Below are 144,179 nucleotides of genomic sequence, written 5' to 3' on the forward strand. Positions count from 1 at the left end.
CAATGCCATAGCATTACACATAGGATGTTCACAGAGATGCCTGCTAAATTATCCTGACCCGGCCTAGACTTTGGATCCTCTGGAAACATTCTGCTTTCGGAATTGCTTTCAGTATTGGGGCATAGTTTTTCATATTGCCCTGGTGATTGCTAATTTTCCTATATTAAAGACAGGGTTGATTTTTTGGAAGAAGCCCCAAAATGATCAGTTATAAAATCTGAAAAAAATAGAGAATGAAGCTGTGGCTTATTGAAAATTAACTACCTTCTTGAAAATCTGGGTTATTAAAAATTAATGAATATTTTTTGTGCTTCTCATATATATTATTTTCTGAAAACATTCCAAAATAATGTCGCTAATTGTTAGTATATTGGGGTAAGTGTATAGCTTCTCTAAGTGAGTGGTCATTCTGCGGGGACCAGTTAACTTTCCGAGTATTTGTTTAGAAAGAAAGACTGTTTTCTTCTCCTAGCATCATATCCCTCATCATGGACTCTTCCTGGAGAGCTGAAGAGAGGCTCTGCCTAGAGCTTATGTGAAAAACAAACAAACAAACAAACAAAACAAAACAAAACCCAGTTACCTCTAGGACCATATCCAGCTTGGTTGGCAGAATCCTTTTTTTAAAGTTTTTAATGTTTATTTATTTTTGAAAGCAAGACAGAGCTTGAGCAGGGGAGAGGCAGAGAGAGAGGGAGACAGAATCTGAAGCAGGCTCCAGGCTCTGAGCCATCAGCACAGAGCCCGATATGGGGATTGAACTCACGAACCGTGAGATCATGACCTGAGTTGAAGTCAGATGCCTAACCAACTGAGCCACCAAGGTGCTCCCAGAATCCTTTCTCAGAGAGATCTGCCACATAAGTCAAGTGGAGAAAAGTGCACTGTGTTCTGGTGGTGAGATGGAGGCAGAGATCCCAATTAGGGGACCTGGCTGGGCTTGGGTCTACCTAGGAGCTAATTACTGATTTATATATTTGGCAATGTCAACTCGATGTTCTGACTGAATTTAAGACCTCCCCACTTTGGGTTAGATTCTTTTACTCTAAAGTAGAAAAAAAAAGGATGATTTCTCTCCCAGTGCCGTGGGGATGGCTGTGAGATTCTTTGGGCTCAAAGAGGAAAAAGAAAGAAGCAAACAGAAAATCATTAGGAAGAATAAAAGAGAGGAAAACAATACAAAGGGCTGGCAGGGAAAAGGTGGGAAAGGAAACTGATGGGAAAGGGAAAGGAGAGGAGAGAAAAGAGAGGAAGAAAGTGAAAAGGAGGGATGGAAGCAAAAAAAGAGCAAAATGGAAAGGATGATCTCATCAGATAAGAGGTCAGCGTCAGCCTGAAGATCTCAAAAGCACTGGGGTAGATAGAGTGAGATTTGGTTTGAAAATCTTCAGGGATCTATTTTCTAAACTGTCCTGGGACAAAACCCCAATGGCTGGAAGACACCAGTGTATGTTCTCTTTTGGTGTTGGGTCCTGGGACTAGAAGGAGGGGAAAGAAACTCTCTGCAGAAGCAGAAGTAATGGATTCCAGCCTAAGGCTTCCTGTGTGAACATGAAACCTGGGGCTGGGGGGCAGGTGGAGAAGGTGGCAGGAGGGGACAGATTCCCAGGTGGAGGGAAAATTTGTGTCCAAAGTGGGATAAAACTCCAAGGTGCCTGAAATCACACACACACACACACACACACACACACACACATTTAAATTTTGAAACACATTAATTTTATTTACGATAGGACAATGTTTTTAAAAATCCCTATAAAAACAATCAAGATAGAAATACCATTTCATAGAAATACCTTATATTACCGTGATGAACCCATGTGTGTCTATGCCTGGCTCTCACCTTCAAAATGTGTAAGCCACTCTGTGTGTGTGGACCCTGGTGAACCATGGAAGGTCTTTTGACTTTGTTGCCAACACACCGTCTCATAGTAACCTTCTATTCCCAACCCCAAATGGAGACATGCAGCTTCTACATGGTCTGATACCCTGACACTGGGTTGGAGCATTTAAAGTGAGACTGTCCTGGGAAATCAAGGAATGTATAGACTTCTCCATTTAGGTCTTAGTGATTCAGCTACAAACTTCCTTCCTTCCAGAGAGGAGGCACAGGTGCTCTCACTGAGAAGGAGGTCTGGTTCCCTCACAGAGAGGAGCCCCCTGTCCCCTTACAAGGAGGAGGTCTGGTCCCCTCATGAGAAGGAGGCCCCTGTCCTTTCCCAGAGAGGAGGTCCAGGTTCCCTCACTAAGAAGGAAGTCTGGTCCCCTTACAGGGAGGAGGCCCCTGTCCCCTCACAGTAAAGGAGGTTCCCATCTTCTCACAGTGAAAGAGGTCTGGTCCCCTCACAGGAGCTGACAATTTCTGGTCTGTGTAGAAATGGAAGCTAGGGTTGACCCCAAGGGACCATGGGTCCTCAGAACAGATTTCCTTTTCCTTTATTTCTCCAAGTAAGGAATCGGAAGAAACTGGAAGGGAACTTCCCCTAAGAGCTTCCACTGGATGGCTGGGTGTGGAGCTTCCCTCTGTTTGCACAGACCTAAGGGAGGCAAAGGAGAGGCGGAGAAGCCGGCTGGTTGGCCTGAACTCAGGAAGCACTAACAAGATGCAAACATCTCCCTGCCCCCCTCGTGCCCCCACTTCCCACCCCTTGCACCACCCCCATCCTGCTGGTAACGCAGGGTGTAATCTTGCCTCTAAACACAGAATTACAGAGACCAGGGGGAAAAAGCCCCGAAAGGAATAATTAATTTCTGCTTCCTCATGCAAATCCTTTGGCCAGTCATTTAAGGTTCAGAGCAGGACCAATTCAGCTCCTTGTGCAAATTCCAAGCTGAAGGCATTTAGAAAAGACTAGAGAGTGAGAGGAGAGAAATTGAATGGATTTACTTTTCTAAGAACCAGAATTAACAAAGGTTCCATTTTCCATGGTTATGGGTCTGGCTAGACAGCCCTCACTGACAAGCTCTCCAAACACATGTGCTGGCCTGTTGAAAAGGCCTCAGTGTTGACTGACAGATAATTGAAGTGACAAATTGTTTCATTGTATTTGGCAGGGAGAGTGCTGTATTAGATAATTATGGGGAACAGAGGAGCTCTGGGGTCTCAGGTCACAAGACATGCCTGACCCTATTTTCTGAAAACTCTGAATGGAGTTCTCGGTCCCAGAGGACCCGAGTGTGAGGCTGTCTCTCTTTTTGTTGGTGTTGAGTTTTTTTTTCTTCCCTTTACCTCCCCCCTCTGCCTCCAGGCTCCGCCCCTTCCCCCTTTTCCGATCTAATGATTAAGAGCTACAGAATACAGAGACCTCCAGAGCTGAGGGAACAGGGCCCGCTCTCGCCCCCACCCCACCCGCCCCAGCTCCTTGCCTTTCAGGGAGACAGCTTGTGGATTTTATCCATGGCAGCAAGTTTGCAAACTCTTCTTCTTATGGGCTGCCCACGGTGGCCGCTCCTGGAGGGAAGGTGGCTGGGAACAAATGGATCACTTTCAGGTGGCTGCGGGGCTGGAGCTGCTTCTGGGCAGGGTGCAGTCTGGCAGGCGTGCAGTCTGGCCACATGGGGTTTCCTGTGTCCTTACTTCTTCCTGACCTTAGTTTTCCTGAAGGAAAATCTGGGGACAGGAGAGACCTCAAGATTACTGGGTAGTGCAAGCATCTCCTTTCCCATCTGAGCCCCGGAGGTCCGTGCTGTTTGTTAGTGGAGAAAGACGGCAAAACTTGGGTTGTGGAACTCCCCATCCGGTGCTCTTTTCTCTAAGCCACGGTGCCACCTGGGAGGTAATTTTGAAAATGTATGAGAGTAGGGGCGCCTGGGTGATTCAGTCGGTTAAGTGTCCGACTCTGGCTCAGGTCATGGTCTCATGGTTCTTGAGTTTGAGCCCCGTGTCTGGCTCTGTGCGTACAGCTTGGACAGCCTGGAGCCTGCTTTGGAGTCTATGTCTCCTTCTCTCTCTGCCTCTCCCCCGCTTATGGTCTTTCTCTCTCTCTCTCTCTCTTTCTCTCTCAAAAGTAAATAAACATTAAAAACAAAACAAAACAAAATAAGAAAATGTACTAGAGTAAAATACAAATAACAATGTCCCCCCTGCCTTCCTAACTTCCCTTTCTGGGAATTATCCTTCAAGAGATTGGAAGCAGCTTCACACCAAAAATATTTAGCCTCAGGTATGGCTAGTGTGGGGTGGGGATAGAGCTTGCCCTGTGTCACACCACCTCCCCCACCCCCAAACCCTCAGGGCAGTTATTCTTAGGGGCAGGGGAGAGAGAGACCCTCAGAATATAGAGGTCCCTGGATGATTCAGTGTGGAGCCAGAGCAGTCTAGACAGGTTGGGTAAGGAGCCTCTTATGTCCTCTTATAGGGGAAAGTGAATGCAAGGTTTCTACCACTGGCACCATAGCCTTTGGTGGGAGAGAGAGACCATAGGAGATTGGGGTGTGAGGGGTTTTAGTACAAACCTCCTTTGTTTGCTACAGAGCCTTGATGCTTCAGAAGACTCGCTTTCCTTCCAGACAGCAAGGTTTCAGAATTATGTAAACTCTCAAAATTCATTATTTTCAGTTGAATTTTCATTGCCCCCCCCCATGACCCTTTTTTCTTTCTTTCTTTTGACTTTCCATTCTTCAGTATTAATCCAGAGAATAATCTCAGAATGTGGTTTGGTTTCTTAAAAAGAAATGGTGGGGGCACCTGAAAATTTCTGTAGTGTGTGTGATACAGTTGAAACCCATGGACTTTCTGTTTTAGAGACACAATTACTTAAAAAAAAAAAAGCTCCTTAGTGGTTTTAAGCAGCCATTCTCTGAGCCAAAACCTAACATGCTCAATTCAGGACTGGTTTTATGAAGAAAGCTTTCTTCATAAACCCCTTTTATTGACTTGCCGAAGATATGTTCCTAAGAGAATGCATTAATTAGAGGGATCATGAGTTTGAGGGGAAGGGAATAAAGGCAGTACAGGGTCAGAGATGAATAAAATGGTTGTAGACTAGTGGAATAAGAGAAGGATATGATACAACTCTGTGTTAGAGAGTTTACAAACATGACTGCCATCACTTCCCTCCTTCCCTGTACATGCACTTCTCACCTTAGCAAGAAGTGGAATTCAATTACCCTTCTCTTGAATCTAGATTGACCTCAGTGCTTTGCCTGAACAACAGGACAGGGTGGAAGTGACTTTCAGGGACTTCTAGAGCTAGATCTTAAGCACCTTTGCAGCTTCAGTCTGGGTCTCTTAGAAGGCTAGCTTTTTGGCACACTCCTTTTTGGGTCCTGATTACTGTGCTGGGAGAAGCCATATGGAGAAGCCACATGAAGGTGCTCTGCTTGACAACCACAGCTGATCTCCAGTTGACAATCAATATCCACTGCCAGCCATTGAGTGAGCCATCTTGGATGTTTAGTATAGTCTAGCTTTCAGGTAATTCCAGCCTTGGAGATCCAGACAGGGATCTGTCCTATTACCACTCCATGAGAGATCTTAAAGGAGAACTGCCCAGCTGATCCAGTCAACAGATGCCTAAGAGATGGTAATAATAATAAATCGCTATTTTACACCACTAAGTTTTACAGTAGATTGTTAAGCAGCAAGTTAGCCAGAACAAAAAATGAGGCTTTTGTCTCTAAAGCTTTGCTCTGGGAAGGTGCTACAGAGAGAAGGAGAAAATGAACACAATCTCCTAGAAGTAGATAAAACAAAGACCTCGGAGAATGTGACACAGGAATTCTAGGGAGCTGAAGGATATTGCCCAGCAACTTATGTAGGATGCACAGCTGGCCCCAAATGTTTTGAAGTACTAGGGAAAAGTCTTCATTTTTCTCTCCTTCCTACTACAAGGATACTTTTCCTCATGAAATAGCTGTGAAGGATTCATTATGGTAGGAAGACCCCACCCCTTATTACCTGTGGAATTAAGTCTTAACAGACTCAAAGGAAAGGGATATAATTTATGAAGTACTCAGTTCAGGGTGAGTAGAAACTAAAGACATCTTTATGGACAAAAGTTTGTGAGTGATGCTTTGCAACCAGAAGCCGGAGAGAATTGCAGAAATCCAAGGTCATCAGGAAAACAAGCTGACAGAGTACCTGTCACTCTATTCTTGGTTCTTTTAGTGTGCCTGGCCCAACACAGAGCTGGATGCAGGAGCAGGTACTAGTTAGCAATATCAAAGGCCCTTGTTTTGGAGTTTCAATCTCTCCTGCTCAATGGACTTACTTCCTCTTTCCTTTTCTCTACCACTCCTCCCATCGCATCCTCTGACATAGACCCTCCCTCATGACTTAAAGACTTTTTTTGAGGACTGATGATGATCTCAGCCTTTTCTCTTTTACTAAACCTTCCTTGTGAAGCTAGGCTCCCATATGAACCCACATGCGACTCTGGCTAACAGGCATGCCCTTTTGAGGCCTCAGCTGTGGTCTCTGTGTCTCGGGAAGGAGACTGCATACAATCCACTTGCCACTAATTGTGTTCCGAAAGAAGAACAAAGAAGAGATGAATATTCTTTAAGAACACTTGATACAAAAAATTCAGATTTGATAGTAGGTAAACTAGAGTACTATTCATGTTGCAGGAGGTTTTCCTTTAAATGTCCACTAGCGCATTTAAGTATAATTTTATTTAAAAAATAACCAAGGCAGCATTTATTTAGGCCATATTTACCATGTAAAGTGAGAGGGGCAGATGTTTATAAGAAGGGGATCTAGCAGAATGTGCCTCAGTCTAAAGACAAAGGGAGTCCTTGATTGACTTCTCACAGGGGGAGACATCTTTCCACCTTCTGAAGTTAAAAACAAACAGCTAAAGAGGTGAACAAGTCCAGGCTTTCTGCAGTCAATTCACTTCACCAAATACTTTTTTTTAAGAACCCATGTGAGCCCAGTGGAATATGCCAAATAGAGAGTTTCAAATTGGTAGAGCAGGCTAGAAGAAAAGCCATCTTCAAAACTATTAACAGGGTGATACAAATTTTACTATTTTAAAATGGTGTAAGATGAGATGGTATTCTTTCATTCTTTACTCCATGCCATTTCTAGAATAATAGGCTGATAATCTTAGATCTCAGGAATGAAAAATGAATTTTGCCAAATTAGTAGGGAGAAATGTCTGGATCTGGAAAGATCTTTGCATTCTAAGTTAAACTCCTGCCTCAGGCAAATTCATTCTCAGGGTAAGGCAAAATCAAACCAAACAACCAAAATAAATAAACTAACCAGAAGAAAACCCCAAAAACAAAATCTACCACCAACAAAAACAAAAGTGAAAAAAAAAAGACTATGTGGAAAAAAAACTATAAGTAGAGTGCGGGGGGGGGGGGGAGGGGGGCATGAAATGGGAAGCTAATTCAACTTAATTCCATTCATTTCAACCCAAACCAATCCGAACCAGTCCAACCTAACCCAACCCAACCCAACCCAACTCAACTCAATTCAACCCTACCCAACCTAACTCAATCCAGTCCAATCCAATGTAATCTCATTCCATCTAATCCATTGAATATTTATTGAGTGCCTAGTATGTGCTGGCAGGGTGTTAGATTCCATAGATTTAGAGATGGGTGAGACATAGTCTCTGCTCCTAAGAAGTTCAGTTTGCAGCATCTGCAGAACACCAGACATGCATTCATACATTAGAAAAGGGCCTGGGCTAGCCCACTGCTTCCTGGCCCTCTGGGAAAGCCCTGCCCTTATGACCCCACCTCTGTGCTGTCAGGTTCAGCATGGTGCCTTCTCATCTCTGCATGGAGGGGGATGCCACTGCTCTGTGTGCATGGTTGTGGGGGGCAGTGGTGGCTAATCAGGTATAACCCATCTTTTCCAGCACATCTGCTAGTGCTTGAATTTCATTAAGATCCCCTTTTTCTCTCCCCACTGTCAGTATAGCACAAAAAATAATTATTAAAGTCCCTTACCCACTATCGAAATAAAATACAGCCAGAGAGCTAAAAACACAGCCAGCCCATTGAGAGCCGACTGAAGCTGGGTAAGACCAATAATTCAAAACAGATGAATGGTACAGCAAATACTATGGGCTCAGTATCCCAGGCTGACCCGACCTTTGAAACTTGCTGAAAGTTATCCTTGAAATTCCCCAGAACTCCTTGAATAACTTCTGTAAAAAGGCTTATTTATCACAAAGTCATAAATAATATTTGCTAGGTATTTGCTTCATTTATCTAGAAAATGAATTAGGTTAGAAGACATAAGTTCAGGGGCTGAGCAGGGTGGGGGTGGGGTAGCCAGGGTTGTGGCCTGACTGCTCACAGTTCCGGGAAGGAACAAGGAGAAGCTGCAGAGTTCCATCTTCCATGCATGGGGGTTGGGGGTGTAAAGATAGGGCTGTTCAAGGAATCTGGTTCAATACAGCAGATTTTAATTTCATTGCTTCTATACAGAGGTGGCTGTAGACGGCTGTCAAGAGACATAGCTCTGGTAAATAATTCAAGCGATACTTTTACAATCACCAAATGGTTTCTGTGCAAGAATCCCAAAGTCCCTACCCAAAGAGTTATAGATGTTTTGTGACTGGCTTCTATGAAAGCTGGAGGTGTCATTCATTCATTCATTCATTCATTCAACAAATCTATCCAAAGGCATTGTCTTGGTTCTGTAGGGGATATAGAAATTCAAAAGACTGGGGCTCCTGGGGGCTCAGGTGGTGAAAGTGTCCGACTTTGGCTGAGGTCATGATCTAATGTTTCGTGAGTTTGAGCCCTGAATCGGGCTCTGTGCTGACAGTGCAGAGCCTGCTTGCAATTCTCTCTCTGCCCCTCCTGCCTCTCTTAAAAAAAAAAAAAATATATATATATGTGTGTGTATATATATATGTGTATATATATATATATATATATGACTTAAGTTACATCTTTAGGAATCTTTGTCAGCAGGGAGACAGGAAAATACATGTGTAAGTGACTAAATACATGATGAAAGAAAGGAAGGAGCGAATGAACAAAGAGTGAGTGATGTAGGTCTAACACTCAAAGTACCTAAAAAAACATTGAGATCCTCAATCAGACCTGGAGAAAATTCTGGAGTTTTGAGAGGAAGCATAAGAAAGACACACAGCAGGGTGTCTGGGTGGCTCAGTTGGTTAAGCCTTGATTTCTTGGGCTCAGGTTATGAGCTGGGTTCATGAGCTTGAGCCCTGCTTCTCTCTCTCTCCCTCCTTCTCTGCCCTTCATGGGATTCTCTCTCTCTCTGCCCCTCACTCACTTGTGCTCTCTCTTTCTCAAAAAAGAAGGAAGGAAAGAAGGAAAGAAGGAAAGAAGGAAAGAAAGAAAGAAAGAAAGAAAGAAAGAAGGAAGGAAATAAAGAATGAAAGAAAGACAGCTTTTTAAGGTACAAAATCATTAAGGAACATTCTGTTTAAAGAGAAAAGTCTTATGGGTGCAGTGAGAGGAAACTGAACTAAAAACCCAAAAGCCCTAACTCCTCAAATTTTCTTTCTTCTCTAATCATAATGTAATTGGTTAATTTCCTCACTTTGTTATTTCAACAAATATCTAGGATACAATGTAGAAAGTGATAAGCATCTTAGGATAGGTATAGTGAGAGCTGTAGAAACTCAGAAGGTAGAGAGATAACTTCCAGCTCATAGAGAGTGGGATGGTAAGAGGGGGCAGGATGAGAGGATTTCTGGAGGAGGCCCCTCTGAGCAGAATCTTGAAGTAGGATTCTGAGTAGGGCAGAAGTGAATCCTTCTGGGCTGAAGGGAGTGTGAGGGGATCAAATATAGACATGTACAAGCCTTGGCCCCACATAGGCTATGAATTTAAAAAGGTGGTGGTGAATAGGGAGAGGTGGAGAACCTAGGGCTGGAAGACTCTGAATGATAGTGTTATAAGATGTAAGGAAGATTGTGTTCATAGGAATGAAGAGAAAAGGGTGATCCATAGCTATTATGGAGGGTGATAGAAGTTTACAACTAATTGTGTGGGGATTGGGGATAGGAAGGAAAATGAAGGAATCCTCAAACAATAATGTTAAGATCATTTCCCATCTTGAGTGTGTGATGCTATTAAAGATGAACCTCACAGTTTGAGCCTGCGTGCTAGCAACTGGGGAAGGGTAGGGAAGTTAGGAAGAAGTGCCTGCTTGGATGGTATCATGAAAGGTAACCAACAATATCTTAAGCTGCTGACAAATGGGGACAAAGAAAGACACTGGGGTGTTTGCAGGGGAAGGGGAAGGAGCCAGTAGGGAGAGAGGCTGAATGTAAGGGAGTGCATGTGTATGCTACACATAGTTGAGGTGTAAGAAAAAGGATATGTGAACCTGCAGAAGGAAGGAATGAGATATGATGAGTGAATGTCCAGAAAGATTTCGGCAGGGAGAGGGGGAAGTTGAGAGTGCCAGTCCTCATCCTGATGAAGTCAGTGGGCAGAAAGATCTTAGGAAGTGGTGGATGCTACCCACAGGTTGGCAGGGAGTGAGGGTCAAAACCTGTGTAATGTTTTGCCTCTGTTTTTATTCTGTACATAAGGGCAACAGGTTCATCTGGGGCTGTGGCTCTGCCAATTGTCGCCTGGAGTATGGAACTCTGAATTAGGCGATGGAGTTGTTTGTCTTTACCAGGGAAGCAGGGCTTTGTGATAGGATGATGGCTAAATATTGAGAAGGCAGGTTTCTGTTTGGCCAAGAAGCTCTGTCTTGGGGTGCTCTGAAGATCCTGTCTTGTGTTTCTGTTTTTCTTCATGGCTTTCCTGTGTTAAATACCAGTGAACATCTGCTTTCTGCCTGGCTTAGGATTCTTGGTGGTGATGGATGACATCACTCAGGTGCTTCTTGTGGTTCCCATTCTTACTCTACAGCTGTAGAGCTACAAGGAAGCTTAGAGGTCAGTGGTTCTCAACCTGTCAATCCAGAAAACCACATCCGGGTCTAGTCTCCCAGCAGCTCCCAGCCAGAGAAGCCTTCCAGGTTCATGAGGGGAGCAGAGTGGTTCAAGATGACTGGTGCTTCTCCTCTCCAGCACAGATGGTGAGGCTGGGCTTCAGAGAAAGAGTAGGGGAAGTGTGTCCCCAAAAAGGTCTGGAACTACTCATTTGGGGCAACCTCCAACTGGCAAAGTCATAAGTTTAGGGCTCCTGCATAGCACAGAGTAAAAGCTCAATAAATATTTGTTGAAATAACAAAGTGAGGAAATTAACCAATTACATTATGATTAGAGAAGAAAGAAAATTTGAGGAGTTAGGGCTTTTGGGTTTTTAGTTCAGTTTCCTCTCACTGCACCCATAAGACTTTTCTCTTTAAACAGAATGTTCCTTAATGATTTTGTACCTTAAAAAGCTGTCTTTCTTTCATTCTTTATTTCCTTCTTTCTTTCTTTCTTTCTTTCCTTCTTTCCTTCTTTCCTTCCTTCTTTTTTGAGAAAGAGAGAGCACAAGTGAGTGAGGGGCAGAGAGAGAGAGAATCCCATGAAGGGCAGAGAAGGAGGGAGAGAGAGAGAAGCAGGGCTCAAGCTCATGAACCCAGCTCATAACCTGAGCCCAAGAAATCAAGGCTTAACCAACTGAGCCACCCAGACACCCTGCTGTGTGTCTTTCTTATGCTTCCTCTCAAAACTCCAGAATTTTCTCCAGGTCTGATTGAGGATCTCAATGTTTTTTTAGGTACTTTGAGTGTTAGACCTACATCACTCACTCTTTGTTCATTCGCTCCTTCCTTTCTTTCATCATGTAGTCACTTACACATCCAGTAAATATTGATTGGCCATCTATGATAAATCATGTAAAGAGGAGATATTCTTGATGCTCTTGTAAGAGGAATGAATTAGTAAAAGATAGTCTGCCTAGTGTTTCCTTTAACCATTGAGGTAATTTGCAATAATGGCCACAAGGTTATCTCCTCCCTGGGTTTATACCCTCTTGCATCTTAGCTCGGACTCTTTTCCCACTCAAAGTCTGGGCTTTGTCACATGACTTGCTTTGTCTTCTGTGAAACCAGCAGAGGCTGAAAAGCGTATAGGCAGTGGGACTTGTCTTCTCTTGCTGTTTTTGGAGCCCTGGTACTGCCATTCATTGGAGAAACCTGGGCTAGCTCTGGTGATGTGAGCCATGTGGCACAGCTGCCTCTGTTGTCCCAGCCCACCTGCCCACAACCAGACATATGAGCAACACCACCTAACTTTTAGGCTCATTTGTTTTATGGCAATAGTTAACTGATAAAGCACTCCTCCTCATTATCCTTGAAGAGACTATGAGTAGTGAAGACTTAGTATCTTTCCAGCCAAAAATTCATTCAAGCACCGAGGCATGCCATAATTACAGCCCCGAAATAATTCTGCAGGGGGCAGCTATAGATCTTTTTTTTTCTATCATGTTCATACTTTCCTGAAAACCACTTGTTCTCTTACAATCTCTGGGCATGAAATCAACAATAAATGCTTATTGGATTCCCAGTCACAGATAAGACAAGATGCAAGGTGGAAGCAGGCATTACCAGATTCCCAGATCTGGTAGGAGTGGCTACACCAGAGGCAGGGATGAGTATTTAAGGGAGCACATTCTGAGACCCTTATCAGGGAGCAGAGGAGACCTGTTGCTTCAACGAAGGAGCTTTACAGAGACTCCATTCTGGCCAACTCAGGGCACCTCTGTGCATCACCCTGCCCCCCCCCACCCAGGAACTTTTATCCTTAAAGGGCCAGACACTACTATCCAGCTAAAGACACCAAGGGGAAATATCTCTGTTTGCCCCTTCAGGAGTCTTCACTGGGTGAGAGCAGGCTCTCAGCTTCCAGGGCATGAGGGCCCAGCTGAGGAGTCTGTGCTTTGTTGTACAGAGAGAACAGTTCCAGAGGGTGAGGCTGATGCCTGCTTGTGGAGTGCTGTGTGATGCTGTGGTCCCTGCATTAGTGAAGGAGAGACGTACAGGGGTAGGAAATGGTCAACACTGTGCTTGGTACTGGAGAGAATGTAAAGCGGATAAGGAAATGATGTTGACACATAAATAAATGGTATTGATGATGATGATAGCAATACTGTGATAATAGGAGCCTCAGTTGGAATTATCATATTACCAGCTCTGTTAGTATACGTGCTAGTGCTCACAGCACTTCAAAGCTGGGTTTGCACATGTCCCGCCTTGGGTCAGCCTACATCAAGGAAATGTGGAATTTATGTTCAGCGCCCCTTTCTCTGGGTTCTCCCTCCTCCATCCTTCAGTCACCCCAGTCACCCTGACAAGCCCCTTGAATGTCCACCGCCCCCTGTCCTCAAATTGCAGTGTCCCTATCCTCTGTCATAATCCTTATGGGCTCTGTTCTCTACCAGCAGACAGTTCAGTACAGATAAAGGCAGGCCCGCTAATCTGTTGGCTCACATGGTCCCTTTCCCGGATAACATAACTCATTACCATAGATACTTTGCAGGGTTCGTGGAGAAGGCCCCGGAGCAGCAAGGCTTGGGCTGGAATTCAGTTTGTACCTGGGGGTCATGGAGAAGAACCTGAACAGACGGGGTCTCATTAGCTCTCCAATGGTCACAAAGGTGGCCATTTAGGCTTCTTCCCTGTGTCTGACACTGTCCCCTGGGGGCAGGCAGTCTGATCTGATGCAGTTGAAAAGTCACAGGCCTTGGCTTCTTGTAAGCTCTGTGACTTAACAGTTTGCTTATATCTCTGGACCTCAGTATTGCTCAACTTGAAAAATGGGAAGATCACATCTACTGTGCAGACTTGCTGTGAGCATTAGAAAGAATAGACAAAAAATGTTGACCCACTGTGGATCTCCTAGAGGCAGCCCTGGGAATTGGGGGGTCCTCTTATTTAAAAACTTGGGGTACGAAGATGCAGAGCACCTCAAGGTACAAGGCTGCAGACCTGACTCTGGAGCCGGAACCTGTGGGCTCAAATGCTGGTTCCTCTACTCACTAGATGTTCTATGAGAAAGATACTCTTCGGGGCCCCCATTTTCTCTTCTGTAAGGGGCAGTGGCAGTCCCTATGTCATAGGGATTACATGAGGTATTTCAGGCATGTGATGGAGCTGGCCCTGTGCCCAAGGGAAGGGGATGCTCAGAGGGGACAGGCACTGGGGGTGAGGTGAGGACTTATGGTCTGGCTATTTGCCTCCCTCCTTCTCAAGTTCCTTTGGAGCTGCTGCTCTGGGCAGGGGCACTGAGGAGCATGCTGGGGGGCCTGGGTTCCTCCTCACCTGCCCCATACTCTTCAGCTCCATGAGGCAATGTCTGGGATGTTCTCAGGGTCTGATGGGTCCAAATAGATCTCCTCAGGAGCCAGAGCAACAGCCTGAGGCCTGAGAACTGCCAGGACACCTCTCCAGGAGCGGTGACCAAGGCTCAGAGAGAGGTTTGGGATGCAGAGGAAGGCCAGAGGACTCGCCAATTGCTTGGCTCCTACTGTGTGCCCGCGGCTGCACTAGACACTTTAGTAAACAATATCTCCATGTATCCTCACAGCCACCCACTGCGGGGGCTCATCCCTGCTGTATAGATGAGGAACCCAGCACACGCTACATCCACTGTAGCAACCAAAATCCTTTCTTGGGTGGTGTGGTCTTGCAGTGGCCTGGGGGTGGCTTTAGTCAGTTACCAGGGAGAGGAAAATAGGCGGTATGAAACTTGGTTACCTGGGATCCTCTGGGGTGCGGTTTTGTGAATCGGGTCAATCAATCAACAAATACAGGCAACCTCCGACTTGCAGAACAGGTCGAGGGCAGCCTGGAATTGAGAATTGCTGTGTTTGCTGATTTGGGGCAGAGTCACTAGCACTGCCTTTAGTAAAATTGCTACTGAGACCCCGGATGTTTAAGCACCCCTCCTATCTTTTTTCCTGGAAGTCTTTTTCTTCAAAGACTTCAAAAATTCTTTACAGACTTAAAAAAGTATTTTCTAAAGAAAAAAAGACTTTTTCTTTAAAGACTTAAAAAAATTTTTTTTTTAATTTTATATATACAGAGAGTGCAGGGGAGGGGCCAGAGGGACAGAGAGAATCTTAAGCATGCTCCACGTATGTGGAGCCCAACTTGGGGCTTGATCCCATGACCGTGGGATCATGACCTGAGCCAAAATCAAGAATCTGATGCTCAGTCAACTGAGCCACCCCTTCCTGGAACTCTTTTTGATCACAATTCTAATGTCAGTTTGTTTTCTTGGATTGTTTCTCTTTTTCCTCCAGGAAGGGTACAAAGATCTGAACAGACAAACAAACAAAAACTGAAATATACAACCACAAACCTGAGTGAAATGCGAATCTCAGCGAATGTAGTTCTGGTTAACTGAAGCACCACTGTTGAATGTGGCTTTTCTTGTTGGTCCTGGGCATTGGCTTTTGTGTGTCTGTGCAGCATGGAGAATTTGTCACTGCCAGTGACAACCAGGGACTTGCTGGCTGAGGCTATTGTGTCTCCTGCTGTGTGTGGTCACAGTTAGCTTCCGGGGTGTCTGGGCTGTGGGATAAAGAGGCCCAGCATGTTGGTCTGTCCCTCAGTGATTTCCTGTGGGGGCAGTGGCCCTTGAAGAAGAGGATTTCACGGGGCAGGGCCACCCTTGCTCTGCCTTTGCATATTTTTTCCTCAATGAGCCCAGACCTGTGTGATGAATACCACAGAAAGGAGGCCCCAGGCAGTGGAAGAGGGAAACTTTCACCATGCCGTCTTCAGTAGCCAGGCCTCTGGGTACTAACTAGGATGCTGGTGGATCCCCAGGGCAAAGGGCCTTTAGTTTATTCATTTATTCCTTATTTCTTCCTTTTTTCCTCTTCCTTCCTCTTGCCCTCCTTCCCTCCATTCTTCTTTCCTTCCTTCCTCCCTTCTTTCCTTCTCTCCTTCCTTCCTTCTTTCCTTCCATCCATGCAACCAACCAACTATTCATGCTATTGTGCAAGAATTGTGGGGAAAACAGATAAGACCAGGACCTTGCTCTTTAAGAGCCTCCAAGGTAGAAAGACGAATGAGAAAAACATACACACAAAGCAAGGTAGAAATACAGCAGGGCCACATAGCAGAGTATCAATTGCCATAAGCATCAAGAAAGAAGTCTAACTGATGGGGGTCAGCCAGGTGGGTGATTGAGTTGAACTTGGAGGAGGGGATAGATGAGGCGATTTCAAATGATGGAGGGGACAGGATTAGATTCTCAAGAAACTGGAACAGAAAAGGGAAAGGTTGGAAGGTGGGAAGCCCGTGGGTGTTCAGGGAAAGGTGAGCTTGTTTAGTTTGGCCAGGGAGCAGGAGTGAGTGGGAGGTAGAGCCGGAGGGATAGTTGTGCATCAGTGCAGAGGGCCCTGAAGTTAGGCCTGGTGCAGTAGGCAGTCAGAATCCACTCTAGGCTTGTGGATAAGGATGTACCATGTACAGAGTGGTGCTTTGGGATGGCAGAGACAACGGCATCAGGAGATATTCTTTAAGGCTCTCCTGAGATGTGCAATGGGTGAGACCACACTACGCTCACTCCTTGACCTTGTGACCAGCCAGCCACTCCCCTTCCCAGTTGACATTCTCCCTTCCTGTCCCAGCACTTTGGCAGTGGCCAGTCAGTGCCACACACTTTTAGGTGTGAATCCAATGAGAAGGCACTGCCTGCCAGGCATGACGAGATGAGTAAGAGATGGGCAGCCTGTATGGACAAGAAACGCTGGCCAGAAAAACTTTTCAAAGTCTCTAGCAGGAAGGGTTTGAGGCAATTCAACTTTTCCAGTGACAAAGAGAGGCACCTCTTGGTGGGTGTGACCGTTCCAGTCATGTCTGTCCTTTTCAATGAGAGGTTAGCTTACCTCTTATGGTGTGTTTTAATGAGTTAAATAGTTGTCCATAATAATTATCCCTCTCCTCCAATGCTTTAAATGGGCACTATTAAGCATGCTTTTGGTTTAAGGAACACAAGTCTCCCAGCATATAAATTCTGTATCTTGGGAGGTTAACACACTGAGAAATGTTGAGCCCTAAGACCTCAATCCAAATGGATTCCTTAGGTTAGCGAATCTGGATGCTACCAGCTTCTGAGTGATCAGCACCCAGAACTGAATGGATATGGATATTTTTTAAAACAAACATTTAATAAGCATCTACTATGTGCAAAGGTCTAAGCTGGAGCTAGGGCTGGGGTCATAAAGATAATCGCACGGTAGTCACTGTGCTGGGGACACTAAGAGGGGCCTATGAGTCAGTGAAGAAGAACAAACATCGCTAACATTTTGCAGGTGATGGGGATTATTTGGCAGGCATTATTATGCTTTTAAATGCACTATCTCATTTGGGGTGCCTGGGTGGCTCAGTAGGTTAAGTATCTGACTTTGGCTCAGGTCATGATATCACGGTTTGTGGGTTCGAGCCCCCATCGGGCTCTGTGCTGACAGCTCAGAGGCTGGAACGTACTTCAGATTCTGTGTCTCCCTCTCTCTCTGCTCCTCCCTCACTCATGCTCTGTCTCTCTGTCTCTCTCAAAAATAAATAAACATTAAAAAAATTAAATATAAATGCACTATCTCATTTAAATGCATTAACACATCCCTATAAGATCGCTAGTAGGATTTATTACCATTTTAGGCTGAGGAAGCATGCTCAAAAACATATGTAAATAGTGTGAAAAATCAAATGATGGAGGGCTCGGGAGGAAGAGAGCAAAGCAGATGGGAGATGGCAGATCCCAAGCGTGGAATCAGGGAGGGTGGTTCGCCATAGGACGGACTTGATCACCTTGCATCCCCAAGCTGGCATGGTGCTTGGTGCATGAGAGGTACTCAGTCCATGCTTGCTAGATTTGCTCTTCTTTTCTCAACAGTAAATTTAGGGAGCTGGACCAAAAGAAGCAACTGTGGAGGCCTACTAGGTTTGTAGGGTTAACTGAATGAGACTGGACCCAGGTCTCCTGCCCAGATGGGACCTACCAGCTCTTAGATATAATCGAGGATCAATGTAATTCTTCCACTTGGATGCCATGATAAATTTTGATGCAGCCTTAAAGCTGGGTTGAGAATAAATGCCTCTCTTGGTGGATTCTGGGAGGATGCTACCATGAGAGTGCATGTGTGTGTATTTGTGTGTGTGTGTGTGTGTGTGTGTGTATGTGTGTGTGTGCACACATATGCTCAACCAAGCTTTCTTAGCCCCATGCAAACATGGAGGGCTTCCTTTACTTGGAAGGTCTGTGACAGCCCAGCCTTCTATTCACAGGTTGGAGAAAGGGCATTAATCTTCTTGACATGGCATTGGTAGGGGGAGGGGTGTTGGGGGCTGGAATTCCTCAAACTGGGATATCCCTGTGAGCAGAGAGATCATTGTCTTCCTTGGCTGTGTGAATAAGCTTTAGTTCATAAGCCCAGGGCATAAAAATGTCAGGAGGGCTAGAAGAAAATCAAGTAGCATCATAAAAAGCAAATATCATTTCCCCTTTTTCTTCTTACTGCTCTTGTGGGAGTGGAGCAGACGTGGAGGGGACTCTGTGCTTGTGGAGGGACTTTGAAGTGTTTTCTGGGAACAGACTCTCATGTTCTCAGCAGGAGGTTCCACAGTGGGCAGGGTGTGAGGGGAAATTCATGTGGCAGAGAGGGCAGGTCTGGTGAAGTTTAAACTTGTGAGCAGAACATAATTTGTACAGCCAAAGCTTTTTCACACTCCTGGCAAGCTGGTGGGGCCATCACCTCTCTCTCAGGGAGTCCTCTTTCCCTGAATGTTCCTCCCATGTGATTCCTCTGTGTTAAGCTGGGCTCCACAGCCACAGAATGGGGGGTTAACCAAGAAGAATCCAGAGGCTAAACAGGCCCACAGAGGTTGTTCCTCTGGAATGAGGTCCCATACATCTGGAACGAGAAGGGCAAGGTTGGGAGTGAGGAAAAGTGAAGATGATCAGGCACCCAGATACATCAGTTACAGAAACTTAGGACAAAGGGGTAGGTGACGATTACATGCTCTGCCATGCTGCACCCCTCACCGTCTCATGAATAGGCTGTGTTATTTCCTCACTCCAGCCTTCCCCCACCTGGAACACTCTGCGACCTCTTCTCCAGCTGGCCCTCCCGAAACCTCTAGACAAGTCCAGCTAAGAGTCACCCCACATAACTCCATGCCTACCTGTTCCCGGATTGTTTCACATGTCATAGTCCTTGCCTCTGAGGCCTTTACCCTCTTGTGGAGGAGCTGGGTCTGTCCTATACTTGCAATGTAGGTCTCAAGGGAAATGTCACTTCCTCTGAGAGACCTTCCCTGATCTGAGCCCTCCAGATAGAATCATCCTGTTTGAATTTTTCCATATCACTTCACGTTTTCTTGACACCGTGTGTGTGTGTGTGTGTGTGTGTGTGTGTGTTTATTCTCTCACTCCACTTAGAAAGTAAGGCAAGAATGCAACTTTTCTGCCTCCTTCACCACTATGGCTTTGGCGCCTGGCACATTGTAGACCTTCCAAAAAAGTCCGCATTGAATAAACTAACAAAAGAATGCCTCTTCTTTCTCCCTAGGAGGATAACCAGCATGTGTCTGCTAATAGAGTGGATAAGTGACTCACAAGAAAGAGCTAATGGTGGCATGGTGAGGAAAGCAAAGGAGGGAGCAGAACAGAGGGGTCCAGGAGCAGATCTAAGACTAGGACTTGGGGTTCTTAAATCCATCCTGTGCACGACTCTGGGTAGGTGGCTGGATGACACTCCCAGTGCGTTTTCCTATGATTCTAGAGCTCCGGAGGTGAGAACGTGTGAACACTCTGCTTGGCCATCGGACCTGCCTGGGCAGCCTGAGCCCTGCATACAGGGAAGTGCTGGTGTGCCTGGGGCTGCCAGCCTCTTTATGGAGCCACTGGAGCAGGCCTCGTTAGTGAGGAGAGGAAAAGGGAACAAAGAGCAACCTTCCCAATTATTAATAAGGCAGCAACCCCATCCATCTTAATGAGACAGGGCGGAAAAAATCAGCGGCCAGGCAGCCAGTACACAATAGGATACAATAGAGACCCTGCTTTCTTTTTTAAAAAGAGAAAAGAAAGAGAGACAGACAGAAAGGAAAGAGCTGTGCAGATTGGAAAGCTGTTCCAAACGCCCACCTCCATGCACTTTGTAGAAGGTGTCACCCTGCTCTGCAGCGATAGCTACCTGAAAAAAATGCAGAGGGTATGGTGGTCCTCCGCTGCTCCCTCCCCTTGGCTGGCGGGGATGGGACAACTTCTCTGGCAAGCAGGGAGTTGAGTGGCACCCATCCTAGCAAGAGCCTTTGCTCCCTGGGTGCAGTGTGGCCAGGATGAAAGTGAAGGTCTCTGGCCTGGTGACACAGGACCTGATACGTTAAATGGGGGCTCAAGAAGGTTTGTTAACCTTTTCAGTTAGTAGCTTCCCACCTCCAGCTCCTACTTTCATGTCCTGTCAAAGATTTTCTGTGCCCTGGATCTCAGTCTTCTACTTGCCAAATGTGTAACTTCTGGCAAATTGTTTAACATGTCACCCTCCGTTTCTTCCAAACTGTCTTGCCTCCTGGGCTCATTGAGATTTTATTGTGCTAACATACCTACAAATGATGGCCAAAATGGCTGACACAAAGAAGGCATTCAGTGACTCTTGACAGAATCAGAATATGATTCTTATTTCAGCTTGTGGATGGGAGAGTGAGGTCTTCTCCAGGAGGCTAGAAACATTTTGAGGGTGGGTCTGTCTCCTGTTTACTTTGCTTCCCCCAGCTGAGCCCAGGGCCCAGCACAGGGTAGCTGAATGAATGACGGAAAGGCAGGAACTATAACCACTTTATCAAGATGAGACGCTGATCAAATGTTGGTCATTCCCTGCAAGGTGGAGAATTGTCCTTCGTTCTGGAGATATTCCCTAAGTGTGGAAGCCCTGCCAGCCCCAGGGATCCCTCCCTCCCCGCACAGCAGGTCCCCGTGTTGCCAGGTCCAGCTGGGAGCACCAGCAATGATGTTCCACTTCTGGCTGATACTCTCTACCTGCATCAGGGATGGGCCTGGGAAGACGGAGGCACCATGCATGGTCTGAGGTCTAATCAGAGCCCCAAGAGGTGGGTGGCACAGAGACTGGGCTGGAGCCCTGAAGCACACAGCTGGGGCTGCACAGAAGGAGAGAAGCTGGTCCCTCCTGGCTATCTCTGCTTAGGTTGAGGCTTCATTGGGGTTATTCCATGGGGACATCTAAAGCATTGTGGGGCAAGTGGAGGGCAGAGGAGCCATTGGTGAGGCTAGTGACATGCTATACAAGGTGTCTCAGATCTGCACCCTACACCAGGGTACAGAGGTGGGGCAGGAAAGCTTCTAAGGAGAACAAGGCTCTTCACTCACAAGCTGATGCCCTCCAGTAAAGCCAAGGTTGGATCGCAATTAGAGCAAGGATTCCTGCCAGTGACTGTGGAGCTCTGCCAGGACCCTCATTAGTTTGGCGGGAAATCCTTGCAAGTCTTCCTGGATCCTACCACATGCCCAGACACGCTCCCCGACGTTCGAACCACCAGGCTCTCTACCTCCTCTCTTTCATTGGATGACACATGGTTTGTCCAGCATTTCCTCAGAACAAACACCCCCAGGCCTCTGCACACTCCGGTGCTCTCTGTGGTACTCAAGGAGGCATTTTTACTATCCCTCCCATCTTGGGACAGGGTCCAGTGCAAACGGGATAAGTATGTTTTGTGTGGCAAGTTATTACAGGATGAATTCCAGCAGTCCGGAAAGGACGGCTGCCAAGCGCTCCCCTGGTATGACAGGTATATGACCTTCAAAGTCTCCCCTCCTGGCATGACTGTCTCATGGGTGGATTATGCCAGGGAGCCCTTGTTCCACACTCAGTATGGCTGCAGGGTGGAGGGACCCGAGGCAAGTGGCCTGGCATCCACAGATAACCCACTATGTGACCTCAAGCAGACTGTTTAACTTCTCTGAGCCTGTTTCTGACCTTCTTATGCCCCATGTTCATAGTTAGAGGAAGTGGAGGAAGCTCAGAATGTCTTCTCTTAGGATGATGCATGGTGCAATGATCAGATGCCCAGACTGGACCTGTGCTGCCCTGGGAGGACGAGGGGCCCAAGATTGCAAAATCAGATGGGGCAAGATGACAGGGAGCAGTTGAAGAGGGTATGTGTAAGAGGGAGGTAGAATGCACATCAAGTACAGACCTTTGCACATAGTAGGCACTCATTAAATATATGTTGATTGATTGCTGGCCCAAGAGTTCTGATTCCATACTTCGCTTCTGTGTGGTCCGGAAGAAAGATGTAGAATATGACTGCAAACGCATCCTGACCTGGACAATGGGGGCAATTATCCAGAAATGTGAGCCATCGCTCACCCCCCCTCCCACACTAAGTCTTTTGCAATAATTACCTGACATTTCAAATGAGGCAGGATTTTTAAGAACCTATGTAATTGAAACTGGTATTAGAGACTCACATTGTTCCTTGTGCTATCATTTATGCTATCCACATTTATGCTATCCACCTGTCTTCTCTTCTTTAAAATTAATATTTATATTTTTACCTTTTTTTTCAAAAATTATGATTATTGTAGAAATTTTGGAAAATGAGGAAAAACAAAAAGAAGACAGTTTAAACTGCCCATAATTCCAACAAGCAGAGATAATTAACATTTCATTGTACCTATTTCCAGGCTTTTTAGCTTTTTTCCTTCCTTCCCTGTCTCCCTGCCTCCTCTTTCTACTATTCTTTCCACAAAATCTCAATGATACTACATATATGTTTTTATTCTATAGTCTCTGTCATTCATTCATTCATCATTCAGCAAGCCTTTATGAATCGAGTGCTTACCAGGAATACCAGGGCACTGCTCTATAGGATACAGTTGTGAACAAAACTGATGCAAATCTCTGTCCTTGGGAAGCTTACATTTTGATAGTGATGGTGGTGAGACAGACAATAAAATAAATGAGCAAAACATGTGCTTTGTTAGAAAATCATAAGAAGTAGGTAGGGAAATAAAGTAGGAGAAGGGACTAGGGTTTGGTGGAAAAGGGAATAGGGAGAAGCTGGGTGCAATTTAACTAGGAAAGACCACCCTGAGTGGCTGATGTCTGAGTCTGAACCAGCAGGGCAATATTCTCTCCGAAGATCCCCCATTTTCAGGTTCTAAACTTCAGCATGACTTTTTCAGGTGTATAAAAAATCTAGGCAAAATTCGTGTATCAGTAATGCAATAGCTAAGGAGAAAAATGCCAAGAAAAGTGCTCAAAGCCTATGACCAAGTCCTGGGTCTTCTCCTCAGGGTGATCTGAGTATGTCCAGGGCAGGAAAGAGCATGCTGTGGGGGAAAGAGGGTTTGGTTTGGGTAGGGGGGCGTTGCTGGTACCTGCTGGTCACAGCTATGCCAACATGTTGGCTCTCTGTTGCCTCCCCTCTTGGACAAACCTGTTTAGGAATAAAAAAAAAATCACACCACAACAGCTCCATTTTGGGTGCTGGCATTGTTTTTTTCACAGTGATTTTTGCCAACGGTCATAATTACCACTAACATTTCTATTGCACTCTACAGTTTTCCAAGCTCTGGTGTTTCTGGAGTTCCTGATCCAGTATGGGATAGTAAAGTGAAGGAAGTGTGGTCAGAGTTTGTGTTTCCCATGAAATTTGAAAGTTTGAATGGGTCTAGAGCCTCTCAGTTCCTCTTCTTCATAAATTAAGGACCTGAGGCTCAGAGAAGTGAAGAGGTTGAAAACAACACTCAGGACCTCAGGCTGGAAAACTTTTTAGCTCAATGTTGCATCCACGAAAACAGGTGTCTCACATAGGGTTGATGTTATACAGCATCATTCCCTTCTAGCAGCCAAGTTGATTTTTCTGATGTAAAATTCCAAACGATCAAGATTGTTTTGGAATCAGCCACCGGTACCAGGGCCCTCAAATTAAAAATGAAACCTGTCTTGCCTGTTTTAAGTAGCAGTTTCTTTGCCTGCCTCTGGGCCCATGTGGGCTCTGTCTAGGGATGGGCCTGGGTGGCTGGTGTCAGCCTCAAGTATCATTCCTGGGTTGCTTTGAGTGATGGTGGTGGTGGGGGGCGGGGGGGCGGGGGGGCGGGGAGGGATCCCAGGAAGTCACCTGGTGCTGGTGCCCCAGTGCCCATTAGCCAACCCTGTATGAAGTCCTGAATATGGACTTTGTCTGGTGAGCTCCACTGAGCTCCGAATGGACTAAAGCCAGTCATTTGGCAAAAATCAGCTCAGTTGCCGCCATTGTTCTTAAAGAGGCAGTGCTGAATGGGCTGTGGACTAATGTATTCTATTATGCCCCTCAGGCTGGCCTCTGAGTGTTGGGGAGAGGGCTGCATTCCACATGCGCTCCCTCCCTCCCCTGCACTCTGCTCTCCAGCCCTGCACTGGCCCCAGGGAGGAGCTGCTCAGACAGCCCCCGGACCCTGGGTATCTCACCTCCCAGGAAGAGCGCTTGATAATCAGCTGTGGGGAAGGTGCCCCATCTGTAACCCCTGCAGTAGTAGGAAAGGGTGTTGAGAGTGGCCAAGAGTCCAGTAAGAGAGCCAGGAATGGGCATGGAAAGGCTTGGCTGCTGAGAGGAGCAGGCATGTTGCCCCACATCCCTCCCCCACATCCACCCATCATGCAGCCTGTGTCTGCTGCCCCCTTTCTCCTGAAGCCCGTTGACTATCAGGAACATCCTTCCTCTGGAGAACATGACGGCTCATGGGATATATTTCAAGCAGCCTGCAGATCTTTCATTCCAGGGTCAGTTATGCCCAAACCAGGAGAAATATGATGTGTGAAAGATAAGGGGAGAGGATTTGGAGACAGAGCTCACACATTTATCATACATGCCCTTTTAAGCACAAAGGAGAGGCTTATATGAGTCTTGGGACACTACCTCTTGCTCCTTGTGTTTTGCAAAGCTAGGTCTCTATCCAGGATTTCCCTTCACCTTGGAGAGCTGGAGGGGACCTCAGCCAGAGGAGTGAGGACAGAAGCCAGTGTGTGGCCAGCTGGTTTAGGTGTCCTCCCTAACCAGATGGAAGTTTAGAAGTGTGAACTTCCTGGCTCCAGGACTTGGTGAGCTCGTTCTTCAGAGCCTTCTCTCCTTTCTGGACGTTCACACTCTTCCTCCCCAGCACCCTAGTTAATCTGCCACAGGTGTACTTATTCTCACTGACAATAGCTACCCCATCTTTGGAAAGCTATCAGAAGGCTGAGAGCCTACTTGTTTAGGATAGTTTGGGTGGGGCTGGGGTTGAGGAGGTGGACAAAATGATGGGGAGAGAGAGAACTGTCAGCCAGTCTGACAGAGTCGTTAGACCTGAGAGCTATGGGGACCTGCATATGCTTAATGCCACAGTGAGGTAGGTTCCTGGTCACTTGTTCTGGGGCCATGGCCCTAGCATGGCCGTTGGCTGCTCTGAATTGCTGGGCAGTGAGTGGGCAGATGAATGCTCCCAGATGAAGCATGCTGTCCTGACTGAATGTGACATCTCAGCCTGAGCTCTTCACACCTCCCCTCTCCCGAACCCTCTCTTCTGCACTCAATCCTGCTTGGTTGCTTTGATGTGTGTCTTTCCTACCTCTATGCTTTTTGGGTTTTGGGAATACAATAAAACCTTAGTTTGCGAGCATGATTCATTCCAGAAATATGCCTGTAGTCCAAAGCACTCATGCATTGAAGTGAATTTTAAGAACCATTGGCTCATTTGTGATCATGTGACATTCAGTGTCATGTACTACTTGCATTGCAAGACATTGCTAGTTTATCAAGTTAGAATTTATTAGAAATGTTTGCTCGTCTTGTGGAACATTCACAGAACAAGTTACTCGCAATCCAAGGTTTTACTGTACATCTTAGATGGCTTCTCTTTCTCATGTGACTCAGTCCAGGCAGAGGTTATGGTCAGGAGAAAAGAGAGAATAGAATAAAGTCCAATCTGAAATCCCTGCTAATTGCAAGGAGGCAATTTCCTTGGAGAGGGGATGGAAATAAAAAATCTGGGAATGTGGGTGAGTTAAAATGGTGTAGGATGTAGAACACTTCATCCTCCAGAAAGAGTAATTTATTCTCCTGTCAAGGCGCCAATGATAATGGCAATAAAAGAAAACATAAGTGATGGTGGTAAGGATTATGTGGCAATTTAGGAAGGAGCCAGTTATATATTTATGGACCAAAATGGCTGGAAACCCTTCACACCCGAGGAGTTAATGCAGAACTTGGGAAGTGCTCCAAGGCTGAGTGTCTCTACTTGGGAAGTTGTTATTTATGGAGCTTTAAACGGGGTATTCAGTAATTTGGTGGTCTAGACTATAGTTAAAAATAAAGAACAAAGGGTTTGATGGACAAATTATGCTTTCCTGAGGGGTGGGGGCTATGGCTTTCTTATAACACTCTGAGTGTTAGAAGGATTGATAAAAGGCAATGTTTGTATAGTGACAGATATTAAATATGATAGAGTGTGGAACTGCTGGAAGATTACAGAAGCCTCCAGATATACAGCTGCTTAAAATACAGTGCGTGGGGAAGAACGCAGGTGCTGTAGTCAGCTTCAGAGGGGCCAAGGGATGGCCCTTCTTTGCTGCCTAATCTTTACTTGCTAACACCTCTGCAGTGTGGCTTCCTGAAGAAAGAGGGTTGCCTGTCCACCCTTTCTGTTGGAAAACCTAATTTCGTTATTAAAGAGCTGTCTGAGGGGCACTGGATTGGCTCAGTTGGTTGAACGACCCACTTCAGCTCAGGTCATGATCTCATGGTTTGTGAGCTCTGGCTCTGTGCCAGGCTCTGTGTTGATGGAACAGAGTCTGCTTTGGATTCTCTGTCTCTCTCTTTCTTTGCCCCTCCCCCGCTTGTGTGCTCTCTCTCTCTCTCTCTCTCTCTCTCAAAAACAAACATTAAAAAAAAGAGAGAGAGAATTGTCTGAATGCTCTATACTTGTGGTGGCTGAGGAGCTTGTCTATGACTTAGTTTCCTATTCAGAAAAGTGGGCCCTTCGAGCGGGATGCTAAATCTAGGGATACAGACACATGCAATGCATGTTGTGAGACAAATCCCCCGACGCTTTGAAATAGGGTGCTTTGCAGCTATAGGAATCAAAACAAGAGAAAAGCAGGCACCTGGAAGAGTTTCTTAGGATGGTGCTTCTCAGTCTTAACTATGCATACAACTCACCTAGGAATCTTGTTAGAATGCAAATTCTGATTGGACATGTCTGGGGTGGAGCCTGAGATTTTGTGTTTGCTACAAGTTCCCAGAAGATACCGATGCTGTCAGTCTGGGGACCAAACTTTGAATAGTAGAGTCCTAGGAGACAAGCAAAAATTAGAACTTGAAGCCTTTGAGTTTTCTGTCTGCTTGGAGAGTCTCTAAACTATAGATCTGTGCTAGTTAGGTTTATTTCCAGCTGTAAGAAAGAGAAAACCAAAATGATTTTGGATTCGAAAAAGTGAGAGAGAGATTGTAGGTCTCACCTGACAAGCATTCCAGGGCAGGCCTTTGGGCCATTCCTTACAGACCAGGTTCTTTCCATCTTCCTGCTCCTCCACCAGAGCGTGTGGGCATTTATCCTCATGTGTGTGGTCTCATGGTTGCCAGCTTGCTGCTGTATCTCTTGGGATCCCACCTGAATTCTGGGCAGGAAGAAGAGGGAAAGGTCAAGGTGCATGACTTCTAAGGCCGACTATTTTAAAATGCTTTCTGGGGGTGCCCCACTTACCAACCTGCACTTAATTCTCAATGCTTAGAGCTGGGTTATAGGACCGATCTCATTTGGTGACCACAGGCCGGCTGCACACCTAGTGTGTGGCAGGCACTGGGCTAAGTCCTGGAGATACGAGGCCAGAACAGATATAGTTTCTGTCCTCAGGAAGCTTCTAGAGGAACTCTGGACATGTAAAAAGGCAAGGGGTGTTTGAGGAGAGGTGCTCAGATAGCCTTGGTACCCAGGGGCAGACACATGCCTTCCTTGACCCCTTCTAGCTGAGAAGCTCTGAAGAGTGGCTGGCCAAGAGAAGGTGGAGAGCTGAGTCTTGGACGGGGCAGGGCGTCAGCATTACCTTAGGCACAGAGGCACAAGGCAGCATGGTGCATTCTGGGAACTGCATATCCACTCACACCACTGTTGGCATTGTCCCAGTGTCCCAGTGGGATCCAGCCAGTACACACCTGTAGGGCTTGCACAGGTGATTTTCATCAGACATACAATCTTACCACTCATGCCATCCCAGATTTTAAATAATTTAAATATCACCCCTGGAATCATCATGGAACTCTGGAAACATCTAGGCCCTAGAGAGGACCATAAGTAGGACTCCTGCCTTAGCAGGACACCCTAGATTAGCTTTTGTATAGTCTTCTCTTTCCATCTTTCTCTCAAGGGTATATAGTGAGCCCTTTATCTCTTGGCATGGTCTTTTCTCCCTTGGAGTCTTTCTTTTGGGCATCCACATGATGGCAGGCCAGCTATGCATGCTTTATGGGCAGCTGCCAGCACAGAACACTGGGGTCACCTCTGCAACCCTGGCCAGGCCAGGGCACCCATTCTTGCAGCATCCCCCAACCCCCCCCACCCCACTTCTGACGCCTGTATGTACTCACTACTCTATCCAATTCTTTTTCTGTCCTGGGATCCCATAGGAAAACACCCCATGTACTTGTCCAGACCTTCAGACCTTTGTCTCCATCCTCCCTCTCTTTCAATGCCATCTTTTCCTTCTAGCTGGCCTCTTGGAAGAGTCCAATAAATGAATTCATGATAAGACATTAAGGACAGCCGAAGGCTCTGCAGGCTTCTCTTCCTAAGGGTGAACATTGAGCAAAGGCAATTCAGCCTAATGCAGAGTCAACAGAATTGGAATCCAAAGATCTGTGTTCCTGACTTGAGTCTGTCCTGCACCAGAGCGCAGTGGTGGGTGGACTGGTGGAAAGGGGCCCATCACTTGGAGCCTCTGGGTCTTTTATAAAATGGGAATAATGAGCTTCTCTGCCAGCTGTGAGGCTTTGTGTGAGGTTCGAAGGCGATAAGGCAGGAAGGGTGCAAACGGAGAAAGCCTGAAGGAAGACAGCTTACTCTATTGGGCAGGCACTGTGCCTTAGCCAGCGGAGGCCAGCCTGGTACAGGAGGCTGCCCCCTGCCCGGATGGAGGCCCTGGGTGATCGCTTTCCCAGCCAGCCCTGGACTGGAGCTGGGAGTGAAGCTCTCCGGAGGAGGGGAGGAGAGCAGGAGTGTGATGATGGCTCTCTTCCACTCTTCCTCCCTCAGCCTCTCATTCGTATCCCAGCTGCTGTTGAGAAAGGTGGTGGAGCTGACTGGTGTGCCCGCCAGGAAGGATTAAGTCAATACACACAGGGCTCCTTGGGGAATGTGTCCCGCCTCTGGGCCACTGCCCTCCCTGGAGAAATCTGGGCAGATTTCTGGGCTTGCAGTCATGGAAGCATGTGCCAGTTCGCCTTCACAGGGAGAGGGGGAGGGGTCCCTAAAGACCCATTTTTCCTTCCCAGTGAAGCCTTGAGCTCTGAAGCCAGAACCTGGCACCACGTGTTACAGGGCCAGAGCCCCTACCAGCGTCTCCTGCCCACTCCACTCCCAGGTGTTGTCAGAGGCTTCTGGAAACCTGGCTTTCCAGGTACCAGCCCCTGTTTTTAAGAGGATTGCCTTAAGAAGCTGGGGATCAGTGTTCACTGCAGCGTCAGTCCCTGCAGGACTTACTGGAAGCTCTGCCCTCTTCCTGAAACAGCCCACTGCATTCATCAGCCCACCCGCTGGCTGCCCATCATTTAGAGCAGCCTACTCTGTGTATGCCCTGGGGAGAAGGAGGTGAGTCTTCAAGCATCTGTGCAGCAGGTCAGCTCTGGACATGGACCAGAGGAGGGTCAATACAAAAGCCCCACACCCTCTTTACAGTCTTTGTGTAAGGGGCTCATGATCATTTCCTTTAGAATTCAGATCTAGGGAAGATTTTTCTTTCCTGCAGACAAGGACAGCCACGTGAGTTATTCATGCTTGCTTTTTACCTTGGTTCTTGGGAAACGCAGTGCAAAATCAATGCTCAGGCATAATACCTCCCTTAGATTGGGTATTTCACATACCTGCCTCCTTCTACTATATATTGATGCACTTTTTGTGATGGTGGGCTTCACCAAGCACTGGCTGTGTGCCTGGAACAGTGATAGATGCTGGGGATGCCCATGTGAGACAAAATATGACAAGATTCTGGCCTTCCAAGGGCTCACAGTCATGTAGTAGATACCCCAAAGCAAACGGTTTGAAAACATCCACGTGAGTGCTGTAACAAAGTGTGCACAAGTGCTCTGGGTGCAGGGCGGAGAGAGCAGTTCATCCGACTAAGGGTGGAGAAGGCAGGTGATGGACTGAGAGGAGGTCAGGCAAGGCTGCTGGGAGGAGGCGATGCCCGAAGGACGGGTAGTGGGTTTGCCAGGTAAAATACAGGACACAGGAGTTCAGTTTAAATTTCACATAAACAAAGAATACCTTATAGTATAGGTATGTCCCATGCTCTATTTGGGACATACTTATACTAAAAAACTATTAAAAAGCATGTACTGTATTTTATTTTCCAGAGTAGTGGGACAGGCATTAATAGTTCTGTTTTACAGATGAGAACTCTAGGGCCAGAGGGATAATGTGCGAGCCATTCAGCCTGTGAAGACCAGAACACAGGCATTACTCCATATTTCCTGACTCGGGGCCAGAATGCTGTCCTCTGCATTGTACCAGACCCACAAGCACCCAGCCATAGACAGGACACTCTCTTGCCCTGGATAATGGAGAGGATGCTGAGTGTATCTATGGAGTGTCCGAAAAACCACTGACAAATGATAATGGAGCAGAATAGGAGGAAGAGGCTGAGGCTGAAAAGCAACCCCCACCTTCCCCCCCTTTTTCTAGGAATGGGCAGGAAGGAGCTCTGTGTGTAAGAAGAGGCCACCAGGTAGGCACCTGGGAAGCCCCTGCGTGGTCCTGCTTGGCCCCAACATTCGGCTTTGGGCAATGGGAAGACTGAAGAATGCCTCCTTAAGCTGGTGTTATGAAGCAACAGGGAACACATTTCCAACTTTCATGTATGGGCAACTGGCAGTATGGGAAAATCAAAACTTTTTTTGAGATGAAAAACACGTTTCAAGTAGTATTTTGCTCCTGATCATTTAAACCATTCAAGGAAAGGAGGTGTGCTTCCTGGCTCACAGCTCTCATATTTCAAAACCCTGGTTTCTGGGAGCTCTGTCACATCAATAGCATGTTTAAAAAAATCTTTGTTCTAGAACTTTCTCCTCTACATACACAAATGCTTGCTATTAGGAAAAGGGAGACTGGACTTTGAAGCACCAAGTTTTGATAGTGTGAATAAGGACAAAAACCTGTATTCACCTCTAAAGTACAGTTTTCAGGTTGTTCTGCCTGGCGCTATTATATGATATGTGAACTGATTGGCAGTGGGCAGTCACTCTCCAAAATCTCAGGTACAGGTTCTGGTCTGTCAGTGGTACTGAGACTGAGTCCTTCCTTTCCAGCTGGGTCTTTGGAGGAGCCAGAAATGTACTGGGTTTAGGATTCTGGGTTCTTAGTCATACCAACACTCCCTGTCTGTCCTCAAGATGACTGTGTCCTTGGTACAGCCCAAGAGGCCTCTCTCCCAAGCAGTAAGATGGGGTGGAGGGTTGGGGGTTGGGGTGATCAAAGTCCACAAGGAACAACTAGGTGCAGCCTAGCTCCCTCTCTCAGTGGGACTGTGAGATTTTCTCCTTGAGACCCTCCGAGACTGGTGGAGGTCTACTACTGAAAGTAGCTATCACCCAGGCTACTTTCCAGAATTTTAATCGTGGAAAGACATAAGTTCCCACCATTTGGGGAAACTGCAAACATGAGTGAGAGGTCAGCTAAGCGTGGATTCAGAGATGAGAGGATGTTATCTACAAACACAACTCTTTCTAGTGCGTGAGTAAACAGACACATTTGGTTTGGAACTGAGGGCCTGGCTGTAGGAAAGAAAAGGACCCCCTACCAAACAGCATTTTTCTCTAAATGCCCCTTGAATTGAGAAACAGTTGCCCAGTCTCCTGCAGTCTATTCTCTGTGAGGAATGTCTTCCCCAGCTTCTTGGGCTGAGCATCACCAATTGTTTGGGGATTAACCCTTGGCCATCCAAAGTCTTGCTCTATCTCTCTCATCTCTTTCCCTCCATTCTGCCTGTCTTTCTTTGCTGCACCTTTCATGAGCTGAGAAATGACAGAGAGGATGACCGTGCAGCTGCTTCCAATGTGGGTGGCTGAATCACAATCGCTGGATGGGCACGACTGCTTTAAGAACAGAGCCTTACTTCTTCATGAACTCTGGTAGTTGTACTTGGAATCCGTCCATCAAGAAATTAGGTCTGCAGCGTCCAAAGCAAGCTTCCCCAGAGCTTTACAAACAAGCTGGCCCAGCAAGACAACACCACCTACAGTGCCTGCCTTGAGCTCTGAGATCTGTGGCCCATTTGCCACATGCAGTAGTGTCACACTGCTCAGATGTGGGTTTTCAGCATCCTTGCCTTCCCTCCACACACACTTCAAGATACAGGCAGTGTAGAGACCTAACAAACTTCACGAGATGTTTGTGGTTGTCACCTGTCCTCAGGGGTCAGTCATGGTCACACTCTCAGCTCTCTGGAGATTGACCCTTCCTCTCAGGGTAATGTTAGAAATATACAAAAAAATTCCCAGAGACTCCGAGGGCAGGGAGACTTCTGTTTCCTTGGGGGAGGGGTTGCCTTTAGAGAGGGCCTGCTGTATATCTACTGATACACTCTTTTTGCCTTCTGCCTTAATGGGGACCCTGGGTTTTGACCCGAGGTTCCTGGACCAGCTCTGAATGTAGCATGTGAGCCTGAGTGATGGACTTGATATTTACACAAGCCACACTGATAAGTGCACATGTGTTTTTAATGTTTTGGCTTTCTACACCACAAACATGTCAATGTGTATATGTGGGCACACACAAGACTTGCTGTCAGGCTGGGACTTGAGTGTATGTCTTTTCTTTTCTCCTTTCCTTTCTTCTTCTGTCCTCCTAAAGCTAACACCTCTGTGAGAAATATTTCCTCCCACCCTGAGCAACATTGGGACAGTTACCTACTGCCTCTGGTGTTGTCTGAGGTTGGCCACCGGCCGGTTGTCCCATCTGGAAGGGTGCTGCATTTTTAAACCGGCAAGCGGCTGGAAGGCTTAAACCCTCCCCCTTGGGTTTGCACGAACTGAGCCTGGACACCTGGACGGCTGGGGATTTAAAAGCAGACCTCCCTTGGTTCAGCCTTCCTGAGCCCGGGTTTGTCTGAAATGGTCTGTCTTTGTACTGCAACTACAGAGGACAAAACCGGGGAGGTGGGCTGCTTGTCTGGTGGGCTGAATTTCTGCCTGAAATTAGGAAAAATTGTATTAAAAAAAAAGGGGGGGGGTCTTCAGTATGTCACGGGTTTGCAAGTACTGTTAAGGTTCCTGGCTTTTCATCAAGCCTACTCAAGTTGACCAGCGTTGACTGTCCTCTTTATCCACCCCACACTTTTATCTATCCCCTCTTTCTTTTCCTGTCCGTTCCTTCCATTTTCTCCTCTCCTTCCCCCACTTCTTTCGCTATTTATTTATTTATTTTTGGTTTTGTTTTTTAAGGGGTGTTGACCTGGGTTTAGTTCTAGTAAACGGAACCCTCTTGCAAGTGAAGCGATTGGTTAATTGCGCCGGTGACTGACGTGCTAAATGAGTGCGGCTCGCAGCAGCCGGGAGCTGATTGGCTGCGCAGGGAGTCTCCGAGGGCTTTGCAACAGGAGCACCGGGCACTCGAATCCTGCAGCCTCCCGAGTAAGTGCCGCGCGCCCGCCCGCCCGCCCGCCCGCCAGCCAGCCCGCCGCGCGTCCGGGAGCCGGGGCAGCAGCACTCGGCCCGCCGCGCGCGCTCCCCTTCCCCGCGCGAGCTCCCGCCGCGGCGCCCGCCGCAGGCCGAGGGCCGCCACCCGCCGAGGACCGGGCAGGAGCGCGCGGCCGCCGAGCCGGGCAGCGCTGGGGCCGGCGCCTTTTGTCCCTGGAGGTCCCTGGAAGTTTGCGGCGGGACGCGCGCGGGGAGGCGGCCGAGGCAGCCCCGACGTCGCGGGAGCCAGTGCGCCGAGCCAGCATGGGCAGCGGGCGCGGCGCTGGGGGCCGCCGCTGGGCCGCCCCGGGCGTGCTGCTGGCGCTGGCCGCCGGGCTCCTGGCCGCGGGCTCCGCCAGCGAGTACGACTACGTGAGCTTCCAGTCGGACATCGGCTCCTACCAGAGCGGGCGCTTCTACACCAAGCCGCCGCAGTGCGTGGACATCCCGGTGGACCTGCGGCTGTGCCACAACGTGGGCTACAAGAAGATGGTGCTGCCCAACCTGCTGGAGCACGAGACCATGGCCGAGGTGAAGCAGCAGGCCAGCAGCTGGGTGCCCCTGCTCAACAAGAACTGCCACATCGGCACTCAGGTCTTCCTCTGCTCGCTCTTCGCGCCAGTCTGCCTCGACCGGCCCATCTACCCGTGCCGCTGGCTCTGCGAAGCCGTGCGCGACTCGTGCGAGCCCGTCATGCAGTTCTTCGGCTTCTACTGGCCTGAGATGCTCAAGTGTGACAAGTTCCCCGAGGGCGACGTCTGCATCGCCATGACCCCGCCCAATGCCACCGAAGCCTCCAAGCCCCAAGGTCAGGCCGCCCCGTCCCACGCGCGCGAGTCCCCTGACCCGGGCCGGCGGGGCACCCGCGGGCCCGCCGCGGGGATGCCGCTGCCACGCTGATCCGCCCCCTCCCCCCACCCTGCCCCGCTGCTCCTCCCTGGAGTTCGGACGTGCTCCCTGGAGGTTGCTCTCAAGCTGTGCAATGAGTTTTAAAAAGTCCGAGGTGTCGCTTAGCACCTCTACCAGCCCAGGTGCACGGCGGGCTTGGCCGGCAGCGGTGGCCGCGCCTGAGCCCCAAGCAAGCTCCGTGCGGTGCCCCGGGCGTCGCTTCCTGGGATCCAGGGTCGCTGTCTCCACACCTGAGACAAAGCCTTTATGCTCCACAGGAAAGGAGAGCCCTTCTCTCTCTGGGAGGGAACCGAGTCCCCATCGAAGTTTTTCACACCCGAGACGGGATGCCCCAGGAGGAAAACACCCAAACCCACAGTGTAGGAAGCCCAGAAAGGCCGAGAAAATGCTAAGGCGCAGCTTCGTTTACTTTCATAGGTTCGACGAGGATTAAAAAACCCAAAACCAAACACCTCTCGCTTCCCTCCAGCTTTCCTGAGCTAGTCACTGGGCCTAGGAACTCCGGGAGGGCTGAGAACTGGCTGAGAAAAAAAAAAAAAAAAAGTTTAGAAGCTGAGGATTTGTTTCTCCACCCTTTTCAGGTGGTCTGCTTGGGGAGGGTTGGGGCTGGAAAGCTGGTTCTCCCATTCTTGCATACCCCCTGCTTCTCCCATTTACACAAATCCTCAGGTAATTAGAAAGATAAAAATGTAATTAGCTCATTGTTCATCTCTCCTTGGGGAGTGGGGCTCCGCAAATTGGAGACTTTCCTAACAGTCCCTGGAGGGGCCTGAGCTTCCTCTCAGAACCCCTCCCACTTAAAGGGCAGCTTTTGAGTGGGAGGGAAAAAAATCCCGGAGAGGCAAAAAAAAAAAAAAAAAAAAAAAAAAAAAAAAAAAAAAATCAAAATAAACAAGCAAAAAATGCAGCGCAGTGGCCTTTTATAGGAGCGAATTCTTCAGAAGCAGAGTTGAGGCTGAAAGATGTGCATATAGTCTGGGATGGGGGCCCCTAGGTGCCCTCAGCACCAGGGCACGTGTCCTGCGGGTTTGCTGAGGAGGGGTTTAGGGTGGGGGACTGCCTGCTTGCTGGCTTAGCTCATCTCCAAGGATGCCTGAGAGAGAAGTGTCCTCTGAAGGGCTTACTCTTCCAGAGTGAGGGGGTAGCATGGGGACAGGGGGCCCCAAACTTGAATGCTCCTGCTTCTTCTAGGGAGGGAGGAAATCGGCCCAAAGTGATGGGCATTGGGTGGCATGGACCCCTGCTGGGTGGGAAACCTGGCTGTCTGGCTGCAGTGGCCAGGGCACCTCTGCTCCCCACCTCCTGGGTGTCTGCACAGGGTTAACCTTCGGGGAAGTGCGGCCCTTTGGGAGCAAGAGCTGAGCAATTACCTAGAGCAAACAAAGCACTTTGTGTTCTGCGGGTGTGGAGCCATCCCCTGCAGCCCGCAGGATTTTCCTTCTCCCCTTCCTCACAGGCCAGGAGATTAGCCCAGCTCTGCCCCAGCAGCCTCTGCTCCACTCCCGGTTGTCTGTTTCTGGGACAGCCCAGGCACGTGAGGTGGGGGCCCATTGGGGAAGCACCTTCAGAGGGGAAGATGGGGACTGCTTATAAAGGGGGAAGAATCCTCCTAACCGAACCCCTCAAAAGGCTGTGGTGGAAGTAGAGGAATACCGAATAATTGTTGTCTTGCCTTTGACTCCTTGGCTGCTCTTTTCACTTGTCTGCTATCTCCTCAGGGGCCTCGGTCCCATGCTCCTCTCCCCTCCGCTCTGTCCCAGTAGTGCCTAGGCAGTCGCCCTCCCAAGGCCAGCTGCCCAAGGGAGACAGGCTGTGGAGGACCAGTCAGGTGTGGGGCTTGGGGACTGGTTCTCCCCTCAGTGTTTATGGTGAGAGGCCCTGCCCGGAGAGGGCACCTCTCCAGTGCTGCAGCCCTTCGGTGGAGGGAGTCCCACAGGACTTCCCCCCACCCCCCCCCAGGATGCCTGGCCACTGTCAGCTGAGGTGGGTCTGGGAGAGCTGTGTGTGTGTGTGTAGGGGTAGGCTGACACAGACCAAACTGCCACATGGCTAGTGGCTCCAGAATGGAACCGGTACTTTTGGGTGAGAATAAATACAGATGCGTGACTTTTATTCTTTCTTCTGATTCTCTGAAATTAAAACCAAATTTTCAAAGCAATGCGTATCTCTGCATGCTCTAGGCTGGTTTCTGTTCACGTAATTGGTCATGTTTTGGGGTATTGGGCAGGCTTTTGCAGCCATGTGTTATTAAAGATAAACTTGACAATGAGAGATGAATGAAAAGATGCTTTTCCCTCCAAAAGGCTGATGCCCCAGTGACACCCACATCTGTTATCGGAAGAGGCATAACTGTATAAACTTTCCAGGAAAGTCGTTTCTAAATCTTGCACTGAACGTGAGACCTGTACGTTCCCAGGCCTATAAACTGTTGTTCCTCCTTCCCGCTTAGGTTTCACTGATTTAAGTTCTATGAGGGAGCACATCGTTTTAGTTTTAGTTTTTGCTGTTTAGACCTGTTGTGCATTAAATCAGCCTGGCTGTTTTAGTTGCAGATTGCAGAGGTCATGGTGCCCTTGTGTCTCGAGAGCCTTTCTTAGGGTCCTTTCTCCATGTATCAAGGAGCTGGTCAGGGAAGAACTGCTGTGTGTGTGTGTGTGTGTGTGTGTGTGTGTGAAAGAGAGAGAGAGAGAGAGTGTGTTTGTGTGTAATTGTGTGCATGTGTTTGTGTATGTATCGGTGTGTGTGTGAGAGAGAGTGCAAGCAAGCTGTGTGCGTGTGTGCATTGATTTTTGAAAAATCACTTAATCTTAATTCCAGTGTTGTGGACTTTCTCCTCTACTCCCCCTAAAATATTAATGAGCCACAAAACCTTTCAGTTTTTGGTTCCTTTGCTTTAAACGTTATTTTAAGTATACCTTCCAACAGTGATTTAGTTCTCCTTCTCAGATGGATGGTGGATTTCTCCTACTGAGACAGCCTGCAGGGCCCTGAGGACACGCCAGAGGGGGCGCAGATTAATATTGCATTACACATTCCTCCCTTCCCGGATCAGGCTGCTGCAGAGTGCCATAAGAAAAGTTGAGATGGGGGTTAGCCCTGTGGAGAGCACACAGGGCTCACCCCAAGAGCTCTTTCCACCTTGAGTGGCGCTGAAGGTCAAACATTAATTGATGAGACTGAGAAAATGTCCCTGTTGGCTCCGGAGCCCTCAGCTGCCAGTCAGATCAGGGAACTCAGAGGGTCCAGAGGAGATGATGGGGGTGTGCCAGGGCGATGGTGTTTTATATTCTCACAGCTGCTTGCTCGGTGAACACTATATTCATAGACACTTTTAGAATGATAACTTACACTTAAAAAAAGATAATAATAAAACAAAGAAAACCCCAAAGCACAGTTCACACTCCTAGTATAGGTAACACGTAGGACCTCCTTTCCCTGTTTTTTCCCCATGGAAGCAAGAACCATAATGCAAAATTCTGGGTAAGTTTTTCCTTTTGTCAGAAACACCACCTCCAGAACCCCATTGCAAGTTCTGACTGAAAAGCAAATTTCCAAATTCTGGGCCCAAAGACAGTCATAGTCTTCTGCTTGGAGTGTAGCTGTGATTCTTGCTGCCCTGAGGACATGGATGGTGTCTGGCCCTGGGTATAGTGTGAAGGTGGAGGGGTGTGGCCTCTGCTGGGCCATGAGGGGACCCTGCTTGGAAGTGGGGGTGACCGGCTGTGCACTAGGTATATCCTGGGGGCAGCCCTGGCCTGGCAGGGCTTGGCAGCAACTTCCACAGCGTCAGTATCGGGGGAAGCTTTGCCCATTTCACTGAGCCGCAGGGGAACTCCCAGGCAGGAGATGCTGCCACGGAAGCCACAGAAGCCATGGAAGCTACAGGAGAGGAGAGGATGGGGAGGAGGAGGACCAAGGGCCTCACCTCTTACATTTTGCCTTGGGGTGGCTTTCCTGGGCTCCTCAGCTCCAGCCGGGCTTGGCCTCCGGTGGTTGGCCAAGGTGTAGTGCCTTTAGAATGTGTAAAATGCTTTCCTAGATGGTGGGTTCCACTCCTAGAGTTTGATAGGTGATGGTGGGGGTGGGGGTGATGGTGAGCAGCTGCCTCGCCCTTCTGGGGATTCCACTGCCTACTTTCTGCCTGTCCTCCCACAGAGGCACTTTATTTTCAAGGGATCCCCTCCAGCAGTATTTTGGCTCGGAGACCTCCGGCCCTGGCCTCAGAAGTCTCCTCCCCCTGTGCCTAATGCCTGGCAGTGGCCCTCATGCCTGCCACACACACACCTCCTCTTCAAAGCCCTTCACCGTATTGTGAAAACGCCTTCAGAGGGTCCCCCGTCTGCCCACCCCCCCGGCTCTCCCATTTGGCAGCTCTTGCTACCCCGGTCCCCAGCCACCACTGCCCCCCCCCCCCCCATCCCCAGCCCTCACCTGGCAGGCAGGAACTCGCACTGCAATAGCCTTTTTGGAAGGGGTGTTCGGGGCCTGCGGCTGGAGTTTGTGAGTCTGGCTGAGTTTCCTTCTTGGCTCCTAGAGAGGGGTTCAGATTGATCTGCTGTCCTATTGGGAGTTTGGGAATGGGAAGGGGGCAGGATTCAGAGAGGGATGTTTAAGGGAGAGGGGAGAAAGAACCGGAAACAACTGGAATAGATGTGTTTCCCAGGGACCACCACACCTCATCAAACCGGAGTTCAGAGACCCGCCCTGCCTAGCCCTGGATAAGTTTGGGTTAAATGGTTGTACCATATTCAACAGGTTTTCAAGAAGCTATGTCTGTTTGGCTTTAGGTCCAGGGCTTCAGGACTCTTCTCTTATTCTCCAGTTGCCCTTCAGAAATTCCAGGAGACCTTTAACTACTTTCAGCCTGGCCCTGGGGCCGACCTCTTCCCCAGGGGCAGCTCCTTCCAGAACCCCCTACCCCTGGAACTCACAGCTCCTCTTTCTCTTCTTTTCCTTTCCTAGGCACAACCGTGTGTCCTCCATGTGACAACGAGTTGAAATCTGAAGCCATAATTGAACATCTCTGTGCGAGCGAGTTTGGTAAGAAATCATCCCTGGCTGCCTCTAGGAGGTTTGGCATTGCCTGGTTCTTCCTGATCTGCGTCCCTGGTGAACAGAGAGCCCGGTGACACATCTTTTTGGACCTTTATATTCTCTCCGTCCATTCTCCCCGAATGGTTGCTGTTCTCGGGCCCGTGGAAATCTAGACAGGGTGGAGGGCTGGCTAGTTTTTATTAAAGTCAGACTTAGCTTTGGCCCTTCTGTGTGAGGGATCACTGGACAACTTTTGGGGACCTTCTCTGGGAGTGGAGGGAGGTAGACTTGTGGGCAGACGGAGAGGAGTTAGGTGACAACACCACTCCTTGGATGCCTCCAGGAGGTGCACCCAGGAGGTCCTGCCCACAGCTCGGCCTTCCCTCCACACAGGCTCTTTCTCTATCCACCCCTAGGTGTCAGCACCACCCTGCCCACACTCTGAAATGACTACATGGGGTGTCCTCCCAGGGAGGGAGTGTCCACCCAGGGAGGGTGTTGTCCAATGCTGAGGACCATGATCAACTCCTTCCTGACACAGACAATTGACATTCCTTCAGTAGTGGGAATTGTCTTCCCTTCTTCCCAAGTCACTGTGCGTTAAAAGGGACTTCTAGATCAGCACCTGCAGCCCCAGGGGGAAGTGCTGTATGTGGCCTGGGGAGCAGATCTCAGGGGCACTTTCAGGGATGGTTCCTTGTAGTCTGCCTCACAGGAGACCTGGCACCCCGAGACTATCTTCTCTGGGAAAGGTAGCTGTCAACCGCATCCATTTGGAGGGCCGACTCCTTCTATTTTATATGGATGGTGAAAAGTGGCTCGGCTCAGGCCAGGCCCACTTTGCTGAAGGAAGGTTCAGCCTGACACTGAAAGTGCATTTCTCAAGGTTCCTTAGCAGGAGAAACAGAACGGTAGGTAATGTGAGTCTTTGTCCATTTGGGGCTGCCAACTCCATGTTTTCATTAACTAAACATAATGAAGGGTATGAAAGGGACTTGTTCTGGCAAAGTGCTGGGCCTGAGTCACACAAATAGGGCCTACACATGCAAGTTGAAGGAAATCATATAAGTGACGCATACATTCTCAGGATTGTCATCATGACTGAAGACCCCAGGTGGGAGAATTCAGATCCTTTGCCGCAGAGAGCTTCTAGAGGATGAAAATGTCTTGCGTGCTTTATTTCTGCACTAGATGTCTCTGCCTCCTTTGTTCTTGGAGGACTGCAGGACCTCTAAGAAGATTAATCTGGTGTGCATTTTCCCTCCTGTCTTTGAATCACATCCTTTTTTCTTATTGCCATTTTATTTATTTATTTTTTAAAGTTTATTTATTTATATGCTTTGTGAGAGAGAGAGCAAGCGTGCATGTGTGCATGAGTGAGCAGGGGAGGGGCAGAGAGAGAGGGAGAGAGAATCCTAAGCAGGTTCTGTGCTAACAGCGTGGAGCCTGACTCAGGGCTCTATCTCAGGAACCGTGAGATCATGACCAAAGCTGAAATCAGAGTTGGGCGCTTAACTGACTGAGCCACCCAGGTGCCCCTGTTTTTGTCATTTTAAATGTAGCCAGATGAAATTGTAGAGTGTGCCTGCAGTGATGTGTGCAGACCCTGGTTACCCTTCCACCTACTGGTAGTTATATTTGCTCCTTGATGCTCACCCCCTTGCTTCATCAGAGGGTGGTAAAAGCCCAGTCTAGTCTGGTACGTCTCCTACTGTAGAGTCTGTGGGTGCACAGCCCCATACTGCATTAGCAACAAGTTTTTCTTCCACAAATGGAGCTGAGATTCCTTCCCAAAGATGCATGTGGACATAGAGGAAAACTCTCCCGTAAACCCTGACGAGAAGCCTTTTGCTGCATGGCTGGGGCAGAAAGAATCTGTTGAGATATGGCTGTGATCCCAAGGAATCCTTACAAGGGATACCTAAGGGGCCACATTTCGATTTCACGGGTCCTCTTCAGATATTATATATCAGCACACTCACTTTTAGGAGTTGGCCCCCTGATATTCCAGCAAATCCAGGGCACCGTATTAGAGTAAACTCTGAAAGGTAATATATCAGATGATGTTTTGTGCTCATATGACTTCTGTTGGGCTCACCTCCTGAGGGACAAGTGATGGCAAACTCTGGAACTCTGTGTGTGTGTGCAGGTGATTGACTGACTATACCTTCCTGTTCAGGAACTCAAATTCAATGTATCTGATCATTCATTGATTCATGTGTCCCTCCATTCATATTTCTTGAGTACAAAACACTGTGCTAGATACCATGTGCAAAAATACTTAACTTAGAATAAACTAGAATTTAATTAAACATTTTTTTCTTAAACACTGACCAAGCACTAATCAGTGATTCTCTAGAGAATCATGGAGTCATGACATAACTCACCAACTGAGGAGGGGGCTGTGGGAACTCAAGGCCAAGTTAATGTTAAGGAGGTGTCGGAAGAGAACCCATGTCTTCATGCCCAGAGTCTTTGTCTAGAACTTACCAGCTTGTCATCAGGTCTCCTCCCTCCATTCCCACTTGCTCACCACAATTCTGGTGATTAGGGGCTTTGTGGCAACCAGTCAAACTAGAGACATTCTCTAGAAGTGGGCCAAAGAGGCAAGCTTTGGGGAGGAATTTGAATGTGGAAGGTTGACCTTGCCGTGTAGGGTAGGGCTCTCAAGGGTGTCAGGTTTCTCACCTGGGGATGGATATCCTTTTCCCCACTGTAGTAGCTGCCTGCTGAGTCAGCAAGCCACCTGCTTACTGCCTATGGGAGGGAGGGGTAGATCTTATTTTAATAACCAATCAGGTCTTGGCAGATCTGAATGATTGGTTGTTTGGGATTGTTCATTTTTCCCTGAAATAATTTTCTTCTCAGGTTCAGAGAATTTTTGAGGTCTTCCTGGACCCCATAGGTCATCATATCACATCCACTTATTTCATAAATAAGGAGTCTGACTTTCCCACCTGGAGTTCTTTTACTCTGTGTCATGCTGCCTTCCTCATTTAGGAGAAGAACAGCCATTGGGCTTTGCCACGGAGGCCTTTAACCCCTCAGCATGGTGGGTATGGTGTATGCCAGGCTCCTTTGAACTGGATGCAAGAGAGACTTTTTGGGTGTTTTTGTTTGTAATGTTCTTATAAGGCAATAAATAGGATCTTTTTTTTTTTTTTTCACTCTGCAGGAGCTGAGCTTAGCTCTGCCCTTCTCAGCATCCTGGAGAATGCAGCCTTGTTGAGAAACTTGTTTCTTAGCTCAGTTCATTTCAAGTAAGTGAGGCAGTCAGCCACGCTGATGGGATTCAGTTAGGAAACAAAGAAATTCAGCAATGCAAGCTGACACACAACAGAGAAGAAAAAGAATGTTTTACTCCCTACTCCAGGGATCAAACTTTGCATTAAGTGGCCCTGACATCCCTGGTGGGAAGGCATCAGGTTGTTGGAAGGCTCTCTGTGAGCTCTAGGAAGAAGGGGGTGCATTCCTTCTGGGTCAGCACACACACTCGCCCTCCTGCTAATGCGTCCTCAGACTCCTGCGGCCTCCGTGGAGATGGGCGTGCACAACCCGTCACCTCTTTCCCAGGCAGTGCATTTTTAAATCTCTGGCGGGTCTGCTTGGCCACTAGTCTCTCCACCTCTGCACTGTACCCCCTCAGTTCAGAGCGCATTTTTTTCCCCCAACAGGGAAAAAGCATCAGTAGAAACACCTGTGTGCTGATACTCAGGAATGCAGCTGGATCAGCCTGGATCAAGTACCAGATGTGGGAAAGCCAAAAATTAGATGGTGCAGAGTCTCTGAATTCAACATGGTGGCCAGCCTGCCTGTCACGCTTAAATCAGGATGCACTGCTCTGCCTTTTGTTCTCTCTGCTTTTCCTGCTATGTGACAAGAGGGTGCTGCTGCTCCGTTCTCTTAAACAGGCCAATATAGTATTTGCAAGCTGCCACACTAGTTATCTTGCTGTTAACAACTCATAGCCATCTTTCCTTCATGTTAGCTTATCCCAGGGGTGTGAGGATCTGATTTATAATTGCTGTGAGGTTAGGGCCCCACCTCTGGCCAGTCTCTCTAGCTTCTCCAGTATCTGTAAACACCCTTAAGCTTTTCTGGTAGAAATGTGCATGGTGCTATACTTCTGCCAAGATCGTTCAGACCTTCCTCTTGGACTGGCTCCTCCACTTTTTTGAGCTTGAGAGTTCAGGTGGCAGCGTCCTTTACCCCAGTATTTTTTTGCTGTGGAAAAAAATTTCTTTGCCCCCAGAAATTTTCCTTGCCTTCTGGAAGGATTTTTTTTTCCATTTATGTGTTTCCTCATAAAGAGTAAAACCATACTTTGTAACACCAAAATGAGTCAGATAGGAAAGAAAAGAAATCGGTGCTCACTGTTAGCATTTGGGAGTATTTCCTAGAAAAGAAATATTTTCAGAGGTTCCTGAACCTTCACTAATTTGTTCTTGCTTTGCCTTCCTCTTCTTTCAAGGTGTCTTGGCTGTGCTGCTGTTTGGAGGCACAGTGTTTTACTCCCAAGGGTAATTTGATCTCTTGCAAAAAGTTCAGCCTTTCCAAACTAAACCTTGGGTTTCCTCCTGCAGGTGAGGAAAGCTGGCTGCCAGCACAGTAATTGCAACATCTGTAAGCTGCTTGAGAGCAGAGTCTGTGTCCTGTACCTTATTTTACCTAATGTAAGATGCCCATTAATTATGAGATGCGCTATTCATTTTGTACCACTGACAAAGGAAATATACCTCATGTTAAAATGGGAAGATAATCCATGTCTTAGAATGAACAAAACAAGGCCTGTTTGTACTTAAATAGTTCCTGGAAAAGTGTCGTCTTCTCCACGGTCGGCATGAGATGCAAGTTTGTCAGATGAGTATTTGAATGACAGGATGGCAGGGATATGGAAACTGGACTCCTTTTTTTGTAAAAGGAGAAAACTCCTTTCCAAGTGACTGTGTACCACAGGTTAGTTGATTTCAAGGAAAGCTACACACCCTGTTTTAGGTGAGTGAGTGTATATGTGTGTATGTTAAAAAAAAAAAGCACTCACATCCAGAAATCTAGTTCGTTTAAAGTAAAATTAAATAGACATGGGGAAAGGGCACTGTTACCCCCGGGGTGGAGTCAGTGGGCTGAAAACAACTGCTTTTTATTGTCATTGAAGATCTCTAAAATACATATCCCATATACAGATCTGTAAATACTTGGAAGGGATTGTTAAGGCATTTCACGTGCGGGAAAACCCACTCGGTGCTTTAGGTCCATGGGAAGTGTCGCTCATGGCCCGCAGCCTGTGTCTCTATGAATTTGACCATTCTGGGTACTTCATATAAGTGGAATCCCACAACATTTGTCCTTTTGTGTCTGGCTTGTTTCACTTAGCAAAATGTCCTCCTTATCATTTGATGTATGTATAAACTGTCATGGAGAAGGGGAGCAAGGAGGACTGACCTTTCACTTCACCTCTGGTCTCTGAAGCTTTTCTGGGCATGGGTGAAGAAAGGTGGGGGAAGGGATGAGATAACATAAGGGGGCTATTCACAGCCTGCACGTGTGGCCCATTCCTTTGGGTGCTGCATTGCTCGTTCGTATCCCTTTGCCATTGTAAAGACATGCTGAGCTGGACGGAATCTCAGAGATCAGCCAGTCCGGGGCTCATCTTACGGACTGAGAAAAATAAGTCTCAGATAAAGGAGTTAGTCTTTTGATTGCCCAAGGCCGCTCTGCTTGGCATCCATTACAGCTTCTGTTCCCACCAGCACTCACCTGGGCAGCCAGTCCAGACTTCATACCGTTCCTCCTTCATGTACTCCTGTGCCTGTCACATTCCTGTCCTGCCAGGAGTGCTGGGGAAACTCCCTGGGAAGGGGGCCTTGGGTGCTGCTTCACTGCTTTCAGAGCCTGTGGATATAAATGGACTGATATGTGTGCTTGCACTGTGGAAAGAGCTCAGCAGTCATTGCTTGCTTTCTTTGTGGAGAGGCAGGTAGTACAGTAGAAAGAGCATAGGCTTTGGGCCAGACAGACTTGGATTAAATCCCAACCCTATAAACTGACCGACCACGAGAAAGTCTCTTAACCTCCCTGAGCGTGTCTCCTCACCTGCAAAACGTGAGTGGTGATTCCTGTGTTACTGTGTTGTAGGGAGACTTGAGTCAATCAGGTGTGTGCAGTTCCTGGAACATGGCTGCTGCTCAATCCATAATAATTATTATCTCTTCTTATTGGAAAGAATTGTTGCAGGATGGAAATTAGCCTAGGTGGGAGGATTCTGGCACGGATGAAATCAGCTTGTTTGGCAAAAGATGTTTTAGGAAATGGAATGGAACGTTCTGGTTAATTCTCTGGTTAACAGAGGATTAAACTGAAGGAGCCTTTTAAGAAGCCCATTTGGAAAAACTTTAAAAGCTTTATGCAGCTTCAAGGTGCTAGAGTTAACCAAACCGAACCAAAGCAAACCAAAACCAAATGAAACCAAACAAACAAAAAAACCCCAACCTTGTGCATACCGGAGGTTAAATCTGGGTTTTAGTCTGATGATAGCCTTGAGGCACCATCAAAGGGGGAGTACCTGACACTTGTGACGGCAGAACTCAGGGAGCTAGGGCTGACTGTTTGCAGCTCCAGGACACGGCTCCCGAGGTTATTTGTGTGTGTGTGTGTGTGTGTGTGTGTGTGTGTGTGTGTGTGTGACTTTTAGAAATCTTATTCCTGGTGTGAGTTTTTCTATTCATAATTTGTTGGGTTCCGTTTAGGAAAGGTTTTAAAGCCCTTGTGTGTTGTGATGCCCTCCGCACTTCTCTTTTTCTCAGGCTGTATCTCCAGGACAGCCAATGCTGCTTTGCCTTCTGATATTTGTGAGATGTACCCACTCCAGCCAAAAAACAGGCGGTGTTCAGAGAAGTGAGTGAGCATTTAAATATTGGTGAATTCCGTCCAGTTTTGCAGAAATGAGCCAGGAGCTCCAATCTGTTTTTTTTTTTTTTTTAAAGGAGAACAAATGGCCAAAGAAATGTCAGGCCCTTGCCCTGCCCTAGCCTACTTCGAGCAGCCAATTAAACATGCATTAGCTTTGGAAGGCTTCTCAAAGGCCTATAGATTACGTTTGAAATCTTTGTTTAGTCTTTCAGGAACACTGTCACACGGATGATTTATCAAAGAAAGTTGTTTATCTGGCAGTAAAATAAACTCTGGGCCTGTTCAGACGAAAATTTCCCGTGAATTTCTACCAAGGTAAACACTGGTAACTGGCAGGTTGCAAATTCCGTGTGAAAGCCAGACACATACAATAAATATTTGAGCTATAGCTTTGCTGTGTAAGAGGCCCAGTCTGTCACTGGCACTGTCACTCCCGCCATGGCCCTGAGGACCTGGAGCAAGAACTGGGAGGGCCCATGTGTGGGCCTCCCTGGACTGCAGTGCCACTTAGCGCTGGCACTGGGGGCTTCCTGGTTCAGAGAGGGCAAGCCTCAGGATGGCTTCCATCAGCATCACACAAACAGCCTGTGATGTGTTACAAGGTAGGTGAACCTGAAGCAGCCAGCTTAGGTTTCTTGGAAAAGAGGCATTTGTTGTACCAAATTGGCAGGGGGCGGGGGCCTGTTGAATGATTTGGGAGCCGGGGCCAGGATGCGGTGGCAGGGGGCGGAATCACCCTGTGAATTCTGCTGAGCTTGAATTGTAGTGGCAAAAAGTGCTGCGGATGTGTCCCCAGGGCCTCTGGCTTTACTCGCTGGTGAGAGATCCGTCTGGAATAGAGAGGGCAGAGCTGGCCCTGTAGGTGCCGCGGTAGTAAGTGCCCACAACATGTTTGAGTGAAGGGTTGAATGAATAAGCTAATGGTAGTGAAAAGAAAGGAGATGAAATAAAGCCTTCTAGGTCTTTCAAAGGAAGCTATTGTGGTAATTGTTTATAGTGGCTCTTCAGGGAGGGACTACTGAATGATAAACAGCTAGTTCTCTGACTGTCCTGATCCCAGAGTCTGGAGCTTCTAGATCACCCTGGCCTTGGGCAGGGTCCTTATTGCAGGACTGCATTTACAGGTGTTCCTAGGCACATCCTGTGACTTAGATCTTGAGACTGAGGTCTTATTCTAACTTCCTTGGTGGGTCAGGGAGAGGAAGCAAGGACCCAGGAGAAGAGGTGACGTTTGTGTCATTTGTGAGGACATTTGGGGTTGAGGTCTGGGCTCACGTGCAGAGAGAGCATCCACCCTTGTGTTTAAATCTTGAGAGTGACTGGTGTTGGTTTTTCCGGGTGAGAGGGGCGGGTGTGTGTGTGTGTGTGTGGGGCCAGCTCTCTGGGGACTGGGGTGCAGGTAGAAGATGCTTACTGGCTTGCATTTAGGGGAATTTATTTAGGGGAATAATGGAGTATTTCTTCAGGGCAGGAATTAAGGGAAGTCATTTACAAATTCTGAAAGGGTGTCTGTGAGTTGTAAAGAGATTACAAAGTAGTGCTTTGGCAGTAGGGAAAACGAGGAACCCGCTTCCCTACACTGGTGTCACTCAGGCAGGATGACGAAGGCGGCTTTCTCGGGCTCTCTCTTGCCAGAGTGTCTGTCAGTGTGCTTCCCAGGACATCTCCCTCTGGAAGAACCTCGGATGTCTTGTCTTTGTGAGCCCTTTGAAAATCACTTCACACCGGTGTGTCTTCCAAAACAGATCCATTCAGTTTTCAGAAATGGCTTTATGGTGGAAGGAACCCCCTAGCTCTGTGTCTGTGGTGGCAACTCATGCAGAGACAGCTGGCACCTGGAGAGTGAGTCCCCTCTGGTAGCACCCCCTGTGCGGCAGTGGCTCCAGTCCACCACGCTTACCTCCTGACCCCAGGGACTTGTCTGTGGTCCTTCGGGGCTTCCTTCAGTCTTAACTTTAGGCCAAGGACCTGATGTTTTGTCTTCAACAAATATAGGAATCTGGTGAACGAGGCAGGCCCTTCCTTGGCCATGCTTGTTTGTCCGTGTTCTCTGGTAACTTCAGATGCTCTCATGTGCAGTTTCAACTCTCAGGCTTGAGGAGGGAGGGTCTTCTGTTGGGGCTGGAGAAATTCAGGGAACTTTATGAGAGGAGATGAGTATTCTAACTTCAGACAAGATTAATGGAAAAAGTAAAGACAGGGATTCCTAGTGTCAGGAGACAAGGGCCAGGGAAGGAGTCAAGACCCCAGACAAATAGTAATTCTTAAATGACAGAACCTAATTCAGGTAAACAAATATGAGTAGAGAATATCATTTGTCAGCTCTAGCAATTAAGTTGGCACCCTGTGTTAGGACTGAGCCCTGGCCAGAGACTTGGAGACGCAAAGGCTTCGCTTGAGGTGTGATGGGAGGAGTTGGCTTTTGGGATGCCTGTGTACTCCACTGGGAAGGTGGGGGGTCCCCAGCACTGGGCCTGCTCCTCAGGGAGCTGCAGTTAGAATGAGCTGGTGTGTTATGGTGGTTACCCATTCAGTGTGGCCATGGGCCCACGGGACCCCCCCCCCCCCAGGTGGGGGTCAGCTACAGGAGGAAAGGAGATCAGTCGTTAAGTATTGCTGTCTGCTGTGGGCAAGGTGCTGAGACATGGAAAGTGAGGCAGCTGAAGAGGGCAGCCTCTAACTTCCATGTAAGCCGTGACTGCTTCTGCCAGAGGGTGGAACCCATGGAAAGGGTTACCGCCTTTTTTCTAAGATGCAGGGGTGCAAAGGAACTCAGATGTCTGCAAGGTTACTGTCTTTACTCTTAACCGTCTTCATTTAAAAACAGGTGTATGGTGTGTGTGTGTGTGTGTGTGTGTGTGTGTGTGTGTGTGTGTGTTTCACAAATCAAATTTTCTGCAGAAGGTATGCACTCTTGCACAGATTAAATTCAACACACAGTGGTTGAGCTTCTAGTGAGTACATGGCCTTGCTAATGCTTTGTACTGCATATGCTGATTTTGGGATTGACACGCAGGGAGATTCCAGTGGCACACACAAGTGTTTGTATCATTTCTTCCCAGGGCCTGGGAAGAGGAGAGTCCCGTAGTCAAAGCCAAAGAGACCACCTTTTCCTCCCCATAGGTTTTCTGAACTCTGAGGTGATCTCTTGGCAAGAAAGGTAGCTGGCCAGAAGAGAGCTCATACCTGTGCAGATAAGTATAGGCAAGGGGAGATTTGTTGTAGGCCCACTTCTATCCTGTGGTACCTTTTACACTGGATTCTAAGTGAGAAGCCCTGCATAGAGTCACCAGATGAGGTAAGAACAGCCTACCTCTATCATGCCTCTATCTGACTGAATAGGAGCTGGTGAGTTTTGGAGGTGGAGGTGGGGGTATATCCGTGGGTGAGCTCATGGGAGACTGGGGCACCTCACCCTCCCCATTCCTGGGGCCATCTTGAGGCCAAAGCTTCAAGTTCGCCATGGGATTCCCAAAGGTGCTTCTGTTCTGCCTCCCAGGCCTGGCACCCAGCACTTTTGTGCTACTCCATGTGGTATTTCCTGCCTTTGAGGTGCCTCAGTGAACTAATGACATGTTAGTGTTAGAGGTTTAATAAATGCCTGGATTGAGGAAGTATTGTATGTCAGCCTTGGCACTGGTTAGTGCACTTGAGAATGGTTGGGTGGGATGATTAGGATGTGGTGGCTGCCCTCAGAGGGCTTACCTTCTGAGGAGACACAGAGGGAAACAAAGATACACATGTCATGATATGCTGAAGTTTCTGTAATAGCTAGGGGGCTGTGGGAGCACAGGAGGGAGTGGATCTTCCTGGGGAGGTGTCAGAGAAAGCTCCAGAAAGGAGATACCTTTTGTTGTCCTCCACGGAATTGGTAGGAGTTTGCCAGGCTGAAGAGATGGGCATAGGAAGAACACTCTATGTAGAGGGCCTAGCGGAGATCCAGACATGGAGGTAGGACATTATCTGCATATTGCAGAGCAGTGAGTCTTTTTGCCATTAGCTTATAAGGTAGGTGGAGGCAAACATTTAGAAATGAGATTGACAAAGTAGGCAAGAGTCAGTTTGTGAAGGGCCTTGAATGCCATGCTAAAGAATGGAACATTTGTCTTATTGGCAATAGAGAGGCATCAGGAGCCTATTTTAAAATGTTACATTTACTTACATCTTAAAAGAAGATCTTGGGTAGGGAAGGAGACAGAAAGAGAAGGTACTCGGTAATCCAAAGCAATGAAGTGCTAATGGCAGAACTTCAGGCATCAGAGAGTGAGATATTTTGGAGAGGGGGTCTGTTGGGTAAGGGTGAGGAGGGGTGAGAGAAGAGGCCCTCAAATCACCTCCTTTAAGAGAGGGCACAGGACCTGGGCCAGCTCTGGGCCACCCAGTTGAAGGAGCCCCCGAAGGCCGGCCTGATGAGGTCAGCACGTGGCCCGGGCAGCCAAGGAAGGGGCCATGTGCTGCGGTCAGAGCCCCCCAGGAAGCCTTTGTTCTGGGAGTGCGGAGCAGGAGCCAGAGCCCGTAATCAGCTCGTGCTTGGGTCGCCGCTGAGCTGGTCATTACCAAGAGCAGTCATCATTAGGAGCTGTCATAAACTGCCCTGACTTTTCTCTCCAGACCTTGTTAGTGGCCCAGGCAGGCAGCAAATGTGGTGCTTCTGGAGCCAACCCCGTAATGGTTGGACTGGTAACAGCATTACCCAGGGCCTGAGGGGCTGGGTCAGCTCAGGCGTCTGGAGCTTTCTAGAAGAGGGAGGTGAGAGGGGCTGTAGCTACAACAAAGCACAAGGGGAGAGGCCACAGATGGGGCGCGTGTGGTGTGTGTGTGTGTGTGTGTTTTTGTGTACGTGCACGCGCACGCTCATGTCTGCATGTGTAAGGCTTAATCTGAGGTGTGGGTGTAGATGCATGTGTGTGGCCATGGGGTACAAGCTGTGTGCATGTCTGCGTGTGCACTGCGTGTCTACCTGGTGGGCTTGGCCATGCCAGTCGGCCCCTTGCCCAGCTGAGAGAAGCTGGCCTCTTACAGCCACTCTGGCTTCTCCAGGTGCTAAGTCTCCACTGGAGACTTAGTTTCCTCTCCCCACTGGCACTTTGGAGGGAGGCCTTTGAGAACAGGCAGAGGATGTCCCACACTTCAGGAAGGCTTTAGGGCAGTCCATGAGGGATTTCTCCACAGCATGTCTTTGTGCAAATCCAGGGCCATTTTGTAAGCTTGGGGAACACCCCTGTAGTCTTGGTGTTTTGTTTGTTACCTCAAATGCCAGTGAGGCCTGTTTTGTTGAGGTGCTAGTGTTTGCTAGAAGTCCATTTAGAATGCTGGTTCTGTGGGCAGGAGCTACTTCCTTAGCAGAGTCCAATGGTCGGCAGGGGTGTCATAAAGGGCAGGGTGCAATTTCAAGAATTTTGAAAGTGTATTGGCAGGAGCGTGCATATCCTTAAGAGTCGTACAGACCCGAATCCGAGGTCTCGTTCTATGTTCTACCACCTACTGTGTCTGCCCAGGTAAGCCACTCAACCTCTCTGAGACTTAGTTTCCCCAGCTGCCAAAAAGCAAAAATAAAAACTCTGTGCAGGAGATAATCTGTCATGTGATAGAAAACAACTTCCAGAGTCCTGGGATCTAATTCCAAAACTGACACTAAATAGCTCTGTGACTCGTGCCAGTTCGTTAAAGTCTCTGGACCCGTTTCCTTAAGCAAATCCAAAGGATCACCTGACATGATCTCTAATGCTTCTTCTAGCTCTGAAATTGTACCATTTTTCCCCTCAAATACTCTGACGTGGTTTCCTGATTGGTTGTCTTTATTGGCGCCTCCCCACTCTCCAGGAATGTTCACTGGGAGCCCTGGGCCCTCATCTTTGGCACCTGCAGAAGCAAAGCCTGCATCTAAGAGTGCACAGCAGAGGGAAAGTGAGTTGGATGCCCTAACTGCAGAGTTGAGTTGGGGCTACAGGCCTACTGCAGAGGGCAATGCATTGTTGCACTGTGGATCAGCATTCCCCAGCAGGGCCTGGGTGGCCCCTGAGCGTCCTGACCTCAGTGCCTCTCCTGAGGGGACTGGTCCCACATGGAGATCCCTCTCCTGCACATGTTCCCAGGGCTCTTGTTCTTCCTGGGGTCTCCTCAGAAACCCAGGAATGGAGGGCATGGGAACTTCCTCGCCTGCACAGGAAAGGAGAGCCTGATGGGGAAGCAGCTTGGAAGCCTGGTGCACGTGCTTTCTAGACCTCAGAACTGCATTCTAATTCCAGCTCCAGAATTTACCATGAGGCATTGGCCAAGTCCTGTTATTTTCTCATTTGCCGAACAGGGATAATTATGCACACTTGTCAGAACTGGTGTGTAGACCCCATGAGACTGTATTGAAGCATTGACTGTCCTGGAAATGACAAGTGCAAACTCACACCCAGCCTGTTACTCACTCTGTGGCAGCTGGTCACAGGTGCCATCTTACATTTCTGCATGGTGTCCCCAGGGCAGGCTTTTGGTTCAAGTAGGGGCTGTCAGCATGTCTGGCATAGCCATATTTTCCCTAAAGCACTCATAACAGAAAGCCACATTTGGCTTTCCTTAAAAAAGAAAAAAAAATGAAGGACGGATGTGATTTGCAGATATATCAAATCTGAACCAAGATGGTAATGGTAATATTTTTTCTCAGAGAAGTTTTAGAGATTTGCAAGTTTGTTTTAATTTTTAAAAATTTTTGAAAATGTTTATTTATTTTTGAGACAGAGTGTGCATGCACATGTAGGGGAGGGGCAGAGAGAGAGAAGGAGAGAGGGAATCCCAAGCAGCGCAGAGCCTGATGTGGGGCTTGATCTCAAGACCCTGGGATCATGACCTGAGCTGAAATCAAGAGTAGGATGCTTAACTGACTGAGCCACCCAGGCACTGTATGTTTTGGAGGCTATTTAAAGTATAGGCTTATGTAGCCCATTTTTGGGCTCCTGGGGAGCAAATCTTAACTGAAGACTGAAATCCAAAGCACTGGGTGGGAGAGGACACTTGGAAAATCTAGGCCTGAAACTTCATGCCAGCCTGGCCCCCAAAGAGGGGACAATGGCCACGCCAGGCCCTGGTGCAGATGTGGCATATCTAGGACCCTCTATCCTTCAGTCGAGAGTGACTTTTATTGGTAGTCTCTATGCTGTTCCCCTGCACCGATGCCAGCATTCAGACTGAGGGTTCAGCACACCTTTGGTCCAGGATGTGATGGTAGATATTTTTTGCAGATAGGGGATGTGAAGTGGGGGGAAAGTGAGCTGCCGGGCCATTGCACCTAGGTGTTGTGGGGTCAGGTTGGATGCTTCCCACTCTCCAAGGGGCCTGGTAGTTCTCTTCCCAGATCCTCTTTCAAATGGACGAGTCTGTGTGTTTAAAGATGTCCGCCTCTTGACTACAAGTATCAGGAGGACAGTAGAGGAGAGACAGCTGAGGTTGTCTGGTCCAGCAAATGGAAGATGTGTTCTGCATAGCTCTGATAGAACCTGGCTTGTTGAGGAAACAAAACTTTGATCAACAAAGTAGTGGGGTCTCAACCACAGGAGCTGTTCAAAGGCTGAATGGCGTCTTACCGCGGTGGGTGAACTCTCCTCATCTCATGTCAGATGATTTTCCTGAGGAAGGTGGAGTATGAAACTGCAGCCCCAGCTCATTAGATCACCCAGCAACATGGAAAAAAGCACCTTGGAAATGTGTTTCTATTCAGTCATGGGTAGACCCCCTTTTTCAGCAAGGAAAAGGACACTGCTAGGTGTGCAGAATCAATCCTGATGTCATTCCGATGTATGTGCCTGTGGTGAAGCCCAGATGGCTTGGAGCCTTCGGGTGGCCATGGCTCTTGGGGAGCGGTCCTCCCATTGCCAGAAGGGAGGTCCAGCAGACTGGGAATGAAGTGCAGACCCCGGGCTGGGCCTCCCTCTTCTCCTGCCTCCCTCTCCTGCCCTTGCCTTCATACCAGCAGAGCCATCTGGTCCACCCCCACTCCCTGGTATCAGTTTTCCTGGTGACTTCTTAAAAAATCCTTTTTTGCCTTCACAGTAACTGTGCATGATGGGGGAGGGCAGGGAGAAGGTTGAGCACGAAGCTGCCCCTTCACTGGGAAAGGAGAATCAATAGATTGTGTTGATTTTTCTCTGTGACTGACAGCTCTTTGCCTGGAGCCTTCTTTTCTTACAGACTTAATGTGTCTTCTGGCAGATTTCCTTGTTTTGAATGATTACCTGAAGTAGCGAGCAGGCAAGCCTAGCAAAGAACTCGGCGCTTTTCTTTTGCTCATCATTCCCACCTTCTCCCCTTTCCCGATGCTCCTCGGGGGTCGGTTGGTGAAGCGGAATCTAGTCTGGGCCAGCTGCAAACTCTCTGTGCTTCTTCCTTGCCCTCCACGTCTCTTAGAATGAGAAACACAGCTTGCACTAGAAAAGCTTCCTGTTCCTTCTATGGAGCCCGTGGCACAGACAGTCCTGCTGGGCCCATGTCCCAAGGAACTCTGGCACTGGACACCAGTGGACGGCTACATTGGAAGTGGCTGGGGCCGGGGGGATCATTGACACCCACTCTGGGTGTGATCTGATGGCATGCTCTCTGACAAGGGAACTCACGGGAGCCTGTCCATCTGTCTTAGTCCCTGCCTCATCTCCAGATGCTCCTCACAGGCAGGCAGGTCAGGGGCTCACCTGGACAGGCCCCGAGATTGCTCAGTAAGTTTCCTGAGTTGAGGGATGGAGTGCTGGGCTGCAGCCTGCTGTTTTATCTGATCGGCAGCCCTGGGCCAGAATGAGGACCAGGCCTAGCTCCCCTCGCTTCTCCCCGAAGAGTGTGGGGCACTGGGGGAGGGGCCTCTGGTCCCGGCTTTCCTCCTTCAGCTCAGTCACATTTCTTGCAGGAAACGACTTATCTGATATTGAGCTGGGGTTGCACTTCTTCAGCCCGGATGGAGCTCAGTTTTCCAGTGTTTGGCATTTTATCCTGGCGTTGAAATAGTGAGAGGAGGGTTGGTTGCATTTGGAGGTGGGAAGGGAGGCTGCATGGTCCCGTGCGCTGGAACCAGAGGAGCTGGGGGTCATCTTTCTGAAAGAGGGTGGGTGCAAAGAGACAGAAACGACAAGGACAAGTGTTGGGAAACTAGGGGATGGGAGACGTGGGCCACAGGCAGTTGGTGGCCCTGGTTCCAGTACCTGACCAGCTGCTGACAGCTGAGACCACAGTCCTCATTCCTCCCAGACTCTGTGATGAGATTGTGGCTGGACGGCCTCTTTGGTCCCTGTCCACTCTAAGAATTTGTTCTTCTATGTCCCAAGTTAGTGTTCTTTAAACACACACACAGGCCATGGAGCAGAACTTTCCCCTCATAGGAAGCCTTACCGTGAACTTCATTATAGAAAACTGGTCAACACAGGCTGCTGGGCTGAAAGGGAAGGGGACCTGGAGGGGACTGGCTTGGCCACTACAAATTCCTGGGGCACGTGGGACACGCACACTGTTATGAAGTTCCCGGGATCTGGGACAGGGTGTCTGACCTCAGGGATGAAGGGTTGGGATTATCCAATGAGACACTCATGCTCTACTTTCTTCCTGGATGGACCATCGGGGACTTTACCCGATGTGCCCTGGCCTAGCAGCCTCTCAGTACAGATGGTGACAGTTCCATCCAAACTGTGCTAACCTGCTAGCCTGCACTTACTGGTGGTCTCCACCTGCCCACCAAAGACTTTGGGGGTAGGCTCTGCAGGGACTCTCCTCCCTGTGCTGCCATTGCAGGGCTCCTGGAGTGTGTCCCCACAGGCTCGGGCCACCTGTCCCTGCTGCTGCTGGCTGAGCTGGTGATCCCCGGGCATTGCAAGCTCCACTGTCAGGCCAAGGCTCCCAGCTCTTGGAGACCAGATGTCCAAAGGCCCTACGGCAAGGGTGCCTGGGCCCTAAGGTGTCACAGCTTCTCGTGGAGCAGCTCTTTGATGTGTTTACAAGGCATGTTTTCTCCACAGTGTGGCTGATCCACACAACGGCCATACCTGGAGCCACACTTCCCTCCTTACCTTAGGTCCGGCTTCTGAGTCAGGGCTAATGAGCCACGCTCACTCCTCCTGGACGTCTCTAGTGGCGTCATATCTTCACTCAGTGATGTGGCTCCTGGCAGTTCCCCTAGATGTGCCTGTTTATGTATGGGTTCCACTAAGGATCTTAGGGTTTTATTTTCTCCAAAAAATTCCATGCACTCATGTAACAAGTTAATTGCGAACGGGTAATGGTGGTGGGGTTGGAGGATGGTGAACACAGCTACCACTTGTGTTCTGGCCCTGCTGGGACACCTGTGTACAGTGATAGGCTGGATGGAGCAAAGAAACAGGTGCTAATCAACTCTGTGCATTAGTTGAGCTAATCAATAGATACAAGAAAATTGGAGGAATGCATTTTTTCCTCCATCTAGAAGTTGTATTGATCTGGGAAGTTTTTACAAGCTCAGCTACTGATTTTGATCTGACTTTCTGACTCCTTCCATTGGAATGTCTTTAAGCAAATCTTGAGAGTGGCTGAAAAAAAGCCATCTGGTGCCTGCATGTCGTCTTTCTAAGGATGGTTTCCCTCAGTTTCCCATCCAGCTACCCGGTCTGTCTGACAGGGAAGACTTAACATATTGCCAGGAGAGGGCCTTCAAGATCATTCTGTTCCCATTTCAAGTGGAGAACCCACAAACTTTTTAGGGGACACAGAGGGGAAGAGAAATGTGATAGTCCTCCAGGAGGCTCTCTAATTCCAACACATCAGGAAATACTTTTCATTGTAGCAAAGATGTGGCTGTGTCCTGGAATTCAAGAAATCAAGATATGGAAATATAAATGGCAGAAAGAGAGGGAGGGCAGGGCAGGGGATCCATGTTGTCAAAGGTCACATCATAGAAAGCAAGGATTTAAATTTAGCAGGGCTCTTATCTGTGGAGTCATTGGAGTCTTTAGTCTTTGGGAGTGGGATGAAGAAGAATGAGATTGTACATAGTTACAGAGAGCTTCTTGAAAGACTGTAGGGGAATGAATCAAAATTGTACAGGTAGGGTTAATTTGGCCTAAGCACAGTAGAAAACTATATTTACGCCACTCTACTTCTCCTAAAGTCAGAGGGGTGCTTAAAATTGAGAAGTTCAAATGAATGACTAAAGTATAAGCCATTAATTTATACACACATGCTTAATTACAGAATATATAAATTAAATGTACAATTTATTTTTGATTATGTAATTCAGTTTTGAAATGGCAATATATTCACCTGGTATAAAATAAAAATGTTCCAGGGTACCTGGGTGGCTCGGTCGGTTAAGCGTCCGACTTCGGCTCAGGTCATGATCTCACGGTCCGAGTTCAAGCCCCGCCTTGGGCTCTGTGCTGATAGCTTGGAGCCCGGAGTCTGTTTCAGATTCTGTGTCTCCCTCTCTCTCTGCCCCTCCCCTGTTCACGCTCTGCCTCTCTCTGTCTCAAAAATAAATAAACGTTAAAAAAAAATTAAAAAAAAAATGTTCCAAACAGTAGAGATTTAAAAGTAACAGGAACAGTTTGCTTTCTCATACATGAGCTTATTTATTTAAAAAAAATTTTTTTTTGATGTTTATTTATTTTTGAGACAGAGAGAGACAGAGCTTGAATGGGGGAGGGTCAGAGAGAGAGGGAGACAGAATCTGAAACAGGCTCCAGGCTCCGAGCTGTCAGCACAGAGCCCGATGCCGTGCTTGAACCCACGGACTGCGAGATCATGACCTGAGCCGAAGTCAGACGCTTAACCAACTGAGCCACCCAGGCGCCCTGAGCTTATTTTTATATTGAGCCTACCAGTGACCCTGTGATGTATGGAAAATATTATTATCCCTCCTTTTAGGTGGAGGAAGATGAAGCTCCAAAGTTTAAGTGACTTGCCCAAGGTCACACAGCAGAGTTGGAAGTCAAACAGGGCAGCCTGGGCCGGTATCAGGTTACAATCATGTGTAACTGATCACATCCCAAAAGACTACATTTCAAAACCACATTCTAAGGTTCCAGTTGGACATGAATTTTGGGGGAACACTATTCAACTCACTACAGGGTTCTAGAGCCAACTTTCCTGAGATTGAATCCTGGCTCTAGGTCATTTACTAGCTGGTGTCTTTTGGGAAATTATATGCCTAAATCCACTTGTCTTAAAAGGTGGATGATAATAGTACCTCGTTCATTAGGTTGCTGGGAAGATGAACGATAGGACCCTTAGAACAGTGCCTGGCACTTGACAGTCAGTACCAGGGGTCCCTGAGGCAAACTTGGTAGATGACAGTACAGAGTGGTTGTCAGAGGTGTTATGGACTCGCAACCACACGAAGCAAAGCCAGCTTCACGCAGTGGGTTATTGATGTGTGAATCTTGGAAAGGGTTTCCAATGAAGAAAGCATTGTCAGTCTGGAGTGCCTGACTTGATAGAGGAAATTCTAGGCATGAGATGGTAACCCAAGGGATGCTGCGTCCCACATGCTGCGGCCTGGCTCCTGGTAGTTACTGGGAGGCAGGGAGCAGCTTGGCATAATAGCCAGTGGCTCTGATGTGTAGCTGCTGGAGACAGGGGTGTCATGAGACCCACTTTCTAACGTGACAGGCATGCTTGTGAGTGGAGCCACAGAAAACCAAGAGCCACGAGGTACATTGTTCTACACCTGAGGTCAGAGGACATCTGCATGCAGCCAGCCTGGGAGAGTCAGATGCAGACATGGAGGGCAGTCAGCTCCCCAGAAGGTGCTTGGGAAGCAGTGCCCCAGCACTGAGTGCTCAGAAGCTCTCTAATGAGTTGCTCCAGCAGCTCAGTAAAATAAAGATTGGTTGAACGGTAGGCACAGTATGTACCTTTTGCTGGAGGAACCATGATCAGGGTAGACTTGAGCACGAGAAAACAGTCAGCAGCTTTGCACAGGGATCCTAGATCTTGAGCCTGCATCTTTATGCAATTCTTCATACCACCGGGTGTGTCGGCTCCTCTGACCACTGCCCACAGCCCCTCAGGCTACTGATCATAATCAGCTCTAGCGTGCATGCCATATTAAGAATAGTTTCTCAGCAAATCCTCAACTTTTTATGGATTGGCACTGTGGCTCTTGTTTATATGGTGTCTCTCTGTACACATCTGTCCACAAAAGATATAAACTGGTATTGGTGCTTGTATAGCACCCTACAGTTGACAAGATGCATTCCCACTTACTGACTTATCTGAAATCTTTGGATGGTAGCCATGAACTTAAACATTTTGTGTTCTGAAGTGACTGCAAGCGCTCTATGTTTGTATGTGAGTTGGGGGGGTAAGTGTGTGTGTGGGAGGATGATTGGGGGTAGGGATGGGGGTAGTGTGATGAATGCCCTTGGGGCACAATCCCAGAGGCCTCCCCCTAGCTCTTTGGGTGGTGCACTGAGAACCAGAGAAAGGAACTAGGCAAAGTGAGTGTGTTTTTGGTGGGAGCGGGGAGAGGGGGACTCTACTGACCCTCTCTCTGTACTGGGCACACCTATTAGGGGAACTGGGTGATCACAGGACTGTCCAAAGGGGCTTTGGAGCCAGAGTCATTGCCCCTAACCCCTGGGACTTTGATTGTTCTCAGTAGGAAGGGATGCATCTATGTGGAGAGTACTTGGGCACGTTGAAAGACCTTGCCCAGAACTTGGTAAATACCCAGAAGGCATTTGCCACCTGAAGGGTAGGAATGCACTTGCTATGTTCTGTCTCTGCAGTACCCGGAGTCTTTGCCTATCCACCAGACTTCGTGTGGGTCTCCTTTGGGCCTGGGGTTATTTGTCCCTTCTCTGCTGCCCCAGGGGACCACAGCTTTCACAGCCATGTAAGTGTCAATCCTGAAGAAACAGCAGGGAGTTTAGTTGGGGGCAGAGAGGCATACGCATCCCCACTGCCTTTATTTCCCTGGCACCCTGGGCTCCTCTTAGGCTCCGGATCCCATGGATGGGGAAGGTGTGCGCCAGGGGCGTAGGTTTGGGCTGGACCTTGGTACCTGTGAAGGGCCACCGTTGGGCAGGTTGCTAGGGCGACTAGGTCTTCAGAGTATCCCTGCTGTTTACACAAAGACTAGAATGGTGGGGAAAAAAAGAAACAGAAAATTGAAGTGCAGAAAGTAGGGTAGATATGCAGGATCAGAAATGTAAATGAGTAAGTGCACGTAATATCAATGGAGGGGTGGGATCAGGTCTTGAGATGAGGCTTCTGTTTCTGCCTCAGAGCAAAACCATATGACGGTCAGAATGAAGGATTTTGGACACTGGCCTCTGTCTTTTGAGCTTTCTTAGCTTGGTACTTTGGAGAAGACTGTGATGGGTCAGAGGGGTGTTTCCCTCTCTGAGTCCTTTTATTCCTAGCATGCCCTTGAGAGGGAAAAGGGGGTACAGTGAGTCCTGAGTGAGAACATTCCCTCACCTCAGACCTGAAAAGCAGCTTGCCACAGTGAAGGGAAGATACCTCAGGACAGGGGTCTTCTGTTCTGCATATTATACCTCAAATAGCTTTGTGCCTCAAATCACTGACTGGGCATTGGTCTCCTCCCTAAACTGAGGGAATGGCTTAGGACTCGTGGCTGTGTCAAAGGTTTTTACCAGCTGAATGGTTCTGTATCTACTGGACTCTGTTTTCCCCCAGCCAGGGCTGTCTCTTTCACCACTTTGGAAGGGTTGGGAGCTCCTGGGTTAGATAAAGTATGCCTTATTCTCTGACCTGTGCACCTGCTGGGTGGTTTGGGGAGTCCAGAGAGGGAGAAGGTGGGGATCTGTCACCTCCTGTTCACCAGACTCCTCACCACCAGCTCCATGCCAGTCACATCTTCATTTTTTAAGTTTTATTTATTCAAGTAATCTCTACACCCAATGTGGGGCTTGAACTCATGACCCCAAGATCTAGAGTCACATGCCTTTCTGACTGAGCCAGGCAGGCATCCTGTCAGTCACATCTTTAAAACATGCATGCACTCTTTACATACGGGCTAGTTTCTTGCTAGGATGGCCAAACATTCTAGTTTGCCCAGGATGGTCCCGGTTTATTCCTGTTGTCCTGGCATAATGATCAATTACCTTCTTTCTGTCTCAAAAATGTCCTGGTTTGGAAGCTCACTTACATAGTTGGTCCTCCACCCCATGACCAGGGCATCTCTGTGGTGACCACCCATTGAAACTTCATGGCATAGCAAGGAATTAACAAATTTTTTGGATGGGAAATCCTGGTCAAATGCACACAGGATTAATAAACATTGAATTTGGTGGTTCCTGGGATTTCTGTGAAAATCTGCTTCCCCTCCTGAGGCAGCAAGACCTCTTACAAGGGACAGAGAGTAACCTCTGAACACCTGTCTATGAGCCAGAGTCATGAACTGTAGATTTTAAACATGTTATTTGACCAAATCTTTTCCTGATATGACTTCCTTCTTTTTTGGAGAAACTTTTTTTTCTGATTATAAAATACATATTTATTGCATGAAACTTGGAGAATAGTGAAAAGCATATAAAGAGGTTTGACATCACCTATCTCCTCACCACCCAGAGACAGCTACTGTTAACATTTGGGATGTTTCTCTCCCCTGCATCATTGATGTGCACAATTGTGCGTAGTGACTTCTTTCCAGTTAATTCTTGATTGTAGGTATTTTCCATTCCGAAAATTACTTCGTAGTTTTCCCCATTCTAGGCCCTTTAAAAGTGGAGACTCTTACTTACTGTTTCACTATATCAAATTAATATCATCTTAATTACTGGTACCATTCAAGAGTTTCAAAGGCACCTCTCTGTTAGGATTTCTTAGGGACAGTGTTCGGGATGAACTTGTTGGAGAACATTCTCTGCATGTTAAAGAGAAGAAATAGACCCAGAGGGCTGTGGTTGCCTGCTCAGGCCTCACTCGAGGTCTACTTGTGCACAGGGACCTTTTCTGAGCACCACCTGTGCCGAAGGCGTTGCACAACAATGACCTTGCCTCCACCCCTTCTGGCAGAGTTAGTTTCCCCTCTGGTATTATTCACATACACTCATATTTGAGCTAGACTCCCTGGGATTAAATTCTGGTTCTGCCATTGACCCGTTAACCATTCTGCCTCCCAATCAGCAAACTGCTTCTAATTAGAATATTTACCTCATAGGGTCGTTAGAGGCTTCATGGAGTTAATGTGTGTAGAATCACCTAGACCAGTGCCTGGCTCAGACAAGTGTTCGATAACTGTTGGCGGCGGCTCTTGTTACTAGTGCTAAAGCAGAGGTTTGTGCAAATAATTCCAGTCTCTCTAGTGAGGCTGTGAACTTCAGGGCAGTGAGTGTGCTGTTGACGTCTCTTTATTCATTCGTATATCCAGTAAATGTTAGCTTGAGCTCTCTGATGTGTTAGGCATGACACTAGTCAATGAACAGAGATGAATGTGGTCCTTGTGCTGCACGCATTCATAGTGGGGATATGGGCAGGTAAGGCACACTCATGGGTAATTATGCTGTGCTGAATCATGGTTCACACAGGGAGGGCCATGAAGGTCAAAGCTGGACCGGGATGGGGAGGCTTCAGGGAGAAGATGGACTGTAGCTTGGCCAGAAGGATGGGTAGAAAAAGCATGAATTTTGCTTCAAGTACACCTCCTGCCTTTAGAGAGATCAGCTGAGAGAACAGTAAAGGGATAAGAGCTAAGGTGGGCCTGCCCCAGTTGCCACAGGCACTGGACTCACACCTTCTTCAGAGATATCCCAACCAAGTGTCCAGGGGCAGCCATGGGGTCAGGGTACACCCTAGGTCTCTTCTCCCGTCTGTGAGATGGGATAGCATGAAGACCTGTCGGCCACCATGCTTGGAATGTGTCAGATTTTCTGGAGCCATCTTTAAAAAAAAAATTATTTGCATATAGTAGACACACAGCGTTATATTAGTTTTGGGCATACAACAGAGTGACACAGCTTCTCTATATGTTATGCTATGCTCACCACAAGTGTAGCTACCATCTGTCACCATACAGTGCTATTACACTGTCATGGACTATATTCCTTCTGCTGTATCCTGGGGCTATCTTTCAGTTTAGACAACTTCACAACGAGGGCTGGACTCTCAAGCCAATGTGTTCACTGTGGGCCTGGACTACTGTCAATTGAAGCGAGGTCCCCAGGTGATATAAGCAGGTGAGGGCAGTGGTTACCATGTTGAGATAGAAGGTACTTTCCCTTGGTAGATTGGTGTTTCTATATTGGCTTTCAAGACAGAGAAAGGAAGTATGATGACTTAGAAAGATTGCCAGTGCTAAAAGGAAATTGAGGTTAATTGGTCCAGGTGGCCTCATGAAGACCCAGAGAAGTAAAGTGATTTACACAAGTTTATACAAAAAGTTAGTGATGGAGTCTGAACCAGAAGCTAGAGTCCTTTCCACTGAGATGTGCTGTCTCTTGCTACCAAAGCCTTTGTGTTTGCAAGACTCACCTCTGAAGATCGGGGCCCCAAAGACCTTGGTGATTCTGAAAATGGTGCTGGATCAGTTTGCTCAAGGTCAGCCGGGTCTCGGACATATCCATGTTGAACTTGTTGACCTCAGCCAGAACTTCTGTGAGTTTGGAGGGGATAGAGTATGTCGAGCCTCCAGGATATGCAAACACCAGCCAAGAAAGAATCCTCAGAATGCACCGCTGTGAACAACCAAGGTGACAAACCAAAGACCCCACCCTATCCTTACCCTTGAATCCTTTCAGACCAGAAGCATCAACATCACTTGGGAACTTTTCAGGAATACAGATTCTTGGGCCCCATCCTATTGCTACTAAATCAGAAACTGGCTCTGCAATCTGCAGAGTTTTTTTAAAAAAAACTTTTTTTAAAGTTTATTTATTTTGAGAGAGACACAGACAGCATGAGTGGGGGAGGAGCAGAGAGCAAAGATTCCAAGCAAGCTCCGCACTGTCAACGCAGAGCCCAATGTGGGGCTCGAACCCATGAAACTGCAAGATTGTGACCAGAGCCGAAGTCAAGAATTGGCCACGTAACCCACTGAGCCACCCAGGGGCCCCTAGCAATCTGCATTTTTAACAAGTCCTCTGTGATTCTGGTGACACTAAAGTTTGAGGAGCTTTCTCTTAAATATCTCTCAGAGCTGGGAAAAGCTCATGGCTTTTCAGACCCACTCCCCATCTTTTTTATTCCAAGATACCATTCCATACTCCAACTTGCCATTTAGGCAAACACGGCAGGCTGGAATGGAGAGGAATGGAAACCCAGTGACCTCGCGGCAGGAAAAACTGTTTGCCTTGGCAGGTTTGCATGGACTTGGAGCCAAGATTCAATCAATCCTAATGATTGACTGCATTTAAGCAATTCTCCCATTCTCCTCTGCCCCCTGCCTGGGGATGGGAGGAGGGCTACAGGGCTTACTGGGAAGGAGAAGGGCCAAAGCCCCTTCTGTCCCACTCTGAGGCCCTTGTCCCTGCTGCCACGGCTGCCAGTGCACACGTCTCCCCAAATAAAACCCCACCAGGCAACTCTTTGCTCTCAAAGTGGGGTTTTCATTTTGTACCATTAGCTTAAATCAGTGGGGATTTAACACAATCCATGAAATCAAGCAATTAGGTAGAAGGATTCCGGATAGCTGACATGGGTGCTGGTGTGCTGTGTGTGTGTTTCTGTGTGGCTGATGAGGAGGGTCCCAAAAGCTGCAGACTCTTCTCTCCTGTCTGCTGCCTCCACTCCCAACCTCCCCAAGACGTTTGGGGTCCAAAAACCAGGACAAATTCAAGTAAATAATTTGCCTCAAAGAAGTCACTCAGGAGCATTTTCTACATCTGTTATTTTCTTGTAATGAGAGAAAAAGAAAGCTGCTTTCAATCATTGTGTTTGGTAATGTATGTCCTATAGTTAGAAAATGCATGTAAGTGTTCAGTGTGGTTTGTGGTCAGGGGACAGAGTCTGAGTTGTTGTGACCGAGTGCAAGCCTCTTTCTTTGCTAAATGAATTAATGATGCCAAACACCGGCTCCTGCAGGAAACAGAGAGGTCTGTTAAGCCTCCATTGCAGGGTCTTTGTCAGTAGGACTCATTGGGTCAGCTTGCCCTGGTGCCCAGACCCTCTACTGCATGTTGGAAGGAGGCTGTGGTTTCTCACAGCCAATCCCTTACCCAGTGCCATTAACAAATCTCATCTGCACTATTGCACTTGCTGCCTTAGGGTCGTCCACCCGAGATATTTGTGAAAATGGGGCTGGGAAGTAGAAATCAGGTCCTTTCTGTCATTACTGCTTAGTGAAGTCTTGCTGTCTGAACAGGCTTTTCCATTTAGAGGAGGGGTGTAAGCCAAGCCCACCGGGCTGCTACATGGGGTGCCCATCTGTGGGCCTTCCCGATTCAAGAAGCTGGTAACAGGTCGTGTTGTAAACAGTTTTCCAGTATTACCCCCTACTCCTCAAACCATCTACTGGGATCTTCAGCCCTCTCCACAGGAGAAAGTAACCGAGGACAAAAAGCGAGTTACTAAGGAGTCAGGGTGTGTGGTCTGTTACCTGCCCCAGGATGATTTGTCATTGCCCAACTGCCCCTAGAATGTGCCAGGACCCCATGCACCCCCTTTGCTTTCTTACTTCCTGTTCAGAGGAACTGTGGAATACAGCAGAGAGCTCTGGGTGGAGAGGCAAGGAGCAGAGCTCTTATTCAAACAAAGCCCTTGAGAAGCCCTAACTAATGCCAAGCTCCCTCGACTGAATGGAAAGTAGAGGACCTAGAAATGTAATCTTTGCATTTCTTTTAAGATCTCACAGTTTTGGGATCGATTTAGAGTTTATATACATTTAAGTTCTTTACTAGACTATAAGCCTTTTTAAAGCTTAAGTTTTTTTGAGTCAAAATAAATGCAATTTAAAAAGTCATGGTATTGAAATGTTTCTAACAAAACCTCTGCCTGATGCCTTTCCAACCACTAATTCTTACAACCCAAAGGGAATATTTTCCAACTAATTTAGCTACTTCTTTTGATATTTAGCAAAATGGGGTCAGTAAATAATTTTTCATTTTAATTTTTAGTTATTACTGATCTTTTTTTATTGAAGACAAAGATTTCTGTGTCTTACTTTTATTTCTGAATTTTAATTTTATTTTTCAGACATCATTTCTGAACTTTAATTTTTAGACATTATTTTTTGATTTTGTATTATTGAATAATTATTGATATTGTATTATTATTGAAGATAAAGATTTATCTGTGTTATATCTCCACTTCTCCCCATTTTTATGGTAGAATTATATCACATTTTCAGTTAAATTAATACTCAATGATTAATTTATTACAATAAATAAATATGATCCGCAGCTGAGCCATGTACTATACTGCATTTGTATTTCCTTTCTTTTGTACCTTTTTTTTCCCTTTGAGATAGCAATTGTCTCATTTTATTTTCCCAGTTCTTAATGTTTATAGTATGAATTCAGCCTCGAACTTTTCTGCAGATAGTTTGCCTGAGCCCTCTTTCCTCCTGTTTCAGTGTGGACTGATTGAGCTTCAGGCCTGCCACATGGTCATTCTGGAAAAATCATTTTAAGACTTCTATTGCTTTTATCAGATGTTAGATCTTTGGTTTCCTGAATCCCGTGTCTTGTTCTGCACTTTTGTAGAATGCATCATGGAGTACTTTCCCAAGAAAAGATCTCTGGAAGACAACTTTGTTCTAACGATCGAACTTCTGAAGATGTCTTTATTCTGCACGCATACACTGATTGATAGCTTGGCTCAGTGTTGAATTGGGGAATTCTAAAGGCATTGATCCGTTATCCTCCAGCTTCTAGGGTTGCTGTTGATAAATCCAATGCCATTCTGATTGCTGGATCCTTTGTATTTAATGTATAATCTCTTTTTCTCTAGAGGACTGTAAACATTCTCTTTATGTTGGTGTTTCTAAATGTCATGATTTGTTGAGCTGGGTAACTGTTAATCTGAGAACTCATGTTTATTTCTGGAAATTTTTGTGTATGATTTCTTTGGTATTTCTCTCATCTGTTTTCTTGGTTCTCTCTTGTTCTGTGTCATCTTCCTGTCTCCTATTTCCCAACTCTTTGTCATTTTGTTTGGCTTCCCTGGAAACTGTTTTCAACCATGTCTTAAAGCACTTGTATAGCATTGTTATGTTTTAAATTTCCTAATACTCTTTTTGTTCTCTGAATGTTTCTTAGTTTCTTTCTTTTATTTAAATTCTTTTAACGTTTATTTATATTTGAGAGATAGAGAGAGACAGAGCATGAGTTGGGGGGTGGGGTGGGCGGAGAGAGGGAGACACAGAATCTGAAGCAGGCTCCAGGCTCTGAGCTGTCAGCACAGAGCCCGACGTGAGGCTTGAACTCACAAACTGTGAGATCATGACTAGAGCCGAAGTCAGATGCCCAACCGACTGAGCCACACAGGCACCCCTCTGAATGTTTCTTCTAAAAATTTTGTGTTCTGCTTTTATGAATACAATGTCTTATCTAACATTATCTTTGTAAAAGGTTTTCTTGTGTTCCCTAAGTGGTCTCTGTTGTCTCTGAATTCTCTTTTTCTTGTTTAGTTTGTATGTTTTGGTCTCTATTGTTCGCCCTTAGAGACTTTGCTTAATGCTTGCTGACCCTTGGCTGGCCATTCAAAGAGTGAAGCATTACATTGGAAGCTCTGTGTGTGCATGTATGACCTGTGATTTGTTGGGCGTCGTTTGAGAGTTTTGTTGGTAGGAGCACTGTATGTCTTTTCTTTAGGGCTACTAGTTTCTTTAGATAGAAACCCTTCACTCCTCTCTGGAGGATATAAATGCAGGGTTCTAAGACCTGAGGGACTCACCATTTATTGTGCAGACTTCACTTACTCCTTTGGACTCAGTGCAGTGCCTCGCCACTTTGCCCTTCCCTTGTGTCTGGTATGCCTAAGCCCAGAGTCTTCTGGTTCACACATTCTATTAGAATCAACCTTTTGGCTGTTGCTGGAGTTGGTGAGGGGCTGTTACCAGATTTATGGCCCAAGCCTAGTGGACCTGAGTGTCCTTCTACAGACAACCAATTCTTATATTTAATACAGTTTTTTAAACTGTATTTCTGAGGTCAGAAATACCCAGTGGCCCCAATTCATGAGCATTTCTGGGTCTTGCAGTGTGGACTGGCTTGTTTGTTACTGGCACCCCTATCTGTAAGCTGCTAAGCTTCAGTTTTTCTTCTCCCTGTCAAGCCAGGTTTCACCATCCATTTGCTTTCCATTATACTGCATGCTGATATGTTCTTGTTTTCTTGCATGTGTTTATAACTTTTTTTTACTTTAATTTTAAACTGACTTCAGAATGGAATGGAAATGATTGTGTGTGCTCAATCTAATATGTTTGGCTAGAAGTAGCCAGTGGTAACTCTTCACAAACATTCCAGAAGCATGGTGGTTGCCAGTATGGCATACCTTTCCTTTTCACTTCCCAGTGGTTTTTAGCTCTTTGGAATTCACGCCCACCCCTTCGGATCAGGATCTGTGCCTTCGATAGGCCACCAGTGACCCCAAGTCACCAAGTTGAGTGATCTCACCTCACACTCATGCTTAAACTGCAGCATTTGGGATGGAGGAGCATGTCCTCTATTTGAAATGCCCTCCCCCTGTGCCTTCTGAGACACTTGGCCGCCTGGTTTTCCATCTGCGCCTCTGATTACTTTTACAATAACACGTCCTCTCTCCCTAATGATGGTGCTCGCTGAGGGCCCTCCTTCTCTCTTTTCCCTTCATTGTAATCAGCTGAGTCACAGATCTGGTTCCTAACTCAGCCCCTTTTCCAGTTTTTGCATCAAATCCTCCTTGCACTCCAGCAGCAATTCCACGTTATTGGTTGTATGAATGGCTGGCTCTCAGCCAAGGGTTGCCATACACCCCAGCACCCTGTTGAGGTAATTGGACTAATGGTGGCACCATTAGCATTAGAGGGCCAGGACAGAGAGGTGGTTTTGAAGAGAGTGTTGGTTTGCAATGGATGTAATAAGTTTCCTATTCTCATTTTAGCCTCAGAAATATGGCCAAGCTTCATGGGGAAGCTACCAAAGAAGTATCATTTGGGAGCAAAAAATAGGGTTTCAGGTGACTAAAAGTGGGATGAAATTTAAATGTCTACCTGAACATAAGGGGTTATTTATTTTAATATTGATCAGAAAGACCCAGATGAACCCTAGTGGCAACCTTACCTGGGGTTTTCCAAGTTTCTGGGTCTCTGAATTCTTGCTGGCAGTGACCAACCAGCAAGGTGAGAGGTAGGAGTAATATTCTACTCTCAGAAGATGTGAAGTTGTTGCTAAAAAACACTAAGGTGTTTTGTTTATTTGTTTTGTTTTAGTTTGGGGTCCAGGTGTTACAGGTAACCGAGATCAAGGGCCGGAGGTAGTTGTAGCATTTTCCCCCAGGGTGAGAAGGGCACACAATGAAGCAAGAGAAGACTGTGCACAGCATGGGGAATCCTAGAGATGAGGTTGGCTAGACCCCCAGCATTGACCCACATGGGCCCTCTGGATGGTAGTGCTGCAAGGCCAGCAGTCAGCACCGTATGCTTTACAGATGGAAAACTGAGATTCAGAGAGCAGAAACCAGATTTTGTGGTCACACAGTTAGAACCCAGGACCCAGTACTCTGTCTAGTGCCCCAGCTGCTGCCTCTTTGGCTTCTCCTCCTTGCCCACACCACCATTTGCATTGCAAACTGTGAACACAGTCTATGGGTGAATCTCTGGGGCTCAGGCACCCTCTGTGTAGTGGAGGCCGGGTAGGGGAAGAGGAAGTGGTGATCGTTCCAGGCTGTTCCTGGGCCAGCACCCACCCCTGTGTCAGAAGCCCTTGGATGTGGTATGGTGGGGGGCTGTGCGTATATCCACAAGGCACAGGGAAATCAACCTTGGCCGGCTAATCGCCTATCCAAACATTGTTGGTAATCTGCATCCCTAAAATAAACCCTTAAAAGATGGAAAGATGTTAGTAATTTCTGGCCATATGTGCCTCCTCCTTCCTTACTCTCCCCACCTCAAAAAAGAAACTGAGCCAAATGGCAAGAAATAAAGAGTCTAATGCATAACACATTTCCATCATTTGATTTCCCCTCTCCCCTCGGTGTCCCCCCACCTATGTAAACTAAATTCCTTTACACGGTCATGGCAAAGGAACATTAATTTTTGATTTGAGTTGTGATTAAAAGCAACACAATCAAAAGAGTGAAATAGTTTCCACTGAAGCAATATCATTTTAAACCCAGTCATGGTATAGTAGGAAAGAGTGTGGTCTTTGGGGTTAAGTGTGGGTTTTAATTCTGATTCTATCTCTCTTACATACTGTGGCTTCGTGTTGTCATTACTTGACCTGAGTCCTTCTCCTTGATTGTGATAAATAATAATGATGCCTTCTTAGCATGAGTGCTGTGAGCATGAAATAAGGCGCTGCACATAAGCAGCCTACCCTGTGCTCATCTGTGGAGTGCGGCACTCAAAAAATGATGGCTCACTTCTCTGCAGAAAAGAAGGTGCCACACTGTCAGCTGGGGCATGCACTCATATCTGCTGTTGATGCATTCCAGCGCTTCTACAGCAATGCTTGGTTGCCAGCCTTAGGTTTTGGGAAGTAGCTTGGGATTCACCTAATACCTTGGGGCCACCTTATTTAGAGGGTCTTGTGAAAGGAGCAGAATTGTTCTTACTGCCTTCCCCTCCTGTACTATTCCTTTCTTTGATGAGTGGTTTCCCCCAGTCCTGTTTTCTCTGTTTTGCAGAGGGGAGGCCAAGATGGAAACTTGACTTTCCCTAGGCCTGGGCAGTGAGTCTCCTCCTGCTGGTTCCTTCTTGAACTCCACTGAGAACCTTCCTCCTGCAGCAAGCCACAGACCAGAACAGTTGAAGTCTTTTCCCAAGTGAACCATCAGGCACAAAGTTTGTAAGCCAACAAACTAACCCAAGTGTAGGCCTGTGTGGGCATGTCTGGGGTGAAGCCCTGGACAGGTAGTTTCTATGCTTTCTGTTTGCCACACTCCTGCCTGCTGGTCCCCATACACTTTGTCTGCAGTGGGGGTAGGAATAAAGCATAATCAGAAGCACTGGGCAGTGGCCGGTTTGGGTCAGGGAGAGCTTAAAGAAAGGAACTCATTGGGAAGCTGTGCTCAACTCACTTCCATGTGTTCTGGGAAGCTGGACCAGCCTGAAAGGTCAAGGTTAATCCTCAGCAAGAGTCTTCTGCTGCTTAGTGCCCAGTTCCTGAACCTTCTGCTGCCCTTGGGAGTGAGGCGTTTCTTAAGGGATACCAGGCCTAGGGTATTATATGAGGTTAAGTAGACTGCAAAATCTGGAACGCCTTTTGTAAAGAAAAGAAAGCAGTGGGAGTGGGTTTAATTTACTGACTTTGACACATTCATTAAAGGTTTGTTCGTAGGATTTTCCCCTCTCCTTCTTATTCTTGGGTTAGCCAAGGGTATGTTTTTTAATCAAGTAAATACTGAATAATAAAGCCTTTGCTACAGCAGTCTTTTTAAACCAGGAGAAACTCTTTTACCATTTTGTAAACGAAGTCGTTTTGAAATGTGGGTGAAACCAGGAAGTGAGTCTGAGCTCTTCTCCCCTATTTTCTTGATCCATTTCGCTGGTCCTCTAAATATGGGGTTCATTATGAAGAATTTTGCTGCCATAGAGTCAGCATGGACTGCATGGTGATTAAAAGTGCACATTTAAGACATGGGTTTAAATTGAGGATTAGAAACTTTGGCCAAGTTAACTTAACCCCCTACACCACACTTTTCTCATCTATTAAATGGGGAAAATAATTATACCTTCCTCATGGAGTTGTTAGGTTTAATTGAGGAAATTCATGGAAAATACTTAGCACACTTCCTGGCATGCCATATGCTCTCATAATTGTTAACTACTGTTATTCTGTTCACATTCAAGCCTTTCCTCATGGAGCCTGGGTGGGAGTTTCAAGTCATGAAAAAGAGGAGGCTTGCTAATTTTGAAGTTAGAAGAATTCAGAGGATGTACAAATTATCTGGTGACTAGCATCTAGAAAATGACTTTCATCTCCCTTGGTAAATATCTGGGCTGGCCAGCCTGAGAGGGGAGTTGAGTGTCACAGTGGCACCATAGTTTTAGTGCATTTACATCTTATAGAATGCCTCCACGCATCGCTTCTCGGCCTTTTGGCTAAGATCAAGTGCAGAATGCCTCCATGCAAATTTAATTATCTTCACTAAATTTCCTGTCCATACATTCACATTAAAATAATGTTAACTCAGGGTCTGTAGAGACAAGGAAAAGATAAGGCGGACATGGTGGATGGGCTCTTTCCTTTCCTGCAGATAGCGGTGCTGAGGAAGGGAAGCCCTTGTCCTGTATTAGACTCAAAGAGATCATCACATGGATTTATCTGTCAAGACTTCACCAGGACTTGCTCTAATCTGTCAAGAGCTCAAAGCAGAGTTTGATTCTGTGTGGGTCTACCCAGTGGAAAGAAGCATTAGTGGCATCCATTAGTAGTTGCTTTGTGGTTGACAGAACATCAGCAGTACCTGCTGTCAGAACTCCCTAGAGGCACAGTGGTAGGGACTATGATTTCTCCGATACAGAAGTTGGACACTGATTTTTGATGCACTCAAGCATGACCATTTGATGTGCTGTTTAATTTCTCTATTGCCGCATGTGCACACATAGATTTTGTCAGTCTTGTTTATAGGATCCAACTTTTGAGGAATTTTAGGTCCCGTGGATGTTAAAAAACTAAACTAATGGCTTTCTCTTAAAAAAAAAAAAAAACAACCTCAGGGTAAAATTTTTCTTTGAATCCTGAGGTCTATAGCTTTACATTATGTGGATTATATTCAATTATATGATTCCCTTCTTCTCTTAGCAGTGTAGGATATTTTGAGTCACTGAATTTTAAAAAAGAGAAATATCATTTGGTTCTGAAAATTTATTTGAGAATCTCATGGTGTCCCAGGGCAATTACTGAGTTACCATTAGACACCGCAAAACTAGGGGGCAGACTCAGAACATGAAAATTAACTGAGACCTTGGTTCTTACCTATAAAACTGCCTCTTTCGTTGACTTGCCAGTTGCCTTTCATTTCATCTCCCCCTTGAGCCATAAGTTCGGGTTATTGTTTCAGATGGAAAGCTGGGTTCTAAAATGCTTTTTCTCCCTCCTTCTCTCCTCTTCCCCAACCTTGCCTGCACCGTCTCTAGCGTTGAGGATGAAAATAAAAGAAGTGAAAAAAGAAAATGGCGACAAAAAGATTGTCCCCAAGAAGAAGAAGCCTCTGAAGCTGGGACCCATCAAGAAGAAGGAACTGAAGAAGCTTGTCCTATACCTGAAGAATGGGGCTGACTGCCCCTGCCACCAGCTGGACAACCTGAGCCACCATTTTCTCATCATGGGCCGGAAGGTGAAGAGCCAGTACTTGCTGACGGCAATCCACAAGTGGGACAAGAAAAACAAGGAATTCAAAAACTTCATGAAGAAAATGAAAAATCATGAATGCCCCACTTTTCAATCAGTCTTTAAGTGATTCTCCCTGGGTGGGTGGGGAGGGAGCTGTGGGTCGGGGTGAGGGGCGGGGCTGAGCATACAACCCTAGAGCCTGGAGGTCTGTGCTCACTGCCCCTTCGGTTGGTAGAGGACATTGTAATCCAGCTGGCTTTGCTCTGGCAGCTTTCCCACTCCTTCCCCTCCATAGCCACGCTCTAGACCCCAGTACCGCCAGTATTTAAAGCCGCATACCCAGGTAAGGAAAACCATTTAGATTAGGAAGTCTTTTAGGATCTACAGTGTGGAACAGCACATCACTGAGGAAAAGTAGGTGCAAACCATTTCAACCAGAGACAGCCACTAAAAAAGAAAATTTTGCCAGTAAAAAACAAACAAAACCCCCAACCAAAAAGCATTGGGAAAAAAGTGAGAGACAGCAGCAAAAAAACTAAGTTCTGCAACTTTCTTTGTGTGGTCACAAATTGCTTGTGGATCTATTAGCTAATCCATGCCTTTGATGTGCTGCTTTCAGTTCCAGAAACTTCTGTCTCTGTCCACCTTATGCAGAAACAAACACACACCACACTTACAACTGAAGATCAATGCCAGAAAATTAAGTGCAGGGAAGAAAAGCACCAGGACAGTATGTAATGGTAAAAACACAGGGAGGTCATGTCTGCTCTGCCTCTCCACGTGATTGTCTTTTGATCTGAATCAGCTAGTCTCAGGTGCCACGGAAGTGGCAGTGAACATCAGCCTTGGTGCGTGATCTAGCCTCCAGACATGTGGAGGGCAGCATGTGCCTGCCTTTGTGTGAGGAAAAGGAAACACCGTGGGCACCAAACCCACGGCATGAGAGAGACGATGATTTTCAGACTGAGAAGGCAATGGTTAGTGGTTTTCAAAGAACATAGTTAAAGAGAAAACAAAGAAAAAAAATTAGGAACAGCCCAGCAAATTGCGAGTCAGTGTGAATTGTAATTGGTTGAAGAGCTTAGTGTTCTGATTTCATCTGTTTGCTCATTTCACTTTTGTTTCTGTTTTTATTTGTTTTGTTGTTTTTTTTTTTTTTAGAGAACAACAACAAAAACTGTGTTTACTTTTCAATGTTTAAAAAAAAATCAACATTAACATTTGAAAGACGTACTGGGCTGAGGGTCTTTCGATGCATTTGAGGCTACTTTCTAGCAGAGCTGCTCTCTCACAGGGCATTTGGGGTGGGAAGTGGATTTGCCTGAGAGCAAACCTTGTGGTCCTCTTTCCTGAGGAGTTCTGGGTTGTCCTGGCCCCAACACAGTGCCGGTCAGAACTCACAGTGCTTCCCATGCCTTTATTTCCTGTGAAGAAGTGGATTTCCTTAAACTTGATTGCCTATAGATCAAAGAAATTCAGAACAGCCAGATTGCCTGTCCTCCTTGTACTTAAAAAAAAATTTTTTTTTTAAATTTCTGCAGAGGGAGAGTTAAGTCAAAAATGTCTCCATCTAAGGAGAGAGTTTCAAAGACAACACACATCTCTACAGGTTTCCCTGAGTGCCCGAAGATGTTTCTTAAAACCCTTGTGTTTAATAAGTGATGTACATAAGCTCATTCACAGAAGCAACTTTACTCCTCCTGTTCAGTGTATAGGAAGTCATTCTAAGCAATTAATGTGAATTTGTTCCTCAAGCCTGATTCTTAATTCTCTGTAACACCTGAAGATGGTGAACTAGTGGTTGTCCCTCCGGATGAATGTTTATACCCAATCCAGAAGCTGCAGTGAGGCTGGGAAGTGTCACCCCCATGGCCCTGGACTGACACAGAAACAGTGGAAGATTCTGTTAACTTCTGAAGGCTCCAGTCTGAAAATTAGCATACCAACTCATTACCTACCTGAGGGTGATCCTGATATAATTAACCTCTCACCATTAGTGATCTTTTTATTTTAACACTTTTGTTTTTTGGTTCTCTCTGACCTTTAATCATAAAGTGTTGGGGATCTTAAGTGATTTGCCTGTAATTTTGGATGATTTTCTTTTAAATGTGTATATACATTAGTTAATTAGAAATATTCTACTTTACTATTGTTAACTGAAATTCAGAACAATTTCATGAGTGCATGGATCTGGGCCTTAGTTTTGGTTGATTAACTCATGAGTTCATTGCTTATATGTATCTGCTCATTTTGACAGAGCATCATGCAACAGGCGTCTGCCCAAAGCTGGGCCTTGGGAAGGGTTTTGTGTGGGGTATTAGCTGTTACAGCAGAAAGAGTACGGAAGATTAGGCGGCCGTGCTGCGCAGCTGTCTACATGGGAATCCTCAGACAGGAAGTGACATTTTCAGAAGGAGTTCAAAATAAATTGGAAATGTGAACTGCAGCTGCACGTTTTACCCCAACCATATGGTCCCAGGACTTTTGAATTTGACTGTGGATTTGAGATACACACTCTTTGTCTACAACACACCAGCAATTTGAGGATGCAAAAGGAGGCTGTGAGCCCAAAACTGCCTTCTTATCACAAACCTTTGTTGAGAAACAACAAACCATTGGTAGAACAGAACCAGTGTATAGACTATTGGCTTGGTCATCGGTTTCTAAAAGAGGAGGTCTGTATGTGATTTATAACTATTGCTAGTTCAAAGGTCATATTTGTAAAGGTGAGAAGTAATCCTGCTGGGTAGGATCCTGTGAAGTCATGGCAGAGCTCAATTTAGTCTTCAAAGATAACTAGTTCTCTCAGAAGATAGAAAGTGAGAACCCCAAGAACACTTCACCTTTAGAATATCCCATGTGACACTTGGCTCCTGGTCCTGGTGCATTAGCACCAAGGGCTTTTGGAGGCAGAATCCTGTCAGAGCTCCAGTTTTCACTTGGATGTGTTGATTACAGACCCCCATGCTCAGAGCTAGAATGTATATTTCTCATCAGACTCCAATTAAATCGTTGCTCTGTTGCAACTCCACAGCTGTCTCTGAAGTGCACCTTTGGGTAACTCCCACAGAATAACGTAGTGGCCATTCCGATCTGTCACCAGCGGATACATAGGGCACAGGTGAAATTCCCGTTTCCCCTAGTCCCCTCACATAGAGTCTAAATCTTTTACAAAAGCTTTGAATACTGTGAAAATGTTTTACATTCCATTTCATTTGTGTTGTTTTAACTGCATTTTACCAGATGTTTTGATGTTATCACTTATGTTAATAGTAATTCCCGTATGTGTTCATTTTACTTTCATGCTTTTCCTGCCATGTATCAATATTCACTTGACTAAAATCACTCAATTAATCAATGATAATGTGAGTTGTGTCTTTCCCCCCACTGTCCCCAGTGATAGACCACTCACTCTCTTCCACTGCACATACATCCCCCTGCTTGAGTTTCTTCAGTGATGTTTTCTCGTCCTGGTTTTACAACTTGCAAATGATAACTGGGCCTGGGTGGGCTGGAGGAGCACCTGGGAGGCACTGCCTGATACCTTCACCCCCATCCCACAGTGATCATCTGCTCCTGTGAATAACTTCCAGAAGCGTTTCTCCCAGCTGCGTGTGTTTCAGACCAGAGAAAAGGTTAAATACTTGTTCTACAAAGACTGTGTTTTCAATGCTGCCGTTCTTTTCCATGTTTTTGGTTTCAGATGCCTTTTCCCTTCAGCTAATTCTGGTTAAAATTACCAACTAAAATTTGAAAACTCTCTGGGATCTGGGGTCTTAGACCCACACGAGATCTTAGAGGGAACCATGTCCAACTGTTTAATATACAGATGGAGAAGGTGATAGGGGAAGATGGCTGGGGTTTCATAAGGAGTTTGGGGGTCCCAGGTCAATGGTGTTGCTAGAACCAGAACCCAGGGCTCCTACGGGCTAGACATGTGGGAATGACATCTGAGTTACTGTCCAGCTTCTCTTTGGACCCCAAGTGTGGCACTTACTGAGCCCAAGCTGTTTCATATTAGGTTATATGCCTGTTGCCCAAGGGATTCCTCAGGGTGACTTTTAATTCTGTAAGCAATTACGGTGACAACTTCATTTGATGTCATTGCCTGATTAACAGGGCACTTCCAAACCTCAGACAACTGGCAATTTTACCCAGAAGTGAGCAAATACTGCTGGGTCACCCAAAACCACACCTAAGCACAAAGACACCATTTCTCAGGCATGGTAGGAGGACTTAGGAAAATTCCATTAAAGTTGTGCTCTAGTATCTAAAGATCTTCCCATACGAATGTACATGACTGGTGAACTAGTGATATGCTAGCTAGGTCAAGGCCAATATTGGCATTTTTCCTTTGTATTCCTGTGGTTAATGAAAAGGAAAATCTCTTTTAGGTTGGGTAGCATGTCTTTGTGACCCCGCTGAAGCCCCATCACTGTGACCCATGATTTCCCACTGCTGTTTTGAATTTTTTTTTTAACATATCAGCAAAAAGATGCTCAAGTATGTACAAAGGCATCTTGGCTTGTGCTGCTGGAGTCACCCTGGAGTGTGGGGTACCCAAGGGTCGGGACTACTTGAGCCTTGTGCCTAAGACATGCTGCTAGCACCAAGATTGGCAGCCTTGACCTCAACTCTGTAACATCCACATCTCTTCAGGGAATTGTACAGGTGCTCTCCTACTCAGGGGCAGAAAGAGATGAAGGGTCACAATGTTATCCAAGTTAGGTTGCTCTTCTTAAGTTATTTATTTATTTGTTTATTTATTTATTTATTTATTTATTGAGAGCACAAACAGGAGTGGCAGACAGAGAAGGAGATAGAGAGAGAGAGAGAGAGAGAGAGAGAGAGAGAGAATCCCAAGCAGGCTCCATGCTGACAGCGGGGCTCAAACTTACAAACCATGAGATCATGACCTGAGCCAAAACCAAGAGTCAGACACTTAACTGACTGAGTCACCCAGGCACCCCAGGTTGCTCTTACTCCTAAGGCCATCTCCCCACGGTGGGTCCAGAAGTATCAGCAATTCACTTTTGCTCCTGAGAAAGAGAAACCTGTACCAATCCTCTAATAGTAATCAAAGGAAATAGAACCAGTCTTAAATTTTAGCATGGATCCCTAGAACTATATAAGAAATGCAAATATAGGTTCGTTTTATTATTTCCCCATGAATCTAGCCCATTCCAAGCCCCACATATTTATCCATGCCCTTCAGAGAGAAAAGAACCAGAAGGAATTTTCCAATTTCTTTCCCTGTGTAAGAGAAAGTTAAGGTAACACACCTTCGATGACAGATAAACCTCAAAATTTCATTGGAAAAAAATTTTTTTTTAGCATAGATCACCCAGGAGAGCCTGCTAACAAGCAGTTTCTGACATCCACACGTGGAAATTTCAGATTCCAAAAGTTTGCCATAGGGCCCTAGAATTGGAACTTTGAACTAGTGCTCTAGGTTTCCCACATACCAGCAATCTGCTGGATCTTACTTTGTAAAATATTTTGTTTGGACATTTTTTTTTGGCCTGGGGATGACAGGCGGGATATTATTTTGGTATTCCCCCTTATCCCCACCCACATACTCTATATTGCTGCAGCCCTTTCTAAAGTTCTGAGTTATTCTTATTAGGTATTAGTTAATAAAAGAGGTCGGTTAGAGACACGAGGGCAGGAATGAGCCTATTTCCTTTAGCTGGCTACATGTGGCTTCCCAAGTAGTGCTTCTCAGACTTTAATATGCACAGGAGCCACCAGGAGACTGTATGAAAATGCATATTCTGATTGGGTAAGGGGGTGGGGCCTGAGTCCTGCATTTCCCATGGGCTTCTCCTGATGAGAGGCTGACTTCTGGTCTGCCAAGCACACTTTGAGGTTGAGGCTGGAAGGGGTAGGTGAGAAGGGCTGCAGGGCTCAGCAGGGTCTTTGCTTCCTGCCGCAATAATGCCATGTCTGGGATCCCTGTGTACAGCCCGTTTCCATGGGACTCAATATTAACCATGCCTCGGGTTGGAAAGAAAATCACACTGTGGGAGAGCTCCAGGTAGAAACCCAAAGCTGTGGGCTAACCCTCCCAACCCACTCTCTGGATTTCACTTTTGTCCCAGATCTTGACAGTTGATTCTTCTTGCGCAGACTCCACTTACTCTGGAAACTCATAGATCCCTTCTTTTTTTTCCTTAGCAATCTATTAACACTCCAAGCCTCTGCCCTCCGGGGAATCCCCTTAGTTCCCAGGCCTGGACCACCAGAGGTCGTTGAAGTTGACCAACTGGCGGTATTTACCTCTACAACTGAAGTCATACCAGAATCTGACAACAGAATTGGGACTTTTCATGTTCCATTTGTTCACATCTGGGCAGTTTCAAGCTCAGGTTATGGGAGAGGCCAAGAAGAGGAGAAAACTGAAGTATTTGGAAGGGAAATCCCACCTCTTTGATAAATTGAGGACAGCCTGCCGAGCAGGGCTGATTTACTGAGGAACAGGCGTTAGGAATTTCTGTCAGCGAGGGCCTTTTTTGTAGGTTTGGAGAAGATGGGTACCAGAACGAGCTTCAAATAGGAGCAGAAAGCTCCTGTGTCTTTATACATCTGTGGACTATTTAGATAAGAAGGAGCTGTATTTAATCATGGAGAGAATTGTTTGCTTAAATAAAGGGAGGGAAAGTTGCATGTGTGTGTTTAAGGAGAGAAAGAGGAGGTGGGAGGAAGGAGAAAGGATCCAGCAATTTTCCACAGCTGAAACCCAACCACGTGGTTTTAATTAGGATGACCTTCCCATCACCTGAGTGCCAGAAGTGGTGGATGGGGGCTGGAGTGAAGGCTTTGGAATTCTCATGGTCCCGTCCTCAGGATTTCACCTAAGCTCTGCCATGGGCAGTGTGAGCTCCAAGGAAAAATTCTTACTTAGAAAACTGGATTGATGGTGTTGTGAATCTTGATGAAAAAAAAAAAAAAAAGGATTATGGGTGGGTCCCAGTCAGTTTGGATCCTAGCAAAATTTCAACTACAGGGAAAGAGACCCAGTTTTACATCAACCCCTTCCCCAGAGTATCTGAGTCCTGGGCCCTAGAACCATGTATGCCCAGGAAGCCTGTTCATTGGCTAGCCAGGTGGGATCCCTGGCCAGAGCGTCTCAATTCCTTAGATGTCAGAGCTTAAAGATTAATAAAGCAATCAAAACCCAGAACTTAGATTTCCTTTCAAAAAAGGGAAGTACAAAGAAGAGCCCCTGTTGAAGTGCTTTGTACATAAACTCATTTCTTGCACATTTTGATAACTCACACCAGCATCCACTGTCACTATTTGTACCAGGAATGAGTGAGTGGGGGTGGGGGCTGGGGTAAGGACCTTAGTTTCCAGTTTTGCTATCTAGTTCTCTGGAGAGTTTATGCAGATCTGAGTAGTTGTGCCTCTTTGCCTAGAAGATTAAGCCTATAATCTGAAGGAATAAAGGCGACACATGCCAAAACCCAAGTGCCTATTTCACAACGTGGCCCACAACAGCCAGGGTGGGTTGCACAGAATTAACTGGATTCCTCTGGGGTCAGCACTCCCTCCCAAGGCTGGCAGCCGAGACTACCAGGAATCGAAATTTGGCTGCTGTGCTTGGCAGGTGACTTGGTGACTTCTGTGGTATAGCCTTCCAGCACGGTAAATCAGGGCCTGACCTGGGCCAGGCCTGGAGGAGGCCCCAAGGGCCCCCCCCCCACCAGGGGTGGGAGGGGATGAGGAGGCAGCTTGTAGTTGGCTAGAAAGAAAAATAAGCACCAGCCATAAACTGCAATTAATGTCAGCATGAAGCCTTCCTAGGTCTGCCCCCAACTTGCCAACTGCCACCACGAGTAAACCATTAGCATATTCTGGTAATTTTCTCAAGCTGCCTCCTTATGTTTGGATGCCTCGTCTTTGCAATACTAGGACCAATGACTGTTTATGATATGGAGGCCAGATATGGGTGATAGAGGCATCCCACAATGGAGGCTAAGCCAGGACAGTTTAGATATGTGCCAGAACCTATAGACTTGCATTGCTTTCCATTCAATGGAAGGAAAGAACATACCTTAAAACCTTAGACACTGGATCCATGGCACCATGAATCGTGATTGAAAAAGGACAGCTGATGTGGCCTAGTCCGTTTGGATCCTAGCAAGATATCTCTATCCTAGACCCTCCTCACTGTGATCCTACCTCTAGTCCTGGATTGGAGAGCACAGCTCTACAGTGGGGGAACGTTCTTTTCTCCAAGTCTGAATATTTTCCAGCAATCCTCAGACTGAACATAGAGCAGGTCCAGAGAAAATCCTGGCCTCTTTTCTGACTCACAATTTCCTCCCTGCCTGGTGGATGGAAATGTGTTTGCTCAAGAGAAGTGGTTTCAACTGCAGGGGAAAGAGATCCAGCTTTAAATCAAGTCAAATGAAATTCATGTGTTCTAAAAGGCATACACACACACACACACACACACACACTGTCCACATGTGCCAGGGAAGGTCACAGCTCCGCCCCAGGAGGACTCTCTTTTCTAAAGCACAAACTGCTCCGGGTCTGAATTTGTTGCTATCATTTTTATAATCACTGTTATGTGTTCTGATGATTGTGAGTGGCGTTGGGAATGTTTGTTCTCATGTAATTGCTTGTTTCCTACTGAAATTTCCATGTCAGACCCTTTCATTGTTCTTATTATCGCTTGCCTCACATTCTGCCTGCTGGGGAAGACCCATCACAGTGCCTTTGGTATTGTTGGTACAGATTATGGAGTCCGGGTGCAGGATCCCCCCCCCCCCCGCCCCCGGCTCCCGGGGAAGGCCGTCAGGCGGCTGTCACAAGCCAACCACAGGAATTCAGGCCCGGGAACTCCAGCTCTGTCCTTTCCAGCTGGGGTTCCTGGTTGCTGGGCCAAACTTCAGGGCAAGGGAGACTTGACAAGGTCTGCCTCCTAATTTGGGATTAGGCTAAATTTGGAGTGCATTTTGCACCCCAAGTATTTTAGAGGGAATGTGACCCTTGTGTTTCAGACTTACTCACGTGCACTTAACTCATTCAAATGTTGATTTACAAAGGGGCTGTGATGTTCAAACAAACTTCTAGGGCTTCTAGTCCAAGCCAGCTTCCCCCTCGTGCCTTAGGACTTTTTGTGAATATGGTAGGTGGGAGGAAGGAATCAAAGGTTTCGTCTTTGAACCAGGATGCAACCTTCCACTAGGGATGAAACGTGGCTGGGAGTCCAGGAACACAGACCTCTGGAACTGAGTGGGTCCTCTACTGGACAAGTCACGTGCTTCTCATCTGGTCAGAACCACCTGGATCTCCTCAAGGCCCAGTTACTGTCCAGGCAGCACAAAGCATTTGAACTTGACCTGTGCTGAAAATGAGCCAGAGTACATTAAAAGACCATTATCTGTTTACACAAATAAATGCATGTCCATGGAGAACATTTGGAATTCTGAAATAAACAGTCCATGCTTGCCATTTCTCTTCATCTGAAGTTTCAGCAACCCCCTACCACGAACACTAATTCACTCTTTCAAAAGACCCAATGCTTCCAGGAACTTACGGTGCATTTTCTTTTGGGGTGCACACGAAACCTGTTTGGAATGGAGCCAAGGGGTGATGACATATAAGTTCAATCGTGAGTGCTGTCTTGGGTCACCAAACCTCGCTAAGGAGCCCTGGGCATTTGTCCATTTCCCAGTTCTTTCATGAGGAACTGAAAAATAATTTACCCTTGAACTTGTGTGTGAAGAGCACATCTCTTTTCGAGGTGTGGATATGTACGGATGGGCATCTGTGTGTGGGTGTGAGTGTCTGTCAGGGTCAGAGCTCATGGGTGATGGTTTCGGGATACGTGTGCTTGCTTTTCTGTAGGTGTCTGTGGGGTGTGTGGCTTCAATATGAGGCCACTGGGATTTCCTTTCCTCACAGACCCCTCCTCTGCGATACCATACTTGCTGTCCTGTGGAATGTTCAACTGTGTGATACCAAGTCCATTTCATACTGATCACTCTGGTTTTGGGGACATATTTTTTCTTTTTTTTATGAAGTATGTTTTTTTTAAGTTTATTTATTTTGAGAGAGAGAGAGAGAGAGACAGCACTGAAAGGGCAGAGAGAGAGGGAGAGAGAGAGAGGGAGAGAGAGGGAGAGAGAGAGAGAGAGAGAGAGAGAATCATAAGCAGGCTTCGCACCATCAGTGCAGAGCCGGATGCATGGCTCAAACTCACAAACCGTGAGATCATGACCTGGGCTGAAATCCAGAGTTGGGTGCTTAACCGACTGAGCCACCCAAGCACCCCTCAGGGATATCTTTTAATCACTTCGACCTGTCTGTAGGCACCATGAAGTCTAATATTAATACTGAAGTCTACTAGAATCCATGTTATATATTACAATGCATTATACTAGTATTATACATGTGTAATTCAGTTCTGTGCTGCCCTTCATCACTGCCCTTGCCCTCAGCACTGTGTTGAGGCTTGCACTCAAGTCACTTGGACTGGATGGTTAAGAAGGAAGAGGGATGGATGCAGACAACTGGATTATCACAGCGTTGCAGATTGTGGCCTATGCTGGGCATTCCAGGAGAAAGGAACTTTATGCTAAAGGGGTGAAGAGCTTGGCAGCATTCCAACAGCTTTGCTGTCTCTGCACGCGAAGGCTTTTCTTGTCCCCTGTTGGCACTATTGGATTGAAAGTGTCTTCAATAAACTGGCTCCACCCGCCCCCATTATGAGAGAAGAATGGTGAACTCATGCCAGCAGATTTGAATGTGTGAAGGTTGGTCTGGGTTCACAGATGGTGTCCATCAGTTGCTGACATAATCAATGAAATTAGGGAAAAGCTGGTTTTCCAGTATTTCTTTGGCAGAGGACCCAAGAACTGACACTGGATCTGAATTAGGGCTCATAAAGCATAGAGGCAGGACCCTGAGTGCTGAGCACCCTCTTATAAGATGCTTTCCACTCCTTATCTTTCTGAACAGTTAAATGTCTGCAGTTGGCTCACTTCCTTTGGGACCATTTATTGACTTTTTAGGATTACTCCCTTCTGCTGCAAATATTGAAGATCTGAGCTGGCCAGAAAACCTGGGACCTTTTCTCCTAAATAAGGGGTTCATTTTGGATCTTTTGTGGACAGTTGAAGATTCCTTGCTGTAGGACCCAACCAGCAGCAAAAAAAAACCACAAGCCAAAAACAAAACCCTAAAATTAGCATAGGTGTGCAAAGTAAGACTTTCTTTTTTTAAAAAAAAAATTTCTTTCTTTCTTTCTTTCTTTCTTTCTTTCTTCTTTCTTTCTTTCTTTCTTTCTTTATATTTGAGAGAGAGAACGCGAGTGAGTGACGGGCAGAGACAGAAAATCCCACGAGGTGCAGAGAGAGAGGGAGGAAGAGTGCAGAGCCCAGAGCAAGGCTCGAGCTCACCCGATATGAAGCTCGAATTCATGAGCTGTGAGTTCATGACCTGAGCCGAAGTCAATGCTTGACTGACTGAGCCACTCAGGCGCCCCAAAGAAAGAATTTCTGATAGGCTCATTTACAAACTCTGACACGAAAAGAAACAGAAAGGAAAAGTTAGCTCCTAACCTGGTCCGTGCCTGCTCCCTGGGGCTGGCCTGAGCTACTGGGGCGCATACACTTGCATTCACTGGGACGGGGTTCTATCTTGTTCTTTTACTTAACAGCATCTTGAGAAGAGCCGTAATATTGAAGTTGGCTTAAAATACGGTTCCTTCCAGGCAAGAAAAGAAAAAAAAGAGATTAAATTGGATGACTTCCAAATTTAAAAATTCTGTGCATCAAAGGACACAGTCAACTGTGAAAAGGCAAAGGCAATCCATGGAATGGAAGAATTTGTAAATCATATATGTGATAATATAATGTCCAGAATATATAAAGAATCCCTACAAGTCAAAAACAGACAGACAGACAAAAAAAAAAAAAAAAAACCAATCTGAATAAAAACTGGACAAAGGACCTGAATAGACGTTTCTCCAAAGAAGACATACAAATGGCCAATAAGCTCATGATAAGATGCTCAATATCACTAATCATCAGGAAAATGCAAATCAAAATCACAAAGAGATACCATCTCACACACATTAGCATGACTTCTATCAAAAAAACTCAAGAGGGGCACCTGGGTGGCTCGTCAGTTGAGCATCCGACTCTTGATTTCAGCTCAGGTCATGATCCCTGGGTCATGGGATAAAGCCCTGCATCGAGCTCTATGCTGAGTGTGGAGCCTGTTTGGGATTCTGTCTTTCTCTCTCTCTCTCTCTCTTTCTCTCTCTCTGCCCCCCTTGCCCATCTCCCCCATTCACACTCTCTTTCTCTAAAATAATTTTTTTTTAAATCCCAGAAAACAACAAGTGTTGGCAAGGTTGTGGAGAAATTGGAACCCTTGTGCACTGTTCATGGGGTGTAAAATAGTATGGCCACTATGGGAAATAATATGGTAATTCCTCAAAAATTATAAAGAGAGTTACTGGGATACCTGGGTGGCTCAACCGGTTAAGTGTCCAACTTCAGCTCAGGTCATGATCTCACAGTTTGTGAGTTCAAGCCCTGCATTGGGCTCTGGGCTGACAGCACAGAACACACTTCAGATCTTCTGTCCCCCTCTCTCTCTCTGCCCCTTGCACACTCATTCTCTCTCTCTCTTTCAAAATAAATAAACTTAAAAAAATACAGCGTTACCAATATGATCAAGAAATTCCACCGCTGGGTATATACTGAAAAGCACTGAAGTCAGGGTCTTGAAGAGATGTTTGTACACTTGTGTTCATAGCAACATTATTCATAATGGCTGAAATGTAGATAAGTGGATAAATAAAATGTTGTAATATACACACAGTGGAATATTATTCTGTCTTAAAAAGGAAAGAAATTCTAACACATGCTGCATCATGAATGAACCTGGAAGATGTTATGTGAAGTCAAATAAGCCAGTCACACGAAGACAAATACTGGAAGATTCCACTTCTATGAGGTGCCCAGAGCAGTCAGCTTTGTAGGGACGGAAAGTAGACTGGTGGTTGCCAAGGGCTGGGGGGGGGCAGGACTGGGGTCTCGATTAATAGGTACAGAGTTTCAAGCTTGTACAATGAAAGAAGTTCTGTAGACTGGTTGCACAACAATGTGAATATACTTAACACAGTTGAACTGTACACTTAAGAAAATGGTAAGTATGGCAAACTGTGATGTGTATTTATCACAAAAATAATTTAAAAAAATATTGTCCCTTCTCTCTTGGGCATTCTGGGACAAAAGAAACTCTCCAAAGTCCAGGAATATATAAATTGGCAGCTATATATGCAGCAGACCCTTATTTTGGAATTACGCAGTTTAGTGGCCTCCTAATGGAAAAAAAACTTCGCAGAGTGTTTTTTCCACCTCCTCTGCTCACCACACTGGGGATTACAAGAGGAAAACAGCTACACCCAAATCAAAAGTGATCAGAACTCTTGCAGCGGCAAGATTTTCCAACCCTGGCAGGAGAGTTCCTCAGTCCCTCAACACACACACACGTTCACATGCGCACACACATGCAGATACGCATACGCACACACACATACAGGCACATGAACACATACACACAATACCCATATACCCATATATGCACACACACATACATACACATATACACACATATGCACATGCACACGCAGGTACACCCACATGCGCACACACACATACACGCATGGGCTTTTCCAGCCACCTCAGCAGACATCTTCCGTGAAATGAAAAGGTTTTCTGGTCTCTGTGCTGCGCTGGGGTGGAGCCCTAAACTCACCTTGCAGGGCCTCCCAGGACTTGGGCGGCCAAGGAGCAAGAGGAAGGGACTTCTCCGGGCTTCATGGAGAGACTCACAGCTTTCCCTGGGGAGCCCTGCTCCTTGCTGGTGGGATCAAGGACTCCACCTTGGAGGGGAAATACATTCAAGAAACATTTATACCAGTCTACTAGGCTCCCCCAAACTGTACCACTAATGTTTATTTACCATCTCTTCTCCCTAGCTTTTAAGATTTCTCTATTTTCCTTTTTTTCCCCTGCTCACCTTTTCTGTCTTTTCTCTTTTCCATTTTTTTTTTAAAGAAAATCTTTCTTCATATCTTCCCCTCTGGTTCCTCCCAGCCCTAGCCCCCTGCAACCTCCCTACCTGCTTTCCTAGCTACCCCCTTCTTTCTCTCTTCCTCAGCTCTCTTTCACAGCCAGATAACTATTCTCCACACAGACACTCTTGTTGGAGGGGTGGCACAGCAGCGCCTAGCTCAGGGACCCTGGCAGGGAACCTGTCCCTGCCATAGAAGTTTGGGCAGCCTCCTTTGCTCAGACTAAGCCAGTCTGGAGGCTGTCCCTGCTCCTCACATCTCTCAGTTGCCTTGTCCAGACTGCCTGTGACTTGGGGGTAGCCACGCCTGATTTATGGCAGGGCCAATGTGGGGGAATTGCAGGCACCACAGCCTCCCCAAGGGGCTGGAGAGACGTGGGTTTGGTTCCTGCAGGTATGAAATGTGGCACGTTGAGCTTGCATGCTGCCATCCGTCCCGGTGCACCCTTGGATGCAGGAACAAAAACAGCCCATGATTGTTTTCCAGCTGGGCGGCACATTCCTTCCACAGCCCATCACCCTGTAATCAAGCCTTGTGCCTGTCATGCACACGGGAGTCTAAACAAAAGTGGTTTCCCTTCACACAACGCTAACCTATCTTCCATCTGTCAAGTCTGCTTCCCCATCTTGGGACAACTGCCATTGGGCTCTGACACCCCGCTGGGCAATAAGAGGCCTAGGAGAGATGAAAAGAAGCGCCTGCTTGACTGAGACAGGGGACAGCTGGTGTCCTCATTTTCTGAAGAGCTTAGAGAGGCACGGAGCCCTTCAAAAGGGTCCACTTAGCAACCAGCCATTTTCCTCAGTGCTGTTGGGAGTTCTCTGGCTGGGGTCCATCAGGGCCTGGAACTTCCTGGCACTCGAGGTAGGAAGAGCAGACAAACGGCTATTTATCTCTGCCCAGCCAGCTCCATCGGGAGTGAGGGAGAAGGTTGTCTTGTTTTCAACCATTGACAAAAGCCCAACTTTATTAGGTAGCCACCGTCCTGGCTATTAGGAAGTTTGCAAAGGTAAAGCAGAAATGAGTCCTGTCCCCAGGTATCTTACAGTCTCCTAGGGAAGGTAACATAGGAACATAAATCACCACAGTGCTGGCAGGACATAAACTATGCTTGAGACAAGTATGGCTCAGCCCCCTTGAGAAACCTCAGGGCAATGCTATCCAGGAGGATCTGAAAAGTGGGGCAGGTGGCCCTGAAGCTGGGCCCCACAGAGTAGTGAGGGCTGGACATGCCAAGTCAGGAAGAGGGTATGTCAGGCCGAGGGAGTAGCATGATGTTTGAGAGAGAGAATTAAGGCATGGAGCTGATGCTGGAGGACCCAGAAGGTTGATGCTTGGAGATTCACCCCATCAGAAGTTGGCCCAGGGAGCCTGAGAGACCAGCAGGGAGAGACTAAAGGTCTCTTGGCCTGGGTCTATCAAAATCCTGCAAGTTTTAAGGACTGACCCACATAGAAGCACAATGGCTCCCATTTAACTGAGCCCAGCTGGTGCCACGCAGCACCATCCGAGGCCTGGCTGCCACTTACACGCAATGAAATGAGTGCAGAAACTGCAGTCGATTGGAGTAGCGTTGTGTCTGTCGAATCCAATGCAAATTTTGAGCTTGTATCTTGCATGCTTTGTTTTTATTCAATTTTTCCTGATCATTTGTCAGGATCAATGTAGTTCCATGACAGCCTAGAAAGAAGAAACAGCTAGTCTTTCATGACATAGTTTGAGTAGCATCCACCTTAGCATCTCCCTGCCATTCTTCCTAAAAAATGTTCCATTTTTCCTTGGTAACACATGTTCCCACCTCACGCTCTTTTCTGAGGCCTGTTGTCTGAAACTAATCTTTCCTCGCTCTCAGTAGAGCACAGAGAGCATATGTCCTGTCTGCATTGTGCTGTTGGAGTCCCACATAGTGGGGCAGGGACACGAGTCTAAGGTGTCTGTGAGAGCAGGGGCTGATATTTTGGGCCCCGTCCCAGCGGGTTCACACTCACAGGTAACGAGGAGGATCTGGCCCCAAGTCCTGACACTGCAAGACCACTGATATGGACTTAGGAGAGACCTGGCCACAGCCTGATCTTTGTCTCTGACCTCTGGAGTCCCATATCTTTTCCTATAACCTATTTTCACATATGTAGGATTTGTAACTGGTTTAGTGAATGAGCTGGACTTGGCCTGAAATAATGCAATAATGCTATATTTCCCAACTATTGCCTTTCCTACCTGTTCAGTTGGATCCATATCCTGAGAACTCATGTAGACACCATAGCTTTATGGTCCCCTTGCTGGTACTAAGGATCAGTCTTATTCTCGTGTACCAAATAATCCAGACTCATCTACAAAGCTTAAAGTTCCTATTCAAGTGAAACTCCTCCTCCTCCATCCCCCCACATTTGCCACGAAGAAAGGATAGGTGGTCTCTTCTTCATCTTGTCCTGCCTCCTCCCCCACCAGTTTTCTTGGTTATTGGGGAGTGGCAGGTGGGATTAAGGAGGACAAGTATGGGTGAAGTTATTATCTTTGGCAAATGTGTAGTTGTCTGGAATAGATGTCCTCTATTTTGACTCGTGTTCAGTGCTAGGATCTTTCTCTCATGGGGACTTTTCATGAATTATTGGAAATCCTTTCTTCCTACCCATGGAGCACCTTATCCTTTAAATGATAACCCCCTCAGTTCCTACTTCTAGAAATACAACCCACAGCTGTCTGTCAGAGCCCTGGAGGGAGTTTTCATGAGTATACTCTTTAGATGGATTCAGCCCAGCCACCATTTCTGGCCCAGTGGAAAAACCCAACAGTCTGGCCCTGTTAGGCCCTAGAAAGCCACTCCCAGTGCAGCTTCTCATAATGCTGCCTTTCCTTATTAACTACCCACCTTCTACCTTCAGAGGTCTTCTGTTGAGAGTCAGACACATGATCCTGGACCTCCAGCTCCAGGGGACACTTTTTATTCTCCCCTAAGAACTTTCCTACCCACCTCTGCTCTGGTCCCAACCAGTGTTTCTTTGCTTGAGATGGGGAGAAGGACAGAGAACATCCATATCTACTTTAATAAGCTACCAATCCTCTTCCAAGAAATACATCTCACCAACCCTCTGCCTCCATCTCTTTTCCTTACCCTTTAAACTAAACAAAAGTGATTGCTCCTGACAGGAGAGAGGAAAATAAATAAATAGAAAAAAGAATGTAGAAAAAGAGGAGCAAATTAGCCCCCAAATAAGTAGCAAAAGGAAATAACAAAGCAAAGAACCTAAGCTGATGAAAAAGAAAGAACAAAAAAAGTGAAATATGAATGAATTCCAACCTGGATCTCTGCACGGAATAACATGGATAGACCTCCAGCCGGATTGGTAAGGAAAAAAGAAAGAAGACAGAAATTACCAATATCTAGAATGCAAGAGAAGACTAAGATGCCACATGCATTGAACTCATCATAAAAGGATATTATTTTTAAAACTTTATGCCAACAACTTTGACATCCTAGATGGAAGGGACAGTGCGATAAAAATCACCAATACCCAAAATGGACTCAGAAGAGAATAAAACCTAAGTAGACTCAAAGTAATGAAAGAAATTGAATTCATCATTTAAAACCTTCCCACAATGACTGCTCCAGGCCCAGGTGGCTTTGCCAGAGAATTCTATCAAATCTTTAGGGAAGAAATTATACGAATCTTACACACATCTGGAAAATAGAGGAGGAGGGACACTTCTCAATTCATTTTTTGAAGCCATTTTTACTTAGGCGGTTCTAGCCACTGTCCCTTATACCTTTTGGCCTTTCCTCTGCTGCTCTCAAGTGACCTTCCCATTCCTCTAAATCTCCAATTTTTTTAGAGGACTGTACTGACTCCTTTTTGGAACCGTGCTGCACTAACAAGTACCGAGCATAGATAGCATCTCACACAGCATGGAGATTCCCTTTAACTATTCATGTGAAACAGTGTCACCCAGGATGGATGGATTGGAAACTCTTTGAGGGTGTGTGTTACATACATCACGTGGCTCCACATGTACGCTATAGTTCTGACCTGGGCTTGCGTCCATTTTTGGATCTCAGTAAAGAGCTCCTCTTTGAAACTGGGATAACATTTTGCAGTCACCCACATGTACCAACATTCCCAGCACCAGCCTCTCCCAGCCTCTCTGTACTCAGGTACCCAGGTACCTCTTCATTTCTTTTCCCACTCTCCCTCTCTGTCCATTTCTCATTTTGAGATAGGATTGGATTTTCATCCTGGGCACAGAGTGACCCAGTAGGAGGCAGAAACAGCATCCAGAGCCCTGCTTCTCAGCCTTTTGTCAGGTACCTCTGTTGGATCTTACAAGCCCTTTGGGGACCATATGACCCAGGTTGCCTGGTCAGTCCTGTTACACCATTGTCTGTCATAATTGTTTTAGTATCCTTTTCATTCTCAGAATTTCTGATCTGAATGATAGTTTCATGGTCACCCTAGAGGCCCATGGGAGGAAGAATCAGACATTCAGGATTGTTGTTAAGGGTTGAATTGTGTCTCTGAAAAATTTATGTTGAACTCCTCACTTCCGGTACCCCAGAAAGTGACCTTATTTGGAAATGGGGTCAGTACAATGCCAGTGTGATGAGGTCATACTGAAGTAGGGCGGGCCCCTAACTCAATATGACTGGTGTCCTATAAAAACCATGTGAAAAGACCGACATGCACATGGGGAGAACATCATGGAACATGGAGACAGAGATTGGGGCGATGTGTATACAAGTCAAGGAAACTCAAAGATTGCCAGCCAAACTCCAGAAGCCAGGGAGAGGCCTGGAACAGATTTTCCCTATATTTTCAGAGGGAACCAACTCTGTGACACCTTGATCTTGGACTTTCAGGCTCCAGAACTTCCAGACAATCAGTTTCTCTTGTTTTAAGCTGCCCAGTTTGTGGTACTTTGCTGTGGCAGCCCTGGGAAACTGATAACATTTGTGTTAGCTGGAGTGGCCCCAGGACATCTAAGCAAGTTTTCATGACAATGAAGAAACTGAAGCCCAGACAGATTAAGCCATTGCATAAGGTCACCATGCAAGTGACTGATGCTTGGCCCACTGGAGCAGTCAGTGTCCTGGGTGTGCCTTTCTAACAGCCCTTTCTGGACAGTCTTCCTGGAACCAGACATTATCTTCCCTGAGTGGATGTTTTGAGTTTGGAAAGTTTATGGTCACGGCCCACTGCTTCTGGGGACTGAGCCAGCCAGAGACTGGGATGTTGGGAATTAACAGTGTTTAGGGAGGTGAGGTGCAGGTACTTGAGTTGGTTGAGAGGCAAGTGCACGCTGTAACTCTCTCATGTTCACTCCTGGCCAGAGCCAGGTTTCTCTTATCTCTGCACGAAGCCCCCAGAACTGTAGCCTTCAGGGGCTGTAGATCAAGTTCTTGCCAGGTTACTAGGATGACAAGTTACATAGGGTAGATTTCAGCACACTTGATCAGAGAGTATTTGCTGAATGAATGGTTGTCACAACTAATCTGTGAGTTCCCTGGGAGCAGGCAACATGCCATCCATCTCTGCAGAACCTGACTCTGCCTCAGGGATAGGCCTAGAGCAGGAGCCCATTCTTTCTTGTCCTGTGTTCCCTGCTTCTCTCAGGGACACCTCATCCTTCGTGTCACCCTTCCATGCTTGACACACCCATCTTCTCCCAGGACCTTGCACACTGAACCTGGCTATGCATTCTTCCTGGTGACTTCTCACTTCCCATCTTGCCCTTTCATCGTCTCCCTCCACCTCCAGTCCCTCATTAGCTGTCATGTGGATGGCCATGAGATAGGCTTTTGTACCTCAGGCCTAGAAAACAACAAGGATGCAAGTGACAGCGGGGATGTCACTAATATATATTCCAAATGCCTGTAACAGTGTCTTGATGGATGCTGAGTGATTAAATCTTTCCCTCCTTCCCTTGTTAAGAGTCACGTCTTAAACTGCAGCTCTGATCATGGCAGTTGCAGCTCCAAAACTTTCAGTTATTCTTTACAGATAAATTGCATTTTTCTATACCATGTAGTTTGGTTCCAAATTAGGTGACCCTAAGCTAGTTGGGTGTATACCACTCTAATACTCTTCTCTATATATGTTTTTGGACTATTTCTACATAGTACATATCCATAGCCATCCATCATAACAATAATAGCATAATTTTGTATTTTAAAGTTTTATTTAAATGGCCTCAAACATATCATGTATGTATATATCATTCTCCAAATTTTATAAATTGAACATTTTACTATTATCCATGTTGATAAGTACATGAATGAAGTCTATGGATTAGTATACATTAGATTGTGCATTTAAACTATGTATTAGATGTGTGGCCATAATTTATTGATAAATGCTCTTATTGTTGGATGAATAATTTGCTTCTATTTTTTGAAAAACTCTAAGAAACCTCTCTGGGCTCTGCTTTCCTGTTCGACTCTTTTCTGATCTTTACAATAAAAGCCCAGAAGTTGAACTGTGAGGGAAGGTAGAAATCTTCTCAGCAGGTAAGAGGAGAAAAGAGGCATTGAATACTTGTGTGAAAAATATGTTTTCCCCAATACATCAACATATTTATTGGGTGCCTTGCTAACTATGTGCCAGGATCTCTGCTGGGCACTCAGTATGCCATTGTGCATGAAATAGTCTAGATTCTGCCCTTAGGAGCTTACCATTCGGTAGGAGGTACTGGCATGGAGGAAAGGCAGAATTAGAAGATGTTCTAGAAGGAATTAGGAAGTACTCAAGATAGGAAAGGTGTTCCTCAGTTCATTTCCAACACTACTACCTCAGACCACTAATGTGTTGCTCCTAAAGACTTACCACCATACTGGCTATAGGCTGGGACATCAGTAATGAGCCAAAGCTAATGGAGTCTTGGGCAATATGGTTGCAGCCCAAGAAGGAGAGGTAGAGCTGGGTGTGGGATCCTGCTCAGATGTTAAAGAGGACTTAAGAGCTGTGAGTCCTCAGGGCCTGGTTGGGGCTGGACATTGAGCAGGAGAACTGTGTTTACTGAACCCAACAAGGGCAGGTGCAAGAAATGGAGGGTGGGAGACTCACACCCAGCAGGGATGCTCAAAGCTAGCTGGTCTGGACATAGGCATTTTGGTGGCAGGCCCAGCTGAATTTGTAGGAAGGGACTGTCTTCTTCCATAAATAATCTTTACAGTGTGGCCCTACCTTCACAGGGAGGACTTTCCAAGCTGGTTTCAAGAGAACCATTTTCTAAGCTAGTACCTGACAGACTAAACGTAGACACATTCTTTAAGATAACAGTAATAAAAACTAACCATGTGCCGCGCCCCTATCGTAAGTACTTAATTTGTTTTAACTCATTTAATTTTCACAGCACCCTGAGGGTTTTGTGCAGATGAGGAAACAAACCCTGAGAGGTGAAGTAACTTGCCCAAGTTTTCACAGCAAGGAAATGAAAGAGCTAGAAGTTGAACTTGACCTCCTAATGCTTGGATCTGCAATGGACCATGTGGTCCAATGGCTCAGGGCATTTCAGAGTCAGATTGTAAACCCTAGCTTTAAACATGCATCCATCTAATGACCCAGCAATTCTATTCCCAAGTGAAATGAAATCATATGTCTAAACAAGTCCTTCTACAAGAATATTCATATCAGCCTTTTTCATAATAGCCCCAAACTGGAAACAGCCCAAATGCCCACAAACAGGAGAATGGATTAACATACTGTATTATATTCATACTCAGCAATAAAAAAGAATGAACTACTTATAGACTCAACATTATGGTTGAATCTCAAATAATTTATGCTGAGTGAACAAAGAGAGCTACTAAAAAGTACTTACTCTATGATTCCATTTTAATAAAATCCAAATATAGGCAAGTATGATCTGTAGTAAAAGATAATCAGATCGTGGTTGTTGATGGAGGTAGAAAGATTCTGTATCTTGATTTGGGTGGTGGTTACAAGAGTACATACAACTGTCAAAACTTATCAAATTGAATACTTTAAATTTATGGATTTAGTTGTGTGTTAATTACACTTTAATCAAAAATAAAGTCTTTGCCACCTATTGTGTGCTCTGGTATTTGAGTTACTTTACCTCCTAGGCTCAAATTTTCTCATTTATAAAATGAAGGACACTGACAGTGTTTCCAATTCTTATATGTTTTATATATTTTATGAATCTTCTTAATTACCTAAAAGAAAATAAAGGAAAACATCACAACTGGTGTTGGAATGGTGGAGCTTTATAAGCATGGGATAAATCACAAAGAAAATGGTTGTTAGATTTAACTACATAAGACAAACAAAAACCCAAAACTGTCCATATTCAAAAAAATCCCTCTATAATAAAAATTAAAAGTGAAATGAAGAAAATGGCAGAAGTATTTGCAATGAATATGACAAAGAATAAACAGCTTTATCAAGTCAATAAAAAGATGCAAATACCCAACTGAAAAATGACCAAAGAAAATGAACAAGCAATTTGTAGAAGAAATCCAAATGGTCAACAAAACTAAGAATTGGTCAATAGAAACATTAATCAAAGAAATATGAATCAAAATAATGAGATACCATTTCCTCCTATTAATCTGGAAAAAAACATGAAAAAATATTGACTTATTTTTGCTGTGCTTTTGTGTTAACATGTTGCTGATAGGACTATAAATTGGTACAACATTTTTGGAAACAATTTGGCAGTGAGACGTTTTGTAAATATATTTATGTCCTTCATCACAACAATCCCACTTTTAAGTATCTCCTAAAGAAAATAACCAGAAATGTGATCAAAGACTTGTGTGTAAGGACGTTCATCATAGTTCTATATATAATAGTTAAAAATTATAAACACCCTGAATGTCTAAAATATTATTCAGCTATAAACATGGTGTTTTTAAAGAGTATTTAACGGCAATAAAATATTTACCATGAAATGTTAAGAGAACAAAGCAGAGTAATAAAACACTTATAACATCTGATTCAATTTTATTTAAAAATACAGTTTATATTTATATGACCACCAAAAGGAATACACCAAAAGGAATACACCAAAATGTTAATGATGGTTGTCTTGAGGAGGAAAAAAAAAAGACCTTAGGTGGGGTACCTGGGTGGCTCAGTCGGTTGAGTGTCCGACTTTGGCTCAGGTCATGATCTCATGGTTCATGAATTCAAGCCCTGCGTCAGGCTTTGTGCTGACAGCTCAGAGCCTGGAGCCTGCTTCGGATTCTGTATCTCCCTCTCTCTCTGCCCCTTCCCTGCTCATGCTCTGTCCCTCTCTCTCAAAAAGAAATAAGCATTTAACAAATAAGAAAAAAAGACCTTAGGTGACAATTGTTTTCCTCTTAAACTTCTCAGTGTATTCATCCCTCCAAATTTTCCACAATAAGCATGTTACTCTTTCACTTATTTGTTTTTAATGGACAAGTATTACTTTTGCCTTTATAATTAAAGAACAAAAGTATGTAGGTTTTTTTTTTGTTGTTTTTTTCCTTGCCAGATTTGGAGACACAAGTGTGGCCTGAAGCTCCTCTAAGGCCATGGGCCAGTTGGGGGCAGCAGAATTATTCTTCCATGGTGGTGCAATTGGGTGCATTGACATCTCCAGTCATTGAGCCAGCTATGGTTCCTCAAGGAAGCCTCACACTGACACTGGACCTGGAGGTTCCACATGATGGCTGTCCTGAGCAGAAGGTTTTGGTTTCGCTGTGTATGGTTAACACCTGTATCTCTGACTTGGGTGAGCCAATCCTTAAACACAGGAATTAATCATGGACTGGAAGAGAACATGTGTATCAATCTGTGTCAACCTATTCCACTGAAAAAACAACTAAGTTATAATGCATGCCCCTCCTACTCCTACCCCATGGCGAATGAGGAGTGGTAACCATGTCTTTCACACAGAGTGGATTTCAACCAGCCCCACAACTTCCTAGATCTGTAGTATAGCCAACCATGCATCACTTCAGGCTTTTCTAAATTCATCTACCTCTTGTTCCAACGTCCACTGTGCACAGATGCCATTGACCTCATCCAGTCAACACCTGACAATGCCTCACCTTATATTCACTTTGGATTCTCCTTGTCTTTAGCCCTGGGGCTTCCCTGGACTCTACCCAACAGTTATGCATACGTATTCTCCTGCCACCAGATGCATAGTCATGAGTCGCATCTTATAAAGCTTCTTGTGGGACTGTCTGATGGGGTCAAGCAGTCAGCTGCATTTAGTCATAACCAGCTTGGTGATAATTACACCCTCCGTTCTTCTCTCCTCACTTCCTTTCCCTCTGGTTTTCCTTTCTGGGGGAATCTAGGCAAAAATATGTAATACTGTGGAGATTTTTTACTTAACTTTTGTGAATGTCGTCATCTTTAAAGTAAGGATGATGTAATGGTATATCACTTGGAGGGGTGTTGAATGAATAAATGAGTCAGTGGATGTAAAGTGATAGAGCAGTGCTTGGCACATGATAAGTGGTCTTGAGTATGAACTATTACCATTGCCTGTTAGTTGGTTACTATGTTACCCATGTGAATATCTCACTTTATGACAGTTTTGCAAGATTCATATTACCTTTTATTCCTTCTTTATTATTAAGGAAGTAGATTCTTAAAGAATTGCTCAAAGTCACAAGGGCGGTCCCAGGTAGAGTCACAATCTCACTCAGAGCTCGCTGATGTGCATGATTGTGCCCTCTTCTCCCCTGTACACTGCTTCTGGAGCTCAAATCCAATCCAGGTCTCCTGCTTCTACATCCTGGCCCTCCTGCTCATCAGTGACTTTGGGGAATCACTTCAGTATTCTGAGTTCCAGGTTTTCATATGCAAAGTGTAAGAAATATCTGACTGATCTATTTCACAGGGTAGTTATTCTTCAGGACAAACTAAGTACAAAAATCTCTTTTAAGGAAGTATTTGTAAACTGGTAACTGATCATAAACCCATAGGTTAGAGGCTGTATCAGTTTGTTCTAGCTGCCTTGACAGAGAAACCTCATTATCTCACTGCTCAAACATAATAAAATGTTACTTTTCATTCATGTAGAGTCCTATTGGTGGGGACTGGGCTCTGCCTTAAATGGGCATTCAGGGATATGGGCTGATGGAGCCTCTGGATTTGTGATTTCCAAGGTTGCCTTGGGGGGCAACTCCCTGCCAGGATATAGGAGAAGACAGCTTGGAAAAGGCTCATTTTTCCTTGTTCATTTTAGATTCAAAGTGATCCAGTTAGATCCATTCATCATTGCATTGGTGAGAACTAATTACAAAGGGTTCTGGAAAATGCAGTCCCTGGCCAGGTAGCTGCTTTCCAGAGGCAGGTCTACACTGGGCTTTGGTGGAGATTGAGCATCTCTGTCAAGGATGCAAAATAAGCCAAGAATGGTGATGACATTCACTCAGGAGCATAGGTCTTCTGACTCACACCAAGCGCTTCCATTGTTATTGTCATCTTTGTTACTATTATTAGGAGGTAACTCATGGGATAAACTCTTTTTTGTTCACTTCCCATTGTAGAGGCCTGGCAACAGCAAAGCTGGGGTGACTGTCTTCGCTGGGTTTTCTGTAATATCATCCAAGCTTTGCTGACATAATGTGATAAATTGGGGTTGACAGGACTTTGAAGACCTTCTTCTCTGTTGACCTGTGTACAGTTGTATTTTCATGATATTTCAGAAGGGACAGCCTTTTCTTCTGGTACAGACTCAGGCAAAATGTTAGTCCCATTCTCCCCATGGAGGCAAGTTCATCTGTTACCCACCTCCACCTCCACTTCCACCCATTCTTTCCTCCTTTTCCTTGCACCCTTGGGTCTGCTAAGTGACTGTTATGCCCCCACTGATGAGGATCTCTGAGAAGGTTTTCATGCTTCACCTATTTTCACTTCCTCTCTTCCATAGACATTTCTGAGGGAAACTTGAAGATGTGACATCTTTCCTTCCTTTGGAGAGCTCATCAACATGTCAAGTTTCACTGCCTCTGGCTGGAGTGATATCAGTACAGGGTAGGAATGTTGGCTTTCTCAGGCTGATGAGCAGCTTTGATTATTTTTCAGTCATAAAAATGGAAACAAATTATTTGGTATTTAACAAACACAGTTTTGAACTGGGAACATAATTAAAAAAAGATACAGGGGAAAACATTAATAAGTGGGTCCTATACAGTTGTGAACCATAACCATCTCAACACTAGGTACTAAACAGCCTATGACATCTTACTGGTTTGACACAGTTGACGGCTTCTAGCTGGACCTATGGCTGATTCAACATGTCAGTGCCTTTTAAGGTCTATGGCAGCATTTTATCAGCCAGTGTTCAGTCAGAGAATGGGAACCACTAGGATATATAATAAGATACTTTTATGGGGATTTGGCTCCCTACGATTGTGGGAATTGGCTAGAAGACTAATGAGAGATTGTATCTTCTTTGGTGCTGGAGCCTGATGTCAACAAGCAGGCAATTGGGAAGGAAAGGTGTTCATGAAATGGGAAAAGCAAGGAGAAACTGACTGACACAGATGACCAAGAAGCCATGAGAATGGACAAGAACCCTTATTGACCCTCTTCTGCCACTTCTAAGCCTCCAACTTTGATGATGGGTGGTGATGGGCAGGGGAAACTGGTATGTACTGTCACAGAGCTCAGCACATCTGGCCCAGGAATTGATAAGCTGAAGGGAGAGATCCGACAGGGGTTGGAGTTCCTGCGCTATCAAGGTGAGCCAGCAGATGGGTGGCAGTGTGTGTGAGCTGCAGTAGTTCCTGGTACCCTGCACCAACTTTCTGAGTGTAAGAAGAATATGGCTTCAGCTTTACTTTTGCCTTTCAGATCTCACACAAAATGTGTCCTGTGGCCAGTGCTAACCCAGAACTTCTGGGAAACATCGATCCAATTAGCTGAGTTGACTTGATACAAATTTATGACAATTGACCCTTGTACATTTCTTATCCACATGTATCACTTTTAACATATTTAATTTCCTAACAAGGCAATATGAAAATTATGCTTTCACCTAATATAATACAACTATCCTTTATATAACTAAAAACAGGCTAATCCTTTCCCTAAAAGATAAAGTCCCTTTTTCTACCTGTGGATGAGTTTTATTCTACTTCTAGCTGGGTGACATCACCCTATTAATATCCTCTAATTTAAATACTGAGATACAAAGTTAACTATTATTAACACAACTCAGATTGTAGGAATTGGAAAACAGTGAGAAAGAAAAGAATTGGCCAATATGTACATAAGTATATGTTTATCAAAATAAAAATATTCATAACATTATCATTCCTATACTGTAATTGTGCACATGGTCACAGCTATGATACGTATTTTCTTGCTTTTCTCCATGCTTGTTTATTCCTTTTGTTCTTAACAAGCATGTTAGCTTGTCATAGTTCCCTACCTCATGGGGTGACCCAAACCTTCATTCCTGACAAATCTGGGCCATTTGCCGTACTGTCTGTAGTTTTCCATTAATTAGTTCTAATTCCATTAACATTAATTACAGTAATTTAATCATAGGGCATGGGAGTCCTAAATGTACTTTGTTATTGATCGAATTGTGCCCCTTAAAAATATATATGTTGAGGGGCGCCTGGGTGGCGCAGTCGGTTAAGCGTCCGACTTCAGCCAGGTCACGATCTCGCGGTCCGTGAGTTCGAGCCCCGCGTTAGGCTCTGGGCTGATGGCTCGGAGCCTGGAGCCTGTTTCCGATTCTGTGTCTCCCTCTCTCTCTCTGCCCCTACCCCGTTCATGCTCTGTCTCTCTGTCCCAAAAATAAATAAAAAACGTTGAAAAAAAAAATTAAAAAAAATATATATATGTTGAATAACCACCAGTCCCTGTGAATGTGACTTAATTTGGAAATAGGGTTGTTTCAGATGCTTTAAATTACAATAAAGTCATTATGATAGGCTCTGATCTCACATGATTGGTGTCCTTATAAGGAAAGGAAAATTTGGACTCAAGACACACACAAAGAGGAGAACACTTTGTGAAGACATGGACACAAGGAAGATAGCGATGTGATGCTGGAGGTAGAGATTGGAGTCATGCTCTAGAGACTGGAGTACCTGGAATGACAGGAAGCTAGAAGAGGCAGGGAAGGATCCTCCCTGAGAGGCTTCAGAAGGAGCATCTTGATTTTGGTTAGCTAGCCTCCAGAACTGTGAGAGAATGAGTTTCTGCTGTTCTGTGGTACTCTATTATGGCAGACCTAGGAAACTAACATACATAGAAGAAAGCATTTACTGGGTCAATACCTACATACAGATTCTGTGGGATGTATTGATTTTCCCCATCACCTAAAAAATATCAACAACAGCACCTGTAATTGGAGTCACTATCTGATTAAATTTATGGTAATTTGCTGTCTTTTCTCAAGTTCCATCTTTCTTTCCTTCTTTTCTTCTTTTTCTTTCTTTTTTTTTTAGTGTTTATTTATTTTTAAGAGACAGAGAGAAACAGAGTGTGAGCAGGAGAGGGACAGAAAGAGAAGGAGACACAGAATCCTAAGTAGGCTCCAGGCTCTCATCTGTCAGCGGACAGCCTGGCATGGGGCTCGAACTCATGAAGCACAAGATCGTGACCTGAGCCAAAGTCAGACGCTTAACCAACTGAGACATCCAGGCACCCCTCAAGATCCATCTTTCTAATGCACAGCTTAAATAGGTGAGCTGAAAGAGGATGTGGTAGAAATTACCACCCATACAATTTTCAAGGTCTTAGTTGTGTTATTAATCTCTTCAGTCCTTCTAGAAATTGGTATTGCCTTAGGTTTAATATTGTTTTTTGTAGATAGAAGCAGTTGTGGTGACTTTTATTTGTCTTTCCCTGCCATAATAGCCCTCATTCCATGGGTCAGAGTAGGATTCTGCCAGTTGCTGAGTGTGTGTATTCCTATTATGTGTTCCCAGACTAGGGAAATAGTTACAGAGTGGGCTTAGGTGTTTGGTGACTTACTGGGCATACTGTGAGGTAAACCTGGGATAAAACTTCTTTGATTTTTGTTCACCATAAGCTTCTACACTGACTAGTGTACCATTGTGGTGTTTGGGTTTGTAGGAATTCATGTTAGTTCAGAGTCACTGTAGTATTCTCCCCAAATGCTGATTATCTCCTTTTCCCCAAAGCACAGTAACCCTGGAAAATGACTGCAGGTGCCTTTGGAGGGGACCAGGAGGAAAAAGTACAGTGCAACATTTTGGTTTTATAGCAGGGTTCTTCCTTAAAAATACCTAGTCTCCCCTTCATTCAAGGGTCTGTAGGATGTGAATTGACTTTCATAGCAGAATGATAGTGGCCATGACTCTCTTTTGTGACAGAAGTCAGACCCAGAGTTTCTTAGCTTAAATGGATCAAGAAAGACTTCAGTCAGTTGCCCATATATTATCAGTTCTAGAGATATCAAAAGTCTCAGCATTCCATTACAGAAACTGTGCCAGTTACCTTTCTCTACAATATGCCAGGGAAATTTTGGCATTTCAGCCATATTTAGTATGAGTCACCTTTTGGTCCAGATTTCTGTCAACCAGCCAAGCAAAATGTTAGAAGCCACTATCAGCCCCTTAAGTCAACATTTGAATCTGAGTGGCCCATATCAATAAATTTGGCTTGATCCAACATTATTTTCCTTCCAGTCTGATCCCACACCATGAGAAGCCATTTCACATGTTTCCTGGGTTCTCATCAACATAAATTGGAAAAATCATGTGATTCTTTTTGTGTATATCAGACTTCCTTATGGATCATACTTCGAACTTTGTCTTCTGGGGCCTGTGAACTTGAGTCTGGCTAAAAACTTAGAAGCATGGAGAAATGGGAAAAGCAGAGCTAGAGAGATTCCTATCCCTTGGACTCCTATCCTATCCAAAGGACTCCAATCCCTTGCAAGTCACCTACTTTAGGGAGAGTGTAGTTTCTCTGACCAAGGGAACTAACCTCCTTGGAATCTCCTAGGCTGGAATCTCCCCATATGTCTCTGTCCCAATTTTTAGGGTCGCACTCCTTCAAAATTAATGCCATAACATAAGAAATTCATGGGAGTGGCAATTCAATTTGTGTCACAATTTAGTCACCTGCAGAACTAGACTTTAGGTTTAGATTTATTTTTTAGGAATCTCAATCTGATGGCTACAGGAGATAGGCTTATTTAGGGTCATAATAGAAAATGTTGAGTCCCTCATATGATGGGAAATTTAAAGCCTTAATTTCATCATTTTCTTCCTCAAAGTTCTCTGGTGCATGTGTAAACAGTTAACCAGTTCCACTATGTTTTTTATTTTACTAAAATTTTTAGTGACCACAAATATTTTGTTGCTAAATGTCTTACCTTTTATAGGCACTTGATTACAAGTATCTGCAGGTGATAATTCAGGTAATTATTTTGCCACCCAATACCATAAACTATCAGTGTCTCTTTTACCACTGGAAACAGGGTGATTAATGCCTTTTAATATAGTCAGAGCAGAAAGACAATTCCAGAAAAACCAGGCCCAATTCAGAGAACCCATTCTTAAGGCCTGTTCCTCTGGAAATTTCAAGTACCAAATTCTGTATCAGACAAGGTTCAATCAGAGAAGCAGAACCACTAGAAGTTGTACACAATAAGGATTTATTATGGGAATTTGACCTTCGTCTATTGTGGAAGCTCCATGAGAGTCTGTTGCTTCTGAAGCTGATATTAGATCCTGAAACCAGTGAAGCACTCTATCTGGAAAGATTGTCATGAAGTAGGGGAAGCAAAGACAAACTGGAACCTAGACAAATGACCTAGAACCCATGAAGATGGACCAGAATCCACGCTGGTCTCTCACCATTTAAGCCTGTAACTTTGATGATGGGTGTTATGCAGGAGAAACTAGTGCCCTTTGTCACAGAGCTAGAATATACCTGGCCAGTGAGTTGAAGTTGTTGAAGAGGAAGATCTGGCAGGATCTGGAGTTGCTGAGGGCATGGCTGCTTCCCCATGTCAATTAGGTGAGCTTCCAGTAAGTGATGATGTGCATGAGCTATGACAGGCAGCAACTGGTATGCTGCCCTGACCTCCTGAGTGTCAAAGGAATGCGGCTTCTGCTTTCCTTCCAGTTTCACAAAGTTGACACCACACAAACCCACCACAGTCACAAAGCTTGGGACGTGCTCTTCTCAAGACTCCACTGGCCTTTGAAATGCTGACACCTTGGGAGACAAGGAACTTTCCAGCTGAGTATCTGAGAATGAAAACATATTGCCCTTCCATGCACTGATGTGGTCATCTGGGTATTGAGCAGTAAGACCCTCCCCTGGTGTGAGTGACAGCTCTGGGTTCAGAGTCTACGGATGGTCACAGGCCTGCTGTTGCTTATGTCTTCCAATCCCAAGGGATCTGCAGGACTTTGTGTTGGATTCTGGGTGTTCACACAAAAATCCATGGTATTTTTTTCAACTTTGAAAAGTGCTTTCACATACATACATATTTCCTCATTAGGTTCTCACAGAAACTGAAGCCAAGAGAGGGTTGACTTGTCCAAGTCATCTCCAAAAGAAACAAGGTGGTGTGAGAGTCCTGAGTCAAGGGTTCAGGATCATTTTTACCTTCAGAGAATCTTCTTGTTAAGGGCTAAGAACCATGATGCTGTTTTCAATTATCTCCTTGGCAATGTGGACAGAATTGTGCAGAACTGGGAAACAATCATGTTAATTACTTATCACTTCAGCTACTTGGAAACCAATCATGCTTTGACAGAAACCCAGGAGCACCTTGAGTGGTTGGGTCTCCTGAGAAATTCTTTGAAAATATGCATATTTAGGAGGGGGGGATATCACTTTTCTGAATACATATTTACAGTGGGAAAGTATAGAATGATTTGTGGGTTTTTGACATCCATTCCTCCAGTTATGAGCTATTATTCTATTCTTGACACTCAGCACAATTCCTGGAGATAATTATTCTAATAATAATAAATTTTGCATGGTGAAAGGGCTTATGCAGTTATAACGACACACAAATATCAGTTGAAGACCTTAAAAATACACTTAAATCTTATGTTGACATTAATTCAGGAGATGGTATATGTAGGTGCTTATAATTTATAGGTCCTTCTGGACTCTGTACAACAAAACTGTGTCCATATTCAATTGGATGACCCAGAGGAGGAATACTGCATTGTTGATCTTGTTACAGTGGTTTCTCTTCAAGGAAATTCTTGGCTCTTTTCCATGAAGTAGTCATTTTCTGTAATGGAAATGCTGATGATGTACTCGCACTGCAGGTGTGCAGGAAGGGGAGAGGTGAAATGGCTAAGTCTTTTGGACTTCTCCCTCTTCTGCTATTATCTACCCCATTATTTTGCATTGCTATCATGCAAAGCAACTAAATCAATCTCCCAAATCAGTCACTAAAATAAAATGGCCTCCAAATTCCAGATCAAAATTTATATATGTAATCACTGTGTCCTGTTTTGCATTCAGAAAACTTTTTCTCACTGGTTAATGCATTTTCAAGCAGATGGACTCAGCTTTTTTTGTGTGTGTGTGGCTGACCCCTTCCAAATAGGTCAGCATGGTGCAGAATGTTTTAAGTTGGGTAATGTTGTTTTATAACAAATTCAATATGCACTCTGGTTTTTTAAAGGCAAGGACCTATTCCGCTTGACATCTCCTATAATTAAATAGTTTCTAGTATATAATAAATTCTCAGAGAGTATTTGTAGTTGAGGGTGATGAAAGACTTTGCCCCAATCAGATAGGAGGCTTCCAAACTAATCACAGAATTGTATGCTACACTTAGTTATAGGAACCTACTATATAATATTTAAAGGATCCATTCCCAAAAAACAGCAAAACTTAATATATGTGTCTTAAGCCGCATTTTTCTCCCCTGGAAATGCATTTTTTATCTTCCACTGAAATGTATAAAATTCTCTAAAGGAGGAGGGGTGAAAAATAAGAAATAATAAACAAGGGTTTTTTGAATACTTACAACATCCTGAGTGTTGTGCTTGAGCTCACAGGAATACTCAGAATAAGGTATTATATATGCTTTCAAGGAACTCATGGTCCATTTGGGGAGGGACTAACCTGTAGAACCATGGTAAATGGTTCTGTACGAGTAAATGGTATGGTTAAAGTGTAAGGTGACTAAGGATGCTTAGTGGGCAGGGTAAGTTTCTAAGGGAGTGGGATGCTGAACCCTGGGTTCAGCACAGTGGGTAGGATTTACAAGAGGAGCACAGAGGGAGACTAAGAGGGTGAAGCAGGATCCCCTGAGCTGGCTGGCACCAACCATAGCTCACCACTTCAAAGAGAGAAATGATACAGGTCTGGGTTACTTGTGTCCATGGGATCTCTCTCTCTCATTTCTGGATTTTCCTCAAACAACAGGCCCACTCCACTCCAGAGCAAGTCTTGACCACAGCAGGCACATCTCATGACCCATTCTTTGTCCCTTCCAGCAGTGGTCTTTCTATCCTTAAGGTACTTCTGTACCCTGTGGGTTTCTTCTCTCCCAAGCTGCTGTGTTTGGCCAGTGTGTATGACTAGATTGTTGCTTTAATTCCTGTGTATGGTCTAACTAGTATGCTGAGGATCTAACTGCCTGGTCAATCTTTGCCCTGGGAATCAGGCTCTGTTGTCTGTAATTCTAGTAGCTGGTAGGTACCTGCTCTAAACCAGAGGGTCCATTAGGCAGCTCTTCATGTGTCTCCTTGCACACCACTTCCTGGGACTCCAGCTGTGGGGCTAACCCCACCTTCTTGGGCTTGTTAGGACTGATCCTTGCAAAGGCAAGTTTACCGTGACTCAGTGAGTCCTCAATTATTGTGTACATATAGGCCAGTCATTGCACACACTGATTTTGTCTTTCCCCCCAAACAATTCAGGGAGGCATAAATTATTATCCCCTTGTAGATGATTGAATTGTGTCCTCAAAAAGGTATATGTCCAAGTCCTTACCCCTGATACCTATGGATGTGACCTTATTTGGAAATTAGGTCTTTGTAGATGTGATCAAATTAAGATGATGCCATACAAGATTAGGGTGGGTCTTAGATCCAACGGCTGATGTCTTTATATAATAAAGGAGAGGCACGTTCAGATACAGAGACACAGAACACCAGACATGGGGAAAAGTCCATGTGACAGTGGAGGCAGACACTGGAGCAGCAGAGCTAGAGGCTAAGGAACACCAAGGATCACGAACAGTAAACAGAAGCTGAAAAGAGGCAGAGAAGGATTCTTCCTTGGAGCTCTGCTGACAGGTTGATTTTGGACTTCCGGCCTCCAGAACTATGACAGAACACATTTCTGTTGTTTGCAGCCTCCCCGTTTGTGGTATTGTGTCATGGCAGCCCTAGGAGGCTAACATGAGCGCGTTTGACAGATATGGAAATAAAGGCTCTGAGAGAGTCCGTAACTTGCCCAAGGGCACACAGATCCAAGTAGCCTAAATGAAACATAAGCCCACTTCCTGTTGTAAAGCCTGGGCTCTCTCCTGCAGACCCCAGCTGGGAGACAGTAGCCTCATGTTTACACACACTGGGCCTGACTGCTAATGGCGCTATTCTCCCACCTCTCCTTCTCCTAGATGCTTTTGGGAACTCAGTTCCCAACATGGGCACTAAGATGGTATTTTGAAAAACGTGCATATGGAGAGTGCCTCACACATAAAATGTGTCATTATATTAAAACAAAAAGAGAGTTAAAAATCCGAGCCCATGTAAGCAAATGCACATGTCTGAGGCTGTGGCTAGGCCATGCCAGCTGTTTGAATCACAGAAGTGGTAAATGTTCTTTGGGCCAGTGTTCTCTACTATAAAAATAGCTTTGGGGCACCTGGGTGGCTCAGTCAGTTAAGCGTCCCCGACTTTAGTTCAGGTCACAATCTCATGGTTTGTGAGTTCGAGCCCAATACTGGTCTCTCCACTCTCAGCCTAGAGCCCGCTTCAGATGCTCTGTCTCCTTCTCTCTCTGACTCTCCCCCATTCTCTCTCTCTCTCAAAAATAAATAAACATTTTTAAAAAATAATAAAAAAAAAAAGCTTTAATCTGGAGAGCGTTGAACCTTGTTTGTGGAAGTTCATAACTGATTCAGTTTGTAACAGTGAAGGCAATTTTTTAAAAAATTATTTCTCCTTTCTTGGTGCCTCTGGGACTTAGTTCAACACAACAGAAATCAGGTCAAAGTTTGATCTCTGAGGTAAAAGTTGACGCTATAGCTGCTCTGGACAGGCGCCAAGTTTTTGCTGTAACTCCCAGGGTCCCTGGGGTATATCCATTTAGGTCTTGGTGGGGCTCCTCCAGCAAGAGTCAGGTTGCCACCCCAGCTGCTGTGATTGCTGCTGGCCTGACTTTCTCACAGAAAGGACAGACGCTCCTTGCCTGGCCGACTAATACACACTTGTGCCAAGTGTCAGAGAAATGGCAGCTGCGGTCTCTGATTCCAAGGATTTAGGATCTCAGCAAGGAGTCAGGACTCATTTCCTCAGTACAAGTGAGGCAGCCAAGCTTCAGGCCTGGAGAGGCTAGAGGGTTTCAGGGAAGGGGTGTCCCTGTGGCTTGTAGTGGACAAGGGAGTCTTCATGAAGACGAAGGTGGGGCCATGCCTTGAGGGAGGATGGAAGTTTAGGAAGGCAGAGGAGAAAGGAGGGAACAGATTCTCCACCCAGTGGTCCAGGGTCTCGGGATGCTGAAGAAACCGGGTAGTGGGGAGACATGGTTGAGAGGTAGCGAAGACCAACATGCCTACTGACTTTGCAAGTCACATGGAGGGGTAATTTCGAGATGGGTAGCTACTTCTTCCCAGTTGCTTAATGAGGGGCTCTGGGCCAACTTTGGGGATGGAGGTGGTAAAGGATCTGGGGATATGGAATGAGTCCTTAACGTAGACAATGGCCAAGATTTTGTTGAGGCTCTGGGGAAGGCTCTGGTAGGTGCATTTTGTTTTGTGTTTTACTTGCCCTCACGGAATTATTCTTATTTACTTGCTTTGTTTTGCTATGTTACATTCTTAAGTACTCCAGTTACTAGGGCTGGAAGGTGCAGTTGAAAGTGGGGAAGCAGGTCTCTTGTGGGGAGGTGAGTGTGGAAGCGGGTCCCTTGTGAGGAGGTTGGTTCATGGTAGTTTCTGGTGTTCAGCCATCCCATTTATTTGGGGAGAAGTTAGTGTGTGTGTGTGTGTGTGTGTGTGTGTGTAGATGTTGTCCTAAGCAGACACACTCACTAACCTTATGCTTATGTCTTCTATGTCTGTACAAAATCAGGAATAAAATGAAGCACCGAGATTATTATCCAGCTTAAGCCTCATGGCAGAAAATTAAGAAAGGCTTCCAAATTTTTGGTTAATAGTGATATTGCTAAATCTCACCCCTGCAACTGGTAGGCTGGCCGCCCTTCCTCTGACTCAGCCTTGCTCCCCACTGCCCTTTCCCTGGATTGACTGAAGCCATGTGAGAAATGAACCCGTGCAACTTAGCCACTGAGAACCTACACAGAAGCAAAAGGGCGCCAGGAGATGCTTGTTTCCTGAAGCTGGTGAGGTTCCTGATCTTTATCATTAGTGTTCTTGTCACTCTAGTGGTTGCTCCTGTCCCTTTGGGCTTCATCTCCCAATGCCCCCTTTCTCTCCCTGTCTTCATTCTTCCTTGAGGTACCCCTGGGAAGAGCTTGGCATGAGTCTGTCATGGTACTTTCTGGGCTCTGGAATACTCAGGATTGGGGTTCCCAACTCTAGTTCTGAGACCTGAATCTCAGTCTGTTTCCCCTTCTGTAAGAATACCTGAGTTATGGGGGTTGGTTTGATGCTTAAATAAGGTGTTTTGCTCTCAGTTGGGACTGTTTGATCCCGATGCTGGGTTTCCTGCTGCTTATTCCAGTCACAGTGTCTTGGAGAGTGAGGTCCTGAGCCAGGTGGACTCTGGGGACTATCTGCTGCCTAGCATCTTAGGGCATGAATATCTGAGTCAAATCTGACTATCAAGACAAGCTTAGAGAACCAGTTTCTTTCCTCTGCGTGTTTGCTGATTGGTACTTCATCTTGCAAAGGATAATTTTGCTTGGAATTTTAAATGCATCATCCAGGTCACTCCTAGCACTCTCCTAGCCTTCTGATCAAGATGGAAGAGAGAGAAAGCCTCCTCCACCCACAGAAAGTGTTTATACTTTCCTTCCATTTCATATTCTGCCCTCTCAGTCATCCTAAATGTTTATTTAACGATGCTCAAAGACCTTTTAAGCTTCCTTGGTTTAATGTTTGCTAAACACCCTGTCACTTCCACTTCTACTGATAATTTCCTGCTTGCTGCAAAATTGCCCTTGGCTACACACCGTCTGGAAACTCTTAATAGAATGACTAAAGGCTCAGTCTCTCAGCGATGGGCTCCCCACAACTGTGTGGGCAGCCCATGAGGTCAGGGTGCTCTCCGGGGCAGAGAAATGAAGAGGGACTGTGGAGTCGGAAACTCACTTGGAATTCAGGAGTTCCTAAGATTTTTGGGAAAAGTTTCAAATAGTTGGTGACAATTGTCAGAATCTCAGTCAGCAGCATGTTGGTTCATCCCAGATGGCCCCAGGCGCTTGGTTTGGCCCAAAGCCTGGCCCAGAGTTTCTTCATCTTGAGCAGGGAGTGAAGGACATGACCAGACTCCAGGTGGTGGTTTAGCGCAATTCCTGGCACATGAACTACAGAGTGCCCAGGAGAAGAAGCTGGCTCTTTCTCAGGCCACAGGCTGAATGCTCAACCAAACTCTAAGCTCAGCTGATGTTCTGTGTGATCTCTTTTTTCTTCCTAGTGGCCATAAATATACAGCTATAAAAAGATGGACTTCTGGCCACCTTGGCAACAGGAAGTTGGACAGTACTGCCAAATGCAGTTGCACAGGTTATGCACTGAGCAACTCTACAGGGCTAAGCCACATTGTAGCCTAGGTGAACGGCACGCTCTAGAGTTGTGTAGTGACACACATTAGGTGTAGATCCAGAAGCAAGCTGGGCAGTTCTGTGTTGAAGAACTGAGGCAAGGCTGAAGGTGATACCTGTATGGCCAAAACAAGGGATCTCAAGCAAGACTGTCCTCACCATGCCAGCCCCAGGGACATTCTACTCAGTACAGCAATTCTAAATGGGAAAGCTGCTAAGAGGTATATGGTAACCTAAGCTTGTTGGCACTTAAGTATGGCATCCATTCATTCACAAAAAAATTTTTTTTGAAAAATGCAAGGGATTTCTCCACTTCCAAGCTTACAGTCTAGGGGAAGTCATACAACTGAATCACCAGCTACATCAGGACTTCAAGTTCCTCCAGTAAGGATATTAAACAGCAAGAACTAGAGTATTTCAGAGCAGAGTTAGACCATTGTCAGCTGGAGTGGTTAGGAAACCCTTCTTGGAAGAGATGGGTCTTCATATGTGGCTTGGAGAATGGGTTAGTTTGGATGGGCATGGGGGCCAAAGGAGCAGTGTTCACATGTGCAGTGACTGAGGTGAGGGCCAAAGGGTGGGAAGCATGTGAACTTGGGCCTGGATTGAGAAGTGAGCCAGAGTGGGAGTGAGGAAACATGTTAGTTGACATTGTGTCCATGCCGAGTGGTGGCAGAGACATTGGGATTGTCAAGTGGGGCTAGATTTGAGAGGTTTTAATCCATAATACACTCTGTTGGAGAGCATAGAAGGCTTCTGAGTGGGACAGGCTTACGAAACAAGAAGAGTGCTGCAGATGGATCCCCCTCCTTTTTCACCCAGGCTTCTCCCACTTAGGGAGAGCTCAGGAAGTCCTCTCAAGAGACCCTAATGGGGACAATTAGCCAATTGTCTTAGGCCCACACCTCTGCCCTTCCCCAACCCGAGTTCCATTCTCTCTAGGCCATAGTAGAGCTACCCACAGGGACAGTGGTGGCTGTCTTTCCTGGAAGCACAGCCAAATCTCTAACAATGACCACTGCACAGTGGGTGAAACAGGCCACATTCCCTCTTGTTGCTCCTCATTGTTAATGGCTGGCTACTTCTAAATGACTGAGAAACTCTGCCATTTCATGTGGTCTGCAAAGGCCTTTCCTGACCACTGTGGAGGTGGGGAACCCAGGTAGGAAGAACCTCAGTGAACCCCAGGAGTAGATCTCGGCTAATGAGGGGCTGCTGCCCTACTGCTGTCCCTCTCCAGGGTGTCAGTGTCCAATGGCACACCCATAAGTTGCCATTGGCCATGTTCACCAGAGCAAACATGTATTTGAGATGATGTTGCATGAGATGGCTGTAGGCAGTTTGGTTACTTCAGTCCCAAAGACCTCAGCCAGTATTAGGAACAGGGCCTCCACACCAGTTAGCTTTTCCCTCAAGACCCTTGCTCCCCAGTTTGAGCTTGTGGAGATCTTTCATCTCATCCTGGTGAGGCTGAGGCTTCTCTGGGAGTTGACTATCCCGGGCTTAGAGCCTCCCTGTCAAACTCCTATTCTCAGTCTGAGAGCAAATTGATGAAGGACAAGAGCAATGGGCCTGTCTTTCTTCCATTCAGTCTGTCAGTGAGCAAAACCATCTGCTCCCAATTATAGCTGTGGAGGCTGAGCAATGGATTGATGGTGCTGTCTCCTAAGCTGATAGGAAAACCCCATCAGGCTGTAGCTTCCCAGAAAACCATCAACGCATCTCCTTATCAGCCTGGAGGAGCTGCCACTGAGCTTGAATGGTGACTGTCATTGGCTAGATGCAGGCTTTGCAAAGCAAAAACAGAAAGTGGTTCCATTTCAGTAGTTCTCAATTCTGACTTGTGAGGCTCACTTGAGAACTGATGAGGATTTCCTATTCCAAACAATGGAGAGGCAGACCAGCAGGACAATCCATTATGTCTTCTGACTTCAGCATGCCACAGGGAACCTGGTGAAGCCAAGATGTATCATTTTAGAGCAAAAGCAGGTGCTTCAAAGTGTCAGAGCCTTACAACACTGTTGTTGAGCTCTGGAGTGACTGAGACTCTAGGACTGTGGAAGATTCTAGAAGTGAGAGCCACTTCTTGTCTTCTTGGGTTAGGAGGCCTCTAACCTTTTCTGTTCCTTGTAGAATGGTATCTGAATTTCTCCTTTGGTGGCCTTAAAGCAGATCATGGGATGGTTAGCAATTCTCTTTTCTTTTACTGTTTGTTGTATCAAAGACAGATCTTAGATCTCTTCCTATATACCCCCTGGACCTGGACCCTAAGAAACTGGGGCTTAGGAGGTGGAGTAACACATTGAGGGTCACGAAGCTAGTGAAGGAGGAGTTGGACTTTGAAACCTGATCTCTTCACTTTCAACCCAGGGTTCTTTCCCTCCCACCAAACTGCTTTCCCCTTTCTGAATGTTTACATCTCAATCAGTGCAAGGAAGGAGGTGGGGATTCCACCTTCTGAGCCCTGGCAAAAATATCTTAAATCCACCATCCTCCCCATGCACAAACACACATAGACATGAACACACAATTGATTCTAATGGAAGGTAAAGTTGAAAACAGAAATTCTGGGGCAGATGCCTGGCCCCAGCCCTGACCTATTAAATCAGAATGTTCCATGGTGAACACAGCTCTATAAGCATTCTGAAGTTCAGCCAGCCTTGAGAACCATGGCCCCATGAGTGCTTTCTGGGGGGCCCCAAGGACAGCAATGCTGATCTGATGGAGGTGAGGGGCAATTGAGGCTTCTGTAGGGCGGTTTGAACAAAAAATCTCTGCTTTTCAATTCTTTCGAGTGAGGATGGCTTATGATAGGGAGGGAGCAGGTGGGAGTAAGTGAGACCTGATGCCATGACCATGCAAGTCTTTGAGGACAAGAAACCTCTTGACTGTACAGTCCTGGCTCAGTGCTGTGGACATGAGCAACCTCCCTGACTATTATTAAATGAATCGATGCTGCAGCTGGAGATTGTGCCCTCGTGCAGCTAGGAAAGGTCTCCATCCTGCTCTGTGGATGCTGCCCATTCAATCCCAATTGACTTAGCCAAATTCAACACATGCTGGTGAAGCCTCTGCCGAGTGTAGTCCAGATGCTAGGGACCACACACATCTGGGTGAGCTGAAAGCTCTGACCTCAAGACCCCTTGCCTGGAGAGGGGAAAGCCTCAAAGCGCCGGGATCCCTGGAAGAATGGAAAACTGACCCCAGAGGTATTGGGTTCTGATCCATAAGTGCAAACCCAAATCTTAGCTGTTCTTCAAATAGCTTTATTGGGAAGAGAACTGTCATGTAGGTCTAATCATGTGTGTGTGTGTGTGTGTGTGTGTGTGTGTGTGTGTGTTTTACAAAATACTTTCTTAGGCAGCCTGAAGCACTCATTCACTTTTGTTGACCTTTTAGTTATCATTAGCATTTTCAGGGTGATGATATCATTATTAGAAATGAATGGCTCTGTAGAACAAGGAGGTGGCTATGGCCAAAACTCAGTCTGTCCATCCATCCATCCATCCATCCATCCAAAATTTGTCACTAATTTTTGTCTGAAGTAGACAAGGTGGGTACGTACATAGGTTCTCAGACAGTTGATTCACTGAAATGGAGGAAAGCAGCTTGGAAAAATGCAAATCCTGTATATGGAGAGGTTTTCAGGGGAGGTTAGCAAAACTTCAGAGCTTTTACAAAAGTGGAGTTCAGAAATGTTGAAGAAGTTTTAACTCTGTGGCCTCAGGCCAGTGGCAGGAGAGCTGACAGGGACTTTGAGTACATAGAAATGACTGCCAGGTCCCAGGTAATCCTGTGTCTGATAAGGTAAGGGATTCCAAAGTTTAGGAAGAGGGAGACTGAGACCTGGAGGAAAAATAGTTGCTTTTCCTTATAAGAGTTGTAAAGAATTTTGCTTTTTAAAGTTGGAAAGATGATTACTGGCTGAACAAACTATCCTCCAGGCACCTGGTTAGTATGGTTACTTTCTGGAAGACCCCAACTCCCCTGCAGAGCCTGGGGAATTGCCTGTCAAGCCTCATAAATGTTGCCACAGGCCCTGGGACTCCTCAGCGGGTGTGTGCCTATACATGGTCTCGCCACCTTCGGGACTTGTTCTCAGCGAGCGCTGTCTCCTTTCAGGCTTGGGTTTCTCCCTGCCCACACTGGGCCCACCTCTGCTTCCTGGCAGACCCTTGTGCTGGTCACGGCCACAATCAAATCATCCCTGACATTTGTATAATCTCTTTATAGTTTACAAAGTGCCTATCCTGCACCATCTCATCAGCTTCTCCCAGCAGCCGTGAGCAAAAGGGCATGGGTTAATTAGGCAGAGTCAACACACATTTATGGAGAGCAGACTGTGGGTGGGGGCCAGGCACAGCTAACCGGGTTCTTGCCTTTAAGAACTAGATTGTAGGCTCTCCGAGAGCAGTGCCCTTGTGCATTTCTCCTCAGCATGCTCCCAGCTCCTAGCAGAGTGCCTAGCATACAGTGGTGCTCGATGAAAGGATGAATGAATGAAAGCTGTCAAGTAAACTCTTAGTTCTCCCTGGGTGGAAGAGATGAGGCAGAGAAGAGACTGGACTGGCTTGCCCATGGTCACGCAGGTAGGGCATGGCAGATGCAGAAATTCCTGCCTCCATACCCCACCCATCCCTTCCCCTCCCTACAGGCCTCTTGAAAGCAGGGAGCTGCTCTGGGAGCAAGCAGAAGTGGTCACTGCCAATAGCGCTCCGGTTTGAGGAGGAATAACTGGCAATGACAATGAGAAAAACTGGGAGCAAGCCTGGGAGCTTGGGAGCAAGCAGGACCTGGGTGGTGTGGCTGCAGGAAGCTCCACCCTCTCCCCCATCGAGTGACTTCAAAGAGGTCTGAAGCACCTATGCATCGGGAAAGCCAACACAGGCTGTTCTCAGGATGTTCCCAGGAACTCTGAGCCTCTTCCCAGAATGTCTCAACCTGAGAAAGCACATCCCAGGCTACAGCCACTTTCCAGAGGGATGCAGCCAGCTGGCAGGCCCAGAGCTGCTCAGGCTTGCTCTTCCCTCAGGAAGCAGCCTTGATAGGATTGGGGAAGGGGCCAAGCTGCCCACCTTCCAGTTCCCCCAGGCCTTGGGGCACTCAGGGGAGCAGGGAGGGTGTGTCTTGGAAGGTGAGGCTCTTCAGGGGATGACTTATCTATCGTGCACAGGGCTCCTTCCTGCAAACAGCTTCCAGGGGAGGCTCCTGGTCCCATGGTTGGCTGCACAGTTGCCTGTCCTGGCAATCTGTGTTTGTGGAAGCTCTGCAGAGCAGTCCCAAGGGAAGAGAATGTGATGACTAATGGAGACATGTCCCGGCAGATGGGCGGGCGGGCCTGGCACAGGACAGACTTCTTGCTGACACAACACGGGCTCACAGCGCAGGCTGGCTGCGGCCCCTGGGAGGAGGGGGGTGCAGGCTCCTGGTAGGTGGGCACGCAGGGTCTCTTCCCACAGACTCACAAGGGGCAGCATCTACTTGAGGACTGATCAGACGGGAACCTACCTCTCCCTGCCGCCATGGCTGGAAAGGAGAGAAGCATGAAGCAAAGTGATGGAGGTAACTAGCTGGCAGGACATAGAGCCAGTTCCATGCCCAACTCCCAGCTGGGTGATAGGAAGTAAGCTTGTGAATGGCTCTGAGCTATGGCTTTCTCAGCCATGTTGGGAATATAACGGTATCCTTGACTTAGCTCCCTCTACACAGAGTTGCTGTGAAGGTCCAGTGAGGTGTGTGGGTTTTTTGTTTTTGTTTTTGTTTTTTTAACCTCATTAAGCAATAACTTGACAAACTGATAAGTGTTGCCTGACATAGGGGTTTCATGCTTCTACCCAATGGCTGGTGGCAGACAAGTGCAAGCCAGAGTTGTTGATCACTTTAAGTATTGTGAAGTTCACCACCATCTTAGACTTCAAACATGCCTTATGTCCTCTCCAGAGTTTTTCCCGGTGACTACTTTCCTCATCTCTCCAACATATTATGCCTGGCAGCCTTACCTTTGTGGCTGTTCCTGTACCCAGCCCTGTGCCATCCTGGGCTCTGGAGATAGTCGCCCTGCCCCATCAGTTCCTGACATGTGACTTCAAACAGGACACTGGCCTCTGCAGAGGCTCGGCTTCCTCTTTCCACAATCAAAGATGTGGAAACACATCTTTATTAAGCTTTATTAAGCTTATTAAGCTTTATTAAGCTTTATTAAGCTGTTTGCTTTAAAGGACTGACGTGAGATACTGCATGAGAAAGTGCTGGAAAGCTGTACAGATGTCAGTTTTTCTCATTGTCATTGCCAGTTATTCCTCCTCAAACCGGAGCGCTATTGGCAGTGACCACTTCTGTGAGCCACACTCCAGACTGCACTGGGGGGTGCTTTTCTCTTCCTCTTCCTTTCCCTTTCCCCTGGGCGAGTCCAAGGGCACAGCACGATGACCTCATTGTTTGATAGCTCAGAGTTGGGGTATAAGGCAGGAGGTCCTCCTGCCTTCCCAGGCCTTCCCAGTTACCCTGGATTATCTTGTGATGCAGTGCGCATTATTGTACACAGGAGTCTCCAACAACCAGCCAGGTGCAGGCAGGCGGGCTCCTGGAAGATGCCAACATGACAGACACTTCCCAAAGAAAATAAGCTGAACTGGGAGGTTACTCATGCCTACGACCTCCTGGAGCCAGGGAGAAGAGGCTTTTATGGAGCTGTTTGTTTCCTGCTGTTCACTGACTCTCCTCCTAAAGATGCCTGAGAAGTTGGCCACATCTTAGCTGACACTAAGGGAAAAATCTGGAAAAAAAAAAAAAACAAGGAAGATTTCTCTATGAGAAAGTCAAGGGTCTTGGGTAAGGATGTGTTTCTCTGGAACAGGGTACACCTCTTGCAGGACATTTTAGAAGATGGGGAGACATGCAAGGCTGCAAAACCAGACATCAGTTACCATGTCTTTGGGCAAAGACAAAAAGTTCTGGGTGTGAAGTAAGTCAGCACACAGAACACTTGTACTGGAATGAAGATTGTAAGATTACATAACCATTTTCTAGGGGCACGGGGTGGGGGGGGGCACCAGATTTTATCATTTTATTTTACCTAGTGTGAGACCTTTACTCTAGTTCTGTGCTAGTCACTAGCCATGTGTGGCAATTTGAGTTTAAACTAACTGAAATTAGACAAATGACAAGTCCATTCCTCAGGCCCACTAGCCGCATTTGAAGTGCTCCACAGCCACATCTGGCCAGTGGCTACTGTCCTGAAGAGCACAGATGTAGAGCATTCCCACCACTGCCTGAATCTCTCTTGGACAGGGCAGCTCTCATCTGCCCAGACATTCTTCTGTTTGGGGGTGGGAAGCCACAGAGGAAATGAGAAGAGTTATTCAAGAAATGTGAAGAGGAAGAACAACTTAACATTCAGCCATTGACGTCCAGAATCTGATCCTTCAACAATAAAATGGCTGTGCAAGCCAGACTGTTGTCCTGAGAAACAAATTTCTGTATCTCTTTACCCACCCCACCCTGCCCCCTTTAACATTTCAGCAACTGAGCATGGACAACTCAGCTTGGAAATTTCTCCACAGCATAAAAGAGAGCCAGGCTTAGCTGCAGAGGGAAAGTGGGTGTGAAGTAGGAAAAGCAAAATACAAACCAGACCATGTATTTTCGGAAGCACAGGCAGGGTGTGTGTTTTGCCTGAAGAATGTGGACAGAAGAGAAAAAAGAGTGAGAACTGGGAAGCACCTGGACCTATGTTTGCGGAACCGTCCTCTCCAGTCCTGGGCTGGTGAGGGGCAGGGGAGTCCAGCAGGATGGAGGCCATACTGAACAGAGTCTGCAACACATCAACCTATGCACAGCCATGCTAAGGTCAACCTGTGGCTTACATAGGGTAGCCTTGGGAGCCCCTGTGGGCTGACCTCCTCAGGCTGCCTTTGGTCATGTGTGGTGTGGACACTGGGCTGGCAGCCAAGGGGTTTTCCATGGCATACACCATGACAGACAGAGGTGGCCCACTGTAAGGCTGGTGTTGGACTTCTAGGGCACTGAACCAGATGGTGGGTAGGCAAAGCATCAGCATCTGTATCCAGTAGTGGGGCCAAGGCAGTCTGAGGTAGATACTTAATTCTGCTAAAGATAAGCAAGACCAGCCTGAGAGAGATCTACACTGCAGCCTTCTACTGGTAGACAAAGGATAGCATCCAGACACTGGAGGAGGTTGAGAATACCAAACCCGAGGTCTCTGCTCCATTCTTGCTGACATAGGATGTGCAAGTGCCCCTCTTTTCATGCACCCAGAGAACATTTTGTAAGGAGAAGCAGGAGGAGGGAAATTTTATCTTAGTAACAGAATTTTTAGCCAAATGAGTCTGTCTGTTTCCTGAAAAAGCTTTTAACATGACTGGATTAGAGTAAGTTTAAACTGGATGTAGTTAATATTTTTCTTGTTAATCAGTAGGTGGAGACTCCAGAGGGGAAATATCAGATTAGCTATTGGCAAACTAGAAACACTACATTTTCTCTGTCCGTCTGTGTTGTGGTGGGAGTTGAATCTAGAGACCCTGACATATGAGCAAAAACTGAGTTGATGATCAAGAATCAACACCACTCAGAAGACCAGACATGGTAGGATTAGAGCAATGTGAGACCCAGAGAAAAGGACCCAACTGGGTGATCATGGGGACCTCCACCATACTGGTTCAGAATGATTTCTTTTGTCCTAGTGAGGAGGAAATGAGACCTGCTGTCAGAATCTACTAGATAAGTTATACATATGACCTTCATGGTTAGTTGTATCATGTCATATCAGTTGAGATACTGCAAGTGACACAAAACCCAACTGAAATTAGCAAAAAAGGGAGTTTACTGCTTTATGGAACTAAGAGTATAATATTCTCTCCCAGCTTTGGGTGTGGTTAGATGCAGGGCTCTAATGATGCCAGTACGTCTCAGTCTAAACTTTTCTCTCATCTCTGCTGTTCTTCATCTTGGCTTCACTGCCAAGTAATTCTCCAGTGACAATATGGCTGCCAGCAGCTCCACGAACCCAGCAGGATCAACTCATGTCCTTTCCCCAGAGTGCCATAAACTGTCTCATTGCATTTCATTGCCACTGATTGTTTCTGACAGGCATCTCTCATTTAATTGCTGTGACCAGAAGAATTCCGTGCTCTAACTGGCCATGTGTCAGTTCACACATCTACCTGGAGGCAGATGTGGAGTTAACCCCACGTGCAGGTGACACATGGATGGGTGGGGGAGGGAGAAAGGATGCTGAGCAGTCAAAAAACTGTGGTGTAAACTGTATTTGTTAATTGTTATACAAGGCAGTGGAGTTGGTCATTCTCAAGAGATTATTTTGTTAACATTACAAGGACTTAGGCTTTAGGTATTGGCAGATAGACTGTAGGTAAATATCTACTGACCTGACTTGACTTTTTCATCATCATAGTCAAGATTCTGATGTTCAGAGTGGACTGAAGGGCACTTACAGAATTTGTCAGAGTACACGGTGTATTTTGAAGGCATGCCTTGCAGTACCAGTTCTCCTGAGTCCATAGGAAATATTGTGGCCAAAGGGTCATTAATGTCTAACCTTCTGTTTTATTCTGGTTGTGATTCTAAAGCCCAGACCATTGGTGACCCCTGGAATTTGCCCTTGGGTCACAGGACACTTTAAGATATTGTTGAGGAGGTTGTGCATATTTACATCAGCTTTCAAGGTGAAATATTTTTAGTGTTTTTTTGTGGCTGCTACTTGATTTTCTTTCTCTTTCTTTTCATTTACTACCATTGATTCAAAGCCCTTAAGCCCAAAGAGGACATAAGATCAAAGAGACTCTGTAACTGGAGGGAGTGTAGCAGTGGAGAACCTGGAAGGTATTCTAGAGGTCTGGACAAAGGACAACAGATAATTGTCAAAGTCTCCGTTTTTATGTTCCCCAGACTTCACTTATGGAGTCAGTAGCAGATTGAATGTTGTTCCCTAAAATTTATGTCCCCCTGAAACCTTAGAATGTGACTTTATTTGCATATAAAGTTTTGCAGATATGATCAGTTAAGATGAGTGCATACAGGATGAGAGTGGGCCCTAGATCCAATGACTGGTGCCCTTATAAGAAGAGAGGTCACAGAGAGACACAGGGAGGAAAGCCATGAGGATGGAGGCAGCGACTGGAGCTACAAGTCAGGGAATGCCACGGAATGCTGAACTGGAAGAGATAAGAAAGGATTCCTCCCTGGAGCCTATGGAGGGAACACGTCCGTGTTGGCTCTTGACTTTAGACTTCTAGCCCCCAGAACTGTGTGAGAACCAATTTCTGTTGTTTTAAGCCACCCAATTTGTGGTAATTTCTTACAACAGATCTAAGAAACAAATACAGGGGCTTTTAAAGAAGTCTAAGGCCTGGAGCCTTTGATTGAGTCAGAGAGTGGACATAGTGACATAGAGGTCCCCTTGGAGGATCCTTAACAGGGTCTGTTTGAAGGATTAATTTTTGCTTCCAGACAAGGTTTACCCATCCACACCACATTCTTCTATAAGGCCACCACATTTGGCTCTACAGTTCGCATAGCTCAAGGGGTGAGAAGAGACAGGAATCTTGTCTGCTCCATCAGCCAAGCCCTGTGTGTTTGTGCAAAAATAAATACTCTGGAGGAAGGAGTTTCTTTTCTTCACTGCTCTGTCTGTTCCTCAAGCTGCATGCCATAGGGTTGAAGTTGCCCAGATAGGGCACCACTATCTAATTCACACAAAGCCACCATATAGACAGCAGTGGCCTTGATCTGGCTCTACAGAAGCCCCAACATTGCCCCTCCTTAGGCAGGATCCTTTGTTCTTTTCATAAGCACACTCCTCCAATGCACACACGTTTTCAATATTCAGTTAATCCCCATTATTTGTGGATTCTGTGTTTGTGAATTCATCTACTTCCTAAAATTTATCTGTAATCCCCAAATCAGCACTCATGGTACTTTTGCAGTCATTCATGGACATGCCAATGAACATTTCGGTCTTCTAATGAGTGTGCTCCCAGCTGATGATCCACTGTCACCTTGTTTCATACCGTTTCAAACAAGTGTCCTTTTGGTGATCGATTTAGTGCCACAGTTTTTGTATTTTTGTGCTTTTTGTTAGTGCTTTTCGTATTTAAAATGGCCTGCAAGGGTGAGGCCAAAGTGCTGTCCAGTATTCTTAAGCACAAGAAGGCTGTGATGTGCCTCCAGAGAAGATACATGATCGATAAGCTTCATTCAGGAGTGAATTATCTTGCTGTTGGCCTTGAGTTACACTAATGAATCAACAATAAATATTTTTTTAAAGGTGTCTTTAAATTGAAAAAGGCATTAAATGAGGTTATGTATTAATAGGTTGATGAGAATGTGACTAACCCTGAATTTTCTCTAGGAGCAATGGTTCCACACTCATTCATTCTGTGTTGGCAGAGGCTTTATAGAACATAACTACTGCGAATAGCAAAAACCAACCGTGCATTTTTCAACTAGGGCCTGTGAGGAGAATGGGGACGAATTGGTAAGCATTGATACCCCAAAGGGCCTCTCTCTATGTAACAAAATGAAGAAAGCCCTAGATTACTGGAGCTCTAGAAAGTTCTCGGTTCACATGTGCAAAGATCACTGCTTTCATGTAGCCAGCAACTGCAGAGCACCCATGACATGGGGTAGGGCAGTGCCAGTGCGAAGTTAGGTTTCCTCCTTGAGAACTGAGCACACTCTCCACAGCAGTGATTTACTCAGCAACCATCTGGGACCCCCAAACAAAGTGAGGCAAATGAAAACAAAATAAAAACAAAACAAAACAAAACTAGAGATCTGGCTGCAAATAGGAGTACAGAAATCAGAGCAAAAAAACAATAAAAGCAAACTATTACTTAACAACAGGCATCTCACAGGAAGCCATCGCTATTGAGTCAGCTGAGTTACATGGAGCAGATGGGAAGAAATTTCAGAATAGAAGTAATGGAGAAATCCGTTCATTCTCTCTTCAAGATGTATCAGAGTCACTTTCATTATTTTAATTCCCATTAAAACCAAACCAAAACAGCTATACCAAAATACCAAAAAAGGAGAAGAAGATAAAGGGTCTCCCTGTTCATCACACCAACTAGTCTGAGAACTTCACAAAGCCAGTTAGAAAGCAACTGTGAAAATTCTAAGACTGGAAACACTGGCCCAGGGACCTGATTTATAGGAACAGTAATTCACCACCAGTAATTCAGAATTTGGATTATTTTCAGAGGGTCAACATTTAAGTTTACCCTGAAGCTTACCTGAAGAAATTTAACCTTAACAAATGACTCATTTCACATTAAAACAAAACGGAAAGAAATGACTCATAATGCAAACTAATATTGGAAAATAATTTACTCAAGGGGAATGTTAAAACACTATGGAAGAGAACAATCTTTTTAAATTAGCCTCAGGCAACAAGGGGCCAACTAACACATATTTATGGTATTTTTAGTGCCTTCTCATGCAAAGTGCTCTGTAGATTCCTAGCTTAAAAGCAGTTTTTGCCACTGAGTAACCTTGTGTGAGTTACGTCAAAGTCTTATTGAGCCTGAGTTTCTTTACATGAAAATATCTAAGTCATAGGGTCATTGTAAAAGTCAAATGACAATTCACAGGAAAGAGCTCTAGCAATTATGAAAGGCCATGCAAATGGTAGTAATTATACTTACTGCAGCCACCTGAGTGTTACCCCAGGCTCATTCCCCACCATGCTCTTCAACTGGCTCTGTGCTCCAGGGGAGCCAGACTACCACATGTTCCAGGTACTCTCTGCATTGATTCAGACTCTTCTCTTCCTTCTTCATGGGTCCAAATGCTAACCCTTTCCTCATGACCCAATTTATATTTTATTGCTTCATCCAGCTGTATGAAAACTTTCCTTCCTGTGAACTTCTATAGTATGTTGTCTGCACATAGATTAAGTCACATGGCTTGCTGAGCCTTATATGGCAGCCATTTTGTGTGAAAGTTTTATATTCTCTACTGAGAATATAAGCTTTATACTCGCTACTGCAGGCTCCTTGAGGACCAGGATGCCTCTCTTCCACATATTACTTAACCCAGTGACTTCCATGTAGCTTGTACACAACACCTTATTGAATGTGTTATACATTTCCTAGGAGGTCTCCTTTGAACAGGCTGTAACTTCAAGGGTTCTTTGAAAAGTATGACTGTCTCAGGACACTCAATTCTGCAGATGTGGTCTGATCCAAGGGTTTTAGGAAGGCGAATCCAGACTCAAAGTGTAGGTTGGAACCAAGGTACAGGTCCATAGCTCACATGGATTTGGGCTAGCAAGGGTCAGAATCAGTGCAGTGGAAAATGCCAAGGAAGAATTTAATGTGCTAATCCTTGCAAAAAAGGAGTTGCCCAAAATTGTGTTTGTAAGGGTAGTAATTAGCAAAACTTCTTGGTTGACTGCAAGTATTACGAATAATATCTGTTCCCCTTTACCTACCAATACCTGTATTTGTTTTGCTTCTGAAGGGAAAGAATTTATGAAGAAGCAAGGAACCCCCTCCACCATCTGTCCCCTCAAAAACAGTGGAGGGTGGATGGATGTTATGGAATCTGTTTCCTTGCAGCCTTGTGCCATCAATTTGATCTTAACAGACAGGGGACTGGAGGTTAGTGCTCACTGCTGATAGAAATATTTGAGGGACCACAGGACTCTACAGTCAGGCCAAGATGCTTCAGCTCCTAGCAGGGTTCCTGGCTTTTCTGCCTTTCCAGGAGCCAGCATTCCAGGGAATGGAAATATTGGGAGCATCTGGAGTTGCCTTGGCAGAAGCAATGGGCAGGGGTGAGGTGATCTACTATAAGAGGCCTTCTTGGGGGAAGCATGGGCAGATGAGAGGGTGAGTGGGAGCAGAAGGACAAAGCAGACTGGTTTAAGGCCACCTGAGAAGTGGCAGTGTAGAGCTCCTAGAAATGCCAAGAGTATATTTGGGCTTGAGTTCCCACTACTGCTTGGGGAGTCACTATGGAGCTGGCAAAACTTTGGGTGCCATCTTACTTGCAAAGGGATTTGTGCTTTGGGCACACTAGAAGCATCACTGGTCACCAACAATGGAGGCACTTGATTAAAATGTATTTATTTTGATGATCAAAATCCAAATGGTATGAAATAGTATGCAGTCTGCATCCAATCCCTCTTCCCCAGACATCATTGTTGCTCTCTAGAGGCAATCAGTGTTACCTTTCCCATGTGTCCTTAGAGACATTTCATACATACAGAAGTATAAGTATGTATTTTCCTCTCCCACTTTTGTTGGTGCAGATGACAACATTGTATGTCATATATCATCCTGAACTTTGCTTTTTTTTTTCCACTTTAACATGATATCACTAGCAGCTTAAAAGCTGCTCTAAAAACTACCCATCCCAATGTCTTGTTTAATAGCTACATAGTAGTCCAGTATATAGATGTACCACGATTCATTTGAACGATGTTCCCTATTGATGAACATCCAGGTTTCCCCCAGTACTTTGCTATTATAAGCAGTGCTAGAATGAATAATCTTGGGTATATAACATCTCACGTATATGTGAGTTTATACTCACAAATACATGTGTTTGACAATTGCTTGCAAATGAAGTTGCTATGTCACAGGTGTATCCAGTTGTAATTTTGATACATATTGCCAAATTACACTTTGGAGAAGTTGTACCAAGTTATACTCCAAATAGCAGCTCATGAGCTTACCTATTTCTCTACACCCTTGCTCACAAAGTTGGCAACAGGTATGGCACCAAAATTTTGTATCTTGTGCCTATCTGAAAGGCAGAAAAACAGTAAAGGATACAGTTTCAAGTTGCTTTTGTCTTATTGTGAATGAGGTTGGACACACTTTCCTGTGTTTAAGATCCATTTTTATTTTCTTTCCTATGAATTGTCTATTCATGCCCTTTGCCTGTTTTGTTATTGGTGGTGGTGTTTGGTCTCTTAATTTTGCAATGCTTTTTGTATATTAGAGAAATATGAATTGCAAATCTTTCATCATTTGTTGTTTGTTATAGATCATTTTAAATAACAGTGAAACATACCATTGGCCTAGTTTAGCTACTTTACTTAATCAAAATGTACACAATTATATTCCTGAAAAAGAGTCCTATACAAGTTAAATGTTCACAAGTGGGGAGACTTTTCTATTCAGATGCAGAGCAACGTGATAAATACTGATTTGCAAGAGTCAGAAAAGCTTACAGAACACCTGTGTTTGGCACTGTGAGAAATACAAACAAGTAGGTTTTAAAATCCATGATTGCATAAGCCAGAAGTGGTGGACCAGTAAAATGGTTGCAACTGGAAAGAGAGGCGTCGACAGAGCACAAGGGTGAGAATCCCTTTTACCCTGTAAAAGAGGACACTGCATGAAGGGACTCAGGAGTCCCTGAAAGGGCAAGAGCAGTGTGGTGAGGTAGGGGCTGTGTCAGCCACAAGGCAAGGCCTTGGAGAGGTCAGGTCAGCAGCAACTGGTCAGTACTGACAAGGGAATCAAGGCCCAATGCCTGGAAGGACCAATTTCCTCACCAGCAAACTGCCTTTGCCTCTTCTGTGGCTGGGTCCATATATAAATCTCTGATCTCTTCCACTGCCATCCCCAGTCCAAACCATTACCCAGAGCTCCTAGAGTAGGCTTCTAGAAGCCCCAAACCAGTTCATAAGGTATAGGTCTAAGCCAGCCAAGGTAGGTAGTGCAACTTCATACCATTCTATCTCCCTCTTCAGTTCCTGCCTGGGGCTCCATTCCTCTGTTACAAATGCTAAGAGAAAGGGAAAAAGCAACAAACAAATTTGTTTTTCTCTGAAGAATAAAACTAGCTGGCAGAACTCAGGCCTGCTAGGCATGGTGGAACAAGATACTAAAAGAACTTCAGGAAGCCAATGCCAAACACAAAACCAAGATATATTATCTACAGTAGTAGTATCATTTGTTGATAGTTATTGTAGTTATATCTCAGTAAATAATTTTTGTTGATTAGACTGGTTAGAATCTTTAGTCTATTTATATTCTAGCCCTGCAGAATTTCTGTGGTCAGACTAAAAATGTTGAAAATCTGCCTTTTTTGGTAAGGTCTAGGAATGCCTCCTTTCCAATTCCTCACTTTTTGTATTTCCTATGCTCCTTGGCTAAGTTTCTCAAATTTGTATACAAATGCAGGTCACATTCCTTCCTGGACACATAGAGTATTGGAATAGTCAAAGCCATCTTCAAATGTGGCCTCAAGATCATCAATAAACAAGTTTTGTCTATAACAATGTGATAATGGCCTACTGATTACCTATTTGTAATAGATACTATGTACTTTATCTCTAAGTCTCTCAATTATCCAAGGCAGGAATGATACTCTGTTTCATTGGTGAAGCAACCAGAACTTAGAAAGGTGAAACAATCTCCTGAGATCATATAGCTAGAAAGTGACAGAGCCGAGATTTGAACACAGTTTAAAAAAACTTTTTTTTAATGTTTTATTTATTTTTGAGAGACAGAGAGTGAGCAGGGGAGGGGCAGAGAGAGAGGGAGACACAGAGTCTGAAGCAGGCTCCAGGTCCTGAGCTGTCTGCACAGAACCCGACATGGAGCTCTAACTCACGAACTGTGAGCTTGTGACCTGAGCCAAAACTGGATGCTCAACCGACTGAACTACCCAGGTGCCCCTGAACTCAGTTTTGTAAACCCAAGACCTGAACAGTTGTTACTACCCCCTGCTATATGCTCTACTGCCAAATTTCTTTTCTAATCTACCAGATTTAGAGCTCTGTAGCATCTCAAGATTCAGTTTTCTATACCCAAAATAGTAGGTCTTGATCTAAATGGTAAGCATTGTTCTTAAGATGCTGGCGACCTCAGAAATGAAAATAATTTTCTATTCAGTGCAACTGGAGGATAAATAAACACATACACACAAACAGAGACACTCCTACAATAAATTACTGAGCCATATGTTATAGATGACAAGCACATTAGAAGCTTAGAGATACATTAATATCAAGAATTGAAATCTCTGGGGAAGCCTTCCTTGAAGGAGAAAGTTTCTGTTTTGGACCTCAAAAAGTGATTAGGATTTTGAAAGGCTAATAAGAAAGAAGAGGCTAACATTGGCTTATGGCAACATGGTAAACTAGATGTCCTAGAAAATCTCCCATACAATATAGCTAACCTTGCTGGATGCAAAATTCTTTTGAAGTGTATCACTGAGTTTGAGAAAAGGTGACAGTAATTCCTAGAGGCTAAAAACAGAAAGTTGCTGATGCCTTTGGCAGTCTTGGTTGTCTAGATCAGGGATTAGCAAACATTTTCTGTAAAGGGCCAGACAGTAAATATTCTTGGCTTTATAAGACCATGTGGTCTCTGTTGCAACTACTCAACTCTGCCTTTGTAGAATGAATGCGGCTATAGACAATACATAAACAAAGGGGTGTAGGAGGATTTCACTTGCAGTAAGCTGGAACTAGGCCATGGGCCATACTTTGCCTATCTCTAATCTAGAATTTTGGAGTTTAATTCCTTTTGTGAATCTTATGATCTCAAGCCCATACAAGGTGAGAAGATAGAACTGAGACAACACTCACACATCAATAGGATCCCCAGGGAAAATATGGATTAAGAGAATGTGGTCCCTGGCAAAGAAAAACAGACAGGGAAACTTGTTTCATCAGGTTGGGCTCTGGGGGAAAAAAGAAAAGTATCTCCACTATGAATTTGTTACTATAAGTAGGTCTACTCATATAGTATTGGGTTTACATTTATACTACCTGCATTATGCAAGAAACTTCAAACTACAAAATTAACTGAAAGTGGTTCTTGATTGGTAGTGTCTTAGAGCATCTTACCAAACAAGAGTTCATAAACCCAAACTACAAACCACATAAGGAAATAAGCCACTGTGAGCAAGAGTCAACAGAAACAACAAATTGCAGAATTATTCTGTTAAGGATTTGATGTATTGCAATTCTTGGTTACAGAAAATGTTTAAAGAAATTTTAAAAGGAATAAGAAAGAATAAGAGGCTATTTCAGGCAATAGGAAGGACAGAAGCAAAGATTCAATGGTGAGGATGAGAACATATTAAGGTACAAGGAAAAAGTAGTTCTCAATAGGGTTCATATGAGGGTATTAACAAATGAATGAATCAAGCATTGATTAAATTCATAGTGTTCACCCAGCCCTATGCTAGGCACTAGTAGAAGAGATGAATAAGAGATACAATCTCTGTCTTCAAGGAGATTCCAATCTAAGAGAATCAGGTAAATAAATAAACTCCATAAAATGTGATACTTTAATTAAATAAGGTACAAAATATAGCAGAGGCCAATGTGGAAGTTGTCCATTCTACCTAAGGAAGTCAGAATCAGTTTCTTGGTGGACCTCATTCTTGAGTCAAGCTCTGAAGGATCTGTAGGAGTCTGGGCTTTATCCTGTAGGCAATGGGGGAACTACTGAATGGTTTTAAGAAAGGAAGTAAAGTATCAGATTTACAATTTAAAAAAATAATTATGACTGCAGTACCATGAGTAGAATAGAGAGTGAAGAAATGAAAGGAAGAGCAAATGTGACATCATTTGAGTAGTCATGAAAAGATAAAGAAGTGTAGGTAGATTTGAGAGATATTTGGGAATTTGTTCATTTGGGGATAACATAATGGCAAATTTAATGGCATTAGCTCCACTGAAGACTCTGCAATCTCATAGCACCTGCCCCCATGTGTTTTGGGGGGTTCTCAGGGCTGTCTCGAAAGTGCTCAAGAATGAGTGTACTTCCCCTGCATGGTTTCTCCACACCCCGCCTCATGGTGCTTCTGCCACCACAGGCTGTTGTGCTATGACCTGGGCAGGGTGGGAGTAGGATGTCTCTTTCAGTGTTGAGCATTCTGAGGGCATACTGCTTGTTCCCTAATGATTATACAGGTTTTGTGGAAAGGTTCTTCGAGTTGGTATTGACAGACTCCCTACTCTCCATGAGACTCAGAAGAGAACAGTGGGGTAGAGGTCCACCTTCCAGAGCCCATCCTCACAGCACACCTCATTTCTGACAACCCAGACCATTGTACCTGGTTCCTTCTTCCCTTAGGACATCCAGCAAGAACTAAAGCTGGGGTGTGAGGAAAGAGATGGGTTTTATTCTCCCAGGATCATACTTAGCTTCCGTGCAATGAGCTTCACTGAGCCTTCTCTGTCAGTTTACCAGAAATACCTCCCCTGAGACCTAAGTGGGCCATGCATGAGTCCTAGAGCTCTGAGTCACCAGTGAGATATGGAGTGGAGGCAGAAGGGAGGCTGCAGAAGTTTTTAAGACTAATGGGATATTTCACTGAAAAGACCAGGCAAGGTCTTCAATGCCTGCTTAATTAATCTGTTTTTCCCTATAAGTAAGTACTTCTCTAAGAGTGGACTCCTTTATAGCAATCTCTGAGTTATATGAAGAGCTGGCTCAAATTTTAAATTTTGGGGTCCTATCTGAATCAGGAACCCTGAGAAGTGGGCCTTGGGAAACACAGTTTTAACTAGTGCTCCCTCAGTGGTAGTTTGAGAATCCACACACGTTTCTGTGATTGGGTCCATATGTTGTCTCTTTAGGTAAACTGAGGGCTCCTGAGTACAGGTTCTGTGTCTAAAGCTTTTCTTGCCTCCTCATAAGCACAAGCACACAGTTGGTATATGGCATATATTCACTGACGTTGGGCAAAAGGGTGAAATGCTGAAAGCAGAATGATTGTTACTAAATTGCCCCTCTAACAAGACATTTGACACTCATTCATTCCTGTATTACTCTTTTGTTCTGTAAATACTCATTAGTGCCATCTCTAGGCCATGCACTGTGCTGGGGACTAAGTCCCAAGAGAATCAAAGCAACAGGGGTACTGGAGAAGGGAGACAGGGGTACTGGAGAAGGGGGCAAGCAGATGTGATTATAAAGTGAAACTTCTCAGAAGAAAAAGCTGTGCCCAGACCAGGGAAAGTGAAAATCCCTCAGGAGGCTTTTCTTAGGATGAGGTATAATTTCTGCATTATTCTGTCTCCCTAAATGAAGAAAGACATTTCAATTCCTTCCTAATTCCCCAGCTTCAGGGCATGGCGGGCAGTTTGAACACTCTTGGAGTCAGGAGATAAAGGGAAGCATTATGTCCCATTGGGTCCCTTTTGATCTTTATACTATCAACATGGGGTCTAAGCTTCCCTGTTTCCCTTTCCTTTTTCCAAGGTCACCCAGAAGACCATGGGCTCTTTGATGTTCAAAGAAAGTTTGAACCACGTGCCTGGTCCTTTGTGCCAGAGCATGCTGCTGGCAGACTTTTCTGACTCAAGTCAGGGCAAATGAGGATTCTTCATCTCTTTCTGAGGCAGATCCCAAAGCTGTTAGGAGGAGCATGTGCATATTCTTTAATAAACTCTCTTTTTTCCCCTGGGTCTCAAGTGGAGTTTTGGACCCTTCTCTCAACCTTATTCCTGATTAGGAAATCCTCTCCTTAATTTTGGCTACATCAGAGTATTAAGGAACACTTAGTGAGCAACCAGACCTTCGAGTATAGCAATACATTCAGGAAAAATGCGCTGAACATGTATTCCTGAAGCACACAACTTCAGTAACCCCAGGGGAACAGATGCCCACAGTCCCAGAAAGAAACAAAAAGCATAAAGTGGAGCCACCTTATCCCTTTTCCATTAGTTAAACCTTTCAGCACTGTGTTAAGGCTGTCTATGTATTATGTGAACATTCTATGGGTCTGCCTTTCAAAGGTTATGACCAGAGGTCTCCTCTGAGAGAGGAGAGGTGCCAATGAGGGCTCAGGACTCAGCCAGCTTAGGAGAGGTACTGCTCCCCTGGCCAGGATACAGCAAGAGCAGGAGACAACTTTCCAGTTGCTCAACATGGAGAAGAGCAAGATGTAAGGCAAAGAGGGCACGCACATGTATTTACCTCCTTTGATTTCTCAGTGACTTCAAGGAATGGAGACTTAGAGCAAGGATATGTATGCAATAAGGGAGGCAGGAATGTCACAGTATCCCTACACAGAGCTGCATAGCTAGTCTCAAAGACACAGGAGCTTAGTTTGGGAACTGGAAAAATGCAGCTGTAGTTGCTAAGTTATTTTCACCCATCCCCTCCTTCCACCTTGACATTTATTGGTCCCTTACAATTATTATAGTGACTCATGTGTCTTAGTCTCTGCTTTTAGCATGCAGGTGACTACCAACTCTGATTATCTCATCCTCTATTCTCCACATGTGTTTTATTCTGTTGTCTCAGATCTTTGGCTTACTCTGCATTCTCTTGGCCCCCATGGCCTGTCTTCTTTCTGTGTGTTTTTAAGTGCCCTTCCTCCTCCTCCAAACCTAGCTATTGACTCTCTTTCTATGTATCTCCTGTTGAAGTCCAAGAGAAAGAGAATTTTATTGGGTCAAAAGAATCATCATTATCCTTCCTGGGCAATGATCTTTGCTCATAGACCCTTGTTCAACCTATAGACTGGCCAGTCTGGTCAACCTAGGGGGCAAGAGCTCACCCTTGCTCCAATCAGCTTGTCCAAAGACACCAAAAACCTGTTCACAGCAGGGCAACACATACAAGAAAGCATCTAAGGTTTACTCCCCACATGGGTGGAGTGGGTTGAGTAGTTTCTTCAAAAGGAGACTATGAGAGGCACCTGGGTGGTTCAGTTGGTTAAGCGTCTGACTTCAGCTCAGGTAATGATCTTATGGTTCATGACTTCAAGTCCTGCATCAGGCTCTGTGTTGATGGTGGGGAGCCTGCCTGGGATTCTCTCTCTCTCCCTCTCTTTCTGCCCCTCCCTCCCTCTCTCTCTTTCTCTCTGTCTCTCTTTCTGTAAATAAACAAACTTAAAAAAAGAGCACAATGAATTTTTAAAAAAGAGATACTATAACTGCCATTTTGAAAAATGCTATGCTTAATGCAATGAGTTTTAGAGAAAGACAGACTTGGATTTGTATTGTAATTCTACTTAGTAGTTGTATGACCATGGGTAAATTAATCTTTCTGAGCTCATTTCCTTTCCTGAGGAAATGGGGATGGAGAACCTATGTTGTATTGATGTGTGGATTAGAGATAAATTATCTGAAGTAACTGGGGCACCTGGCTGGCTCAGTTGGTGGAGCATGGGACAACTGATCATGGGACTGTGAATTCAAGCCCCACGTTGGGTGTAGAGATTGTTTGAAAATAAGACTTTGAAAAAAATTTAAAGTACTTAAAAAATAGTGGGAGCTCAGATACTCTGTAGATAGCTTTTATTCTGGTAGTGCTGCATTGGTCTGTCTGATTCAAATTCCATGGTTCCTACAGTGCCAATGATAGTGGGAAAAAGTGCTAATAAAGTAGGTGCAAAAAAGAGCATCATTAAGAAGCATTCTGTATGCATTCTTAATTGTGTTATAAGTAAGGTCTCATCTACATCTGACTGAAAATAATAGGCAAGATTCAAGATGTTTCCTTTTTAGTAGTTCAAGAAGAATGACCCTGGTTGTTAAATCTGAAATGAGAAACAAGACAAGTTTTCTTGGCTAGTCCCCTTCAACAATTCATTGAATATCTGTAATACCTTTGTAGTTGTAGTAAGACTATTTGATTAAAGACTTTGAGAAACAATGGAGACAATTCAGAGATACATCGAGTCAGAAATCATAATGTCTGGTCACCAGCGATTTGCAATTAACTGGCTTAGATTTATGATTGATGCAGCAGAAGCTATAGTCAGCCACAATCAGGAGCTATCTGGAGAGAGGCAGGAAAAAACCCAAATATTCTATCCCAGATATGATCCCTGAGCAAGAAATATGGATGATTGATTGTCCCAGACTTCTTGCTCACTTCCCTTGACTAGCCTGGCACATACTCCATTCCTCTCCTTATTCGCAATCTCAAGATTAGATCTAGACCACCAAACAGAGCTTCTAGCCAATTCCTTCATATGAAGAATTCCTGGATAACCTGCTTATAACAGAGCCAAGCTTTCTATCAATGTGATTTCACACGGAAAGAATCCTTTGTAGGAAGATAGCTCATGGTGATCATTTATAAATGGTTTGAATTTCATCAGATAGCTTCTCTCTACACCCAGTTTGAGACACTGGGATCAGAGATTTTATGCAGCTAATTACAATTAATCATCCTGAAGGAATGGGTCAGGGAGGTCTTCTAGCATTGATATTCCCACTGAAGTTTTCTGATTGGACTTGGAATCTGCAGAGCCCCAAGGCTCCAACTATCAGCATCTCACATGATTCATTCAGACTTGTTGACAAATATGGCATCAGTAGTACTGACACCTGATGGCATAATTAAGAAGTCAGAGAAAGACAAATACCATATGATTTCACTCATATGCAGAGCCTAAGAAACAAAACAAACAGCCACAGAAGCAGAGGCAAGCAAACAAAAAACCAGACTCTTAAATACAGAGAAAATTAGTGGTTGCCAGAGGGGAAGTGGATAGCAGGAGGGTGAAATCAGTAAAGGGGATTAAGAGGTACAAACTTCCAGTTATACAATAAATAAGTTAGGGAGATTAAAAGTACAGCATGGGGAATATAGTCAGTAAGATTGTAGTAGCATTGTTGGTGACAGATAGTGACTGCACTTATCATGGTGAGCACTGAGTAATGAATACAATTGTTGAGTCATTACGTTGTACACTTGAAACTAATATAACACTGTATGTTAAGTATACTTCCATAAAAAAGAGTATATATAATTATGTTAAATTTTATAAAACATGTTTAGTTTGGTGAGGATATGTTTTGGTGAAAAATATTTTTCCCCATAGGTGATAAGGGCTACTGTTTTGGGACAACATTCTTTTTCCAGGAGGCTGCAAAGGCTCTTTTTGGTAGAGGTAAAATGAAGCAGAAAAATGAGGAGTGAAAGACTCTTTCCTTTCACTCTTTTCCTTTCCCTTCACTTTCCTTTCACTTTGATTTGTTGAGATAAATCACAAACTCCTGGACCTTGAGGAGGTGAATCCCAGACTAGACTAGCCTGAGAGACAGTGCTGAAAGTTCTACCAAAAGTTCTTTTCCCAACTTAGATTTCTGATAAATGGAATGTCTTTGGGAATGTCTTTCTGCAAGCTTGCCTAACTTTTGCATTGATTTATTGATTCAACAAATATTTATTGAGCAATACCATGTGTCTGACACTAGTCTAAGCAAACAAGACAGGAATCTCCCTATTGATGCAAATGTAGACTATATCCAGTTTTCCCTATTACAAATAGTGCTGTTAAAAATATTTTGCAATTCTTCTGCTATATTCATAGAAATGTAATAGCTGGGGTGCAGAGTATGCACATCTTCAACTTGACTGTAGAGTGGTAAATCAAGCTGTAAAGTGGCTGTGCAAATTAAGCTCCTGAAAGCAGGGTATGAATTCCCTCATTCCATATTACTGCCAATTCATACCATATGGTGAGATATTAATCTTTGCAATTTTGTAAGTATATAATGGTGTTTCACTGTGGTTTGAATTTTTATTTTCTGGATTACTGGTGTGGTTGGGAATTTTTCATATATTGATTGATTATTTGGCTTTCCTTTTCTCAGATTCTCTCTTCAGGAATTTGACCCATTTTATTTATCTTTTCCTAGCTTCTGAGGGCTATATAGTTGAAAATAAGTTTTCACAGCTGTAGAGCAATCCTCCATCTTCACTTCATTCTTTAAAATACCCTTGACTATTCTTGACTGCAAGTTCTTCCATATAATATTTAGAACTAGATTTTTAAGTCCATTAAAAAAACAACAACATTGAGGAGTGCCTGGGTGGCTCAATGGGTTGGGCGACCGGCTTAGCTCAGGTCATGATCTCACAGTTCACGGGTTCAAGCCCCACATCGGGCTTTGTGCTGACAGCTCAGAGCCTGAGCCTGCCTCAGATTCTGTGTCTCCCTCTCTCTGCTCCTCCCCTGCTTGCACACTGTCGCTCTCTTTCTCTATCTCTCTTTATAAAAAAGAAATAGACATTAAAAATTTTTTAAAAAACATTAAGATTTAGGCTGGTATTTTATTGACTCTATAAAATAATTTGGGCGAAATTATTATGTTTCACATACTGATTTTATAAGCCATGGTCATTATGTTTCTCTTCATATACCCATGTCTTTAATGTTTTTCTTGTTTTTTAAAACATTAGACATATAATTCACATACCATGTAACTCATCCTTTTAACGTGTGCAATTCAGTAGTTTATGTTCCCAGAGCTGTGAGGCCATCACTACTCATTCTAGAACATTCACATCACCCCCAAAAGAAATCCCATACACATAAGTGGTCACTCCCCAACTCTCCCTCTCCCTACCCTGTTTCCAGCCCCCGGCAACTTCCGATTTATTTGCTGTCTGTATAGATTTGCTTATTCTGGACATTTTATATCAATGGAGTTTTTCACTATGTGGCCTTTCGTGTCTGGCATCTTTTACTTTAGAATAATGTTTTTAAGGTTCATCCATGATGTATTAGTCCTTCATTCTTTTTTATGGACGAATAATATTCCATTGTATGAATATACCACATTTTGTTTATCAATTCATCAATTGATGGACACTTACGTTGTTACTATTTTTATTGTTATGAATAATGCTGCTATGAATGCTGGTTTACTAGTTCAAGTTTTCTTTGAAGCACAAATATATTTACTTTTGTAAAGCCTAATTTATCTATTTTTTCTTTTGTCACTTGTGCTATTGGTGTCATATCTAAGAAACTGTACCCAATACAAGGTCAATAAACATAAAAAAAATTGGTCTATTTAAATATTTGATGGATTCACCAATGGAGCCCCCTGGGTCTAGGATTTTCTTTGTGGGGAGTTTTTGATTAGTAGTTCAATCTCCTTTCTTGCTATCATTTTGTTCAGATTCAGATTTTCTATTCCTTTTGAGTCAGTTTTGGTAGTTTATGTCTTCCTAGGACTATGTCTATTTCATATAGATTATGTAATTTGATGGTATACAATTGTTCATAATATACCTTTATCATTCTTTTTATTTGTTCATTTGGTAGTTGTGTCCCCTCTTTCCCCCCTCATTTTACTAATTAGAGTCTTTTTCTATTTTTTTAAGATCTTGGTTAGTCTAAAGATTAGTCGATTTTGTTGGTCTTCTCAAAGAACCAACTTTGGTTTTATTGATTTTTCTCTATTATTTTTCTATTCTGTATTTATTTCTGCTCTTATCTTTATTATTTCCTTCCATCTGCTTGCTTTGGATATAGTTTGCTTTTTTTTTCTAGTTTCATTTAGATTTGCCATGAGAAGAAAAGTATTGCAAGAAATACGTTTATTTGCCTATGTAGTTACCTTTACCAATGCTCTTTATTTCTTTAAGTGGATTTGAGTTATTGTCTAATATCCTTTCATTTCAACCTGAAGGTGTTCTATAAGTATACTTGTAGGGCAGGTCTGCTAGTGGCAAAATCTCTCAGTTTTTGTTTATCTGAGAATATCTTAACTTCTCAAGGATACTTTTACTGGATATGGATTTCTTGGTTGGCATTCTTCTTTCAGCACTTTGAATATTTTATCCTACTGCCTCTAATCTACATGGCTTCTGAGGAGAAGTCAGCTAGTAATCTTATTTGTAATTCCTTACATATGGCAAATAGCTTTTTTCTTGCTGTTTTCAAGCTTTTCTTTTTGTGTTCATCTTTCAATCATTTGACTATGATGTGTCTATGTATAGATGTCTTACAATTTATCCCATTTGGAGTTTGTCAAACTTCTTGGGTACACAGTTTTATACTTTTCATTGAATTTGGCAAATTTTAAACTATTATTTCTTCAATTATTTTTTTCTATCATTGTCTCTTTCATGGCATTCCCATAATATGTAGGTTGGTACACTTGAGAGGGTCCCACAGGCTTGTAAGATTCTGTTCATTTTTCTTCTCCATCATCATCATCATCATCTTCTTCTCCTTTTCCTCCTCCTCTTCCTCCTCCTCCTCATTCTCCTTCTCTTTCTTCCCCTTCTTCTCCTTCTTCCCCTTCCCCTTCTTCTCCTTCTTCTTCTCTTTCTCCCTCTCCCTTCCCCTCTCCCTCTCCCTTCCCCTCTCCCTCTCCCTCCCCCTCTCCCTCTCCCTCCCCCTCCCCCTTCTCCTCTCCCTCTCCCTTCCCCTCTCCCTCTCCCTCCCCCTCTCCCTCTCCCTCCCCCTCTCCCTCTCCCTCCCCGTCTCCCTCTCCCTTTCCCTCCCCCTCTCCCTCTCCCTCCCCCTCTCCCTCCCCTTCTTCTTCTTCTTCTTCTTCTTCTTCTTCTTCTTCTCTTCCTTAGACTGGATAATCTTAATCTATCTTCAGGTTTACTGATTCTTTCATCTGCCAGTTCAGATCTGCTCTGAGTCCCTCTAATGAATTTTTCCATTTTTGTTATTCAGTTGTTTTACTTTTCAACTCCGGAATTTCTATTTGGTTTTTTAAACATTTTCTAATTGTTTATTGGTAATTTCTATTTGATGAGAGTATTCTCATACTTTCTTTTTACTTTAAATGTGGTTTTTGAAGCTTTTTAAACATATTTATAGTAGCTGATTTAAAGTCTTTGTCTATTAAGTCTCATGTTTGGGGCGCATCAAGGACAATTTCTATTGACTGCCTCTCCTGTTTATGGCCTATACTTTTCTGTTTATTTACATATCTTGTGTTTTGTTGTTGAAAACTGGGTATTTTAAATAAAGTAATGTAGTAACTTTGGAATTCAAGTTCACTCCCCTTCCAACGCTTGGTTATCATTTGGTTATTGTTAGTATTTGTTGTTTCTGTTTGTTTAGTGACTTGCCTGGACGAATTCTGTAAACCTTTTACCCTCTATCATATGTGGCCACTGAATTCTTGGCTGGGTTAGTTTAGTGAGAATTTAATGATTGGACAGAGATTTCCTTAAATGCCATAAATCAATTAGTCTCCAACCTTTGTTGTGGGACTCTATGTGTGTATTTGGGACAAATTTCAATGCTCCCATGGGCAGTTTACAACTTTGCCTTAGCTTTTTCTTCCTGCTTTCACAGAACTTCAAAGTCAACCAGAGGTGAGAGATTAGGGCGTTCTCCAGCCTTTCCTAGGCTTATGTACAGTCCTATATATGCATGTGGCTTTCTAAACTCTAGGAATTTGTTGGATCTTTTCAAAGCCCTCTGTAGACATCTAATTATTCAATATTTATTTAAATTTTTTTCATTTGCTTATTATTACTCACGACTGGTAACACTGCCTTAAGCAGCTGCAATTTTGAACAATTGTCACTGACTGTTTTTGACAAATGTCCTGGATAAGGCTATTCGCACACAGAGAGCTCTGATGCAGTCAAATAAAGACAATTTCTGAAAAAAGAGCTTTTCAGTAAACTGCCAGACATATCAAATGATGACAATTCTCTGAGGATGGGGCTTTTGAGGAGCTCCAAATTAGTTCTGGTGACTTCTAGACTTCTGGTTTTCACAGTCAGCATACTTGTGAGACTATTGCCTTTAAAGCTACAGGAGGGCTGGAAGACATGGATAGGATTAGAGCAATTTAAAATGACATGGAACAGGAAATTGTTCTTGAGATTCAATTGTTTTTCTTGAATTAAAGGATCCTCTGATTTAGTGCAAAGTTTAGTTGATATCCAGAGTTCTGAATAGGTTAATTATGATTTTTTTTCTCCAATGGACTAGATTTCAGAGGTTCTTATTGCCACCATCCTGAAAGTGCTTCTAGCTTGCCCCCCCCTTCTTTCTCTCTCTCTGTCATCTATCTATCTGTCTATCTATCATCTGTCATTTAAAATCTTACATATATATTTTGTTAGATTTATTTCTAGGCACTTAATATTTTGTGATGTTATTATGGTATATTTTAAAAGTCTTCCAACATTACATTTCTGCTATTTGTGAATGCAATTGATTCTTGTATAATGATCCTAGACAAAACTTAAAAATCCCCAGAAAATATATTTAATAAAACTGTCTCAAAAAGAAATATAGAAACTGAATACACCTATAATCTTTATAAAAGTTGAATCAGTGTTTAAAAAAAATCTATTCTTTCCTATCTTTCTTTCTCCCCACAGGATTAGGTGAATTCTACTAAATGCTATTCTACTAAATTCTACTAAATGCTACTAAAAGCAGAATGATCTTCAATTCATTTTGTAAATATCCCTTTATCTTTAACAACAAAACAAAATAATAAACATATAAGTAAGGAAATTGTGACCAATCTCACTTGGGAATATAGGTGTAAAAATCCTAAGTAAAATCTATTAAAAATATATTCTAAATAACTTTAGTCTATCCTAGGAATACATTCATGGATTAACATTTTAAAATCTATTCATGTTATTTACATTAACAGATGAAATGATAAGTCATATGTTTTGGTCTGCTAGGGTTGCCATAAGAATACTGTAGACTAGGTGGCTTATGTAGCAGAAATTTATTTTCTCACAGTTCTGAAGACCAGAAGTCCAAGATCAAAGTGTCAGCAGATTTTGTTTCTCCTGAGGTCTTTCTCTTTGCCTACAGAAGGCCTCCTTCTTGCTGCTTGTTTACATGGTCATCTCTGTGTGTGTGCTCCTCTGGTGTGTCTCTGTGTGTTCTGATGTCTTCTTATAAAGACGCCACCCAAAGTAGATTAGGGTATCCATAATGGCCTTATTTTAACTTAACCATCTCTGGCCATTCTTTTTTTTTTTTTTTTTTTTAATTTTTTTAGCACTTTTATTTATTTATTTAAAAAACTTTTTTTAACGTCTATTTATTTTTGAGGCAGAGAGAGACAGAGCATGAATGAGGGAGGGTCAGAGAAAGAGGGAGACACAGAATCTGAAACAGGCTCCAGGCTCTGAGCTGTCAGCACAGACACTGACACGGGGCTTGAACTCACAGTGAGATCATGACCTGAGCCGAAGTCAGACGCTTAACCAACTGAGCCACCCAGGCACCCCTAACACTTTTATTTATTTTTGAGAGAGAGAGAGATAAAGAGAGAGAGACAGAGCGAGCTGGGGAGGGGCAGAAAGAGAGGGAGACACAGATTTCGAAGCAGGCTCCAGGTTCTGAGCTGTGAGCTGACAGCACAGAGCCTGATGCGGGGCTCTAACTCACGAGCCATGAGATCATGACCTAAGCCAAAGTCGGACACTGAACTGACTGATTAACACTTTCTCTGGCCATTCTTTCTGGCAGCTCTCATCAATGTCAAGGTCATCCGGCCAGTCCTGTCCTTGATGGCAGAGCTCTTACATGGCTTTTACGTATGAATGGAGCAAAAAAGGAAGGGTTTCACCACCACTATGAAACTGGTTTATCTGCTGTGGAATGACTCCTCTCTTCTGCCCATCAGTAGCCCAAATAATATTCCATGCCTTTCATTCTACCTGGATGACAGTGCTCTTGCTTTCCTCCTCTAAAGTCCCTGGAAGTTTCTGGTTGGAATTATTATGTACTTACATACATTATACACACACACACACACACACACATATATATATTTATTCATTTTTGTTTTGTTTTGTGTTGTTAATTTAGCTTGTTGTAGTTATAAGTTTTCTGTTTTCACTAAGTAATAATTCTTTTCAGAGTAGGGACCAGATCTTTATAAAATCTATAGTATGTGTTCATAGTAGTTACTCAATAGCTATCATTTAAATAAATTTATGAATGAGGCACCTGGGTGGCTCAGTCAGTGAAGCGTCCAACTCTAGTTCAGGCCATGATCTCACAGTTTGTGGGTTCGAGCCCCACATCGGGCTCTGGGCTGACAGCTCAGAGCCTGGAGCCTGCTTCCAATTCTGTGTATCCCTCTCTCTCTGCCCCTCCCCTGCTCACACTCTGTCTCTCTCTGTCTCTTTCTCAAAAATAAGTAAACGTTAAAAAATTTATAAATAAATTTATGAATACATTTATAAATGAACAAATGAATGAATGACTGAAATACAAGAGGGCTGAACACACCCTAGTTTTTCGGGTGCTTCTTTGTGATGTCATGATACTAGAGGCAGGAAGAAATGCCAGAGACTCCTCTGAGCCCCAGGCATATACAATTACAACCTTGTTGATGCGGTTTCAGCTCTGCTCTCCCTCTAGGGTTTATTTTACTGAGGGATTTGTCACGTCATTAACCCCAACTCTTTTCTGAAGATGAATGTTACCCCTGTCGACCAGGGTCCTCACAATCTCTGGTATAGTTATTGAGCACAATTCCGTGTTTACTCAAATCCTATCTCTAAGTAGCCAGTAGTAAGGTGCTGATTAACAACCCTTACCGTACATGGCAATAGCACTTAATAACTTCCACATGCTCCTGAACTTCATGTTATATTGTTTCAGCCACTAATTTTCAAAATCCCCGAGACAAGACCTCTCCTCTGAAACATGTGCTTTGGAGCTGTTCCTTTCTGCGTACTCTTCTAGAAAAACTTACATGTGGTTTAATTCAACAGCAGGACTGAAGGGGAGACATGTTCATAATTTTTCTCCCTCTTTTCCTCCTTTGAGTCCTGTTTCTGCCAAAGCCCTTGGCCAGGATCCAGAAATGGCACATTCAATAATACCCAATGTGTTTGGGTAATATTTCATAATTACATTGTTGTTGGGAAAATTGTTGCCTTGAGAATAATTCCTTTGCATAAACAGAAAGTCTGAGGCCCATGTGCCCTTCACATTCCCCCTACTGGGGGGAGAGTGAGGTGAGAAGAAAGGAGAAGAAAGAGAAGAGAAGAAAGGAAGAAAAAGAGGAAGGAGAAGGAGAGAGGAATATAAAATTCGTCTGTTTGGCTTTAGTAAGGGGATGCATTAGAGGAAAATTTATGAAATGGTGAAGGAAGAATATTAACAGCTTTTAGGAACCCTGCCAATTCTAGGCTTGGAACTTATTTTCTCCAGAAGGTAAATAGAAAACCACCTCCAAGTTTCTAGATGATGGAAGGGTAAATGTTGCCTTGGGCTAGAAACTTAGGAGATGGCCCAGTCCCCTGCTGCCCCACATTCCTGAGTGATTTCCCAACAATCACTGTTCCAACATGGCTCCCTCCCTTAGACTGCCACTTTTTCCAGACCTAGCATCTTACCTGGAAGTTGGGCTCTGAGACTCAAAGAGGATGGACAATTGGGAGGCCCAAAGGAAAGGCTTCTGACGGGTGAAGAGAAGGAAGACTGATGTTAATGGCAGGTTAAATTGGGAAGGCCAATTAAATGATGGCTTCTTAGCTGTAGCCCCA

The 144,179-nt window shown here is 45.2% G+C and overlaps 1 protein-coding gene across 1 annotated transcript; it reads left to right on the plus strand.

Moving 5' to 3' along the window:
* The first annotated feature begins 34,027 nt into the window (after window positions 1-34,027).
* Window positions 34,028-75,141, plus strand: SFRP1 (secreted frizzled related protein 1). The gene is made up of 3 exons (XM_042983387.1): window positions 34,028-34,571; window positions 39,635-39,712; window positions 73,794-75,141. Exons 1-3 carry the CDS (start codon window positions 34,028-34,030, stop codon window positions 74,114-74,116), a joined length of 945 nt encoding a protein of 314 aa, XP_042839321.1. The 3' UTR covers window positions 74,117-75,141.
* The last annotated feature ends 69,038 nt before the right edge of the window (window positions 75,142-144,179 follow it).

The sequence above is a fragment of the Panthera tigris genome, chromosome B1, assembly GCF_018350195.1.
Source record: "Panthera tigris isolate Pti1 chromosome B1, P.tigris_Pti1_mat1.1, whole genome shotgun sequence".
In the NCBI taxonomy this organism is placed as follows: domain Eukaryota; kingdom Metazoa; phylum Chordata; class Mammalia; order Carnivora; family Felidae; genus Panthera; species Panthera tigris.

Coding starts and splice junctions, on each gene's coding strand:
- SFRP1 (XM_042983387.1), top strand. CDS start 34,028: ATGGGCAGCGGGCGCGGCGCTGGGGGCCGCCGCTGGGCCGCCCCGGGC. Junction 34,572..39,634: donor CGAAGCCTCCAAGCCCCAAG/GTCAGGCCGCCC, acceptor TTCCTTTCCTAG/GCACAACCGTGTGTCCTCCA. Junction 39,713..73,793: donor TCTCTGTGCGAGCGAGTTTG/GTAAGAAATCAT, acceptor CACCGTCTCTAG/CGTTGAGGATGAAAATAAAA.